Source organism: Cryptomeria japonica, chromosome 5, assembly GCF_030272615.1.
Source record: "Cryptomeria japonica chromosome 5, Sugi_1.0, whole genome shotgun sequence".
Taxonomy (NCBI): Eukaryota; Viridiplantae; Streptophyta; class Pinopsida; order Cupressales; family Cupressaceae; genus Cryptomeria; species Cryptomeria japonica.
In genome coordinates this window covers 525,275,894-525,420,072 of record NC_081409.1, presented here as the reverse complement: position 1 = coordinate 525,420,072, position 144,179 = coordinate 525,275,894, and the positions used below count along the sequence as shown (strand labels likewise).

The 144,179-nt window shown below is 37.5% G+C and overlaps 1 protein-coding gene and 1 pseudogene across 2 annotated transcripts; one reads left to right on the top strand and one right to left on the bottom strand.

The window, feature by feature from the left end:
- Positions 1 to 23,847: 23,847 nt before the first annotated feature.
- LOC131060945 (ruBisCO large subunit-binding protein subunit beta, chloroplastic-like) lies at positions 23,848 to 32,825 on the top strand (annotated as a pseudogene).
- A 953-nt stretch (positions 32,826 to 33,778) lies between these two features.
- Positions 33,779 to 142,495, bottom strand: LOC131060936 (peptidyl-prolyl cis-trans isomerase CYP18-2). 2 transcript variants are annotated; one of them, XM_057994386.2, is made up of 6 exons: positions 142,230 to 142,489; positions 142,055 to 142,150; positions 141,895 to 141,956; positions 85,669 to 85,802; positions 80,499 to 80,583; positions 33,779 to 34,073 (listed from the first exon to the last, which is right to left on the bottom strand). In XM_057994386.2, exons 1-6 carry the CDS (start codon positions 142,302 to 142,304, stop codon positions 34,028 to 34,030), a joined length of 498 nt encoding a protein of 165 aa, XP_057850369.1. In that variant the 5' UTR covers positions 142,305 to 142,489; the 3' UTR covers positions 33,779 to 34,027. The 2 variants fall into 2 exon arrangements, with proteins under 2 accessions (XP_057850369.1, XP_057850370.1); XM_057994387.2 differs by lacking the exon at positions 33,779 to 34,073 and having other exon boundaries at positions 85,638 to 85,802; positions 142,230 to 142,495.
- Between the last annotated feature and the right edge of the window lie 1,684 nt (positions 142,496 to 144,179).

Genomic DNA, 144,179 nt, shown 5'->3' with positions numbered 1-144,179 from the left:
ATGCGGGCAAAGGTGAAGTGAATAATATCAGAAGATTCATTATCCACCATCAAAAAGTCACCAAGGGCTTCACCCACTTCCTCCAAAAGAGGATCAACCCAAAGATGAAGGGGAAGATTAGGCAACCGAACCCAAATCGGTATCTTGTTAAAAGTTTCAGAATAGGGATTAAAATCCACATGCCAAGGTTTCATCATCAACATCATTGGATGAACCATGTCAGTATATGTGAATTGGATTATATAACTTGGTGTTGGAACCGAGAATGATTGTATAATGCTTAATCAAGTTTCTTTTATGCTTATGGTAAGGTTTGTTAATGATTATAATAACATTTTTTGGGGCTTAAAATGAATCTCCTATTTGTATCATTAAATCCATCTACATGTTGCATTCTCAATATAAAAGATAAGATTTATCTAAGTGCTTCAAGTTTCCAGGTTAGGGGTTGAGCCTCACAAGGTCACCTATGTGGCAACAACTTATAGTGCACCCTTGACTCCTAAAAGTCTCTTTGCCTTGCTTCAAAGTTCCTTTAGTATGGAAAATGTATCGGTAACCCCAACCCCCAACCATTGAAACCATCTTATCTAATGCCAATGTTGTCAAGTGTGTTGGGCATCAAGCATCAGATTTTCATGTGTCATTTTACTAAAGAGGACAGTGCATCCTTGATCCATGATCCTCAACAGAGTACTTTAGGACTTGCACCCCCAATGATTTTTGAACATTGGGCATCAGGCTTCCACTATTCAATTTTTGGACTTGGAAGGTCAAACCCCCTATCCCCAATGAGAACCTATAAGATGTGGAACGTTTGGCCACCACAATTCCTTATTTGGTCTTCAATTTTCTGAACCTCAACCTCCAAAACACCAATTGTCCTTTGAACATTAGACTTCAAGCTTCTTTGGGTTAAGTTTCCTTCTTGTGACAAAGGAGGTAAGCTGTATCCCCGATCTTCGAACCCCAACAAGGTTGAGAGGGAGTGAGGTCTCCTAGTTAGATAGCCTCTTGTGTAGGTTGGTTCTTTTTTGTTATGGATAAGTTTAATATTTCTTAATGGATTGGAGGTGTGAGTGTCCTCTTTCTACTCCTTGTATTTGAATTTAATTGTATCTTAATCTAATTGAGTTGTGTTGGCTCCTAGACAACCTTTTTTGGTGTTGGTATATGAGTATTTCCTTGGTGTTTTTAACTGTTCTTTGGTATGGATTAGAGCTTGATGATTCCATCATCCTATAATTGTGTGGTGTCATGAGAGAATGGGATTGTGATTTTGTACCTCATCATCCTTTAGATGGTGTTACTTCTCTTTGTTAGTTTTTTCATGGTAGATTAGTCCTGTGAATATTTGACCTTTCACTAGTACCACCTTGCATATGTAATGGTGAGGTTATTATAGTTTTCATCTCCATTGTTTCATTCCATATAAAATTTGTGTGCATATTGTAGTACAACTTCAGTCTGTAGTTGTTAAAAAAAAGGTGTTCCATTCTAGTTTTTGTCTCGGTCCTTTGGACAAGGCAATACACTCCCTCCCTTCTTACCACTCTATGTTTATGAACTCTCTCATTCCCTTCTATCTATTCCCTTGCCTATCTATACCCTCCTTCTTTGGGTCTCTCAATCCACCCATCCTATTCCATAAATCCTTTTCTCTAAACAATTTATATACTCTAAACCCTATACCATATAAAGTGGAATGAGAGGTAATGACCTAGAGAGGGGAAGAAGGGAGAAGAGGAGAGAAAAAAGAACAAAAAGATAGAGAGGATTAAGAAGGGATGGAAGGAGAGATAGACATGGAGGGAGAAAGAGACCTATGGAAGGATGAGATAGAGAAGTGACGAGAGAGAGAGAGAGAGAGAGAGAGAGAGAGAGAGAGAGAGAGAGAGAGAGAGAGAGAGAGAGAGAGAGAGAGAGAGAGAGAGAGAGAGAGAGAGAGAGAGAGAGAGAGAGAGAGAGAGAAGAGAAGGAGATAGTTCATAAAGGGAGACAGGTAAGGTGGGATGGGTGAGATACCTATAGGGTGAGAGTGAGGTGAGAAACCTAGATAGGGAGAGAGGGGTAAGATAGATATATGGGGATAGAGAGAGGTGGGTAATAATACATGGATTGATAGGTAGAGATGGAGGGAGCAAGAAGCCTAGAGAGTTGAGAGAGGGTGAGAGTGAGAGGTGATGACCTAGAGAATGGAGAGAGAGAGATTAAGAGAGTGGTCTAGGGAGATAGATATGGGGATAAGGAGGGAGGAGGAGATAGAGAGGGATAGGGGAGGAAAAGGAGAGAAACATCTATATAAGGTAGAGAGAGGTGAAAATGAGAAGAGAGAGATGATGATGGAGAAATAGAGGAAAGTATCAATATGAGCAATATCCACAACCCTATGTACCCTAATCTATACATACCATCAATGTTGTACCTTAAACCCTACACCATCAACCTTATACCTTAAACCTTATATCCTACACCCTATTACCTAAACCCTATACAAGGGAGGGAGAGGTGATGACCTAGAGAAGGGAGGAGAGAGAAGAACAACGAGAAAGAGAGAACTAGGAGGGAGGAAGGGAGTGACTGACAATACTATAGACGGGAGGTAGAGAGGTGAAGGAGAGAGAGAGAGAGAATAAAATGAGATATAAGCTCACAAAGAGAGAAATATGGGTAAGGAGGAAGAGCGAGAGGTGGAGAGGGTGGGAAAGAACTAGAAAGGGGAGACATATAGAGGTGAGAGACCTAGAGATTAGGGAGAAATGGGTGAGAAACCAAGGGGGAGAGATAGGGGGAGAGAGGTGGGTATTAAGGTAGGGAGGGAGAAAAAATGATTAAGGAAGGAAGACACCTAGAGATGGGGAGGGACACACTTTGGGAGGGAGAGGTAGTGATTGAGAGAATGAAGAGAGAGGAGAGATAAACAATGAGAGGGAGGGAGGGAGGGAGGGAGGAAGAGATTGATATGGGGGTAAGGAGGAAAGGTGAGGTACAAGGGGAGAGAGACTAGGAGAGACCTAGAGAGGAGAGAGCCTAGAGAGAGATAGGTCTAGATAAAATGATAAAGCATAGAAGTCACATGAGGATTTAAAATTAATCTCTAGAGAGAATGTTTCCTTTAACATAGACAATGTATGGTGTGGCCCTTAATGTCCAAAAAAAAACATGTATATAAAACACAAGGAAAGACATATGCTCTTAGTATCATGATCACATGATGGCAAGGCAACAAGTTCTTGTGGTAACATGAATTTAGGTAGGAGCAATGTGAAATGAGAGAGAAAAAAATGCCTCATTAATAAGGATGATGTAGGTGTGGAGTATCAAGTCAAGGAATACATGATGTCCCTAATATAGATGTATGTCAATGGAAATATAGAATGTTGCAAGGAAGATAGATGCACTGAAGGTGAAAAATATTTAATTGGAACCATAATGTGTAAGGGGGTAGGCATGATTTATCCAATATGGATATACATATGGATATGAAAAGAGAGTGAAAAATGTGAGGAAAGACATGATGCTTCCAACTAAGGACATGACAACTAAATCATGTGATGGTATGAAGGGGGGACGCATGATGCCCCTGACATGGTGACATGATATGACTGTATATATATATACAAGAACAAAATATATAAATGTAGGTTCAATTTTAAATCACCAAAATTATGGTATAGTGGTGCAAGGAATCAATATACAATAAAACACATAAACACATAATGAGATAAATGTTATTAAGAATAAAACATAATAGACAAGAAAATATACAACAAAAAATAGAATAATAAAGAAATGTAAGCGATCAAAGTGGTAAAGGAAAGAGTAATGAAATAAAATTAAAGAAAATGAAAAAAATAAACCCAAGTAGGAAATAAAAGGTGATAGAAAACATAAATAAAATATATGGATGAAAAGGTTGTGTACAAACAAAGAAAAATCTTGCTCATGAAGTGAAACCGAAATTTCCTCCAACTAAGGAAGAAGAATAATGGAGAAAAAAAGCACAAAAGGCCAAGTATGAAAAGCACAACAAACAAGGTATAATAAAAAATGGTAAAGTATAAATATGGAAAATCAAAGGGCAAAGTGAGATCTAAATTAAGTTATAGATTGATATATGATATAAGTGGTGCTCACAAATCATTGAACAAAATTCTTAGGCATATAGTCTTTGTCTCCAAAGGTTAATGGGTGCTCACAAATCATTGAACAAAATAAATCAAAGTTGTTTTCATATTTCTTTATTTTTTACTCTAATTTGCTTTCCTTTTCAACTACATGCATTTCTTCTTTATTTCATAAACACATGACCAAAGGGTTATAACATCAAGAACTTCATTATCCATTCTTTCTTCTTAACTAGTGATTGTGGTGGAGAGAGACATTTGGTACACCACAACTTCTCACTTTGGTTTCCACATAGTATTTTGCACATGGAACTTGGGTATTTGTGACCTTTTTCTTTCTTTCTTTTGATCTTGTTTGGTTTTTTATTTCTTTGTGTCATTCTTTATATGTTTAGGTGCATCAATGCCACCTACATGCTCTATGCAATTTATTTATTGTTTCTTCTTGTGTTGTTCTTGTTTTGCTTGAAAAATATCTTGAAACAACTTATAAGTGTCTTCTTCAACCTTATATGAAAATTTTATTTTAAAATAGAAACAATGTGCCAAAATTAAAGTGACTCAAGTTCTTAATTGGTTCAAATATTTATGTCTTTCTTCATCAAAATATTTTACACATCGATGTTCCATTGAAGGAACCATTTTAAAAAAAATTGGTCATAACATGAATTAAGATTTATACCTCTTTTGGTCCAAAATCAAGAGGTAAGATTCCACAAGTTGAGGTTTCATTTAACATTTTGTTTGTCAATTTTAAAGATACTTTTGAATAAAAATATAATTGCTACTTCATGTGTATACTGATTAAGACATCTATTGTGTGTATGTTTTATTGGTTAATAGGATTAATTAGAGTATCATGAACTTCACATTCCTATATCTTTGTTATTAATTTATAACAATCCATAATGGTTATATTCTTTATATGTTTAGGTGCATCAATGCCACCTATATGTTCTATGCAATTTATTTATTGTTTCTTCTTGTGTTGTTCTTGTTTTGCTTGAAAAATATCTTGAAACAACTTATAAGTGTCTTCTTCATCTTTATATGAAAATTTTATTTTAAAACAGAAACAATGTGCCAAAATTAAAGTGACTCAAGTTCTTAATTGGTTCAAATATTTATGTCTTTCTTCATCAAAATATTTTACACATCGATGTTCCATTGAAGGAACCATTTTAAAAAAAATTGGTCATAACATGAATTAAGATTTATACCTCTTTTGGTCCAAAATCAAGAGGTAAGATTCCACAAGTTGAGGTTTCATTTAACATTTTGTTTGTCATTTTTAAAGATACTTTTGAATAAAAATATAATTGCCACTTCATGTGTATACTGATTAAGACATCTATTGTGTGTATGTTTTATTGGTTAATAGGATTAATTAGAGTATCATGAACTTCACATTCCTATATCTTTGTTATTAATTTATAACAATCCATAATGGTTATTTTTTGGGATCTCCTCATCATAAAATGCAATTATTAAATTAGGAGGATGAGAAGAAGAAGATATATAATTAGTATAAATAGCTCTCAAAAAAGCATTATTATGTGATATTTCTTCATCTCAACTTTATCATCATTTGCATTGTTACCTATACCACATGTCTCAACATTTTTTAAATGATATAGAATTGGATTTGTATAGATTTACAATCTACAACTATTAGGTGCAACATATGGGTTTCTATTATCATTATGCCTTTCAACTTCAATCATGCTTTTATCAATGAGATATTGTACTTTGTCTTTTGGCCTAATAAAAGTTTGAGTATACAATATTTTACTAGATGAAAATTATAATATTCTTGGTCATTGTATGTTTTAGGAAGAGGCTTGTTGGGATCTAACGGAAATATAGGAGGAAGAGTTATTAGATTAACACTCAAAAATATTTGAAGAACATCATCAATAAACTCCTAAAGACTAGTGATGCTCTGCAAAAAGGATTAGAAAATCTGTTTGATGGCAACACACAGAAGACCGCAAGAAACAAACGTTAGTGTTAGCAACAAAAGATTATCCTAAACAGGCATATCAAGAGAGATATTAAGCATGAAATAGAAAGCATACAAACATAAAATAGGTAAACTACACTCCTCCAAATGCTAATCAAGATGCTCATAGTTGCTCCTCCCTTGTTCCTCTCTGCTCCAAGTTTCACATGAGTGTAGGTCTCAGCTTTAAACACTACCCATGGATGCCATATGGAGATTCAAGATGGTTGAATATGATAAGCAAATGCTATGCAAGTGTAGATAGTGATGCTATGAAAAATCTCTTATGCTAATACCAGTATAACAACAATACTCTAATGCTTCCTTTTTTGTTTGAGGAGAAGGGTTCTATTTATAGAAGAAATAGGGAAATGAAGGGTTAAGATTGAGAAATCTTAACAAGGGTTAGGATTGAAAGATATTCAATCCATGTTAGACTTTCAACCCAATCCCATGTTGACAAGTGTCACCATGAGGAGGCTTGAGAGGAGAGATAAGGAGCATTGAATGCTTGAGGGGACATGATGGTTACCCTAGGGGGTTGGGTTAGGGTTAGGTTAATGGATATTCCTTTTATCCAAGGGATAAATGAATGTGCAAGGGTTAAATGGTTACCTTAGTCAAAGAAATAAATGCTTTGAAGAGATCCATGAGTCAAAAGGATGGTTAAGTTAGAGGAAAGTCTCTAACCAAAGGTAAAAGGTGAGTTAACCATAAATGGTTATGTAAGAGCCTTTAATGGTTTGGAAGACTTTAGAGGTTAACCATTTGAAGACATAAAGCCTTTAATGGTTTTTGAAGACTTTGAGGGCTTTGAGAAGTGACTCCAAGTTGCTTAGGAATGTGACAATATTTAGGGGATGGGTTAGGCTAATTAGAAGGAGTTAGAAGAATCTAGAAGAGATTTAGGCATGCAAGTGGATTTTGTAGGTGAATGCAAGTGGGGGGAATTTTGGGATTTTCAATTAAAATAAAATCATTTATTTCAATTAAATGGTGTAATTTGCATTTCAAATAAATATTAATTTATTTAAATGAGAAAAAGGAAGATAAAGCATCAAATGCTTGAATACTTTAAGGGAAACCTTTAAAGGCTTAAGAAGACTCTAGAAGGAAGCCATTAAGTTTGAAGACTTTAAGGGAAACCATTAAAGGCTTGAGAAGACTCTAGAAGGAAGCCATTAAGTTTCAAGACTTTAAGGGAAACCATTAAAGGTTTCAAGTGGGTGAGGATAAATAGGATTTTAAATAAATAATTTATTTAAAATAGTTGTGCAACTTGCATTTGTAGGAAAATGCAAGTGGGTGGAGGATAAAGGTGATTTAAATAAATGTTAATTTATTTAAATGTGAGAGATGGGATTTTGGGGGTTTTAAATAAATATTAATTTATTTAAATGTGAGAGAAGATTTAATTACACAAATATGATTTATTTATTTAATTAATGGTCTGAATTTGGTTAAGTGAATTAAATCAAATAAATTGAATAATTTATTTAATTAATATGAGAAGAGGGTTAAGATGAATTAATTAAATATTAATTTAATTAATTATTGATTGATGGTTAAATAATCAAATAAATACTAAATATTCATTTAATTAAGTGGACAGATTTATGTGACTACATTTGCCCCTCTTTGAGACAGTGCAGTTTTATCGCGTCGTTTCAAAGAAAGAAAAATAGGTGTGAAGAAATATGCCCCATAAATGTTAATTTAGTGGGTGGTGTGCCCCCTTGAGAGATGGGCCGAATTTTTTTTGAAGAATCGGGTGATGTCTCGAAAAAGAACGAGAAGTGGAGGGGAGGTAGAATAAAAGAAATTAGGAATAACGGTGAAAGAATGGAAGAAAACATAATGAATATGGAGAAATGGCAAGCTAGTGAGTACCCGTAGGTTATGTAAGAGATACAGTGCAAGTGTGGTGTTGTGCTTTTGATTGATACTGTACAATTGATCAAAATGGTTGGACAATCTAGTGCAATCTATTTAATTGCCCCGGTCGAGTCAACGCATGACAGTTGATGTCAGTTGTTCGCTTGGACAGGATAAAGTCTAAGTAAGTGAATCAAAGTGACCTGATGGTGACTTAGACAATTGATGTAATTGCCTGATGAAGTCAAGGTATTTGAAGCAAAATACTCGTTGAGACTTAGACAATTGATGTAATTGTCTGTTATGATTGTGTTTGATTGGTTGATCAATTGATAGTGTGTGCGTGTGATGGATGGTTGTGGTGAATCATAGCAACCCCATTGAGACTATGTCATTATGATAAATGTCTGTTGTAGTCTAGGTTTGCCATAATCGATTACCTGTTGAGACCTGAAGATACTTGATCAGAGTATCTGTTGATAGTCTAGGTGTGTGTGAGTCGATGTGCCTGTGTAGATAGAGTAATTGGCTTGATTGGGTTGATGGGAGATGATGTAGGGTATGTGATGTTGATTATCAAAATGGGGAGGGTGAGGGGGGGTTCCTATGACGCATTCCTATGAAAGAAGAGGAAAATAGAGTATCTATTGTCATTACTACGTATGAATGATATGCAGCTATTATAAATGTATGGATGGATGGAATGCAACGGAATGCAATATATACAGATGAGATGGAATGACGATCCATAGTGCTTTATTTTTCATCATTGAGCTTTTGAATTGTTGTAAGAAAATACAAGCAACTTGACATAATGATTCAAGATGACCTGAGTATTCCTTTCATGGATTTTGATATAGCAAGTTAATACAAGAAACTTGATATAATGGATCAAGTTGACCTGAGTATTGTAGAATAGACAAGGATTATCTCCTTTCATGCATGACTTGGAACGTCCTCCTTGATCTTTTGTCGATCATATCCTGAGACAAGTTCATACCGTAGTAAGAGACAAATTATTATCGAGCATGGATGAGGCAGTAGGAACCAAAGATGGAGCATTGTACCTGTAAGCAAACAACATATATAAAGAATAAAGAATATGGACCCGCGATAATGGTTCATGCTCATATGGTCGAGGTATACGTTGTAGTCAGCAAGTCGTAGTGATCTATGACTGTATTTGGCATATGATCACGTAACTTAGTGAACTTCCCACGTAGACACCATTAGTACATGCCACAGAACTTCATTGGAATAATTTGCAGAAGACATACAAACAATGCTACAGGAACCATCTCGGCTACTCTTAATCACTTGCAGATATCCCAAAGTAGCATAGGAACCTGATATAAATGAATAAATAACTAACAAACCGACCAAGTACTTGATAGCTAAAACAGAATTTTCTTGTCAAAGAAAATGTTATCTTGTCTTTGTTTTGGTGAGGAAAGATTTATCCCTGTTAAGACAGTTTGTGTGTCGATGTTGATTGTTTGGTCGATGTGATAAGTGATCATCGTGTGAGTATTTTTTCAATGTTTGTTTGGCGTCTGCTTGAATGTGTATATACAAGGTGTTGCCATGTTTTGATTGATTTTTGATGTTTAATGATGTTTTGGGGATTTTCTAAGTGTTTTTGAATGTTTTTGGTATTTTGATGAATATTTTGAATGTTTTTGGTATTTTGTGAGACAATTTTGAATGAAGAACTCAGTGAATCACAAAACAATGTAGTATCCACTTCCATCAAACTAGATTAAGGGTTTTGCCCCCAGTTTAGACATGACTATGAAAAAGCGGGATGCCAGACGCATGAAGTACTATCCTTGATTGTAGATCAATAACAAGCCATGACTTTGGACAGATGGATGAATGGATGTAATGAATGTGATCACAACAAGTCTGAAAGACAATGGAGCCATAGCCTTTACGAGCGGCGCTTGTTTGCCAGGTTTTCACCATCGCACTTACCCAAGGTGCCACCGAAGTGGTTGTTCACCGTTTGGATGCATGATTTTTCTTTACTATTTTGATGTTTTTGTATTTTCTTCAGGACATTTTTCTGAATGTTTTTGGTGTTTTTCTATACAGCTTTTAGGTATAAAACCGTTTGAGGAGCATGCTGTTGATTGGATCTACTAGCGGTTCTCCTTTGGAAGTAGCCAGCTAATATGCCTCGGACCCAAATACAGCAGTGATAACATATGGACCCAGCCAGTTCGATTCAAACTTTCCCTAATGTTCTTCATTTGGTTGGTTACGAGGATTCTCTCGAAGAACAAGATCACCTACCTCAAATGTATGAGGTCGAACTCGATGATTATAGCTTCTTCTCATGTGTTGTTGATAGGCTTTGAGGTGATTGTATGCAGCTTATCGTTTCTCATCAAGTAGCTCTAAGTCTTAGAGACGGGATACTCTGTATGCTTCATCATCAATGAGATTGTGCAAGGAAACCCATAGTGATGGTATCTCAACCTCAATAGGTAAAATAGCTTCTGCACCATAAACCAATGAGTAGGGAGTTGCGCCTGTAGGGGTTCGAATGCTAGTTCGATAGACCCATAGTGCTGGATTCAATTGAACATGCCAATCATGGCCGACATCATTGACTGTCTTCTTTATGATTCTCAATATGTTCTTGTTTGATGCTTCAGCCTGACCATTGCCTTGTGGGTAATAGGGAGTGGAAAAGCAGTGTTGGATGTGAAATTTCTCACAGAGTTCACGAACATCCTGATTTTTGAAAGGAAGCCAGTTATTTGTGATGATAGACATGGGTACACCATACTGGCAGATGATGTAATTGAGGATGAATGAGGAGATCTGCTTGTCGGTGACTTAGGTAAGTGGAACAACTTTGATCCACTTTGTGAAGTATTCGGTGGCAGTAATAATGAATTTGTGGTCGTTGGATGAAGAGGGATGGATTTTACCCACAAGGTCAAGTCCCCATAGACAAAAGGGCCATGGTGTTGTGATTGGTTGCAATTCTTGTGCTAGTGCATGTATCAGGTCGCCATGAACTTGGCATTTCTTGCACTTTCTGACAAAGTAGTATGAGTCTTTTTCCATGGATGGCCAATAGTATCCAGCTCGTATGATCTTCTTAGCTAGTGACGAGCCACTTGCATGAGTTCCACAATAATTTATTTAAAATAGTTGTGCAACTTGCATTTGTAGGAAAATGCAAGTGGGTGGAGGATAAAGGTGATTTAAATAAATGTGAGAGATGGGATTTTGGGGGTTTTAAATAAATATTAATTTACTTAAATGTGGGAGAAGATTTAATTAAACAAATATGATTTATTTATATAATTAATGGTCGGAATTTGGTTAAGTGAATTAAATCAAATCAATTGAATAATTTATTTAATTAATAGGAGATGAGGGTTAAGATGAATTAATTAAATATTAATTTAATTAATTATTGATTGATGGTTAAATAATCAAATAAATACTAAATATTCATTTAATTAAGTGGACAGATTTATGTGACTACAACTAGTAAAATCCATAGATGTGATTAAAACAAAGGAAAAGTGGAAGTGTTAGCTAGTTCGCGAAAAATTTCCCCTATCATTACCCTTCAAAAAAACGTTTTGCTTTTGAAACTTCAAAGGGTGCGAAATATTTTTACCAAGTGACTCGTATTTAAACATATTTATTGCTAGTAATTTTGATTATCTATATTTTGCATGTGCATGCAAATTTATAAAGAAGCAAAGCTATTAGATATGGGTTATCTTATATTGGTTTAAGTAACTCCTTAATAGCTAAAGATGTTTTGTAATTCTAAATCATGTGAGTGAGTAATAATTTAGACATAGGAATTAAAATTGTATAAAATGATTACTAATGTATTTATTTTGTCCTTAGCTATACTTAAATAAATTAAAAATAATAACTCGAATGCTCATGTTAACTATGAATTGCTTTAAGAATGCTTGGGCCAATTCAGTAAATGTATGGGTGGATCCATAAGAAAGCAAAAAGTCATGCAATACTGTAATCTTCCAAAGTTTATGGATTCAACTTAATTAATATCTTGTCCTAGTATAGAAATTCTACACATGTAACCACAAAAGTCTCAAATGTGTGCTTGGATCACCTTACATCAAAAATAAAAATGCCATAAATCCCATGGGGAAAGTATTTGTAAAATTCTCCTATAATGGCATTATATGCCTAGCATCCTTGAATTACTCACTATCTTGTTCATTTGGTTTAGCATCCACTATTTTCTCGTATTGAAATATATCGTGGAATGGTGCATCTAAGATGGAACAAGGAAGGGTAACAAGTGAGTATTGAAGGCCATTATACTATGTGTAGCAACTAGTGTGAGAGATTAGAGGTATGGAAGTGGTCATAACTTGGGATAAGGGCATAGAAGATGATAGATATTTGATGGAATTTAGGTTATGGGATGCATTGGTAGATGTGGAAGCATTATGGCTAAGTGGGTAGTGGGAGGCCTAAGAGTGGTAGAGGAAACAAACATAGAGATGTAATGCATCATTTGAGTAACAACTATCTCGGGAGGGGTATATCCAAGGGCTAGGACATAAAAAGGAGGTAGGTGGAAGAAGGAAAAAATCTATTTGGAGGGACACTAGTGATAATAGCATTGTAATGGTAAGTGGTGCTAGTAAGAGAACTGGTGGAGGATAGTTCATTCTTAAAGGTAGAACTAGAAATAAATACATTAGTCACAAAATATTGAGCAAACTTAGTGCAATCCAATTGTAAAGTTCATAATCTAAATGGATTATTGATGGACACGTTATGAAACACACCAACTAGTTATGTAGGATTTTCTACAATGGCCAAATTAACAAGTAAATTTGTAAAGTTTTGTTCATTCACATGAGCATCATGGTCATAATCCTCATTGTTCTCAATGCAAATATTAGAACAGGTCTTAGTCTTAATAGATGGGACAATCATGGTAACATTTAGATGAGCCCTCCTTTATAATGAAAGATTGGGATCAACTCATGAAAAATAAAACATAAGGATATGAAGCTCAAATAGTTTATATTAAATCTAAAAGTGATAATTGAATAGTAGCAAAAGGTGGATAGCATGGATAAAATAGATGTCATAATAAAGATCAATAACAATAGAAGAAGGGATGTGTCACGAACCCTATTTTTCCATAATTATTTAATTAGGAAAATAATGTTTATTTTTCAAAATGAAATTGAAATGAAATGAAAATAAAACTTTTAATGAAATAAGATAGGAGGTCGAATGCATTGAAATGATTTATATACAATTGAATGATCAGTAATAATTTTTATTGTAAATTGGGATCGTCATTGCTAATGAGCGATTGAGTGCAAGTGAATGCAAGAACAGTTGAACAATGATGAAGGCGAGAACATGGTTCAGGTAGAGTTGTCTTAGCTCTTGTATTTCGTTAGAATAGATGGAATCTCTCACACACCACATTAGGATTTATAATTTGCATCTTGAAAATATGGATGATTTAGATAACCTTATTTGAATGTTTGTTCAAATTGAAATGATGAATTTAAAATGTGTAAATGATTCAAAAACGAATATTGACCCTAGGTTTTTATGTTCTTTTTAGATATGTATAAATGTATGAAAAATTATACTTATGAGTTTACTTTTGTAAATTGGACAATAGTATAAAATATATATGTATATGAGAAATGATTCAATCATATACATGTATATCTATATAGTTATAAATATCCAATTATCGTGAAATATGATTACTTCATGAATTTTGTTTATATCTACGTAATCATTTGAGATTAAAATAAATATATATACGTATTATATATATATGAATAATTCGATCATGTTATGGTAAATACTTATGTAATTATCAAATATGTAAATAGATTTGTGGAATTAAACTATTTTATGAAAATCTAATATATATATATATATATATATATATATATATATATATAAACAAGTTTAATGTTTACATATATAATTTGAAAGCGACTAAAATTGATAAGTCATTATTTATATATATAAATATATTTAAAATAATAATCGCAAATAAGATATAAGGTGGCGGGTTAGTTTAAAGAAAAGTTATTAAAACAATGACAAGGGTGGTCGATAGTAATATCAACCACCCCCCTCATTTAAAGGGAGGGGTCCGTATTACCACCGACCACCCCTCCTCCCATTTAAATAACCTACACCACATGGCGATAACACTTACCACTCCTTTAAAATTGCATAAAGATTATCCACGTTGCAAACACCGACTACATAGCAAGTGACACCGAGATGGTAGGATAAATGTGAGGCATGTGTAATATAGATGAAGTTGACTTGGTATACTCCCCCACGACCCACGGTAAAACAACAAACTTGGGTGGCCGACTAGGCACGTAGACCTCAACTAACGCAGACTTAGGGTTGCATGTCCATAGACGTGGAGATCATGGCATAGACTTGGCAGCTTGAGCGATACTCATGCTCATGACAAACACTTACGTGTTTGTAATCATGTTTAACTTGCCGACCCCTCCACCAAGCGAGTAATCTACTGATAATTTCCATGGTGATAACATAGAAGAAGACCTCAATCTTAGGCATATAACCGCAAAGAGAAATGCATTAACAGGCACGTGGTGCCATGGAATTAGGAATACCAACGATAAGAAGATGTTGCGTAGTCAACTCATGCACTTAAACTGCAGGAAATATAACTAAATTGCCATCTCTGTTAGACGTGTAGACTTGAGAGAGAGAGTTAAATGGAAGACTCAACGTATGCAAAAGAAGACTTCAAATCAACAACCATAACTGAGCCTCTAATTTGGGAGAGATCATAGGAGAATTTAGGATAACTAGAGACAAAGGATAGAAACATGAACACACACAAGAAGATGGGAAGTTAAGCAAGATAGAGGAGAGCAAGAACGTAGAAGAGTGACAAAGAGATCAGAGAGAATAGAATAATGGAGATTTTGATGTGCTTACGACCGAGTCGTAAAAGATCAATGATGAGCATCTCCGATTTAGTGTCGAACTTAGAAAGTTATGCTCGTGAATAAGTGTTAATTACTTTATTATTATCAGAGGAATTTCCAGAATATAGAAAGGATATGGACTAGGAATAGAGAGCTCGTGAGATCCGGAAAGCATTGAAATCCGGACATATTGCAGACAACTTGAAGTTATCAAGGATCGTAATAGCCATGGATTGCGCTTCTTGAGGTAGGCTCAAATCTAGTATGTTTTGTTGAAGGGATTTAAGAGATTAAGAACCATCTAGATTTAGATTTAGGAAATATTCTAATGGAAGAGTTAGAGTCACAATATGAATCAATTATAATTGTTTAAATTCTGATCATGCAAATAGAGATGCATTAATGATATATATTTTATGAAAGTTGGTTGATAAAACTTAGTGAAACTCTTAGAAATTAGATCACCCAATCCTCTAGAAACAGTCAGAGGATAGAAAGAGAAACTCTGGAATTGAATTACGAAGAAAATGAGATATCAAGATTATGATTTATTAAATAGTGGTGTTTGAGAAAAGAGGTAAATGAACCAGAACACATGGGAATATAGAGAGCTTAGGCGATATAAACTTAGAATTCTAAACCATAAGAAATAGAATGCACATTAATGATTAAGATTATTTAAATGTTTTGATAATTGAATAAAAGAATGTGTGCTCATTCTATTCAAATTTTATGTAAAGATACATACATGTGTTACACCTTCTTAATATTTAATTCTTGTCTTTAAACTGCTTGAAAGATAGAAGGGAAAGATTGTTTTCTTTCATATGTATATTTGTTTATCCATGAAAGATTGCTTCCTGTCATATAGGATTGGTAGTAATAAAAGATTGATTCTTTCAAATTCTATTTAATGAAAGATTGTCTTCTTTAGCATTGTATTTTATCTTACAAGAAATAGGAAGCTAGAATTGAAAGGCGAAATATTGTCTTCTTTGTATTTATTCGAATGTTGTTGATGAAATTATATTTGCTTTTCAAATTACGAAAGATTGTATTCATTTATGAGAAAGTAATAAATAGTGTTAAATTTACGAAAGTGATAGGAAAGATGATATATCAATTAGTTAAAAGATTGTATTCTTAAAATGTATTCTTGTTTGTGGGAACCAAGCTACAGATAGGCTTGTGTATAGAAAGTTACCTTCCGGGACGGGTGTTGAATATGGATTCTTAGAGAGAATAGTTGTTTTTTCCAACTATTTGTTTTTGTTGTGCATGGCATTATACTCGGCCGAGTAATTATTTGAATTATCCATAGAAATAGATGGAATTATTTATTTTATGCTCTCTACCATATCCTTGATTGATAGTGAATGCTTGTTTCTTGAAAGAATTAGAAAAATGAAAATGCTTGTATCATCTAGGCATGCACCAGATTCCCTCTTGCATTTCGAATTCTTTGGTTAAAACAATTCGTGCAAGGTCGGGTATTCTTGATTGACCAAGAATTCCGAGGAAGCGTAAGCTTCAAGGTTGGGCGGAAAAAGCGTCTGAATCTTGTTCTCGTCTTCATGCTAAAGATTGCATTGGCAATAGCTTGGGTTGCAGATCAACGGACGCATCTCACCCTTTACTCTGTATTATTTATTATTGAACTTACGACAACTTGAAATGTGTAAGTATTGTATGATTGAGATACTACTTTTATCAATTTATGGAATAAAGAATCTTTATCTTTTATAGAAAATTCGTGTTTATTACGATTTAAATGGAATGATCAAATGAAGCTATGGATGGAAATTTGGAATGAAATAGACTTATTAACTGATCTATGTGTTTATTTAAGAATAAAGAGTAATTCGGCTATTATTGAAGTTAGCTCGATTTACGTCTTTATAGGATGTAACAATCTAAGCATAACAAAGCATAAGAGTGAAAAGGAATAATAGATCATGAAAGAAGATATAAAGCCAAAAAAATATATATCTAGAAAGCCTAAGAATTATGAGAAACTATAGGAAGAAACTAGGTTGTAAGATTGGTTGAGTTCACCAAAAATATGAAATTAAACTTTCCCTAAACTTTTATCTAGGCTAACAAATGAAATGCTTACAACTTGATACAAAATAGCTTAGACTAATAATTAAAGGAGGATGTACTTCTATGAGCTAAAGTATTCTAAAATTAAATGTAGTATAGAAAGCAAATGTGATAGATAGTGGCACTTAGCTCCACAAGTAAAGAATTAATTATATTTGCCATGATATTGACTTTTGAACTATTTTTAACTTGGAAATACTATCTCTTGGCTAATGTACTTTAAATTTTGTGATCAATTTGAACTATGTGTAGGATCAATTATATATTTTTAGCATATTATAAACATTTGTTGCTCTATAATTTATGAGTGGATTTGGCCCTACTAGATGTGTATCTTTATCTTACAAATTGATTGATCAATATGTATCTATTTTTCTTTTTTTATAGTAACAAGTAGTATTTAAATTATATTTGAGGCATTGTCGTTATGTCACAAGGGAATATGTTCACCTAGATCAATCCCCATAAAAATATGTACAAGATTGAATACAACATGCAAGTGCTCTAGAAAGATATATGCAAATATGTTACTCCTTTTAATGTGTGAAGTTGAAGCATCTTAATGTTAATTATTCTTAGGATGCTTATAGGATGAGATAAGATGTGATAAATATGAGACGTGAATGGATGTAAATGTTAATTTTTTGATATATGCATAAAACATAAAATATTAGTTGTTTTTTGTAATTTTTTCTATTTTATAATTGCAAACCTTAATTGTTTTTATCTTTTTCTATTTTTTTAATCTTAATTTAACTAAAATCCATAAATCTTAATTTATCTCAAATTTATAATTTTAATTAATTTTATATTTATTTTTATTGTTGTGTACTTCATATTTATAAATTGTTTTAATATCCACCTTAGTTAGAAAGGGCCTTTTTCAGAAATTAGAGATAAATTATGTCTATGCAAGACAAAAATTCATGAGGAAGGCATTGATTGATAAAATTATCACCCTAAACAAATATCATGCCAAAATGCTAGTGTATTCAAAAGTGTCTCTTGAAGTTACTTTGTGAATACAAAGCTTATCAAAGACTTTTGAGCAACCAAAAAAAAATTAAAACTAAAGTAAATAGAAGAAATGATAGACATTCAAAAAAAAATTATTTTTTTTGGACTCCTCCATGTCCTAGATCTTTTAAGTAGTAGCAAAAGTAGTGGCAATGTTGAGCCTAAAATATATGGATCTAAATAGGTTTAAATTTATACATTATATTGCACACTAGTTCAATTTATCAATCATCATTTGAAAGCATGAATTGGAATAACGGAAAACATGATAAAATAAGAAGTGTAATCAAAGACTTTTGGTTTTATAGTACCATTCCATTTTATGTAGCTAGATGATTAATTATTATTTTTATTTTAAAATATATTGTTTGATTTTTGTCTCTTGAAATTTTTTCTTACGAGTTTACATAGTTTAAATTCTAAACTTAATAATATATATTGTATTTATTTTAGGTCTCCTTACTAACAAAAATATGATAAATGTTAGTAATGGGATTTAAAAGGAGATAAAGTGCTCCATTTTGACTCAAAAGGTGGTAGATATAAATGTCATATTTAATGAATAGTGTGAGATTCAAAAGAGGAAGGGTTGTATCATATTGAAAAATAAGAGAAATCATAAAGAACAAACCAGTGCCAATTATCTCTGTCAGTCCAAATGACAGGAACACGGAATAACAAAACAGAAATATTTAATGAGCCCCATTACTCGACTGTAAATCTAAAAGAACAAACCAAAAACAAACTCTACTCTCCCATATAACCATTCCGAAACTACCAAACAAAACACCCTTCGGGCCCTACTCCACTCTATCGATTTCATTTTCTCTGTATTAACCATTCTGAAACTCCTTTATAATTGTTCCAAAATTGATTCTTTCCCAAAATGATCAAAGACCCGATGCCCCTACATTAGACTCCCCAGGAGACTAAAGAAAACATGTGCTCCTACACATGAACTCAATATCCTTCCACCCCATTTTCTTTTTCCTCGTCTTCCAATTCTTCTGCCTTCGTATCCCTTGTATTTCCTCTTCCAATTTTGTTCTATGCTTGCATTTTCTCTTTCTGAGTTTCTCCATTTTACTTTCGTCTTTCTTTTTATATTGTCTCCTCCTGATGTCTCTGTCAACGACCAAGCTCCACAATTTTGTCTCCTCATCTTCCACCCACTCGTCTTGTTTTCCAACTACATCAAAATCCTTCATAAATTTGCATCTTCACCATTCATGGCAATATCGCCCGACTCTTCCATGCTACTCTTGATTGAATCTACACTTACTTTCTCCATTGCAACCTCCTTCACCAGGTCTGTACTCTCTCCTTCAAGTCTCTCTTTCAAACTGAACATCGCCTCTAATCGGACATTCTACTTTGCAAACACTGATTTTCCTTTATCTTCATTTTAGTTGTCATCTTTAGAAGTAAAAGAATGAACAGGATTTTCTCCATCATTGGAATTTGAGTCTCTTCAAGCACCACCTTTCATCAAATCTTCAAGGTGACCAAAGTTTGAGGTTTCTAAATGCTGAGAATTAAAATTTTCATCATTTTCTGTCACTTGGTAATCTTCTTCCTTAACATCTACAAATTGTTCGTAGTCTTCATTAGCATCGTCCTCGTTTTTTTCATTAATGCCTTCTATGAAACATGGCTCTGCTATAGACTTGTTGTCTTTGACTTCTCTCGTATTCCCTGCAATCACAACAGCATTAGGAAAATAATTCTTTTCCAATGCATCCATTCATTGTGCAATCAAGTTCAATATATCATGGCATTTATTTTTCTCCAATTCATCCTAGAACTAATCCCAAGACGAAATTCTTACAGGTCTTCTTACACTAATCTCCATCCTTCTCACAGTTGCAATCCTTTACTCTTACTCATCAATTTGCACTCACACTTCTTCTCTCCTCTACTCGCAGGTCCTGGCCTAGGTTGCTTCCCATTTGACGTTCGGCCTACATACTTAGAACAAACCAATGACTCGACTGTAAATCTAAAAGAACAAACCAAAAACAAATTCTACTCTCCCATAATGTTTCTGCAATCTTTCTTTGCTATACCTATTTCCTGTGAGGTGTCTTCCTTGTGCCACTTTTCCCTTTCCGCCCCACAACTACCAAACAAAACACCTGCTCTGTGTTTTCTGATCTGATCCCTCCTCCACCCTGTCGATTTCACATGGAAGGGGTCTCTTACCCTCTACTCTCCGTCGCACCACCTTCCTTTATTCACTTCTTTTCATTTTTTGTTTCTTCACCGTTTCATAACTGTTCCAAAAATGATTAGAGACCCAATGCCCCTACATCACATATGCTAGGATCAATGCAAAGGTTGATGTGGTTGATTGATTTTTCGATGAGCATAGCTTTTAAATTGTAGTGAAGGACATCGTAGAGATTAGTTCATGTTTTGATTATATTTTTGTTCATTTTGGTCACTATGCTATTATATTCTATTTATTTTTATTCAAACATTTTAGGTTGATATTTACCAATAATCATAGTTCACCAAGCCTTTAGTCTTGTGAGTTCCTAATAAGGATATGCCCAAAGTAGACTATATATACGAGGACATGCATAGCGCTAAGGAGACCATTATATCTATGTATGTTGAGATTGAAGATAATATCATCTCATATGAAACATCATCCATCAGTGATAGCACCTTTAATTCATAAGCCCTTACATACAACTACCTATTTTTTAAATCTAACATTTTAATTTTGCTTAAACCTCAAAGCTACAAAGGAGATGCAAACTCTTCCAATCCATAGATTGATACCTTAATTTTGACATTTGTTTTGATTACATCAATCCTATAACCCATAAATTTGATATACCTCTCTCTCTCTCTCTCACACACACACACACACATTTCTTTCAATTAAAATTTGTTTTTATTCTCATGTGATCGATGTATTTTTGTGTATATAATAAAAGTAGCTTCTATTTTATTAATTTATTGTCTTAGATGTTTATTTATTAAAAAATGCATAATACAAATTTTAAATCCTTAAAATTCTCTATATTTCATGATTTGCAATTTATTGAGGCTTTGTAGTGTAAGTGTTGAGTCCAAGTCCTAGTCAAAACTCAACTTATCAAGTTTGAATCTTCAAAATGTATCTTTAAAAAATTAGTAGCATGGAGTAAAATACATGAAATTGTCCTTTTCTTTGGTAAGGATTTCCTAAAAACTAACAAACTAAGAGGAAAAAAAAACTTAGTTAATGGAGTACTATGAAACTATAATTGGCAAATAAGGGTAAAATGGACCCCCTCAAATTACAATAGATGAAATTGAATTTTGACTTTATGGTCATAGTAGAGTTTGAGTAACTTGCATTCTCTTGGGATCTATTGTTGTGACTATTATAGAGAGGAAAAATGGTTGAAGTTGGGAATTTTTTGCAATGAAAGGAGACTAGGGACCTAGGTTGAGAATGCAGCAAAACGCCAAGTTCAAACATTGTCTTTTAAGCAATTATTGTATACGCTCTTCACTCTCGCATTCACACAACCAATCTAGTTATAAGTCAAAGATGAAATTTTTAACAGATATAATCCGAATTCCTTGGAAAAATTACTTACCCATTCATTTTTCTAGTTGATTTGGGTTTGCTTGGGGACAATAAATGAGTTTTGTGGACATAATTAGTAAAGTCAATCCCTATCATTAGAAATAATTGGATTCCTCTGTGGATTTTAATTACTCTCTTCTAATTGAGAACTTTGAAGTTTGTAATTAAAATTTATAGGATCACAAGTAGTTTCAGTTAGTCTATGACAATGGTTGGTCGTCTCAAAGTTACCAGCTTGGTACCATATAGTTATTCTAGCACTATAGCTCCTTGGAAATTTTTCTTTGATAGCTCTTGGTAAAGTTCTCTCTCTAGTTGTTTCTCGCAATAGTGCTCTCTCCTTTGTTTTCATGTTTTCTCCTATTATACACATGGGATTCATGGTAAAGCAAGTAATTAATAAGCTTTTTTTATGAATAGGCTTGTCAAGTTCTATTAAATATTAATTAAAATACACATATTCAAAAAAAGGTTGGATGGATACAAGATAATACGCCAAAGTCTTAGATGGTCCAAAAACATATAACATACAATAAAGCTACTTTGACTTGAAAATGACTTTCTAGCTTCATAATTTGGTCCAATCCATAAAACAAACCAATACTTTGATTGGGTTGAACAAAAATTGTTTGCAATCATGTAAACTAGCAATCACATATAATACATCAAACCATAGTAGAAAAGGTGGTCTTCTGTTGTGTTGTGTGTTGATAAAGAAAAAAAAAAGCAAGACCCCCCTAGGGGCCAAGTTGAAGAAGGAAATCAATAACAATAGTTGGTCTACTAAAGCTAGAAAATAGACACAATATTCAAAAAGATGTGGCATCTAATCTGGAAGCAAAGCTATTGGACTCAAAAAGATCAAGTAAATAATGGAACTCATCCACTCTTAAGGGAACATGTAGACACCATAGCATAAGACATCTTTAAGGAACTTATTATAGAGTAAAATGCAGCTATTCAAAAGTGGAATAATCATATGGAAGAGATAGATAAGCTACTTCTCCAGCAAATTGACAACCAAGAGAAAAATTTGTTTCTTCCTATTAATAATGTAAAGGTAGATGCAATAAATGTATGTGGAAAATCTCAAAACATAATGAGATCTTGGCACTGATTGCAAACAAATTGAACTCCATGATCCCTCAAGATTAAATTCTACTCTTAAAATAGTGATGATCATCTCTGACCATTGTCATGCTCGATGGTCATCATTTGCTTCCAATGTTCGTAGACCCCATTGGGATATAATTGTGGTTGTCTAGCATTATATATCTCAGCAATATTAGGTTATAAAAGCATCATTTGCATTGTAATTTTTGCATTTATTATTATAGTTCACATTTCAATTTGGGATATATATCAAATAGTGGTCTAAATATTGTATGAACTGACTTTAGGTGAATTCACCACAAAATTATGCTAGATAGTCGTACCTTGTGTTGTGAAAAAATGGAGAATTACATATTTTTTCTAATGCCGTACTTTTGAACCCCAAAATATAAATGTGCTCCCTACAAAGAGTATACATATGTGATTTCAATGTAAAAATTATTAATTTAGTATCTCACATTATTAGTTTTTGTTGGAAACAAAATTTCGATGAGGCTTCTAGGGGCAATCTTGGACCGTCTAGTGCCAATTTCATAATCAGAGATGAGAAAGGAAATTTTATCTGGGGAGGTTCGGTCAAACTCCCAGATGGCACCAATAATGATGTTAAGTATGCGGCTCTTCTTAGCGGCCTTAAACTATGCAGGGAGAAAAATCTTCACCAACTTGACATTGAAGGTGACTCCCTAATTGTGATCTGAGCAATTATCATTGCAAAAGTTCCACATTAGAAATCTACAATGTGGCTAAATGTGATCTGAAACATTTTGGGGGAAATGGATTATACAATAAAACATATTTTTCGTGAAGGGAACATAGAAGAGCAATTTTTTTTATCAAACTGTGCAATTGATAAAAATTGTGACTCCATCATATCGGATGTCACATCTTCTAGGAGTTTACTTACCCTCTTTGTGGATGTGTTGCCTCCGAACACATCCACTACAAAATGAAGGGCAGAAAAGGTACGTTGGAGCTACGACTTGGCAGGTTTGCAGAACACTTGGAGATTAGATCTGATACCTTCGGGATTTGGATAGATTTGCAATGATGGTTGAAGGGATAGTTTTTGTCTATAAAAAGCATGACTTTCAGAACAGGAAAGCACGAATGGTTGAGTCGAGCATGGAAGGTTCTTCTGTGTCAAGCAATGAGGAAGTGAAATTTATCCACATTCCCAAATGTAAATGTAAATGTGAATGTTCGCAAACGGTAGAGGAGCGAATAAAGACAATTTTTGACTTTGATGGTGATGTGGAGGAAGATACCACTCGTAGGATTATCACGAGCAGCGTTCTGGAAGGATCACATGTGTACAATGTCGAACTACTGGAGAGGTTCATGTATAACATCGCCACAACGACGGGAATGAGATGACAAAGAAGGTTGTCTGAGACTAGTAGCCCACAACCTTTGTGAGCTAGTTGTGGGAGCCTTGAAGAGACTAAAGAAGGAATCCTTCCAAGGAAAGGTGACAGATACATTCAACATTGAAGAGGTCATCAAGGATGGGAGTATGATAGACATTGTATTGGCGATGAGGGACTATTTGGGGAGAAATAACATGGAAACTTATGAATACATGATGAGTGTAAATGGGAATATGTTTCCCCCAAAACAGATAGAACATGCCAAGGAGGTCATTGAGGCCATAAGAGTCCTAGTCTACACTCTCTGTGATCTTGTGTAATCTTTTTTATGTTTTAAAGGAAAGGGAGCTACACCCTTAGGTAGCAATTTGCTAAAAATACACACATTTCTATTAGTTGAATATGTGAAGTCCAATGGTTATCTAATCATTCCTTTTCTCCTTGCCTCTTTATTTACTTATTGTCACTTCATATTTGGAGAGTTAAAATACTTGTATAAATGATGAGAAGAGACTTTATATTTGTTGCAATAGATAGAAGATTACCTTGCTTTTCTCGTGGATGTGACCTTTAATGGTGAACCATGTAATTCATTGTGTTGCATTTATTTTTTATGCAACAATTGTATATTTAAATTTGATTTTGTATTTATTTAGCTGCTTTTAATTCTCAACAATTGGCATTAGAGCCAAGAAGCTTTGTAGAAAATTGTGGAGAAATTGAGGAAAGATGAAGAAGCAAATAAATGGAGAATTGAAAATTTTTTGAGGCAGAACTTCAGAATATGAAGCTACAACTAGAAGCTTTATTGGTTAAAAAAGACCTTACAAAAATGTTAGAAGGAAAAGCAAAGAAGACAATTGCAATATCTGATAAAAAGTGGGAGAAATGGGACAAGGCGATGACAACCATAATTATTTCCCTCTCTAGCAATGTGTTGTTTGATGTTGCAATGGAGAAGAGAACGAAAGGTCTTTGGGATCATTTATTCAACATGTATGAAATGGCTTCCGTATCAAATAAAGTTTTTCTAATGAAGAAATTATACAATTTGAAGATAAAGGCAAAATTGTGTCAAACCATTTAAATGAATTCAACATATTGATCAGCCAACTAATTTTTGTGAGCATAAACTTGATGATGAAAGTAAGGGCATTTTTCTATTGTGTTCTCTATTCGATTGTTGGGAAGGAGTTGCTATCGATATCAGCAACTCAATGTCCAACAAGAGGGAAGTGTATTAAAATTTGATAATGTTGTCGAGACTCTTCTCAGTGACCATAGGAGGAAAAATCAAGGAGCTTGATTGGGAGACGCTTTGAAAACACTAGCAACAAAGAAAGATGACAAAAAAGAGGAAAGCATAACCAAAGAGGAAGATCAAAATCCAGCAAGAGATTGAATTCAAGATGCAAAGATAGTGGTTGTTCGTATGTGGCAAGCAAAGCCACATCAAAAGAAATTGTTGGTCATTCAAGAAGGTTGAAAACCAGCCAAAAGAAAATGAAGCAAATGCAACATATGAAGATGCAGATGCTCTTATTCTAGCTATAGGAGAAACTAAAGCAGATGTTTGGGAGCTTGATTCGAGAGCATCCACTTCATGCAGGGAGTAATTTGAAAGCCATCAAAATAGTAATTTTGGTAAGGTCTATCTTGGTGATAATAAATCTTGTGATATTGTTGGCAACGGGGATATTTTGTTGAAACGAAAAAATTGAAATAGTTGGCTGCTATGGATGTTAGATGTCCCTTAACTCATAAACACTTGATTTCAATAAGGTAATTGGATTCTAAAGGATGTAGAGTCACTTTTGAATCAAGTACATGAAAAGTGACAAAAGGAGCCTTGGCAATTGCTAGGGGTATCAAATCAAGCACTTTGTATGTGCCAGAGAATCACACTAAAGTGGGAGATGTGATGACAGTTGCAGATAGTATGGAGCTTTGGCACAAGAGGCTTAATCACATGAGGAAGTGAGGCCTTCAAATTTCGCACAAAAAGGATCAACTTTTGAAGTTTAAATCGATGGATATGGAGAAGTGTGTGCATTGTATATATGACAAACAAAAGAGGAGCCAATTTTGTATCACAAAACATGACAAGAAGACACAACTGTTGGAACTAGTGCAATTAGTTGTCTTTGGTCCCACTGAGTTAACTTCAATTGGTGGGTCTAATTAATTTGTTACTTTTCTAGATGATTGCACTAGGAAGGTTTGGGTTTACATGTTAAATAGGAAGTCTAAAGTATATGATAAATTTAAATTTTTCAAAGCACTTGTTCAAAACAAAATCAAAAATAAAATTGTCTAAAAATGGATAACGGTGGTGAAACCTATTCCATTGATTTTGATCAATTTTATGCAAAGAATGGTATTAAAAATTGTTCAATTTTCACCACAAGAAAATAGTGCAGTAGAGAATTTGAACAAAACAATTTTGGAAAGAATTCATAACATGCTCCCAAATGCAAGTTTGGAAAAATAATTTTGGGCAGAGACAGTAAATACACCGCACTATAGCGGTGTATTTAATTAATTAAGGTTCATCCCCTCGGTTAAATTTGGAAATTCCCAAGGAGGAAAGGTTGGGAAAGAGGATTTCATTCAATTATTTGAAGGTGTGGGTGTTTGGGTGTGAAGCTTTTGTTCACATTCTACAAAAGAATAAAAAAGAACGAAGCTTGAATTGAAGTCAAAATGATGCATCTTCATTGGATATGGAGATGAGAAATGTGGCTACAAGTTGTGTGATTCGATTACCAAACAAATTACTCGCAGCATAGATGCATTTTTTAATGAAAAAGTGTTCCCAAGTTTGTTAGAACAGGGCATGCCTGCAAAAGACTGCCTTTGGGAGACATAAACCAAGAGTGTACGGGACAAGAACTTATGATGAAATTGGTTGGTGACCATGTATCTGAAGGCTAGAGTTTGGTTAAAGATCTAATAATTGGGTTGACATCACTCCAAAAATTTACTTACTTCTCTAATCCAGGGTTGGCAGCTCTGTTTATTGCAAACGAATAGCTTATACCTCTCTTTGAATGTTTTGTTGATACAAATGCTTCAAGTAGAGAAGTTGTTCAATTCACCCTCAATGTTTTATCTAATTTGACAACATATTCTCCATGCATGGAGGCCATGGTTGCAAACCACAAAAGTCTACTTCTCTTGTTACAACTATTACACTGTGCTCCATCTTGTAGGCTTGTTGCTCTTCATGTTCTTTATACTTTGGCTAGTACCTCAAAACATGTGTGGGCTTCAGCTAAACATGGAGGGTGTGCTCTCTTGAGCCTTTGCTTCAAAGGTCGATGCTATTAGATAGACACTTGAAAATGAGGAACAGAAGATCGATGCAAGTATTGTTAAGCAATCTTTGAGCTACCCTGTGAAATCAATTACAAAGAATGCAGGAGTAAATGGAAGTGTTGAGGTTGAAAAGCTCATTTACAATGATAATCCCATATATGGATACACTACTGCTACAAGCACTTATGAAGATTTGATGGATGAAGGAGTTATTGATCTGATTAAAGTTGACGATAGAGTTTTAGCAGATGTCGCTGCAATAAGTACTAGGAATAATTATGAAGTAGGAAATATGATAACAGAGGTCAAGAGTAAAGTTGGTAGGAAGGGTGTAGTAACCCTTGAAGAAAGAAAAAGTGCAGAAAATAATATATATATGTTGTAGAGAAAATGCAATTCAACCGTGAATATGCTTCTCCATATTTTGTGACTAACAATGAGAAGATGACCGCAGAGTATGAGAATTGCAAGCTATTGTTGGTTGATATAAAGATAACAAATGCAAGAGACATGCTTGGCATATTTGAAGATGTCATTCATGGTGGTTATCCCATTGTAATACTTGTTGAAGACATTGAGCTAGAAGTCTTGGCTATGCTTGTTGTGAACATGCTTCAAGGTGCATTAAGATTGTTGCTTTAAAGAATCCTGAATTTGAAGAAAGGAAAAGGCAACATTTGGATGACACTGATGTGTTGACTGAAGGCATTGTCATTAGAGATGAAGTGGGGCTAGCTCACAAAGTTGGGAATGAGGTTCTAGGTACTGCTACCTAGATGTTGATGTGTTTTTCATGCACATGCGAACACAAAATAAAATACCAAGGTATCTTATCCTCTCTTGAACAAACTTTCCTCGAATGTTGAAGATTTCGCCTAAGGATCATTCGAGAAGACTCCAAGGTTCTTATATGTAGGGTCTCTACGTGTGGATAAGCTCTGTTGGTGTGATGTGATTATGCTGGAATCACAAGGGGACTTACATTCGACTGCCTGAGCGTTTAATCTGTTGGAACTTGAATCCTCTCTACTGGCTAGAAGATAAGGAAACATCAAAAGATACAAGGCTCAGAAAGTCTACTCTAAGACCCAGAATGCGGGAAGATAGGTGAGTGACTAGTTGGAGTCCTATTGGGCTAGGTCTCACCATCAAACTAAACAATTCAACACCAACTCAGTGCGATCTTCTAAGGTAGTTCTGAAGATGTTCAAATCATCATTGTCAAACATTGATCACCATTCAAGTTAATGCATGAACAATAGACGCGTAATGACTCGAGATTAAGCTCATTCAATGTCAATTGACCACGCAGACGCTCTTACAATCAGCAAGAGGCTAGTGGTTTGGACTAGGCAAATTCCACGCGAGTGCATTCAGTAACTTCATTCATTCAATCTAATTATTTACCATCTAAAATATAGATTCAACAAGAAACCATGCATATTGCAAGAAAGAACACATTTCACCTTAACTTCAATGAAAATGGAGTTCATTTACAATTTAGGCAACAATTTCTTGCCTTCTCTTAATCTACTCTAATTGCTATTCTATTTGCTATTAATCATTAGCTATTCTAACCTCTATGAACTAACTATTAACCTTTACAAATGAAGAGTCGGAACTTTATATAGAGAGCTCCTTACATTTCAATGGCTCTAATTGATTTACAATCAATGGCTAGGATTACAAGATAGAAACCCTAATTAGGGTTTGTTATAAGATAGGCTATGATTGATTTAATAGCCTTTGGCTTTGTAAAGGGTCAGTGCCCTTCTTAACGTTGTTGTTTTTCAAAAACAATTAGCAATAGTTAACGTTAATTGTAGAGGGGTCTCTATTTTAAGGGTCAGCGCCCTAATTAACGCAGCTTTTTTAATCAAAAACAAACTCTCTTAGCCAATGATAAAATTGCATTTCATGAGATTGGACCAATAGATGTCAAGGGTAGGTGCCTCGAAGTTTGTGTTATCACTGGTGAGTCAGGTACATTGAATCTGGACATGTTGAGGTGGAGCTATCTGACTGGAGGAACAGTGATTGGGACGCCACCTTGTCTGGTACTTGCTCATATCTCTTTTGATACTCAATTTAGTGATGTTGAGAAGCAAACTTTGATTAACTCTTTTGAAACTATCTGCTTCTTCAAGGTACCCTTGCACTAACTTTGGTTGATCTTCTTTTGTCCTTAATGTACTTGATGGATGACGTACCTCTCTTTGACCCTCATGTGTTTGATGAGGCCTCTTCACGGTCAAGTCACTCCTTCTATAATAGCCCATCTTGCCTTGAAATGTTTACAAGATCCATCTCTGTCATCCTGTGATCTCTTTGAGGATAGTTCTAACACATTGCTTGCAATTGTTGATATTTCGAAGTCCTTCAATTAGTAGCCCTTGAGTACCTTCTCATGCATCCAAAGCGTCCTTAATGATGATGAAACTTGAATAGGTTCTCCTTGTCGGTTCTTCCTTCTGGCTCAATCTTGTTGATTTACAAAACAAACAAAAGATGATTAAGAATACACGATATATATACATTCTAGCATGGCATTTCTTACCTTAAATCATCAATAAGAAGATATTTGAATCAATTTCCCTTAAAGCTAGGAGGAAAAGACACACTTTTAGAAGAAATTTGTTTATGTACCTTAGAGAGGGTCAAGAGCGAATTTGATATTTGCGTTCAAATTCATCAAGTTTACTCATTTCTACTAGCTCAAACCATGATTATAGGTCCTTAAGGCTTGGATGAGGTCATTCTTCCTTATGCAAAGTTCTTGAACCAAGGATTCTACCCAAACTGGAGGTAAGATGTAGATTTTGAAAGAATACGCTCTTGTACCTTTGGAAGGGTCGGGAGCGAATTTGATCCTCTAAGCTCAATTCATACTCCTTTTCACTGAGCCTTGTCTCAAACTTGACCTTTCAATCCCTCTCTCCTGAAGACATCATTGATTTGACCTCCAAAAAGGCCTAAAAGAAGGATTTCGCTTTGGACCTTAGCCAAGGACAGGTGCTATCCAAGAATTTCGCTCTGGACCCTTTGGAAGGGTCAGGAGCGAATTTTGTAATCTAGCTTCAATTCTATCATTTCATTGCCTCAAATCACTTTTCAAGGGCAAGTACATATCAATTCTTTCCCAACCATGCCTTAGAAATCAATAACTTGGTCTTAACAAGGAGCAAATAGAGGGTTTAGGAAATTTCGCTCTAGACCCTTTGGAAGGGTCAAGAGCGAAATTTGCATTTGTACTTAACCTTTTCATCATTTCCTTGAACTCTACTCTTAGGCTAGGCCTTTAGGTCCTCCCCCCATACTATCAAGCCCATCTACCTTCAAAGTGATGTCCATTTCAACGTTTTTGCAAGAAATTAGGCTATCCTAAGGATTTCGCTCTGGACCCTTTGGAAGGGTCGAGAGCGAAATTTGCATTTTAGGCCCAAATCCTCCACCTTTTCACCCCTCAATTGCTTCCAAGGCATGATAACATCCTAGCTAAGGCTTCAAGGCACAAAGTTAGTTCAAATTTGAAGCAAACGTAGGATTCTATAAAATTTCGCTCTGGACCCTTTGGAAGGGTCAAGAGCGAATTTTGTCTTTTACCCTCAAATCCATCATTGCCTTTACTTCCATTCACTTCTAAAGGTTAATATATATCCATCTTCTCTCAACCATGTCCTAGGAACAAAGACCTTGGTTTGAACAAGGAGGAAAATAGTGTTTTAAGAAATTTCACTCTAGACCCTTTGGAAGGATCAAGAGCGAAATTTGTCTTTAGGCTCAATTCACTCTCCTTTTCCTCTCAACTCACCTCAAACTTGACTTATCAAATCTCCTCTTACCATAATCAACTCAATTCACCATCTATTTAGCTTAAAACAAGGTCCTTTTAATGCATTAGGCAAAATAGAGAGTCTTGCTAGGAATTTCGCTCTGGACCCTTTGGAGGGTCAGGAGCTTAAAAGGAATTTCGCTCTAGACCCTTTGGAAGGGTCAAAAGCGAAATTGACATTTTGCTTGATCTTCCTTCACAAAACTCCATTTCTCATCCTTTAATTATCAAAAACAAGTCTTTTGCCTTTAAAATTGCTTGGGAATGAGTTAGTTCGTAGGTTTGAGCAAGATATAATGTTTTATGAAGAAATTCGCTCTAGACCCTTTGGAGGGGTCAGCAGAGAATTTGCTCAATTAGGCTCAATTCTCATCCTTTTTCACTCATCTTTGCTTTAGACTTGATCCTTGACCCTTTTCTCTACCATGCATGACCACCATTCAATGTCCCTAGTGAAGAAATAAGACATTTGGAGGATTTTGCTCTGGACCCTTTGGAAGGGTCAGGAGCTTAAAAAAATTTCACTCTGGACCCTTTGGAAGGGTCAGGAGCGAATTTTGCTATTATGCTCAAATCCTTCACTTTCCATCACTTCACTGTGTTTCACGCATCAATTCTCTCTTCATAACGTCATAAGGACAATGTTTATGAGGCAAAGTAAGACCAGGAATGGAGATATTAGGAAATTCGCTCTAGACCCTTTGGAAGGGTCAGAAGCAAAAATTGACATGTTAGTCTCTCTATCAGGATTAATATATGGAATATAACATTTAAGTATAAGTTTCTTATACTTTAAGTTATATTCCATATATATTGACAAGATGTTTGAGAGTGGTTTCGGACCTCCAGGAGTTATAATGCAAAATCTAGTTTTGGAGGATTCTTCAATTTTCCAGACTTAGTCAAATTTCTGGATCAGGATGACATTCCAGACTTAGCCAAATTTCAAGACATTTGATGATCAGGATGACATTCCAGACTCCTTAAGGCGAATTCGCTTTGTCCTTGATGTAAGGGATGGGACCTAGGAGGACATTATGCATTCAACCAAGGTTTGATTTAGCAACTTGAAGTGCGACCGGATAGTACACAAAAAACACCCTAGGAATTATCTAAATAACCCCTAATCACTCAATTGACCTGACCTCTTGAGGAGATCCACCTGACTCAATCCCTTCAATGCAAAGGCTAAGATACTAAAACGACTAACAACAAAACCAAAAGGGCTAACCTCAGAAAGCAAAAAGTGGGGGTCCCCATTTGCAATGGGGCGATGTGTGAATACGTCACAACACCAGATAGTACTGGAAAAAGATTCAACAACAATAGTTGGTGTTGGAAGGACTCGGGAGGCTATTGAGAGAAGACTTAATCAAATTAGGAGTTTGACTGTGGTTCCTTATACAAGAAACGGGGACAAACTTGTTGGGCAGATTGTCAAATGCCAGGCTGTTGTGAATCCCGAGAATACATTCTTTTCGGTAAGAGTTTTATTGAGTAAACGATGAATGAAGTAGACAAAGAGTTGAAGCAGGGGTCTTAAAGGTTGTTCATGTTTCAATGCTTGAGGTTGGAGATCGTGTGATTGAAGTACTCTTTGCGGCAACACTCACCTAAGGGAAGATTTTAACAAGAGAATTGTTGACTCTAGCATGGCTTGGAGAAGACTCATCCAAAGTGTCCTTTGAACAAAATTTGGAGAAGCTAAAGTTTTACAATGCTTCTCTTGGCCTGGTTAAAATGTGACAATAAGCTTGGAAAAGCAGGGGACATCATTGGTTGGACTTCAAGTAGGAGATTGTTGAATGTGTGAAAACCAACGGTCATCTAACTATTCCTCTTTTCCCTACATCTTCATTTAATTGTTCTCCTCATATTGTGAGAGTTAAAATACTTGCATAAATAATGAGAAGAGACTCTGTATTTGCTGCAACAGTTAATAGAAGATTACCTTGTTTTTCCTGTGAATGTAGCCTTTAATGGTGAACCACATAATTTGTTGTGTTGTGTTTATTTTCTGTGCAACAGTTGTTTGTTTAAATCTGATTTTGTATTTCTTAATCTGCTTTAATTCTCTACGCACATCTGTTCACATGCATGTGTGCAAAAAACATACGTTCCATTGAATGCAATAATATTAATTGATTGAAATTTTTGAACAAATGTTTTCAAAAGAAATCTAGTTTTTGACAAGGAGTTCTACAAGATTAATAGCTCAATTCACAAAAAAACATCAATGAGGTGGCTTAGAAAAGAGTCGTACTGAAAAATAACAAATACGAAATCCAAAACTCTCATAATTAAAAAATATTTTTATACGATGCAAATGAAAACAAGAAAAATGACCAGGGAAGATTATAAAGCCAGCATTATGCACTCTATGCAACAAGGTAGATAATCTGTCTACCGCTTTCTATACATGCTGTATAGGTGTTGTAATCATCTGCAAGAATGAAAGATATTAATCAAAGAAGGTACTGGAATCTGCACATTAATAAACTTCAGTCTAAATAAGGCTCTTCATATTTTTATATCAGCACAACCCTAAAAAGAAGGGCATGTTTTCTCAAAGTCCGAGAAGTATAAAGCACAGCATACTGCACCAAATAGTACACTTGGAATTGTGAGGTCATAATATTGTAGTTTCATGCTACATAGTCAAATGTAGTCCTTCCTACTCATAAAAATCGTCCACTTTCTTGCTATGGAATTAATCAGTGACTGTCGTCCGTAATATTTTGACATCATGAATTGGCCTACAAAACAAATACATAAACTCAGTTGTACAATCTGTATAACACCTGTTACAAGCATTGAAAAGTTAAGAAGTCTAATTACATTGAAAACAAAAAATTCAATATAGTAATATAACATCCTTAATATGATAAGACAGTAATCAGTTATGCACTGCATCAAATTCAGAGACAAACGCTGTTCATATTAACACAGATAAGCATAATAAAAATCCGTAACCTAATTTGCATTTTGATTTTCAAATAACTCGGTGGTTCTATATCATCCCTGGAAAACCAGCTAAGATTTCACAATCAGATCAGCCAGGCGAAGATTAGGAACATTTACACTATTACATCTTTGTTTACATCATATGATGTTACATATTTAGAATAACGTTGTCTTTAATGTCACACGTATTGGAAATATCATATTTGGGTTGGTAAAGTAAGTAGGTAATAAATAAATGTTAAATGTTAGTATAACATCACATTGTTAGAATATTAAGTGATGTTAGAATATTTAGTAAGTTAGATTAAATTAGTGGTCAATAAAGTGTGGTAAGTTATAAAACCAATGTTGGAAACGTGATAGAATCATTCTGAAATATCCCAATTAATAATAATACCATTTTCATTGTGCTGCAATCATGTAAATTAAGTATCAAAGCATGATGTGAGAGAGATGAAAGGAAAATAAAGATGGAACTACCATTCCTATAGTAAGAAGCAATCTAACCAAAGGAGTAAATCATGAATAAAAGGATACAGCTCAGTAGAAAGAGACTTGGGTAGTGCAACCTTCAAGTGGCACAACGGACTTGACTCCGCCATTATTGGCACCCAGTGAAACCAAATTTGTATATTATGATTGCTGGAGTATCACGAACCCATTTCTCTGTTCCAGAGCAGTGGATGTCCTATGCATTATATAGTTACAACGTCAATAACGCACAAGTCCAAAAGGAGACAAGGAAGGATCAGGAATTCTATTAAAAGTAATATTGTAATATTCAATTTATACAATTAAGTCTTTTAAAATAGGCTTTAGGAATATTATTTATTCTTTAAGTTTAAGTTCTTATCCTCTGCTTTCTTAGTTGTCGATCCTATCCTTAACGAATAGATTTCTTGTATCTCTTATTTAAACAGGCTTTTGCTCCTGTTAATATTGAATATCTTGGTATTCATTCTCTGTCCTGTATTTTTCTTAATATGGTATTATAGCCCAGGTGACACCTCGAGATCGAAGAGCACATGAATCCTATGGGCTCTGGCAGTGACAAAATGCACGCGCATGACAGAAAAGGTGCCAAAAGAGCTCGGTAATGCACATAATTGTATGAGGCTGTTTTGGGCAGATTTCTTCCAAAAAACACAGATCTTTATTTTGGGCAAAAAATCACAGCTTTTCCAATGAAAATCGTTGTTCCTATTAAAAATCTTGTGATTTTTTGTACAAATATCATGCCATTTTGTTATTTGGAAAATTCACTCCCCCTATTTTATGCAAGTTTTTTGCCTTTTTTAATAAAAAATTGAGGGTATTCTGTCAAAATCACAACGGATTTATTCATCTATAAGTCATGGATTTGTTTTTGTGGCTTGAAAAAAGATTGACAGCCAAAAATTGTGTGAAAACGTGTTAAAAAATTGAACTAAAACAAATTGCGGCCAAGGTGTTTTTCTCCACAAATTTTTTGATGAAGTTTTAATGATTTTTTGGACAAAATTGTAGGTCTTTTTTCCAAATCGTGTCATCTAGGTTTGGCGATGAGTTTATGCCATTTTTTTGGCACCTTTTTGACAAAAATGTGGATTTTTCTTGGCGGCTAAGGTTTTGTCGAATTTCCAATTTTCCAGAATTTTCATTGCAGGTTTTTGGCAATTTTCATCTAAAATCATGGGTTTTGCTTTGTTGGCTAGGGTTTCAAAAGATTTTTTAATATCACTACAATAGCAAAAGGATTTCATTATTTTCCATAGTTTCAAATCGCAAGAAGGATGACGTCATCACCCAACATCATGTTACAAAAGAGTTTACCATTGACATATGAGCATTTCGTAGAAACTCTCAATATCATATCTACCAATGTTGACCTAAAGTTTGAGGAGCTATGCAATAAGCTCTTGCAGTAGGACAGATGGAAAAAACAATTCGGTAGCAGCAGTGATAAACAAAGTGTAGAATAAGCTTTTACAATCAAGGACAACAGCAAAGGCAAGTGGCCTCAAAAGAAAGGTCAAAGGAATTATGATGATACTTCAAAGTATCTGAAAAATATCATGTCACTATTGTGGTAAACTTGGTCATATGAAGAAGCATTGCAGAAAGGTTGGTTGATCAAAAATCCAACCAAGGATGGCCTCCACAAAAGGTTCATGTCACAGAGCATTCTATGCAAAAGGAGTCAGCCTTCTATTCTTTCATGGCCAAATGACCAGCAAATCAATCAAAAAAATTTGTGTGGTACATAGATTCTAGAGCATCTCAACATTTTACTCAATAGGAAAGATTGCTTCACAGAGTACACGACTTGCTCAAATTCAGTGATCTTCAGTGGTGGTGAGGAGTACACAATTGTTGGCAAAGGAAACATGCAAATATATTCTGGAGGGAAAAATCTCATTTTCCTCAATCTGTATTATGCCAGGAATAAAGCTCAATTTGCTCTTAGTGAGTCAGATAATGCACCATTGTCCCAAATTGGATGTCCCATTTAGCAAACACAAATGCTATATTTTTGACAAGGAATCCAAGAAAACCATTGCAATTGATATTGAAGATCATGTTTTGCATCGGCTTGTTGATATTGGAGAGGTTCAAGAGCACACATTGGCAGCTAGAAGTGCGTCCAATATCAGCCTAACCTACCTCTCTCATTTAGCTCAAGAGAATTTGATAGACAACTTACCTAACATATAGCAGCAGATACAAGGTGTTTGCAGAGCTTGCCAAGCAAGGAAGTAGCATAGAACTCCATTTTTAGATGGACAGGGCTTGGAGAGCTGTCATGTCCTCACCAAAACAGATCACAAACTGCACCTATAAATAATAAACCCTAGGCGACAAGACAGATAGGGCCAACTTGGAATAAAGGCATAAGAAAAATAGTCATAATAACAGCAATTATTTAACAGAGGGCCGACCTAGCGTATATCAACAACCTTATCCGGGTGATGGAATTAATAAAAACTAATAAAGGGGCCGACCTGTTCTAAGAGTCAGCACTGAGATTAAAAAAAAATTGAAATAAATTAAATATTCTCAAAGCTGACCTTCACTACAATACGATGCTGGCTGACTCTCTACTTTTGGCACCAAGGAAATACATTTGGGATTACCTATATAAAAGGGGGTGCAATCATAATTAGCTTGGAGGAGAAGTTGAAGAGCAGCGAATATACTATTAAGAGCAGCAAGTTAATGAAATTACCCAAACTAACTAATAGGACTGAAGTGATCAACGTAAAGGAATAGCAACAATTGATTAGGAAGAGATGCATTGTTTCCAAGGGATGAAAACTTTGGAAAGAAGGTGAGTCTCTGTCCCCTCCTTGAAGATATATAAGGCAGGTTATTTGATCAAGGAAGGGGGACAGAACATTTTCAGCTATAAGTAACCTGCAGCCTAATACAGCTATTACTTATAGAGACACGTCTTTATAAAGAAGGGTAACCATTGCAAAGGATGTGACCCTATGCCTGCCTTGAAGGCTATATAGGGTAGAATTATCATTGGGAAGAAGGCCTTGAAGTGAATGCGAAGTTCTGCTAGATATATAAGCTGCAAGATCGAATCAGAACATCAATCCAGATCAGGAGAAGAAATGGAAAAGCATCACTAACCTTATATCAAGAGATCAATCAGAAAAGGATAAGCAGCTCAAACGGTACTAACTGGATATCTGATTTCAGAATTAATCAAGGGATAGATAACAGACTTTGATAGGTGCTGGGTATGATGCATAATGCATAGAAAACTTATCTTGCTGATTTGTTATCATATCTTCCACTTAAGGATATGTAGGAACGATAAGTAATTAACATATTGCTGCTAATATATATTTATATGTTTCTATTCTTGCTATTATGAAATTCATGCATAAAAAATTATATTAAAGATTCCCTAATACTTTATCCAACCAACCATCCCATTATGGAGGGGAGAATGAAATACATAATAAGGAAGCAAGTAGCACTAAGTTCCATCAAGTAGACCAACCCCGGGTGGGGCCAGGAGGCCGAATGGTGGGTGCCATTCTGTGCTCTTGGGCTTGATGGAAAGGGATAGGCTCAAGGCGCCTTATATGATTTCCGAGGGACTCCATAGTGCGGATTGGTTGATTGTGGGAAGATGACGAAGGAAACATGGATAGGGGGTGCAGATACAAGCGTTCCACTAGGTAGATCACTCCACGTTGGATGTCCAATGTGCCTACCATTTGGAGCCAAGAGGGTGAGTGTCCACTCTTGGGTTTAGTGTGAGATTGCTTCAGGCCAATCCTATCATGTTCCTTCACTCAAACCCTCTTGTGATTGAATACTAGATAATAAATATAGATATGACCTATCTAATGAATTAGGAGAGTTATATGTACTCATATGTGTGATTACTAGCCCTAATGAGAATGATTGAGATTTATATATAACCAATATCATTAATTGTGATTGCAGGACTTGAATCATGGTTTATCTTGTTAAAAGGGCATTTTTAATGATAAAGTTATACCTCTAACTATCTTACATTTCTTATTTGAATGGAATTTGTGATTCTAGGGCAAAATCTAGGGCAATCCCAAACGGGGACATTACAAGAGCATCCAAAGTCCTATAGCTAGTTCATGCAGATGTTTGTGGACCAATGCATACGGCATTAGTCACTCATGCCAGGCAATTTCTCTTGTTTTTTTTATGATTTCAATAGGAAAATGTGGGAATATTTTTTTTAAGTCAAAACCAAATATAAGGAATTTAAAAAGTTCAAATCATTACTAGAAAAAGAGTTCGGATGTGACATCATAACTCTTAGATCTGATAATGGCAGTGAATTTTGTTCAACAAATTCACAGACTTTTGTGCTAAACATGATATCAAACGTCAATTCACAAGACCATATACTCCACAGAAAAATGTAGTTGAGAGAAGGGACCATAGTCACCATATTATTATGGAGATGGCCCGATGTATCTTCTCAAGAAGTTTGAGCTAAGATAGTTTACACTACGGTTTATCTTCTCAACAAGTCTCCAACACATGTAGTGAAGGAGAAGACCCCAAAGGAAGCAAGGTCTAGGAGGAAACCAAAGGTGAGCCATATTAAGGTTTTTGATTCTACTACATGTGTCTAGATTCTAATGCAAAGAGAACTAAACTAGACTCGGAGAGTCAAAAGTTGATGCTTACAAGGTACAATGAAAATCATAAAGCCTACAAGCTGATTGATTTCGCAAAAACTGACTTTCAATCCCTAGGACTCGAACTATTCAAAACTGGACAAGGCTTGGTGAAACTGTAGCGGAAGGTCATAGGACACTAACAAAAACCCTAGAAAGCAAGAAAAGAGAGGGTCCCCATTTGCAATGGGGCGATATGTGAAAAAGGTCACAACATCTAGCGCCAACCCGAAAAAATGTTCCTGAACATTCCTAAGATAAAACCCATTTCAAACTTAGAATCAAAAATCAATTATAGCTAACTTACCCGCTGGCTCAGAAGGGCATTCAAAGAGGAAAGAGGAATCCTAAATTGTATCAAGATCTTTCATCCTCCAATTACAAGTGTGTGCGATAATGCATCATTCCCGTCTCTTAAGATCATTATGACTCTTTGGTTCCATCATGACAAGTTGCATAATTTTAAGTGCTTTGTCTTAACTCCAAAAGCATCCTTGGATAGAGCCTCGCTGCCAGCGAGCGTCCATAGCCCCGGCGAGGTTATCTTTATAATCTCACGGAGATTGCTCTACTTCCGGCGATTTATACTTTGATTTGAAGGATACACCTATGGAGATTTCCGCACACCCAACAGCCAAGTGTTTTGATTTTCTTTCTTTTCTTTCTTTTATTCTTTCTTTTGATATTCTTTTCTTTTCTTTTCACATATTTCCACACTTTGGCGTATAAGCAATGAAGCTTAGCATGGGCTTGAGTATTATAGTGGCACTAAAGTAAGACTTTTGACGGATTTCTTTATGTTTTCTTGCCATAACTTCACTGTGGGAAACCAAAATGACTCAGAGGATTCTTTAGGTGTATAAGATATAATAACTGAAAGACACAGTGTCGAGATACAATTGATGATTCCCTTTCTAGTCAAATGCTCGTCTTAACTTTGAGATACTTCAAAAACAATTAATCCAAAATTCAAAAGCTCTCCACAAATATTCATCAAAGGAATACCCCAAACATAGCTTAGCGGAATTAGGCCAAAGTGTGTGTGTTATGCAACATCACCCTTTCGCCAATGGGAATCCTCCTTTATTACTAAACTAAAGCACGCGGAAGCAAGCGAAAGCAAAACAACTAAGCTAACAAAAGCAAACTATTCTAAAAAAACAAGGACAACTAAACTAAACACACAAAACAAAAGAAACCTACTATAACTAAAAGCAAAAATTTTAAGCGAATCATACTCAAAAGACCTAAGTATATACAACTCCTAGCATGATTTCTCAAGACATGCAACAACGACAAAGCAACAGTCACAGTCTGAAGTTTTGCAAACTTATCTTTAAACTCGGAAAAATAATCTTTCAAAGTACAAATTTGAAACTCAAGCAAAACTTCGGGAAAGATTAGTAACTGGGGTAATTCATCCGGACCCTGATTAATCCATAAACAAGTTGTCTTTCCTGAATCTCCATAATCAAAATGATATTCTTTGTAGTCAATAGTAGGGAAAGATACAACCTGGTGGTCTTCATTCGCAGAAAGGAAATCTTGCTCATCATTCATTGATCCATCAAGAGGTCGAAGTTGATGGTGAACCATAGCACTTGCATCTAAAATATGCAAATCAACGTCACGTTCCAAACTGGGTGGAGTGCAGCAGGGATTGGATTCGAAAGGGAATTCGGAAATTTGGAATATTTCATGTGTTGGCCCCTTTTGAATCCCTAACACTAGATCAAGCCCCAACCCGAATTGTTCTTCATCTTCTGTCTCTGTCTCAATTACTTGCTCATCAGGTAGCATTCCATTTGCTTCGATTTCATCTAGCAATTCCTCCATGACTGTGAACATTGGATCAAGCCCCGACCCAAATTGCACTTCATATTCTGCTTCCATCTTGGTAGCCCATTGATCATCAAATATTCCATCTTGTCTCAAGCTGCTTATCATTCCTTCCATCTTGTTCATTGGTTTCACTTCAAGGAAATTAGTCTTGGCCTACACTCTTGTCATTAGTCTTTCCAGATATTACTTTATGTTTACTTGTCATCTAGAAGACAACTTTTTCTTTCGGGGGTCATCTAGAAGACAACTTTTTCTTTCGGGGGGGATAATGTAGTTGGCATAAACGCATATTGTTATGTTTGATAATTTTGGTTACCCGACAGTGTATTAATTAATTGTATTAAGTGGGTTGTCACTCTCGGGTAGTTATGTGTCGGTTGGTTAACGGTTGTGTACCTCTCCGCAACCATCAAATCCTTTAAACATGTCGTGTACCGCCAAGGAAGTAGTACAGTGTAGTCGGGTCTATTGTAATCTTTGGCCGACCATCTCTAGTCTCTTCTCTGTAATAATTGCATGTGTGAATAAAGATATATTTTACTGTTGTGTCTGGTATGTATTGTCATGTACATTATTATTTCCTGTATTTAATTTATTAGTTGTAGCGGTAAACAAGTTACATCTCTAGAAGGAGTTTGTAGGTGGCTATGTAATAAGAAGAATTGCTTTATAAAGCCATGTTGAAAATGTAATAGAATCAACCTGAGCTCCCCTGAATTGATAATAGTAGTATTTTTGGTTTTTGTTGTGCTACAACCATGTAGATTTCAATTACACATGCATCTTTAATTTTCACAAAAATTATACTATGGGCTTTTGTGGTTGCGTTCTTTTGGGGTATTCAAATATTCCTGGGATTGTGTTCTTACTAAGTACAAGAAAAATAGACAAAATATATAGACAAATGCAAAAGATTACGCACTGAATAATATGCGCTATTTTTCCCCATGTTCCATGTCATTTCGGAGATGGGGATGGGGATGGGGATCGGAGGACGGCATGGGACGCATTTTGAGGAAAGCAGTCCAAGGGCCATTTTTGGGGGACAGCAAAAAATATATATGAGTTAGAGAGTAAAAATTTTTGAGTCAATGAACAACAATATAAGATGATAATGTTAAAATGATGTCAGACGATGTCTGCAAAACCCTGCATGCCAACCACATTCCAAAAAGAAATTATGTGTTTTTAATTCTCACACAATACCACACTATCCTAGACAATGGCAAATACACCTTTAATACAATATCAAGAATTTTGAAGTTTGCAACTTTTTTGAACAATGAAATCAGAAATCCAAATTATTGCTGTTAGTGTTAGCTGTTATATAGCTTATATCATCAACTATGAATTTGAATCATAATATATTTATTATTGTTATACTACAGTCATTGTCACCGCTGTCATGATTAATTTAATTGTTGTTATAATGTTGTCATGATATATTTATTGCTGTTGTTATAAATGTTGTCATATTATGCTGCTGTTACAATGCTGTCATGATATATTGAGCAATCTTTTTTAATTATTATGAACTATTTTTTTTAAACATTATAAAAAATTGCTTTTTGTTAGGGGACGCCTAGGCATCCCCTACATGTTTCCCTCCATCCCCAATTTCAGGAACGCATTCCAAAATGTTTCTAGATTTTCTCAAATTGGGCGGGGATGGCTAGGGAGCATCCCCTAACATCTCCCCATCCCCGATACACCTCAAGGGGCAGGGACGGGGTTTTGTCATGTCCCATCAAACTGAGGATAAAAGGGCCTTGTAACTTGTTTGGTAAAAAGTCTTTGTTTAAATAAGAAATCAATCATAAATTTTGTATTTTTACTGAGACAGCATTTGGGACCCACTAGCTGGTATTTCTTTGCAGCAGACAATACTTCAGCTTGTCAGAAATTGTTCACCAATGAAAGAGTCTATGAGATCCTTAAAACTAATTTCATTTCTCTTTAAGATTATGTGATTATAAGTCCATGTCCTCAGCAGACAACCCACATAGGATGTCAGAAAAAGTGTCAGATTTGGTTCCCTTAAACTTGCATCAAACAATATGATGCTACATCAGATTTAGGAAGACTTGGGGGCTGCATTGACTAATATACCTTCATAGCATTAGTTAATGAGCAGACATTATATTAAGAACAGTGAATGCATAAAAGACCACGATTCCATATTAGTGAAGGCAAATTAAAGAAGGTAGCAATTATCCAATAATAGGTTGCAGTATATTTTCAAGAAGCGGCCATTAATCTAAAGTAGTGATTATGTTTAATATCAAAAAGTAGCCATTTCCTAGTTTAAGAGATAATTAAAATATAATTAAGTTTTAATGAGGAAAAGTTGAGACTCTTCCAAAGGGGTAAAAATATTGAAGAGACGTGACTTCTCTGTCATATTGGAGGATGTAAAAGGAGGGAGAATTCATTTGAAGTAATGATCATGAAATGGAAATTGAATAAGTGTTTTAAACTGGAGGTCTAATTCTGATTAAGGCAACAAATAATAGTAGGAGTACTTATACATAGAACCTGCATTTATTGAACCAATCAGACAATCATATCAAGGAATCATTTTCAAAGAGAAAGTCAGAATATCTGGTTTCAGGATTAGTAACGAACAAGTCAAAAGACTTTGATAGGTGCTTGAGCAGTATGATGCATAATACATAGAAATACTTATCTTGCTGCTTTATTATCATGTCTTCAATTTAATAATACTTAGGAATAAAAAGTAATTAATATATTGCCTATAATATATAATTTTCATTATTGCTATTATTTCTTAGTACATGATGCTTTTATCCAACCAACCATCCCATTATGGGGTGAAGGAAGAAATACACGATAAGGAGGCAGCAGAGCTGACACCCCCATCAAGTACGCCAACCCCCAGGGTGGGGCCAAGAGGCCGAATGACCGGATGTTCATTCCGTGCTTTTGGGCTTGATTGGAAAGGACAGGCTCCAGACACATTATATGATTCTCCGAGGGATTCCATGGTGTGGATTGGTTGGTAGGGAAAGCCTTTGAGTGAAACCCATCATGCTCTCAAGAGAATGAATAAGGAAACATGGATAGGGTGTGCAGATACAAGCATTCCACTAGGTAGACCACCCCATGCTGGATGTCCAAGGTGCCTATGATGTGGGGCCAAGAGGGTGAGTGTCCACTTTTGGGCTTAGTATGAAGATTGCTTCAGGCTGATCATATCATGCTCCTTCATTCAAACTCTATTGTAAATTGACCTATCTAATGAATTACGATAATTATATGTATTTGTACTTATATGTGTGAATACTAACCCTAATTGAAATGATTGAGATTTATGATATATATATCCAATATTGTTTAATATGGTTGAAGAACATAAATCAGGGTTTATCTTGTTAAAAGGCATTTTAAATGGTTAAGTTATACCTCTTACGAGCTTACATTTCTTATTTGAATAGAATTGTGATTTTAGGGCAAGATTTAGGGCAATCCCAAAAGGGGACATTACAGTTTTGAGGGGGGGGGGGAAGTTTTTTCCATTCACAAATTGCATGCATATATATAGAATTTTTTTCATATCCTATATTATAGGAGAGTTGTTATATCTCCTTTAACAACTCCCTTTACATAGACGAGTTGTTCTGACAACTCATAAACACATAAACAAAACTATAACGAATGCAATATTCCTAACACCCATAATAATTACGTGAGTTGTTACTTTAAGTCACTTTACCTCTAATACATGTGAGCACTAACATTAATTCACAACGCCCCTCAGTGAAAACATGGGGAAAAAGCATATCACATGAACTGAAAACAGAATCAGATGCCTATGCATACTTTTAGATTTGCATACTGCTATTTGGATCTTGCTACACATGATCACCTACATACAAGAACTTATCTCAATTTCAGTTCTAGTGAACTTATCACTAATTGACCATACTTCCAAGAAGTCAAGCATTTAGAGGATCTTTGTAGCCAGCTACTCTCCTATACGATTGTTTACAATATCAATGATGTCCATATTCTCCTTCTCATCATATCAATCCTAACAAATGATGCAATATTGCAAGGACTAAACACAACAGCCCTTCTGGAGAATTTGATGAAGTGCCTTCACCAATTCTCCTTGCTCACCCAAGAAATACCAAATTAAGCTCATCAATGGATCTCTTGATTGTCAAATTTGTGAAACTCCTATACAACATGAGAGAACATAAATGTTCCCATCCTCCATGCACAATGAGAGCACAACTCTCCTTCAAGTGTGTCAAAATACCTCCTTAGTGCTGCATATGAGAGAACAACTCTCCTTCAAGATATCTCCTATAACAACTCCCTTTACATAGACGAGTTGTTCTAACAACTCATTAACAAATAAACCAAACTAGAACATATGCAATATTCATAACACCCATAGCAATTACGTAAGTTGTCACTACAATTCACTTTACCTCTAATACATGTGAGCACTAACAATATTTCCTAATGCTAAGTTCTATCAATGGAGATTGTTTTGTGCTTAATTTCAAATTTTCAAAAGCCTCCGCTATTTGTGCTATAGATATTATCCAAATAACTCACATCACAAAAGACTACCTAAGATTGTAAAATCTCACACTTCTTTTTGATTCAATGTCTATTTGGTAAATTGTTACTTGACGTGAGTGGGACTTGATTATTGATTTGGAACTAGCATCAAACAAAATAGGAGAAACGACTCGATACTACAATTATCATATCAAAAGATGTTGGTTAAAAGGAATCAAATTGATAGATTTGAGTTATTGTTTAGTGGAGCCAATCACTAGAATCTTTGTGATACCTTGAGATCTAGGTTTTATATTGGACCTCCCTTTTTACCTCCCTCCCTCTCGCTCCTCTTCCACTCACCCTAGTCCTTAATCTCACCTTCCCCCTTTTCCTTGCCCTCAACTATTCACCCCTTTTTCCTCTCCATCTCCCTCTTCCTCCTCTCCACCCCTCCCTATCCCCCTTGGCTCCATCCCATCCCCTCCTTATCCACCTTACTAATGTTGGAGTTGATAGTGAACCACACAGCTCCCAGGAATCCCCTACAATCAAAATACCTATCACATATAGAGAGAAAAAAGCCATGATTGTGCTATGTAACCTTGAGAAGATTGATTGATTTAAAAAACCCAACATGATTGAGCTATTGCATTATAATTGATCTGAATGACTACAATGTACAATAATGAATGCTTACAAAAGCAAAAGGCAACCCTCGATCAAACCCTAGGTGAGAATTAGATTAGATCATGACAAGTTCAATCATCCTATGCTATGAGACAGAATGACCTAAAAATAGAAAAGCACTAATAAGTTTAGCTTAAGTGAAATTGATTAAATTATTAGGTGATTGCCTATTTTACTCCAACACTACCCCTTAAGTACAACTTACGGAGAAGCTAAAAACCTAATGAATGCAATGATGGACGCATGGATGAGTCCCAACTACAAGGCCTAATGAGGTACTGTTGACGTGTATTTCATACACAATCATACACAGAATAAAATACCGACAGGCATCTTATCCTCTCTTGAGAAAATAGTCTCTAACTGCTGAAGATCTGCAAAAAGGATCAGTTAGATAGACTCCAAGGTTCTTTTAGTGGGGTCTCCACGTGTGGACAAGCTTTTTAGTGGTATGATGTGATTTGCTGTTTCCTTCAAGGCGTCTTACGGATTCAATGGCTCGAAGATTTTACTAATCTAAAAGGAACTTTTAAAAAAAAATGGAAAAAGGACGGGGTTTAAGGAAGTCTAATCTAGTCTAATCCTATGAACGACTTAGCATGAATGAGATTTGGCAAGACTCAACCAATTTCAATTTTGCCATAAGATAACAACTCAACTGAAATTAGTGCGATCTTCTAAGGTGATAATGGTATTCAATGCATCAAAGACCAAGGACACTACTACGAAAGTACATATCCTAGATACGAAAATGCTTGAAGGTTAAGGACTCAAAATGTTTTCCAGTCGACCACGCAAGGCGTTCCTACAATCAGCAAGAAGCTAGTGGTTTGGATTGCGAATCCTACCAAATATCAAATCTCATACTTAGTCTCTCAAATTAACAAACTACCTTGATTGAGCGTGATTCAAGTACATCCAACAACCATGAAGATAACTCAAGAAACTTGCAACAAAACACCATAACTTCAATATTTTATTGATTTCCAAGTCATCATATACAACAATTGCTTGAACTTCTCTCTTCAAGACTCAATCTTGCTACAAAATAAAATTGCTTACAACTCTAATCTCTCTATTTCACTCTTATCTGACTATTCGACTATTAACTATTTTTCTATTATCAAATGAAATGAAAAATGGGGGTATAAATAGCATCCCCAGTTACAATGAAAGGTCCAGATTGAAAGCAAATCAATGGACAAGATCATGACACCTAAACCCTAATTAGGGTTTGTTACAAATGACCTCCTTTTTACTGAACAACATTAAATACATAGCCAAATATTAAATTTGGCACAAAAATCTAGGAGGTATCAACCAATGAGAAATAAGATGTCATGTCATCTGTAACAACCTTTCATCTAGAATCTTATTCCCTTTCCAATTCTCTTTCTTAGCATATGCAATGAATTTTGCCACGATTCCTTCGATTTCTGTGCTTCGAATCTCGGGAAGATTCTTGATACTCTCTTCTAAGTGGATGACCTGATCAAATGCATCTAGAAGAGCTGCGTCCCAAGTAGGTTCAAGTTCCTTTGTTCTATCAATCAGGAGCATGGTGGCATACATCTGATCATACTGCTCATCTGTAACATCTGCGTCCTTGCGAAAGATGATCGTGATTCTATCCTCAAACTCTTGTAAATCCACATCTGTCTCGACCTCGATCCTTCTGCCAAGAATGGTACGAAGTACCTCAAATACTCTGTCCTGGATCGGATTGATCACCTCCTCAACTTGACCACATCTAACACTGATGTCCTCGAAGAGAACACTCTTTATATGGAGTAAGGTTGACCACTGAAACAAACTGTGAGAATCACCTTCTAAGATCCTCTCCTGCGCTAAAATTCTTCTGGATGTGTGTCTTATAACTTTCAAGACAGGGATGACAACGTCCTTGGTATGGGCAAATGCAGCTACTGTTGCCATCAATCTGTGAATAATCTCAAGAACTTGGATAGCCTGATGGGTGATCTTCGACATCCTTGTAACAAACTCAATGGCCACCGCGTGAGATCTATCCATCCAACCACATGTACGCTGGACCAGGTTCCTGAATCTTTCTGCTTCATTGATTGATTGAAGGGGTAATGCCTGCAATGGTGATCTAACTGGATCCTGACGTCCCAAAGGTTCATTGATGTGACTGAAATATGTCCTCCATGCACCGACCTCTCTCTCAAGCTTTCTATTCTTTTCTACTTCTTCTCTAAGCTTGTCCTTCAATGCCTCAAATGTGTCGGTGGCATCATCTAAAGTCTGCTCTGCTGTGGAAGGTCCTAACTCAATAGTCTGTATATGATAGTCCTCTGCTAGGATCTCACCCTCACATTTGTCTGCTGCCGGTGTAGCTATCTGCAGTTTTCTAGATCCAGTCTCATCCCGAATCATCTTGGACATCTTTGTAGCCTTCTTCTTCTCTGTTGTCATATGTGAACGTCCTACGAGGCTCTCTAAATCAATTGAACTGTCCTCGTCCTCTATTACGATCACCTTAGTCAATCTTTCCTTCAACCAATCTGGGATATTTGATCTTGTCTCTTGAACTTGAATCTCTTTATGTATTATTTCTTCTTGTCTGGGAGGAGATGTTACTTCATTATCATTATCTAAATCATAGTCTTGGAGAGATCCATCGGATGAAACATGCTGTGCCTGTTCTTCCTCCTGTCTATCATTCTGTACCATCGATTCCATGGACTCTTCTACTCGAACTGTTCTATCCTCTGATCTGGAAGAAGTACCTGGTGTTTGATCTTTGTTGGCACCTAGCTTTTTCTTGGAAGACTCTTTCTTTTCTGATCTTTCTTTTCTCTTCGATCCTCTCGAATGGAGATTGCCCTCACTGGCACATCGAAGGTTACCTTCACCTGAATTCCTAGGATTAGGATTGCCTTCACTAACACTGGCTCCACCCTCGGCTGGCTTTTCTTCCAAAGTAAAAGACATAGCTATGCCCTGTTCTCTCAACTTCTGATGCTGAACGTCTACCCATCTGCGAGTACAAGACAAGACTGGTGCCATCAAATCATCGAAATCCACGGCCTCTGGCTCATTCCAATTCAAACTAATTGTTTTACTTTCTCTATCATATGAAGATTGGATATGCCTGCCGTTGTCCTGAGCTTGGTCAGCCACTCTGTAAATCTTACATTTCCTGATGAAATCCAAAGGCAATCTAGAATGTATCTTTCGTTTCACTTCGAGATCATCTAGGAGGTTCATCATAAAATCTTCAATCTGGTACTCATGTCTAAATCTTCTACCGACCGTCTCCTCTAAGTGTCCATGTGGATCAAAACTATTCCTCCAAGCAAAAGATGAAAAAGGATACAAGGCTAACTCCTTCTCTGCGTCATCCATGGCTGAGACATTGGGACATACCTCGACTGAATTACCCAAAATAATAGGTACCTGAACTCCATTCTGATGTCTGTGTCTGAATGCCTTCACATATGCTGCCAACTACCTTGTTACTTCAAGTAACACAATTCTATCTGTCGGGTACCTCGGCAACATGTATGGAGGTAAAGGACATCCATACACTCTAATGTAAGTGAACTTGGGAAACTGAATGAACCAAGCACCGTACCTCTTGATGAACTCCTGGGCATCCTGAGATAATCTGTTGTGAATCCCTCCTTGCAACGTCCTTGTGATGTTCATCGTGAAAGTATCATTGATTAACTTGTAGTTCTTCCCTGGTGGATGATGCAAGTAGGTATAGGATTCACAAACTCTGACCTCGCCGGGTCCTCTTCCAATCACTCCTCTGTGAGGTAGTCCTGCGTACTCAACGCTCCTGATTAAGGCATAGATGACGTATGAACTCATGTAGAAGGACTTAGTAGCCCTGAGTCTTCTCAACTGTACGTCTAAGCAATGGCTAATTATCCTAGCCCAATGTATTGTACCCTTTCCTTGAACAATCACCTGGATGAAATAAAACATCCACTTCTCAAAATAGAAGGCATGAGGTGCTCCTGTAACTCTGTTGAGCATGGTAATCAAATCTCTGTACTCCTCTTGGAAATCAATCCTGTGTGGTGTGTTCGGTACTTTGCTCAGACGGGGACGACTCTTAAGTAGCCAATTCTTGTTGATTATGCTTAGGCAAGCATCTGGATCATCATCGTACACTGATCTGGCTCCTTCAATGCTCTTGTATATCATGTCCCTGTGCTCTGGAAGATGGAAAGCTTCACTTATGGCTTCCTCTGAAAGGTACGCCAAAGTGTTTCCCTCATTGGACACAATTGTCCTGGACTGTGGATTGTAATGACGGGCACACTCGATCATCAACTCGTGGCACTGAATGGCTGGAGGAAAACCGGCCGCCTTGATGATGCCACTCTCTATTATTCTCCGGGCGACAGGTGATGGCTTGCCGATGTAAGGGACCTCTCGGAACTTCTTCGTGCTAAAGTTCCCCAAGTTTGTATCTCCAACGTTGCTCCACTTGGACACGATCTTGGTCTCCACTTCTTCGGTCTTCTGATCTTCTTTCATGAGAGCCGAGCGACTGGTGGATGCTCCCGCCTTTGGGGTCGCCATACCTACACAACATTTCATTATAAGAAATAGATTTTGCAATAAATAACGTAAATAAGAGAGATGAATTTTAGGAAACCTCATGATAAGTCTCTAGAGTTATCATTTCCTAAAATACAACGATTGAGCCAAGAGATTTTCAAGAATCAAAATTTCAAAATTTGAAATATGACGATGAATGAATAAAGCAATAATAATTAAATCGCCATACCTCGATAGAGAGCTAACTCTAGAATGCAAAAATAAAATTTGCCTAGGCAAAATTGAGGTATAAAGATAATCTTCAATATGATCTCCTCAAATTTGACTTCGCCACCTCTGGAGAGAATGTGATCTTCAATTATCGCCTTGGACGTGATCTTAGATGGATCTTCAAGTTCGCACAAATAAATCTCCAAGTCCTTAGCAAATTCGCCTTAGTGTATCCTCAAGCTCGCACTTGGTGTGGTCTTCAAATTCGCACCACCCTTTGATTGCTTACGCCACCTTGGATGGAATTCACACCTCTTCAAACACACTTCGCACGCCTCGCACCACCTTGGGAATGTCTACGCCACCTTTGGTTTGAAATCGCACCACCTTTGGATGAATGAAACTCGCACCACCCTTGAACACACTTCGCACTATATTCGCCTCCCTTAATTCGCATGTAGAGAAGGTAAAATAATGATGTAGAAATGATAATTTTTACCCCCCTTATATAGCGCTTGCATCCTTCACCCCTTAGGCCGACTTAATAAAAATAAAACCATTTCAAACGATTTTTAAATGATTTGCAATGACATAACAAGGCCGACCTCCTTAAATGAGCGCTCAAATCGATTTTTTTTATTAATTAAATAATTAACTATTAATGCCTTGCGTTTTTTAATTGCAAATTTCGATTTTTAAATAAGGCAAAAATAATTAATAAATGTTAACGCCATATTAAATGCCAATAAAAAATGGATTTTCAATTTTTTAAATTGATTTAGCATTTAAAGAAAATTTGAATTGTTTAATTTGGCGCCAAAAATATGAAAATAAAGGGACGTACCTCATCGCTCTGGTCCCTTGGAGAGGGACAGGAGCGATCCATGATTTTGGTCTAGATTCTTGCATTTTCAACGTTCAACTCCTCCATTTTCATGTCCCAAATCGATCATCTGGTGGTCCTTCGAACTTCCATATCTTTCTTGTGCGAGCAAATGCATCTCATGATCATTATCGCCCTGGTCCCTTGGAGAGGGACAGGAGCGATCCTAAGGTTTTTGCTTGAAATTCTCCATTTTAGTACGATCCTTTCCTTGTATCATCTTCCAAACGTCATTTAGAACCTTGTGCGTCCTTGTCTTAACGTGATTGTCAAAGAATATCATGCGTTTTGTCTAACATCGCCCCTTGTCCCTTGGAGAGGGACAGGAGCGATCTCCATGTCTTCATGTTTATCTTGTATCTTTGACCTTCGAAATTTCATTGCAAGGCGAATAACACCTACGCTCGTGTCCTTTGCGCTTATTCCATTTGCTTTTATTATGTGTTTGGATGTATAAAAGGGACCATCGCCCTTGTCCCTTGGAGAGGGACAGGAGCGATCTATGATTTCTCCTTGATCTTGGCGACTTTTAAACTTCGATCTCCTTTGCAATGTCCTTCAAACGTCGTCCTTCGCACTTCCTAACCTTGCTTCGCTTGGACCTTGAAGGAACGTGAGTGTTTTTGATAGGATCGCCCTGGTCCTTGTCCAAAGGACAGGAGCGATGTGGGGCCTTTACACCATTTGGCGATGTTTGGACGTTCAAAACTCTTGTTTATCATCTTGTTGTCATACCATGGACCCTCCAGAACATTGCAATATATTGTCCTTACGTGAATTTTGCATGAATTGATCAATACATCTAATATCGCTCTGGTCCCTTGGAGAGGGACAGGAGCGAAGTTCATCATTGCGAGCTTGTTCTTGTTTGTACTAACTTGCAACTATCTTCATTGCGTGAAATGACGTCCTTTAAGTCCTCTTGGTAACTTAATATTTGCTTGTCCTTTGAAATTTACGCCATTATGTAGATATCGCTCTGGTCCCTTCCCAAGGGACAGGAGCGATTCTAGGTCTTAGAGTGTAAATCTCTTCATTGTGATGACCTTTAAGTGCTTGTGCTCAATGAAGATGTCTTGAAATGTCTTCGCCACCCTTCGTCTTGACTTGGATCGGCCTTGAACCTTGGAGGGACGACCTTGAACTTGCGTAGAGAGTATTATCATCATCATCGCCCTGGTCCCTTGGAGAGGGACAGGAGCGATCCTTCCCTTGTGGCTTTCATCTCACTTTGCCATGCTCTAAGTTTATATTCAACGGACTCGTCCCTCTTCACTCTATTCGCCCATGCCTTGACATTGTTTGTAATTTTGCAAAAAAGGCAATTATATCAAAAATCGCTCTGGTCCCTTCCTGAGGGACAGGAGCGAACTAGGCATTTAACACTGGTATGGACGTCCCAAAAATCTTCAATTTATATTCAATGCGCTCATCTCATGTTCTCCTTTGTTTTTGAACGTAAACTTGCCTTGACCCTTGTCTGGATTTTGCAAAATGAAGGAAATCGCTCTGGTCCCTGGGAGAGGGACGAGAGCTACAAGGTATCTCGCCCTGGTCCCTTGGAGAGGGACAGGAGCGATTTGGTTAATATAGGTCATTCCCCTTCGTTTTTGCATCTCAAATTATATTCATTTGGCAAAGCATCTTCCCTTGGATGTCCTAAAATCATTAAGTCATCAAAATCTTGCAAGGACAAGGCGAAATTTGAATTGTAGCTCCGGTCCTTCACTGAGGGACAGGAGCGATTTTCCTCCTGGAGGCATTTCTGTGCTCATCAAAATCTTCAATTTATATTCAATGGAAAGATCTCGTCGTTCTCCATCACTTCAAACGTAAACTTTGTCCGGACTCTGCAAGGATGATGAGATATTTGAAAATGAGCTCCCGTCCTTTACTGAGGGACAGGAGCGATTTTGCTCCTATAGGCCAAAATAACAAGATTTTTCACATTTTAACACTTCACGAGGCGAAAACAAATCAATTCCAATGCCCAGGATCAAAATTCAAAAAAGTCAAAATTTGGTCAAAATATTCAATCAGACAAAAATTCACATTGACGGTCAACACTTAGACAAATTTAAGCCCTGCATGAACATTCCAATTGAAAATTAGACCATTTTGGCGAATTCATTGCACTCAAAATTTGCATTCTAGAAAAGAAGCTCAAAAGCTCTCAAAAAACGACTGGATTATGGCTTGAAAAGGCAAAATTTAAAACCCTAAGGCTTGGCCCTAAATCCAGACAACCAACTGACTAACAAAACCCCAAAAACGAAGGCGAAAACGAGCGAAAAACAAGCAAAAAGAAGGGGGTCCCCATTTGCGATGGGGCGATGTGTGAAATGGTCACAACAGGTACCCATGTACAAACAAATAAAATCTCTCATAACCAAAGAAAAGGAGAAAGCCTCATGGGAAAAGACTCTTCTCTGAAAGAAAGAAAAAGAAACAAATACACTAGTGAAAGAAGGATAGGACTCAATATTCCCAAGAACATTCAATCACATAAGTACAATATATGTCCCCCTGATAGGAAAGAGAAGATGAGGATATGAATCCCCACCATAGAGTAGCTCTTGTGCCAACGATGATCACTTTAAGACAAAACACGATCCACTGCCTACAAACAACATTTCTCCCCTTAGGAAGAAAGAAATCCACTAGGGATTGGAGAAGCCATCCCCATAAGCTAGATGAATAAGAAATCCAAATCCAAATGATGTGTACCTCTAAAATTGCTCAAATGTCTGCATGTCGGAATGAGAATATATCAATCCAAAATTTTGTGAAGCTCCAAAGATGAAGATGATGGGCTAACAGCAATGGCGTGGCCATCAATGAAGAGGAGATGAATGTCCTCAAAAAAATCCTCCAAATTTGCAATATGAGACTTCAGAAACAAGGATGATATGTCTAGGAGATATGAATCCCAAGTAGTTGTCTGGAAGAGGATGAATGTCATGTTGCACTGAATCAATAAGGGCCATGGATGTGGCAATACTAATCTAATCAAGAAAAACAAAAGACAGAGAGTAGATCTCAATATGAAGAGTGGGAATGAGGAGACAAGCCTCTAAACCATCAAAACATGCAAAACCTATGATTTACTCAAGCTCCTCTAAAGTATCATCATCAAAGGGTATGCAATCTGCTTCATCAAGGGGAATGAGACCTACAACAAGATCCTCTAGGAATAAAAAAATATGAAGGCCTCCATGGATCTCCTAAAGTGTAGTCCAAAGTGTGTGGGGACAATCAATGTCTAATACGACATGCATAGTGTCATGATCAAGACCATAGAAGCAAAAAACAGGAAAAAATCGCGATTATACCCAATTAATCAAGAGTTGGCAATACAGGCGATCAATTCCCCCAAAAAATCGGAAAAAATCGGTCAACGATTTTTTTCCGATTTTCAATGATTTATTCATGACTAAAACGCGAAAAAAATTGCGATTAATCGCCCGAAAGAAACCCCTCGAAAAAATTAACACCCTGAAAACCTAAAATGCCTACAAAATTCAATAAATAGGTGCCACGTTGCAGTCGAAGTTGAAGTTGAGGGTGAAGATCGATCGCATAGCACCAGAAGTTGAAGTCAAGGGTGAAGATCAATTGCATAGGTGGTATTTTTGGTCGCCCAACAGAGGCTTCACCAGCCATTACTGGCGACTTCTATTTCTGAGGTATTTACTCAAATCACAGATTGAACAACTTCCTTTCATTTTTGGCAATTGTCAACACATAAATTAGCTACATTCTTTACTACTAGACGCCACATACAGATTGAAAGATTGAAATTTCATGTTGAACCTATGTTGTTCAAAGATTACAATAATGTTGTCAGTGTATACGATAGTGCAGAAGGTTTTTATTTTTTAATTGGTCTTAGTTGTCTCTGCAACATAAGAAAGCAAAGCTTGAAATTTAATAGTCGATGGTTAGTTGGGATTTTTTATAGATAGTGAAAAATTAAAATATTGTAGAATATGTAGCTTAAAGTTGGGATTTATACTTTGAGCTCTGCCACTAGATATGCCATTAATATTTATAAATTTTAGTGTGAATTAAACTTTATATCTCTTTCCATTCAGGAAAGAACTTCTCAACTGAGCATAAACCATCTAGTTGTTAAAAAAACTACTTATCTAAGATTACCTAACCATTTAGTATAGTATTACATTGATGTGTATCAAATGTGAAATTAGTCTAATACTACTCTCTATTATGTGAGACAGATTAGCAATGTTACCTATTACAATCTTTTTGAACATGACGAGCTCATAAGTCTAGCTTCACATGATTTAAACTTGAATTTCTTATTCTTTTATCCAAGAATGGACTTCATAGTGGATGTAAAACATTATAGTTTGCATGCTTATCTCCACTTTGCCATAAGTTTGTTCCACAACTTGTGGGTATTTGTATGCATTATGTTAGTTTCTCTTTAGTTTAGCAATAATAATACAATGACATGAGTTGTCATTTAGAGTTATAAAATGAATTCAACTTTGATGATTAGTTCAGATTCAGACATAATCTTTATGGAACTTAATTTCCATGAACAATTTAAACTAAATTCAGACCATTTCAAATAGCTACATAGAGCTTAAAGGTTCATTAACTCAGTTAGCTTGAAATGATTATTATTATTCTTGTTATCACAAATGAGAAGTCTGAGTATTATCTTTTATTAGTCAATAGGCTCTAAGTGTGGGCTTTTGAGCCCAAAAATTTCATTTTGTCGTTGAAAACTTGATAGCTTGTTTGCTTGCCTACTTCTTCTTGACAAATGTCCGCTTCTTCTCGGCAAGTTTTCTGCCATTTGAAATCAGTTGTCATGTTTGGGGTTAGCATGACTATTTTATGACAAAGGAAATTAGATTAGGCACCTGATATGGTTCTCTTCAAAGATACAAAGAGTGTTTATCGCAGAGATTTATTGGAGATACAACACTTTACACCCCTTTCATCATTGCTTTCAATTTTTCTTTGATATGGGACTGCACTAGGCTATTAGTTGCTCTTTAGCTTTCACCGCTTTTGTGACTTCACTCCTTTATATAAAAGTCAGTATACCTTGAGGTCACTATACCTTACTGCCTTTATCTAAGACTACTGCTCTATGGGGTATTGTATCTCTGCTTTGGGATTGCATCACTGAAGATCTGATTAAACATAATTTCTGATTAGAACATCTCACGTCTGACATAATGCTGATTATAACATAATTTCTGATTTAGAGAACCTCCAATCTGATTTAGAGAACCTCACATGTGAAATATAATTTTTAATTTAATTAGGTTTTCTAAACATAGTAATCTTATGAACATACAACTGTAACATTTAAACGCTAAAAGACTGAACTAAAATGTTTTTGCAAAACTAATTCTTGATCAAAATGCCACGTCAAAAAGACTTTGCATGGACACATTGCACAACAATTCCTGGTAGCACGAAGGTCAAGTGCAATTGGTGTCTAGAAGAGATCAGTGGTGGAATTTATCGTTTCAAATGGCATTTGTCCAAAGAATGAGGAAATAACACCGTGATATGCAAAGCATGCCCTGCAGATGTCTCATATCAGGCAAAGCAAACTCTTGATGAGATTGCTGAGAGTAAGGCTAAAAAGCCAAGAATTGGGGTTAAACTAGGTTCTAGTTCTGTAGATCCCAAGACGAACCATTTGGGTGAGGAGGATGGCGAAGATGGGAGTTTCAGGGAAAGTGGGTCAACACCTAATTCTATAGCACATGGACCAAACACAGGTGGAGGAAACATTAATACTTTCTTCCAACCTAGTACTACACCAGGATCACAAACCACTTTGGAGAGTACAGGATGTAGGAGAACTGTCACTGAACAAGCAAAGAAGGCCATTGGTAATTTTGGGTACTCCTCTCACATGGCATTCCATGCTTCCAGAAATCCATATTGGCAACCCATGGTAGATGCTATTGCAACTATAGGACCTAGGTTTCAAGCCCCATCTTATGAGTCATTGAGGGTTGCTATGTTGAAAGATGCAGTAGAGGATGTTCAACATGTTGTTAAACAACATCGATTACAGTGGGCTAGAACTGGTTGCAGTATCATGTAAGATAGTTGGACAGATAGAAGAAACCGAACTCTCATTAACTTCCTTGTCTCTTGTGAGATTGGCACTAATTTCTGAAATCTATGGATGCATCTAATATGATGAAATCCACAAATGCATTGTTTGAGATGTATGGCGTGGTAGTTACGGATGTAGGCCCACAAAATGTGGTTCAATTTATCACAGACAACGTTGTTGCTTGTGTTGCTGCAGGGAGACTTCTGACAGATAAATACCCTTCCATGTTTCTTACACCATGTGCAGCACATTGCCTCGATCCAACCCTAGAGGACATTGCAAAAATTGAATGGGTTAAGGCAGCATTTTAGAAGGCTCACAAGGTTACCAAATTTGTTTATAATCACACGAGGGTTTTGGCTATAATGCGCTCTTTCACAGGAGGCAAGGAGCTAGTTCGACCAGGGGTGACAAGATTTGCAACATATTTCCTTGCATTACAAACATTATGTGAACAGAAAGGTAATTTGAGGCGAATGTTTGTTTCAGCTAAGTGGATGGAGTCTGGCTTCACAACTCAAGCAAATGGCATAGCAATGGCAGAGTATATGTATTATACCACCTTTTGGGAATCAATTGAGCAAATTGTAGAATTTTCAGAGCCTTTAGTAAAAGTCTTGAGACTAGTGGATGGGGAAAAACCTCCCATGGGATATGTGTATGAGGCCATGGATAGGGCCAAGGAGGTGATAAGGAGTAAGCTGGAAAATAACAGGGATAGGTATATGCCATTGTGAAACATAATTGATAGGAGATGGGATGGACAGATGCACACTCTCCATGCTGTAGGATACTGTTGACGTGTATTTTGTACACAATCATACACAGAATAAAATACCGACAGGCATCTTATCCTCTCTTGAGAAAATAGTCTCTAACTGCTGAAGATCTGCAAAAGGATCAGTTAGATGGACTCCAAGGTTCTTTTAGTGGGGTCTCCACGTGTGGACAAGCTTTTAGTGGTATGATGTGATTTGCTGTTTCCTTCAAGGCTTCTTACGGATTCAATAGTTCGAAGATTTCACTAATCTAAAAAGAACTTTCAAAAAATGGAAAAAGATAGGGCTTAAGAGGTCTAATCTAGCCTAACCCTATGAACGACTTAGCATGAATGAGATTTGGCAAGACTCAACCAATTTCAATTTCGCCATAAGACAACAACTCAACTGAAATTAGTGCGATCTTCTAAGGTAATAATGATGTTCAATGCATCAAAGACCAAGGACACTACTACGAAGGTACATATCCTAGATGCGAAAATGCTTGAAGGTTAAGGACTCAAGGTGTTTTCCAGTCGACCACACAAGGCGTTCCTACAATCAGCAAGAAGCTAGTGGTTTGGATTGCGAATCCTACCAAATATCAAATCTCACACTTAGTCTTTCTAATTAACAAACTACTTTGATTGAGCGTGATTCAAGTACATCCAACAACCATGAAGATAACTCAAGAAACTTGCAACAAAACACCATAACTTCAATATTTTATTGATTTCCAAGTCATCATATACAACAATTGCTTGAACTTCTCTCTTCAAGACTCAATCTTGCTACAAAATAAAAATTGCTTACAATTCTAATCTCTCTATTTCACTCTTAACTCTATTCTCTATTAACTGACTATTACAAATGAAATGAAAATGGGGGTATAAATAGCATCCCCAATTACAATGAAAGGTCCAGATTGAAAGTAAATCAACGGACAAGATCATGACACCTAAACCCTAATTAGGGTTTGTTACAAATGACCTCCTTTTTACTGAACAATATTAAATACATAGCCAAATATTAAATTTGGCACAAAAATCTAGGAGGTATCAACCAATGAGAAATAAGATGTCATGTCATCTGTAACAACCTTTCATCTAGAATCTTATTCCCTTTCCAATTTTCCTTCTTAGCATATGCAATGAATTTTGTCACAATTCCTTCGATTTCTGTGATTGGAATCTCGGGAAGATTCTTGATACTCTCTTCTAAGTGGATAACCTGATCAAATGCATCTAGAAGAGCTGTGTCCCAAGTAGGTTCAAGTTCCTTTGTTCTATCAATCAGGAGCATGGTGGCATACATTTGATCATACTGCTCATCTGTAACATCTGCGTCCTTGCGAAAGATGATAGTGATTCTATCCTCAAACTCTTGTAAATCCACATCTGTCTCGACCTCGATCCTTCTGCCAAGAATGGTACGAAGTACCTCAAATACTCTGTCCTGGATTGGATTGATCACCTCCTCAACTTGACCACATCTAACACTGATGTCCTCAAAGAGAACACTCTTTATATGGAGTAAGGTTGACCACTGAAACAAACTGTGAGAATCACCTTCTAAGATCCTCTCTTGTGCTAAAATTCTTCTAGATGTATGTCTTATAACTTTCAAGACAGGGATGACAACGTCCTTGGTATGGGCAAATGCAGCTACTGTTGCCATCAATCTGTGGATTATCTCAAGAACTTGGATAGCCTGATGGGTGATCTTCGACATCCTTGTAATAAACTCAATGGCCACCGTGTGAGATCTATCCATCCAATTACATGTACGCTGAACCATATTCCTGAATCTTTCTGCTTCATTGATTGATTGAAGGGGCAATGCCTGCAATGGTGATCTAACTGGATCCTGACGTCCCAAAGGTTCATTGATGTGACTGAAATATGTCCTCCATGCACCGACCTCTCTCTCAAGCTTTCTATTCTTTTCTACTTCTTCTCTAAACTTATCCTTCAATGCCTCAAATGTGTCGGTGGCATCATCTAAAGTCTGCTCTGCTGTGGATGGTCGTAACTCAATAGTCTGTATATGATAGTCTTCTGCTAGGATCTCACCCTCATATTTGTCTGCTACCGGTGTAGCTATCTGCAGTTTTCTAGATCCAGTCTCATCTCGAATCATCTTGGACATCTTTGTAGCCTTCTTCTTCTCTGTTGTCATATGTGAGCGTCCAACAAGGCTCTCTAAATCGATTGCACTGTCCTCGTCCTCAATTACGATCACCTTAGTCAATCTTTCCTTCAACCAATCCGGGATACTTGATCTTGTCTCTTGAACTTGAATTTCTTTGTGTACTACTTCTTCTTGTCTGGGAGGAGATGTTACTTCATTATCATTATCTAAATCATAGTCTTGGAGAGATCCATCGGATGAAACATGCTGTGCCTGTTCTTCCTCCTGTCTGTCATTCTGTACCATCGATTCCATGGATTCTTCCACTCGAACTGTTCTATCTTCTGGCCTGGAAGAAGTACCTGGTGTTTGGTCTTTGTTAGCACCTTGCTTTTTCTTGGAAGGCTCTTTCTTTTCTGATCTTTCCTTTCTCTTTGAACCTCTCGGATGGAGATTGCCCTCACTGGCACATCGAAGGTTACCTTCACCTGAATTCCTAGGATTAGGATTGCCTTCACCAACACTGGCTCCACCTTCGGCTGGCTTTTCTTCCAAAGTAAAAGACATGGCTATGCCTTGTTCTCTCAACTTCTGATGTTGAATGTCTACCCATCTGCGAGTACAAGACAAGACTGGTGCCATCAAATCATCTAAATCCACGGCTTCGGGCTCATTCCAATTCAAACTTATTGCTTTGCTCTCTCTATCATATGAAGATTGGATGTGCCTGCCGTTGTCCTGAGCTTGGTCGGCTACTCTGTAAATCTTACATTTCCTGATGAAATCCAAAGGCAATCTAGAATGTATCTTTCGTTTCACTTCGAGATCATCTAGGAGATTCATCATAAAATCTTCAATTTGGTACTCATGTCTAAATCTTCTACCGACTGTCTCCTCTAAATGTCCGTGAGGATCAAAACTATTCCTCCAAGCAAAAGATGAAAAAGGATACAAGGCTAACTCCCTCTCTGCGTCATCCATGGCTGAGACATTGGGACATACCTCAACTGAATTACCCAAAATAATAGGTACCTGAACTCCATTCTGATGTCTGTGTCTGAATGCCTTCACATATGCTGCCAACTGCCTTGTTACTTCAAGTAACACAATTCTATCTGTCGGGTACCTCGGCAACATGTATGGAGGTAAAGGACATCCATACACTCTAATGTAAGTGAACTTGGGAAACTGAATGAACCAAGCACCGTACCTCTTGATTAATTCCTGGGCATCCTGAGATAATCTGTTGTGAATCCCTCCTTGCAACGTCCTGGTGATGTTCATCGTGAAAGTATCATTGATTAACTTGTAGTTCTTCCCTGGTGGATGATGCAAGTAGGTATAGGATTCACAAACTCTGACCTCGCCGGGTCCTCTTCCAATCACTCCTCTGTGAGGTAGTCCTGCGTACTCAACGCTCCTGATTAAGGCATAGATGACGTATGAACTCATGTGGAAGGACTTAGTAGCCCTGAGTCTTCTCAACTGTACGTCTAGGCAATGGCTAATTATCCTAGCCCAATGTATTGTACCCTTTCCTTGAACAATCACCTGGATGAAATAAAACATCCATTTCTCAAAATAGAAGGCATGAGGTGCTCCTGTAACTCTGTTGAGCATGGTGATCAAATCTCTGTACTCCTCTTGGAAATCAATCCGGTGTGGTGTGTTCGGTACTTTGCTCAAACGGGGACGACTCTTAAGTAGCCAGTTCTTGTTGATTATGCTTAGGCAAGCATCTGGATCATCATCGTACACTGATCTGGCTCCTTCAATACTCTTGTATATCATGTCCCTGTGCTCTGGAAGATGGAAGGCTTCACTTATGGCCTCCTCCGAAAGGTACGCCAAAGTGTTTCCCTCATTGGACACAATTGTCCTGGACTGTGGATTGTAATGACGGGCACACTCGATCATCAACTCGTGGCACTGAATAGCTGGAGGAAAACCGGCCGCCTTAATGATGCCACTTTCTATTATTCTCCGGGCGACAGGTGATGGCTTGCCGATGTAAGGGATCTCTCGGAACTTCTTCGTGCTAAAGTTTCCCAAGTTTGTATCTCCAATGTTGCTCCACTTGGACACGATCTTGGTCTCCACCTCTTCAGTCTTCTGATCTTCTTTCATGAGAGCCGAGCGACTGGTGGATGCTCCCGCCTTTGGGGTCGCCATACCTACACAACATTTCATTATAAGAAATAGATTTTTGAAACAAATAACGTAGATAAGAGAGATAGATTTTAGGAAACCTCATGATAAGTCCCTAGAGTTATCATTTCCTAAAATACAACGATTGAGCTAAGAGATTTAAAATTCAAAATTTGAAATATGACGATGAATGAATAAAACAATAATAATTAAATCGCCATACCTCGATAGAGAGCTAACTCTAGAATGCAAAAACAAAATTTGCCTAGGCAAAATTGAGATATAAAGATAGTCTTCAATATGATCCCCTCAAATTTGATTTCGCCACCTCTGGAGAGAATGTGATCTTCAAATTCGCACAAATAAAACACCAAGTCCTTAGCAAATTCGCCCTAGGCGTGGTCGTGGATGGATCTTCAAATTCGCTCTACCTTTGATCTTCAATGCGATTCGCACCTCTTCAAACACACTTCGCACGCCTCACACCACCTTGGGAATGTCTACGCCACCATGGTTTGAAGTCGCACCACCTTTGGAATGTCTAAGCGCGCCACCCTTGGTCTTCAATTGAAATCGCACCACCTTTGGAATGTCTAAGCGCGCCACCCTTGGTCTTCAATTGAAATCGCACCACCTTTGGAATGTCTTCGCCACCTTGGATAAATGAAACTCGCACTATATTCGCCTCTTGTCAACTCGCATGAAGGAAGGTAAAATAATGATGTAGAAAATGATAATTCTACCCCCCTTATATAGCGCTTGCATCCTTTACCCCTTAGGCCGACTTAATAAAAATAAAACCATTTTTTAAATGATTTGCAATGACATAACAAGGCCGACCTCCATATATGAGCGCTTAAAATTGATTTTTTATTAATTAAATAATTAATTATTTAATGCCTTGCGTTTTTTAAATTGCAAATTTCGATTTTTAAATAAGGCAAAAATAATTAATAAATGTTTAACGCCACATTAAATGCCAATAAAAAATGGATTTTCAATTTTTTAAATTGATTTAGCATTTAAAGTAAATTCGAATTGTTTAATTTGGCGCCAAAAATATGTAAATAGAGGGACGTACCTCATCGCTCTGGTCCCTTGAAGAGGGACAGGAGCGATTCACCATCTTTGGCATGATTCTTGCGTTTTCGACGTTTAATTCCTTCATTTCCACGTCCCAAATCGATCATCTGGTGGTCTTTCGAACTTGAATTTCTTTTCTTGTGCGAGCAAGTGCATCACATGGCCATTATCGCCCTGGTCCCTTGGAGAGGGACAGGAGCGATCTATATGTTTTTGCTTGAAATTCTTCATTTTGGTACGATCCTTTCCTTGCATCATCTTTTGAACGTCATTTAAAACCCTGTGCGTCCTTGATTTTCAAAGAATATCGTGTGTTTTGTCTAACATCGCCCTTGTCCCTTGGAGAGGGACAGGAGCGATCTCCATGTTTTCACGTTCACCTTGTATCTTTGACCTTCGAAATATCATTGCTTGTGTCCTTTGCGCTTATTCCCATTCGCTTTTATCATGTGTTTGGATGCATTAAAGGGGCCATCGCCCTTGTCCCTTGGAGAGGGACAGGAGCGATCCATTATTTCTCCTTGATCTTGGTGACTTTTAAACTTCGATCCTCTTTGCAATGTCCTCCAAATGTCGTCCTTCGCACTTCCTAACCTCGCCTCGCCTTGATCTTTGAAGGAACGGGAGTGTTTTGATAGGATCGCCTTGGTCCTTGTCCAAAGGACAGGAGCGATGGGAGACTTTTACCTTGATTAGCAATGTTTGGACGTTTAAAACTCTTGCAAATTGTCTTCAAACGATGTCCTGGAGCATATGTAACCTTGTGTATCTTTGTCTTTACGTAAATCTTGCATGGATTAATCCAATATATCAATATCGCTTTAGTCCCTTCCTGAGGGACAGGAGCGAAGTTCATCATAACATGCTTGTTCTTGTTTGTACCAACTTGCAATTATCTTCATTGCGTGGAATGATGTCCTTTCGACCCTCTTGGTAACTTGAAACTTGTTTGCCTTTTGAAATTTACGCCATTATGTAGATATCGCTCTGGTCCCTTGGAGAGGGACAGGAGCGATCTAGGTCTTTAGAGTGCAAATCCTTCCATGTGATGACCTTTGCAACGTTTCGCTTGATGGAAATGCCTTGAAATGTCCTCGCCACCCTTCGTCCTGACTTGGTCCGGCCTTGAACCTTGGAGGGACGACCTTGAACTTTGGAGGGACGCATCATCACCATTGTATCGCCCTGGTCCCTTGGAGAGGGACAGGAGCGATCCTTCCCTTGCGGCTTTCATCTCACTTTGCCATGCGCTAAGTTTATATTCAACGGATTCGTCCTTCTTCCCTCTATCCGCCCATGCCTTGACATTGTTTGTAATTTTGCAAAAAAGGCAATTATATCAAAAATCGCTCTGGTCCCTTCCTGAGGGACAGGAGCGAACTAGGCATTTAGCACTGGTATGGACGTCCAAAAAATCTTCAAATTATATTCAATGTGCTCATCTCATGTTCTCCTTTGTTTTTGAACGTAAACTTGCCTCGACCCTTGTCTGGATTTTGCAAACTGAAGGAAATCGCTCTGGTCCCTGGGAGAGGGACGAGAGCTACAAGGTACCTCGCCCTGGTCCCTTGGAGAGGGACAGGAGCGATTTGGTCAATATAGGTCATTCTCCTTCGTTTTTTGCATCTCAAATTATATTCATTTGGCAAAGTATCTTCCTTCGGACGTCGTCAAATCATTAAGTTTTTAAAATCTTGCAAGGACAAGGCGAAATTTGAATCGTAGCTCCAGTCCTTCACTGAGGGACAGGAGCGATTTTCCTCCTGGAGGCCTTTCCGCGCTCATGAAAATCTTCAATTTATATTCAAATGAAAGATCTTGTCGTTCTCTATCACTTCAAACGTAAAATTTGTCCGGACTCTGCAAGGATGATGAGATATCTGAAAATGAGCTCCCGTCCTTCACTGAGGGACAGGAGCGATTTTGCTCCTACAGGCCAAAATAACAAGATTTTTCACATTTTAACACTTCACGAGGCGAAAACAAATCAATTCCAATGCTCAGGATCAAACTTCAAAAAAAGTCAAAATTTGGTCAAAATATTCAGTCAGACAAAAATTCACATTGACGGTCATCATTTAGACAAGTTTAAGCTCTGCATGAACATTCCAATTGAAAATTAGACCATTTTGGCGAAATCATTGCATTCAAAATTTGCATTCTAGAAAAGAAAGCTCAAAAGCTCTCAAAAATGACTGGATTTTGGCTTGAAAAGGCAAGATTTAAAACCCTAAGGCTTAGCCCTAAATCCAGACAACTAACGGACTAACAAAACCCTAAAAACGAAAGCGAAAACAAGCGAAAACAAGCAAAAAGAGGGGGTCCCCATTTGCGATGGGGCGATGTGTGAAATGGTCACAACAGATACTTGCTCAATCCTTTGTTTTTCTATAAGATTGACTTCATGAAAATTGATGCTAAGATCAAACACGGCTTCTTCAAGTGCATGGAAAAAATGTTTCCTGACTTGGAAAAATTTGATGCAACTACGATAGAGTTGGAAGTGTACAAGCATTCAAAGGGTTTTCCCTCTTCTAGGGCTGCTATACAAAGCAAAAAGACCATTCAACCAGGTAGACTCTATAAATTTTTGACAATCTCTTTATTTTGCCAACATGCTCATTAAGTTTGTTAAGATTATAAGATATTCTTAGTCTTACAATATCATCTTCATATAATGTGTTTTTCAGCTACATGGTGGGCTTCTTTTGGAGACGAAATACCAAATTTAAGGTGGATGGCAGTGCGCATTTTGAGCCAACCATGCAGCTCATCAGCTTGTGAGTGTAATTGGAGTGTTTTTGAACACATACATTCCAAGAAACGCAACAGCCTATCACAACAACGGATGAATGACTTGGTATTTGTTCATCACAACCTCCACTTGAAAGATAAGGAAAGCTCAAGGTGAGAATATTAAAATATAGTTATAGTTTTTGAAATTGTATTCACTCTTCATTGTGTTTTTCACTTGTAAGGGAAACACTAATTTCTACATGGGCTAAAATCGGGAACTATTGAGGATGGCTTGCCAATTGACCTCGATGAGATATATCCAGAGTGTGAGTTGATTGTTGTTGATGATGTTGATAATGATTATGATGTTGTTGATGATGATTATGTTGTTGCTGATCGTCCGCTTGAGACTGAAGATTTTGATATCAAGAGGCAAGCTAGCTTTGGTCCTCAATAGGTTGAACGAATTAGGACAGGCTATCACCCGGGATCTTCATCATCAGGGCCTCCTACCCTCTAGCATGTCATTGCCTACATTTGATATTTTGGAATTTTGTACTTAGTTTACAAGTTGACTTTGTTCAAAGTCACAAACTATATTGTAATTGACATTTTGACATCTATCACCATCTAGATATTATTTATGGTGTAGAATATTTTGTGCAATGTAATCAGTGATATGAATATAAACAACGGAAATCTATTTCCTACAATTCATGTGTTCCGGTGTCTATTTTATTTGCCTACAATATCTCTATGCTATGGAAATGCCCTAAAATATTTTTAAAAAGTAGTTTTTGATTGTTTTTCTGCAATTTTTTACCTTTTTTTGTAAATCCGATTTTTTCCCAATTTTTTGAAAAAATCTTATACTTTTGTTTTGCCGATTAATTCCCCAAACAATTATTGCTTCCTTGATCAAGACTATAACAAATCACTCCTACAACATGATCAATGACATTACCCCAAGCTAATCTACTCCCGGTGTGTCTGCTTTAAGTATGAGTCCATAAAGATAAGACAAAAGATTAGACCACTTGAGATGTGTTAGGATGTGATTTTACAAGACCCATAATTATCCTTTTCCAAGATAACCATACAAGAATGAATAGAAAATACCATGATACCTTCTCAAATGATTAAATCAAAGACCAATAACCTCAATGCATGTAAAGCATATCAAATAAAGTCATTTTATACAAACAAATCATTTCCCAGTGCCAAGATGTCCAAGTAACTAACCAGAATGTTAGATCATAAAAAACTGAATTAAATGTACTTTGGCCAAATTTTGGAAAAAGTGCATGGATATATCTAAAGTGCTCTGAAATACCTTTCCAATGCTGCAAGAATTGTAAAAATCAGAGACATTGGCAAAAGGTTGGGAGCTCAAAGGCAGAAAATGATGATCTAACTTCAACAGGGGATAAATTGTACCAACAGAAAGATTGATAATGAGACCTGCACCACAAGAAAGTATGCAGAACCAGCTTTTCAAAATTATCTCATTTTCCCAATTTCAACACCATATGCCCAAGTTATGGCCAAAAAAAATCCCTTTAGCCATGATTGAGGAGGTTAGAGGGCAAGTTAGATGGTACAATCGCTGATGCCACTCTGACAGAATGCTGACATCAACAAATCCTCTGTCACCAAAATATTTTAGTATCTACCAGAATATAACGTTGCTGGTCGAAAAAACCCTTATCGCTGGGAAGCGCATAGTATCAGAATATTTGCAAATTTGCTAAAAAAAAGGCAACGATAGCTGGTCTAGAAAAAATTTATCGATCACCAAAAAGTTGCTTATCTGTCGGAATATACTAACAAGATTCTTCGATGTCAGCTAATTCATGCAGCATTTTGGAACTTGCTGATGGTCACAAAAAGGTTCACCAAATTGTTTGGGGTTGCACAGTGGGTGCTATCGATACCATCAATGGCTAGGAATTTAGATGTTGATAGATCAATTATGCCACTGACAATATTAAACCTACCAATCGCTTTATTTAAAAAGGTTGTCAATTTGACTTTTCACCTTCCCATAGTTGCAAAGGGTACAACTTGTACCCTGCCACTACAAAAAAAAAAATTAATTCTAGAAAAGAAGCAAAAACTAGATAACATATTCTTTTAAACCCCTCATACCAAGCATAACGTAGGCAGTCAATGGGCTTGCACAGATCTGATGGTGACTATACAACCATACAAATCCATAGGACTGTACGGATTTTTTCCTCAAGATCTGTACAACCCTTAAAAAATTATTTTACTAATTGCTCCAATTTTGGCATCAGGACATGCGATCTTAGAGTTTCCAACCATTTTGGACTTAATGATGAAGCTTGTTCTACTCCAAGTTGAACCAATTTTTTCTTCAAGGTTGGATCTCTCAAAAAACAAATAGAAAGTCGCAAATCTAGTGCTCTAATAGCATGTTGGAATTGATAGTGAACCCCACAGCTCCCGAGATCGCCTAGAACCAAAATGCCTATCATATCTAAAGAGAAAAGTCATGATCATACCATGCAACCTTGAGAAAATTGATTGATCCAAAAAAGTAACATGATTGATTATGATTGATCTCAAAGATTACATTGTACAATAATGAATTCTTATAAAAGAAAAAAACAACTCTAGATCAAAACCTAGGTGAGGATTAGATTAGATGATGACAAATGTCATCATCTTATGGTATGAGACAACATAACCTAAAAATAGAAAAGCACTCCTAAGTTTAGCTAAGTGTAATAAAGTAAAAGGGGACCTAATTAGTGATTGATTGAATAATTACATGATTGCTTATTTTATTCCAACAATTAGAACAAGGGAATGGCTTAAGATATTAGAGGAGGTATGGTAGTTAACCACTCTATTACAATCCACGAATCCTCTAATAGATATATGCTAAATAATAATAATAATATGCAAAATAAAATAGAGATCACACTACACGAGAAATGTTTTGCAGGCCAAGAAGCATTGATATCCAACATATTCAAAAATAGAATAAAGCCTTAAGGTAGAGAAATGCCATACAATACTCTTAGGTAGAAGCCACTACTTGTCGTATCTCCAAATTGAGATCCTAAGCAAATAGAATACAGTTCACATGTCACAACACTATTCACCTCCATAGACCTCCAATATTAGTAGAATGAAGTAAACCACTACCACCAACATAGGATGACACATTACCAAATATTATTAATTACACCCTCATACAAACAACCACCTATAGGACGATAGGGTGATAACACTCTCCCTCTACCTACCACTACACTTCCACTCCCTTCCCCCTTCTCCCCCTCTTCCCACTCACCCACTTGCATGAGAACTCCCCAAGATTGGTCCAAGCTCTCATAGCTTTGTCAAAGCATTGAAGATACTTGAGGACTAGAGGAACTTCATGGTCTTGTTGAGCTTGTTATAGATTTAATCTAGGCTTGGAAAGATATCCAGTTCTCTTCTTACCATGTAAGACTTACGCCAAAGACTGCAGTTTGAATTTCACAATCCTTGTTGTGTACAACATAAGCATGATTCGGATTTTTGACAAAACCCTATTATTAGAAATTTGAGAGAGGATTTCGGCAAAACCATTTGCATATTTGAATTCCTTAAATAAAAAACATCATGGGTCCATTTTATGCACCTTTTTGACATGTTCCCACTATCCCCTCAAATAAAGCATCCATGTTACCTATGTTGCCATGCCCCACAATTTAAACATTACCTTTGAAACCCAAATCGTAGGCTAATTTAATAGAAATGCCCATGCAATTAAATAAAAGGCATCAAGGATTCTGACTAGGAAAAAACATATAATAATTATTATTTATGTAATAAGTGAAAGGTGGTTTCAGATCAGCAGCTCACCCAAGGAGGCCGACTCCATCACATAAATCATAATAATATTCCATTGTCAAGAGGCCAAGTTAAGATCCTAATCATGGTTTTTTATCAAGGGCCGACCCAAGTGTATGAGAGATAATAAGAAGGCCGACCTAGGAATAGACATAACAGGGCCAATGTCCTCAAGTTTGGCACCCTCTTTGATATCAGAAATAATTAAATCAAATTATATTTAATTTATTCTGTGGGCCAACCAATTATGGAGTGCCCAAGTTTGTCATTAAGCGGTGCATTAAAAGAGTTAAGAGAATGAACGGTCATCTTATTTTGAAGAGTTGGATCTTTTCAATCAGTCTCCTCTCTTCATAGAAAAATGGTATGATGTGAATAAAAGATGAGATGGAAAGAGGGAATATAAATTTGGAATAGAAATGAAAAAGAAGATATCAGAAAATAAAGAAATTAAGAGCAAAACTTAATCTAATATCACCAGCCTTAAATTAGAAAGCTTATGTAGCATGAAATGGGAGTTGAATAAGTATTTTGATCTGGATTAAGGTCTAATTCTGATTATTGCATGGAATAAGATCAGAAGTTCTTATACATAGAATCAACATCCAAGAAGGATCAAGGAACAGATCAGAAATCATTATTTAAACTGCACTCATCAAGCAATCAATCCAAGCAACATCAGTACTCATAAAACAGCAGAACAGTTTATAAGGCAACAGAAATCAAGCATATAAATCGATCAGATCAGAGGATTACTATATATTGCAGACAATAGCAATCTTAATCACTTTTGTGGTATGTAGCATGATAATGTTTTTATGCATTATTCCTCACATATTGATATAGGCAGTAATATGTATGCAGCATAATAATATATTTGATACATAACCTCTCATATATATTGGATATGGGCAATAATGTGATAGATCTAGATAATTGCTGCAATCAATCATGACAAGGTTAGTAAGGGAATTCAAAGAGGTAGAACTGATATGAGATCCGTAGAAGTTGATGATCAACCACGGGAGCCAAGAATCATCTGCAAGCAAAACACCCATCATACAAAAGAGATCAAGCAAAGATAATATGCTCTATAACAACCAAAGAATTTTGTATATTGCACAAAAGAATGATTGAAGATACAATATCGGAGGTATAATTACAATGAATGAATGAATCCTTATAAAGTATGAATGAAACCCGAGGTGCAAACCCTAATGCTAAAATTAGGAGAACTAAAGCAATGCAAAGTAGGAGCTAAATTAAGCTCAACTACATCTCGAACTAAAACTAGAAAAGCAAACTCTAGATAATAAAAAGCACCAAAGTTTAGCTTAAATGAAAAAGTAATTAAAGGACAAAATTAATTAATAATTAAATAATTCCTAAAATTACTCCAACACCCCCCCTTAAGACTAACTTAGGGATAAACTAAAGAGCTAATAACGAATGCAAAATGCATGCATGAATGAATTCCGGCAACAAGGCCTAATTAGGTACTCATATACAAACCAATCCAAAGCAATGCAACTCACACCAATGAGGTCTCTCTGAACAGAGAAAAGGAGAAAAACCACATGGGAAAAAAACCCTCTCCAAAAGCGAGAGATGCAATAAAATGAAAAAGGTACTACATGTGACTAAGATGGACTCCAAGTGGCCCTCCAAGTACAGAATCGGTCACAGAAGTACAATGAATATCCCCCCATAAGAGATAGAAGAGACGATGTATCCCCCCCATAAGAGAGAATTCCAATGCCGAAGATGAAGGCTCCAGGACATATACTGATGAAGATCCAAGAGTGGCAAACCACGTGTCTCCCCTTAGGAAGAAACAAATCAAGTGGCCAAGGCTGAAACAACGCCATGAAAGGACATGGAAGGAAAAGTCTCATGATGTGTGCCATGGAAGACTGCACAACTGTCCAACTGTCTAAAATCATGATATGCCAAATCAACTGAAGCAAATCCAAATTGTTGCTTAGATACCTGCTGAAAAACCTCTAAAGGCACTGAAGATGGGATGACACGAATGCTCAAGCTGCCATCAAGGAGGAATGGAATATCCTCAGTCATGTCCCCAATGTCTGGAGTGTGTGATGTATCAAATAACCCTGCAATATCTGGCAAGTACTCATCTCACTCTGCTGAAATTGGAAGGGAACAATCAAGTTGTTGAACTGAATTGATCTCTGAAGAAGCAGTAGGTGGAGGATCAAAACAAGTCTCAGGAACCACTGTAGATGACTGAAGCACACATAGGTTCAAGTGACCAAACCTCTCCTCAAATTTTGATTCACTCTTGATACATGAGAGATAGGACCAAATGCATGCTCAATGGGAGCAAAATGAGTGAACTTATACAACTACGCTAAATGATCAACATTGCCAACTACAACAAGCTCTCTACTATGCAAATCTCTTATGAGCACTGAATCAAGGGTGAACTCAACTATCTTCCTTGTCCCACTGTGAGTAATCTGGTAAATGGAAAGGAGATTGAAAGATAATGCAGGGACACAAAGAACATTATTGAATGTGCCACCATCAACCTCAATAAAACCACTCCCATAAACACTCGTGTAAGTGTTATTACCCATCAAAATCTGTGGAAATGAATGATGCTCAAAAGAAGAGAACATACCCTCTAATGATGCCATATGATGAGAAGCTCTTGAATCTAGAAGCCACCTAGAGGACTGAGAATGTGTCTATGCAAAGAGAGCATGGCCCTTCATCTTGTCTTCACCACGTGCCATAGATGAAGACCCAGAATGTCCAAGTCTTGAAGTAGTGGAAGAGGATGCACTAGATGGAGGTTGAATATTATTCTTCCAAAGAAGTTCTTTCATCTCATCAATCTACTTTGCATAACACCAATGCTCATCATGTCTCGACTTGGTGCAATAAGCACACTTAAGCTTGTCCTTCCTAGATGAAGAACTCTTGGAAGAGGTAGAAGAATCTGAATCATGTAAATGAGACTCTGGAGTTGGAGATGACTGAGTAGACTGTATACCTCTATTCTTTTGCTTCTTTTGTTTCCCTATAGATGTAGGAGTCTGAGCAACCAAGGCTTGAGATTTGAAACCAGAAACTGAATCAAGCTATGATAGCTCGGCCTGCTCCAGTGTCAAATGCTCACAAAACACCTCAAACGAAGGCATAATGAATGCAGTACCCAAAGCATCCATGGTAGAATAGATTGATGAAGCAAAGAACTAAAATTGACCTCAAAGATTGGACAGAATCAAGAAAATGCACTCCTTATTAGTCTTCTGCTTGCCACAACCCTGTAACTGTGATCTAACGGATTTGAACTTCTCCAGAATGTCCTCAATAGAAGGAAATGAATCAGGCGTCAATGATGTCAAATCTGTCTCAAGCTGAAGTGGACAAAACTCATTACCCCCAAAATTTTGCTCAAATTTCAGCCACATGGCCCTAAGATGGTGCAAGAATTAATATGGAACTAGAGATTGTCTGAAACATGTAGGGCAATCAAACCCATAGCCTGATCTGTCTTGTCCTACATTGAATAATCTCATACTCACTAGTCAAGTTAGGTTGGGTTTGATCTAAACAAGACCATAAACCCTAGACCGAAGCAATCTGATCATTGTAGTCTTCCAGCTATGATAGTTATGATGGTTGAGTTTCTCAATAGAAGGATCCGCCATTAGGCTAGGGTTAGAGTAATATAGAAATCTAAAAGATGATGATTCTACCCCTCCCCCCACAGCAAGAAAAATGAACCCTTTTGCACTTGTATAAGTTGATAAATCACAAAATTGAAAAATGATAAAAATTGAGATCACTGAGTACTTGGTGAATATTCTAGGAAAATTGACTGCAAATCCGAATAGAGGACTCTAAGAGATCTCTAAAGATGTGCTGAGTCAAAAAACGGAGTCTATTTGCTCAAGTTATGGCCCCAAAAGAGCAAAACTAAAGGCCGACTTTGGAGGCATCGTAAAGGAAAATTGGTGCAGAATTAGATCGATAATGGAATCAACTTTCCGACAATATCTTGTTTGCCCAATTTTTACTCCGTATGACAAAGTTATGAGAAAAAAATCAACTGCTTCTTTTTATGGTTTGGAAGGCTTGAAGGGTTCCCAAAAATGGGAAATTTCCAAAAATAGCAACTTTCCTCTGTTTTGTTCCAAAGTGCCCAAATTTTTCAGCTACCCCAAATTTTGCCACGATTTTCATGCCCTCGGCCAATTTGACCCAAAATTTCAACTACTCGGATTTTGATGAAACGAAGTCGATCTTAGGAAGTTTTTGACGCTACAGGCACGATAATAGCCTCCATTTGAGCCCAATGTACACAAAAAATCACCCCAAGTTGGATCCCTCAAGCATGCAGATAGGAACTTGACAGATCTGAAGCTTTGATACCATGTAGAAGTTGATGATCAACCACAAGTGCCAAGAATCATCTACAAGCAAAACACCTATCACACAAAAGAGATCAAGCAAAGATAATATGCTCTATAACAACCAGAGAATTTTGTATTATTGCACAAAAGACTGATTGAAGATACAATATTGGAGGTACAATTACAACAAATGAATAAATCCTTATAAAGGTTGAATGAAACCCTAGGTGCAAACCCTAATGCTAAAATTAGGAGAACTAAAGCAATGCAAAGTAGGAGCTAAATTAAGCTCAACTACATCTAGAACTAAAACTAGAAAAGCAAACTCTAGATAATAAAAAGCACCTAAAATTAGCTTAAGTGAAAAAGCAATTAAAGGACCCAATTAATAGATAATTAGATAATTGTCCTAAAATAACTCCAACAAGATCCTTTTCCATGTACGCCACCTCATGGTGGATAGCTGGTGGCCTACCACATGAGGCCAAAGGAGGCAAGGTGTATCCCGCCCTTGGGCTTAGATGGGAAGGATGCTCTGAGCACTCTATCATGGTTTCCCCTCCAACCTCTACCATGATTGATTGTTGGAATGAATTTAAAATAAGTCTCAATCATTGGAGGGTGAATAAGGTGGCACGAATAGGAAGGGCAAAGACAAGCTTCCCCACTAAGCCCACCACCTCATGATGGATGGATGGCATGGGGCTAAGAGGGATGGTATATTCGTCCTTGGCCTTAGTGTGAGATTTGCTTCGAGCACCCTATCATGTCTCCTCATCCAAGCCCTATTATGGATGGATGGTATGGGGCTAAGAGGGATGGTATATCCGCCCTTGGCCTTAGTGTGAGATTTGCTTCGGGCACCCTATCATGTCTCCTCATCCAAGCACTATTATGGTTGAACCCCAATAATGAATTATAGATATTGTATGATTTATTTAAATTAAGATGGTTATGAATATATGTTCTCTAACCCTAGTAGAAACGATTGATTTTATGCATTATATTTTCGATAATTGTCTAACATGATTGTAGGATCTCAACCAAGATCTATCTTGCTTAAACATTTTTTGTATAAAGTTATATCATCTAGCTATATTGCATTTCTTGTTTTTATTGAACTTGGGATTCTAGGGCAAAATTTAGGGTAATCCCAAAAAGGGACATTACATATGTAATCTTAAAGGGAGACCAGTTCAGCAAGTCACCAAGAGCAAACAAGCATCTATGCAAAGGAGTGACTAATAAACCTTTTGTGATGATATGTAGGTCTCTTCTTAGTGGAGAACTAATGGTATCATATTCTTAACTACCACATGACATATATCTAGTTGGGGCCTTTTACTAGCGTGGGTGAAATCACCCTATTGTCCTACATAGACAAATGACCACCCCAAGCAAGTGGGAAAGACCATACTAGCCTATCACACGAGTCTAGAAAATGGCCTAAGAGCTCACCAAAGTATAACACTCTCTAGGAACTGTTGTAAAAGGCTTGCAAAAGTTTGTTCATGATTGAAGTATACTTAGTAGTGTACAAGGATGGCCATGTCAAGGGTGTACTTGCGCACATACTTGTGCACACCAACCAAACTCTATTTAACATTCATCATTAGAGCATTAACAACACTCAACATAACCAAAACAATAGAGACAAGATCGTGTAGAATGTCTCAATTTACCATCATCTTCTTTTGACAATTACAATGCTTGTGCATGAGCACTTAAAGTTGAATACTTGATCGACATCATCTACATTAATAATGACTCATAATCATCTTCTTTTCACACTTTTCTCTCTCTTCTTTAACATATTCTATGTCTTCTCTCTATATCTCTTTGTTGAATAATAGGGTAGACTAACAATAGAAACATTAACAAATGTATTGTTTTATCCAATTGAGCATGTGACTAAACCATGAAACTTGAGCAATATATAAAACAATAAACCATATGAACACCAAATATACGTAGAAAAATCCTTACGAGAAAAAATTCCACCAACAAAGAGTCTCATGCTTGCATTACCCTAAAACAATAAAATACAACAAAATCTAATTATCCGTTTGACTAGCAATTATCTAGCTGTATAAAAATATCTACAAAAGAACATATGGATCCACTATCCCAAGCCTCCAATATATAGGAAATGGGAAACTAGAAACCAAGAATGATTTCCAAAACAAGAGTCAAAACCATGGAACCAAAACTCTTCATACAAAAATCCAATGCCCCAAAAGTCATGGTCAAATAGCATAGAATAGATGCAGCTTCCCTTACAGATCTTACACATCATAGATTCTGTCATAACCATCATATCAAGACCACTTTTCTAATCTAAGGCACTCCATAAGAGCAATCAATGCCTTGTCATCAAACCTATCTTGGGTAGATCCTCGATAACTCCAAATTTGACCTTTTCCAAGTATCTAGGAGAACAAATAATCTCCCCAACCTCACAAGGGCATCTCATTTAGCTCCCTCCATGATGTTTGAAGATTATACATTATTTATCAATTATCATCTATATGAATAATTACAATTAATCAAGACTTGGGATTTTAAAGACAAATGGCACACCCAATCCTAACATTCCCCCACTTAACATTTACTTGCAAAGACATAATAGGAAACTAAAATGAATCAATCAAGTGCTAGAAGATGCAAGGCCCATAGCCTTTTTGCATCAATAGGATTTATCTGTGCTCATTGGTTTAGTGAGAGAATCTACAACCTTTCGATCTTAACTCCATCATCTTCAACCATTTTGTGGACAAAATGATTCTAAATATCAATACGCTTAGTACAAGCATGGTGTATTGGATTCTTCACCAAACAGATAGCACTCTGACTGTCACATTTCATCTTGACTTGTCTGCACTCAAAGCCAGTAATTTGAACACAATCTCTATGACCACACTGACTCCTTACAGGCATGTGTAATAACCATGTGTAACAGCCATGTAATCTACTTCTATAATGGACACCACAACCATAAGTTACCTCCTACTCATCCAGCTAACTGCACATCCAAACTAAGTAAACACATAGCCATCAGTTGAAATCTTACTATCTAAATTACCAACACAATCTGAATCAACAATGCCTTGTATGCCAAGTATTTTACCTACATCCATGAGTACCATGACAACAAATGCACTGATTATAAGCCCCTCGCATATATCTGAAAAATAGTTGCACATAATTCCAATGCTCTCTACCATGGTTAGACATAAACCTGATAAGAACTACCACTACTTGGCAATATCCAATCTAGTACAATTGCATACATCAAGCTACTTAAAACATTAGCATAAAGAACATTATATATATCTGCAAAATCACCATCTGACTTGGGAAACCAATCCAAAGATAAATTAGTACTGACAGGTCAAGGAATACTCATCACTAGCTTACAGTCCTACATGGTAAACTGCTGCAAAATAGTCTCAACATAGTAACTCTAACTAGACCAAAGTTTTTTGTTAAACCAATCTCTAATAATTACTAGCATGAAGAACATTATATATATCTGCAAAATCATCATCTGACTTGGGAAACCAATCCAAAGATAAATTAGTACTGACAGGTCAAGGAATACTCATCGCTAGCTTACAGTCCTACATGGTAAACTGCTGCAAAATAGTCTCAACATAATAACTCTAACTAGACCAAAGTTTTTTGTTAAACCAATCTCTAATAATTACCATGCCCTAGATGTATGTTGCAGCCCCAAAATCTTTCATGTCAAAGGCACAAAAAAACTGAGGTTTGAGCTCCCTAATCATACCCTTGCTTCCAATGAAAATGTCATCAACATAGAAGACAATAATTACTAATTAATCATCAATCAATTTGAAATAAACATGATAATCAGAATCACTTCTTACAAACCCAAGTGCCCATGTCTGAGATTTATAGTTTGGGGGAAATTGTTTTCCCAGGCATGTGGCATACCTTACCCAATCATCATAATTATCAATGATAATCCCCTCGTGATGATCAATCCCTTGGTTAGCTAGAAGGTCTGCTACACCATGCACCTTTTTGTAGCAATGCTGAATTTAATAAATATCAACTCAATGAAAAATTGGTCATTCTTGTAATAGAAACTTATTGATTTTCAAGCTTGGAAATGCTCTTCTCTACAAGGCTTTTTATCAGTCATTGAATCTCCTTTTATAACAAAATTGTTGATATTTTTTGGAGATGTTGTTGAAGGCCTAAAATCACCACTTGAGCCTCAATTTCATTATTTGGTGCCATGTTGTAGTTTTTTATATGCAGCAACAATGAAAGCACCTGAGCTATCTCTAACGATACATTTGGACCCAGATTTCCTACAATTTCCACAAGAGGTCCCATCAAAATTGAGTTTGATATAATCATTCTACAGAAGGGTTTATCTTATTCCATTTCAAGATTGCTTATCAGGTTTATGAACAACATTAATGAGGGATGATGGTTATTGTATAATTAATTTATTATAACCACATAACTTTATTATATGTAATAATGTATGTTGTGTGGTTTTCTGAACTTTATTCCTGTTTTTTTAGTTAAAATACATATATATTTATGACACATATATTTTTTGTACAGGCTTACCCAATCCCCATAAAATTGCTTAGCACCAGACCCAAATCTGAAGTGGTAATTTAGGATATTTAGGCTTATGTTAGTCCAGTCCATGTTCAAGACATATAGCCACAGAATGGCTGTAGCCCTAAGATCTTTGCATCCAAAATACAACTTTTGTGTCTGTTGTTTTATTCAGTTTGTGGTGGGCTAAATAGATGTCTTTTAGGTAGTGTCAAAATAAAAAAAATCCTGCATGATAAGTCTCTTGTAGAACTGTATTTCTTTGTGCTACTCGAAATCTGTGCATAGCCGTAGTTCAGATCTTGTAATCCTTGTATTTTATTAATAATAAACTTATCATAATACATCAAGTATAAATTTTATTCTTTGATATATCAATGAAGATATCCAAAAGTATGTTGACAAATATCCCCACCATGCTACAAGTGAAAGTAAGGATTGCTAAAATAATTCAGAGCTGTAGTGAAAAAAAATATATGCAAAATCTAGAATACTTGTGGCCTCTTTCAAACAAGTATTGGAAAAACATACCGGTCATTCCTGTCAGTCTGAACATTTCCAAGTCGTTTGACTACTTCCATGCCTCTGCAAACCCTCCCAAAAATTGTATGTTTTCCTGCAAAGAATCATATGTATAAAAAATAAGATGTCAAAATCAATAGGAACAATCTCCAAGCTTATTAATGTATTTATGTAGTATTCAGTCCTCTCAAAACATGGCAAAAATGCAAAAAATGCTCCGTTAGCTAAAAAAATTCTCACATCCATTTCAAAAAAAGGGGGCAATACACAGCAAAATTCCACCATGCAACCTCTATATAGAACGATTCATCATAATGAACATGTTTACAGTAAAATGCAAATACAGCAAAATCCTTTCATTCACATTTTCAATGTAAAATGGAGGACCCTTGATATTAAGAATATATGAGTCAAGCTCAGCACATCATCTACACATATTTGCATAATGACTGGTTTAAGAGAAATAACATAAGTTGTGTTACCAATATCCGCCAATTTTTCTACTTGCAATCTCAGAGTTTACAATCTACTTCACATTCCCAGTTGTTAGCTTAGAACGATTTCATCATAGTTAGGCAAGAAATCCATACTTGCCTTCAGAAAGGTTAAATAGCAGTGTTCCACGGGGATGCGTCCCCCCCCCTTTTTGGGCGCGTCCCCCCGTCAGAGACGTCTCGAGGACGGGGGGACGAGGACGCGATGTCCCCCGCCGCCCCGCCACCGCCACCCAAACGCCGTCGGGACGTGGAGACGTCTCCACGTCTCCCCTCATCATAGTTAGGCAAGAAATCCATACTTGCCTTCAAAAAGGTTAAATAGCAGTGTTCCACGGGGATGCGTCCCCCCCCTTTTTGGGCGCGTCCCCCCGTCAGAGACGTCTCGGGGACGAGGGGACGAGGACACGATGTCCCCCGCCGTCCCGCCACTGCCACCCAAACGCCACCGGGATGTGGAGACGTCTCCGCGTCTCCCAGGGAGACGTGGAGACGTCTCCGCGGAGATGTCTGGGCATCTCCTTGGGAGACGCCCAAGCGTCTCCCGCATTCCCACGTCTAAACAAACCGAAAAAGCCATTTTTTAAAAAACATGTGCCTTTTGGGGGGGTTAAGGGGTAACCCTAATTGGACGTGGGCCCCACCCAACCCCCCAAAACAACACAAAAGCATGTTTCTTTTAGATTTAACTCTCATTTTGGAAAACTGATTTTTTTTTCCAGCAAGCTGAAGAGGAGGAAAAACTTGAAGAAGACTCATTGAAGGGGTGAGAAAAGCTGATTGCAAGCGTGATAGGAGCTAGAAGAAGCAAGAAGAAGAGGAAGAAGAAGATTCTTCTACATTTTGGAGAGATTTTTCAAGCACAAGGTAGGGTTTTTCAACTTTTTCTTGTTTTTTTTTTTCTGATTTTCATTGTTCTATGTCATTTTTGGATTTTTTTTCCCTATTCATCTCAAGACTCAAAAAGAGATTTGATGTTGAATCTTGAGGCATTTTGCCCTCAAGATTCAACATCAAATCTCATTTTGAGATGAATAGGAAAAAAATTTAAAAATATATTGTTAAACTAGGCTGATTTTATTTTTATTTTTATTTTGTGAAATGCAGTGTCAATTTCACAATGAGCTCCCAAGGCATGAGTGAAGATGACATGGAAATCCATTCTCATAGTGAGAATGATTCAGAATATGAACCTGAAAATGAGGGGGATGACCATGGGGCTGATCCTGGAGCCCAATCTAGTTCTATGGCAAGTGCACCAGCTAGTACAGGTTGCCCTTCAGAGTTGTTGGCACCATATGCTAGGGGTCATTTTGATCCTAAGTCTCCTCTAAAACAGTTTGCTTCACGAATATCAGTACAAGGCACATCACATTCAAATGGGGGAACAAGGAAGTGGAAGTGCAATATTTGTGACACAGAATGGTTCGGTAGCATTAGTAGGGTGAATGCACACTTTCTGTTTTGGAGAGGAAAAGGCGTGAAACATTGTAAGTTTTTGGAGGAAGCCAAAAATATACAGTACAGAATTGAGTTTAATAGGCTTTGGGGGGTTCCAGATGACACAAATATTTCAATGCCTACTACTTTGTCTGCTAGGGCAGCACTTTAGGGCAACCAGAATGTGCCACATACTTCTCATGCTTCGCAAACGGGAGGAATGATGTTTGGATCTCCATCCACTTCCACTTCTACTGCCACCAGGGCTGGGAAACGTAGGTTGCAGACACCACAGAGCAACCCCATGGCTGATATGTTTAATGTGCAGCTGAGAGATGAGATAGATGAATCCATTGGCAAGTTCTTCTTTGCCAATGGCATTCCATTTCATGTTACACGGTCTCCTTATTATAGGGAGATGATGGCTATGGTGGCCAAGGGAGGACCATCTTATGTGCCACCAGGGGAGACGAAAATGAGGACCTCAATCTTGGATAAATGCTATTCCAAGATCAATATTTTGATGGAGAAGATGAAGGCATGTTGGGTGGCATTGAGGTGCAACATAGTTATGGATGGGTGGACGGACATCAGTCATCGTCCACTCATCAACGTCATGGTCACATGTGCAGAGGGCCCATACTTCCTTAGAGCAGTTGATTGTACAGGGCATCGTAAAGATGCTGATTTCTAGTTTCAAGTCCTCAGGGAGGCTAATGAGGAGGTTGGGCCACAAAATGTGGTCCAAGTAGTGACAGATGCAGCCCATGTGTGTAGAGTAGCAGGGAGACTCATTGAGGCAGCCTATAGACACATTTGGTGGACCCCATGTTGTGTGCATGCCATGAACAATGCACTCAAGGACATGGGGAAGATAGACTGGATTAGAGGAGTGGTCACCGATGCGAGAGATGTGCAGATGTTTATCTGCAACCACCAAACTTCACATGCACTCTTCAGGACCTTCGCAAAGGAGGAGTTCTTGAAACCAGTCGAGACTAGATATGCATCTTATTTCATTCTCTTGGAGAGAATGATTGAGTTGCAAGAGGCATTGCAACTCATGGTTATGACTAATGAGTGGAATAGGTGGGTTGAGGCCAAGATAGAGCAGGGGAGAAGGGTGAAGGAGATAGTGAAGAGTGATGTGTTTTGGACTGATGCGAAATACATTGTCTCTATCATTTCTCCAGTATTCCAGGTGATCAGATATGGGGATGGGGCTGCACCCACCAGATGAGGGCTGCTGTGCGAGTGAAGGACCCCTCTTTAGCATTCTACAATGAGCAAATCCAGCCTATCATTCAGCGTAGATGGGACAAGTTGAACGCTCCTTTGCATATGGCTGCCTTTGCCTTGAATCCTAAGTGGTACAAGGCTAGACCGGGTAGACTGACACCGATTCAGGATGATGAGGTGAAGGCGGGTTTCTTTAGGTGCATAGAGAAGATGTTTGATTCCAGAGATGCCGGCACAATGCGCACTAAGTGGGGAAGATTTGCCACTCTTAGAGGTTATTCAGATGCGGCAAAGATGGATATAGACAGCATGGCATAGGAGGACCCACTTTTATGGTGGAATTGTCATGGCCCGAAATCTTTGACCACCACTCTAGCCATCCGTCTGCTATCCCAGGTTTCCAGTTCTTCAGCTGCTGAGAGGAACTGGTCTACATATAGCTTCATCCACTCTCTTAAGAGAAACAGACTTACCTCTAAGAGAGCAGAGAAGCTTGTGGCTGTACACAGTGCTTTGCGTCTCATGGACCGCAAGACACTTGTGTACAAGGAGAGTCCAACGGCACGATGGGATGTAGAGCCAGAGGAGCCTTCACAGATTGATGAGGATGATCCTACCACTTCAGATGCAGGGCTAGTTGGTGTGAGCTTGAGGGACCTTGATCTTCAGGAGTCCAGCAGTTCCAGTGAGGAGGAGTTTGCAAATAATTAGAGGCCTCCATTAGCTACATTTTGAGTTTTGTCATTTTGTATTTGACTCTAGTCTCTTTTGTAATGCTATTGCTACACGTATTTGTATTTGGCTACTCATTGTAATGATGAATCATGTAATCATCTTTATTATTATAGACTTTGCAATGGCATCAGATATTCGTATTTTCGTTTTCCTTTTTCAATATTCAATGTTCATATGATAGAAATGAGAAATCTCCAATTTGACAATTTCATTTGTCAAATTTTATTTACTTTTAGCAATTAGTATTACTAATCTAAGTAATCTTGGTATTTCCTACAGTTTCATTTGAAATCTAATTCTTATACTGTTATACTGTTATACATCTTTTCAAAACTAGTTTTTCAAGTAATATATGTATATGTATATGAGCACCACCACCCCGCCGCCGTCCCCAAATTTAGACCCTTGGTCCCCCAGTCCCAGAGACGCGTCCCCGCGTCCCCGCGTCCCCCCGTCCCCAACGCCCGTGGAACACTGTTAAATAGCATTGTCCATGTTCAGGACTCAACCATGTTGCCCATCTTCAGCTTACACCATCCAATCTTTCAAATGCATTTGTTCATGCATCCTACTCTGACGACTCAACTCCCTAGATTATACATGGTTCTTTGGTAACTCAATTTTAGCTCAAGTCCATCTTTATACCATCCAATTTTGAAAAATTTGTTTATTAACATCATGTTCTAATATTTACAAATACAACCATGCAGCTTTTTTGTTTCAATATTCATGGTCTCATGCCATTTTATATTGAAATGGCCCCTGCATATGATCTTCACACAACCATTTGGAAAGAGAACACTTTTCCTAAGTTTTTGAGACCGTCCACTAAAAACTCTCTTTTCCTTATCCAAATGGACAGGCTTGTAAGAATGAAAGCAGGAAGGACAAGAACTCCCCTCTAAAGGTACTCTGATCGAGCCAAAAATTCTCCTCATTTCAAACCCTTCCCACATACTGTGGTTGGCATATTGGTAGTAGACTTACTCACCATACTATTGTTATTTTTATACAATTAACTTTTTTCTTTTCTTTATGAACAGGCCATTAAACCACAAACATGACAACAATAAAATGAGGTAAGGAAATACATGCAATGGACAATGTGATAGAAAACTAGGCAAAAGAAGTTGCCAGAGTAAATTTAAACAATATATAAATGACCAAATCTTCAATAAAATGTAGCACTTCTAAATGTAACAACTCTTTATTTTATTGAATACAAAAAAATTCAACAAACCAAGTTATTTCGTGCCCACATAAATAAATACCATCGAGCCATGGTGTTGGTGCTAGTGTAATGAAGAACTGGCTGCCATTTGAATTGGGACCTGCATTTGCCATGGATAAGATACCAGCTCCAGTATGTTTTAGCTCACGAGTGATCTCATCTTCAAATTTGGGGCTGCCAACATCAAAAACAAATAATTAGTACAAAAGTGTACCATTTTGTAAATCAAGATAATATGAATGATCATTTCTCACAAACTTACCAGCCAATTAACAAACACAAACCAAGAATGTGCCAATAGTATCCTCAATGCCAAATTATGCTCCATAAGTAGTGAATTGAGTATAAGGCTAAGCTAAATTGCGAATGAAAAGCAATTATTAACATTGAATGTCATCCCACACACTATGTTACCCCGAGTTTCCGGGACGGGGACGGCAAGGGATGGCGGGGGGACGGCAAAGGGGACGGCTATATAAAATATAGAGAAAATTTTAAATGTTCATATGAAAAATAGATAAAGCATGTATATACACATTATATTCATATGAAAACATGGATAAAGCAAGTATATGTACATTATAGAACTTTAACATACCACATTTGTGTTCAGAATTCATTGTCAATACTCAATATGCATTCATAATTCAGAATTCATTGTCAATACTCAATATGCATTCATAATTGAAAATTCATTGTCAATATGCCAGCACTTGTTTGCATTCAGTTTATTATTTCTTTCTGGTTGGAGGATATTTTGATAGTCTTCCATTACTATTATGACCTACAACCGCTTCTTTATGCACTACAAAGTTTTGGGTGTTTGTGAAATTCATTACCAAGCTGTTATTCATATTTCTAAGTGCTTTTGGCTATGATTCAAACCTGTTTATCTTTCAAAGCAGTGAAAAGTCCAATATTGCAGACCTGCAACCACTTTTTTATGCACTTCCAAGTTCTAAGTGTTTGTGAAATTTATTACCAGGCTGCTGCTCATTATTTCTAAGTGCTTTTGGAAGTGATTCAGACATGTTTACCCGTCATGTTAGTGAAAATCCAGTTTTACAGACCTATAATAAAAATTAAAAAATGTTTTTTTTGAGCATTGGAGTCCTTTTTTTTTTTAAATGTGTTGGGAAATGGGACGGTTAGAGGATGTCACAGACGTCCCCCAGCCATATTGGGGACGGGGGCACGTCCCCTTTTAGAATCGTTGTCGTCCCTAGTTTCCAAGACGTTTCCCACAGATTTTGCAATTTTGGGGACGCCAGGGGGACGTCCCCTAGCCATTCCCAAGTCCCTGAAACATCCCCGGTACGGGGACGGGGGATTTTAGCCCAAGGACACGTCCCCAGGTATCGTAGCCCACACATGCATGCAAAGATGACCCAATATATTAGAATATTTATTTATATTTAGTCAGCTATTTTTAGTAGTTCTATTAATGGTCATTTAGTTCATTTAGTTTATTGTTTTTTTTTAATCTTCTTTTATTATATGGCTTAGTTGCACAAGCACGCAATTTATTTTTCATGGTGTCAAGAGCTAGAAATTTTTACTTGGCTTCTCCTGAGATTTTTCCAAAATTTTTATGGTTTGATTTTTGAAATTCAAAGGCAGATCGTGTTGTTTTTGTGGGTATTTTTTTGTAAGTTTGTAAGTCGCGATTTTTAATTGCGTGAGACCTAGTCAAGCCCGTGAATATTTTTTTCATGGGTCATGGTTTTTTCTCTATTGGCTATGATCTGTCTCTATCCACACGTTTTTCTCTACTCGCGCGGATTTTTTTGGGTGTTCTCCCTCCAAAAATGCTACACACTGCGACGTATTTGGATTATGCCTAAGGGTCTCCCAAGGCCACGTGACCTTCTGTTTTGGCATCCCGACCTCTTGCCCGCATCTCTGCAAAATCCGCACCGACTTCCGCTTGTTTCAAACACGAATTTGTGCTAGGTGTCTGATTTTCACAACAGCAACACAATTTTCGCATTTCCTTGGGATTTGTGCCAAAAATCTTCAAATCTACGCATTGGGTTATGTGCCAAGGTTTTCAACATGTTTGTTTCTTCAGCCTTGGGATCTGTGCCAGCAGATCAGCATCCTTTGTCTTGAGTTTTGTGCCTTCATAGGTTTGACTAGGTTTGACCTCAGTTTCAGTGATGGCGTCTTTGACCAACATAATGTTGAAGCACAGTCAAAGGTTCAAAAGCTGCAACTAAAACACCTGGAAACAGCACATGATGACCATTTTTTAGTACCATTGCCTTGATCAAGTTGTTCTGGGCAAGACTACTCGTCCTGAAGCGACGGGTAAAGACCTAGACAAATTTGATGAGCAAATCGGGAGGCTGTTATGCTCATCAAATTATCTGTCACAGATGATCAGCTCCCTTAGGTGCTGTTCGGAAAAACAGCTAAAGAGATCTCAAACTCTTGAAGGATCTTCATGAAATGTTCGACAAGAACCGAGCTTTCTTTCTGAAGAATATGTTGTTTTCTATCATGATGGATCTCTCCAAGCACATCTCACGAAGATCAAGGACATCCGTGACCAGCTGGAGGCTATTGGTCGCAAAATGGAGGAAGAGGATATGGTAGTTATCACGCTGAAAAGCCTGCCCCAATCCTACAAGCATTTCATTGAGACGCTCGATATCACCTCTACTAGTGTTGATCTGAAGTTTCCTGATCTCTACAACAAACTTCTACAACAAGATAGATGGAAGCAACAATTTGGCAGCAATGCTAGTACGTCCTCCACTGAACAAGCCTTCACAACCAAAGCCTTGGATAAAAATAGAGGTAAACCTCAATCCTCCCAACAGAAAAATACAAGGTCTATCTCAAGAGTCTTCCAAGAAGAAAAGTGTCCAGTGCAACTATTGTCACAAGTTTGGCCACACTAAGAAAGACTACAAGAAATGGTTGGCGTCCAAGCAATCTCGACAAGGAGCGTCTCAGCAAAAGGCCCAAGCTGCTACACATTCTGATCAAAAGGAGTTTGCCTTCTATACGTTTTTGGCCACACGCCCATCTAATCAAGAGAAATCATTTGCTTGGTAAATTGATTATGGCACCTCTCGACACTTCACACATCACCAAGATTAGCTCACTGAATTCACGCCTTTCAAAGATTCAGTGGTCTTTGGAGGAGGCGAAGAGTGTACTGTTGTCAACAAGGGTAAAGTTCAAATTTCATCTGGAGGGAGAGATTTGATATTTCTCAATGTATACTTTGCCCTAGGTATGGAGCTCAATCTGTTGTTAGTTAGTTAGATTATGCATCATTCTCCACAGTTGGATGTTGTCTTCAATTCGCACAACATTGTTGACAGGGAGACTCATGCTACAGTTATTGTTGGCCTTGAGGATCACAGTCTTTATCATAGTTACAAGACTCAGACTTGGCTCGGACTCGGTAAGCTGATTTTTTACTTGGACTCGGACTCGACACCCTGACTCAGCAAAAACTCGGCCAAGACTTGGCAAATTGAAAACCCAAGAAATTCAAAGATTTTTAAGCACTTAAAACTTGTTACATGCATCCTTTAATAAATAAACCTTAAAGATACAATAATCTCATCAAATAGAAGCTACTTTGAAGTGAAACTAAGGGTAGGTTCTCATATCGAATAAAATCATCCCAAAGCTTCTCAAAAGTGGTAAGCGTCTCACAACAGCAAACAGATTGAACAAATGGATCCCAAGATAAGAATTCATTTAGTGCTATGGACAGCAACTCATCATCATTGACCTTTGCCACTATAGCAACAAGTTGATCTGATGTTTAATGATCTTCATAAGGTAATAGCCATCGTGTTTGTATCATTCTTGTATGTGGCAATAAGATTGTTCTTTGGCAGCATCTTCCAGCAAGTATTCATGATAGTGTCTTCTTTGCGATGTGAGGAACCAAATGGTCTTTCACCAAAACTAGGATGATTTTCTTTGCCTTAGCCAACTTTTTGTTAAGCTCAGTCAATTGAACAAGTTTGTTAGGAGGTACAGTCTTAGCTTCCACAAAAAGTCAATCAACTTCGTACAATAGCATTTGCAATCTACACTTCCAAGGTGTAGAATTAGAAATGCCCTCTAGACTATCACTCTCTCTAAGACTGAAATTAGTGAATCTTTTGACAATTCCCTCTAATATGTAGTGCTGCACTCCCTACAAGGACCTAAAAGATTTCAGTCAATGTGCTCTAAAATCATGTTAATTTTCAGACCATGGTAAGTAGATTCTGAATTCAAAAAGGCAATCGTAACAGCAAACTTGAGTGCAATAATTCATAAATACACACCACTGAATATACTAACAAAAACAATCAAAAAAAATTGTCATTTACTAAACTGAAACTAAATTACACTCAAATGTCATACCTCTTCTGTATTCTATACTTTTTTGGCTGCTAGGTTATGTGCCCAAGATATATTTTTTAGACTAACAGAATCTTCTACTTTTTAAACACATCTAACTGAGTTCTTAATTTTTTTATATTCCCCTTTTGTTACAGTTAAAACAAACCAATTTTTATTATTTTTGTTTTTAATTTTTTGCTGGGTGCGGCAGAGTCTGAGGCTCAAGACTCAGCAAGTCTAACAGACTCGGCCATACTCGACCGAGTCCAAGTCCAGAAGCTTCTGGACTCTACAGAGTTGACCCGCCTCTGGACTCGTAGAGTTTGGGCCAGACTCGCTATTATCTGTGAAACTCAAATAGCGTCTTTAGCCCAAAAGTCTTTCTTCCTTTTGTTTTTCGGGCTTTGCGTTTCTTCTCCGTGAGTCTCATTATTCACTTTTTTTGGTCAAAATCCTAAGTTGTGGCTTTCATGTGTTTTTGAACCCAGTCGCTAGTTCTTTGCATTTTCTAACCATGTCACGGAGTTCCAAGTTTCCATAAGTTCTCAATCGCCCAACTTGTTCCCTTAAGTCACTTTCTCTTTGTCACTCGAGCAGAAGTTGTTGAAAAGTCTGAAGTTCCGATGGTTGGTTCTAGAATCCTAATTTCTCACGACCATGCGATCTGTGAGCTCTGCCTTGATTTTTGGGCACCACTACCTTGTAAAGTGATATGTACGGACTAACCTTGATTTGCCTTTTAGCAAGAACATGCAAATTTAAAGGATCAATTTTCGAGGGACAAAATTAAATGCATGTCATGTCAAGATAAGTACCTGGACGGAGTGGCGAAAAACTCTTGAATCTGCATTTTGTTTTCAGTTTTTGTTTTCATGCGGTGCTTCACTTCAACAGTTCGAGCTCATGCAGAGTGGAATTCAAAATGATTGGTCTGGCGTAAGGGATACCAAAATTGAACATCTCAATTTCAAGAAATTTTTGGAGCATCTTAAGCAAGGTAGCAAAACTCCGTTGCATAATAAAATTTTACAGAGCAGCTTGGCACATGCAGAAGGTCTGTTCGCTATACCAAATGCTGATTTAGTAATTGCATGTGCGAAGAGATATTATCCGGAAACTCAAGAAGTCAGAGCCAAGGACGGAATGGTGATCACAAGAATTATCCCTAAGAATATTTCCCACGCATTGTGCATTCCGGAGAAAGAAGCTTCTGAAGAGATGTTTGTGGTTGCCGGTGAAGAGTTTTTCAGGACCCATGAGGATTGGTGTAAAAATTTCATCGCCAAGAATTGGTGGAAGTCTGAAGAGGGAGGTAAGTCTCAATTGCCCACTAAACTCAAACGATGGCATTTCAAAGAAGAAATTTCCGATATTATCACTCTGTTACATCGTGTGGTGGGAAGTGCTCGCTCAAACTCTTTTGAATTCTGGATGTGTCGTTTCATTTTGGTTATCTGTAGTGAAAAGAATTCTATCAATTGGGCTGCAATAATTAGCTACCATTTAAATGAACAGTTGAAAAGTTTTCAGTAAACTGTAGCTTTCAATATGTGTTCGTATTTGATTTATGTTCTGGCTAGCCAAGAAGCCGTTTGGGCAGGATTAGAATCATGAGGTTCCCCTACCTCAAATGTGCCTATTTACAGAAAATTCCCTCAGCTCACCAAACAAGTTGGGATGAAATTTTACTCTCGTGTCAATGATGCATTTCTTATGGAAATTGTTAAAAGACTTGAAGGATAACCTAAACTTCGGGTTTCACATGATGTCGCTGCTTTGATAATGAAATTAGGGAGTTTTTATACTCAGTTTGATAGATTCACCTACCTCAAGATTAGGGGTTTTGAAAAAATGCTCCATTGAAGTTACCCCGATTTCCAAGTGATTTTCTTATCTTTCTTGAAGTCTGTCGGCAAATGGCCGTTGTAAATGTTAAATATTTAAATATGGGGAAGAAGGGGTATGCATTTCCATTATCTATGTCCTCCGATTCCTGCAAGAACAACAGTGTTCCCAAAGGGGTTGAGGAAACCCTAAGTGAATTTCATTTTCAACATTTATCGACAAGGGTCAACTTCGACAGCAAAGGATATGCAATGCAAAATTTGTATGGAGCTAAGAATTACACGCACCATCTGGATATTGAAGATTTTTGGGAAGATTGCTTAGAAGATGGCGAGTTGTATAAAAGAAGTTTCATGAGGCTAACCTTAAAGCAAATACAAGCTTTTGGCATTTCTTTCAATGTTTCTGATGATGCAAAAGAAGATGCGGTCATTATTGACCCTAAATACCAAACCCTTGTTGCTAAACCCTCATTCAAAATTGATTGGTTGGAAAATGAGATTTCAGATTTGATGGTTCATACTGCCCCTGTTTTCAGAAGAACTTCAAATTGGTTAAATGGAAAGTGGCAACAAAATGTCAGTCCTGCTCAAGAACAGAAATCTTCATCAAGGAGGGAGCAAGGAGCCACATCTACCACTACCATGAATGTGTCAACAAATAAATCAGTAACTAAATCGCCTAACCTTAGCTCACAGTCAGGAGGAGATGGTGATAAGCCTGAAGAGGCTGGAGCCAAGCTCAAATCAATTTGTGAGCAAGATGATGAGTATTTGCAGACTAAAAGGAAACAAGTGCTTGCTGATTCTGAAGCAATTTACCAACAAATAATTGATGATAATTCCTTTCCTCCACTCCTAGAAATTCCTACTTCGCCTACTCAGAATGCCCCTGTGAATGTCCAGACAACAAAAATGGTGAAGAGTGTAGATGCTGCCAATAAAGATACAAAACTTGAGACCACTTCTCTAGCATGGTTGAAGAAGTAGAAAAGAAGAGGAAAAGCACTTCTCCTATGACTGATACAATTGACACCATTGCTTTGTTACTACAAGGCTCCTGAAAACCAAAAAAAGGCTAAAAGGATGTCTCGGATTATCTCTAATTCTGCTTCCAAACACCAACTATTGGAAATTGCAGACCTAGTGAGAGATGTGAATGAAAATGAAATAACAGAAGCTTACCATAAAGTCAGCCATGTTGACAGGGACCATCAACACTGGAAGGAGATGTGTATCACGCTGATTTCTCAGTTAATGCATTGATCAAAAGAGCTAAGGATCAGAGAAAGGAAAATTTAGAATTGCAATCTCAGGTTCAATCCCTAAGAAATTTTTATTCATCGATTGTAATCCTGGCCATTGAAGAGGCCTCCAGCTCAAATGTCCAAGGGATTGACCCTGACACTATTCAAAAGGTTAAAAAGAATCTCAGGTATGCCAAGGCTGCCAATGAATGGATAGAAGAACTATATCAAGGTGGTATTCTCTATCTCACAAAATTTAGACGGTTGTACATTAATGTAACCAATAAGAGAAGAGAATTGGTGACTGAGCTTCAGCAAGTCAGAAAGGAACATGGTAGCACATATGTGCTTTCTAAAGAGATCATGGAACTCCTCTCATTGAGTCACGTTGTGTTGATTGCAGAAAAGCTAGTAGAAAACCCTAAGGAGATTGATCCCACCTAGCTCGAAGCCTTGGAATGGAAAGTGACAATATATGATGATTACATAAAGGACATCAATAAGATATTGGAACAATACTTTGAAATCCTAGTGAAAATAAAGGAAAATTTTAATGCCTTGGAAGTAGATCTTATGGATGGGTTCGAGGAGAATGTGCGAGATCTCAAGGAAATGACAGAGCAATACAATGAAATATATCATAAGGAAATCAGAGATCCTCAAACTGCCACCTCAGATGCGTTCAAGAAGTTGAGTAATCTGCAAACTTATGCGGTATCATTTGAAGCCAAGATTGATGGTATACATAGGGTTCTTGCCGAAGCAGATAGTATGCTTCCAAAATGGAAAACAAGGCTACAGATCACCACTAAACCAGGGAGCGAAAATATCACGACAATTGTCACCAGATACCAAGAGTACTGGCAAAGAATTAGGGCACAGGAGGCGGCACATGACCAACAGGAAGTGAAGGTGATCGAGACCAAGGAGGCTGGAGATGGAGTGGTTGTTTAACTTTGTGGTTTTAATTGCTTTCTTTAATATTGGCTGTTATGTCATATCAAAAGACTTAGTTTTAAAACGGTTGTCTTCAAGAAACCATTAGTTTTATGTTCTTTAAATAGTGGGATATGGACTCAGTTTAGGATCTTTTGGGCAAACTTTGATTTTCTCATTAGAGCAAAAAGACTTCTGTTATTTTTAAGTATTTTTCTATTCTTTAGTTAATTTCAATATAGAAAAGACACTAGGGGATTCCAAATATACATGATCTTTGAATTATGGTATATGGATTCATTTTGCTTATGCTGAATATTTTATCAGTGGATCATCTGGAATCAGAATGGTGGATGTTTAGTTAGTATTTATCACTATGAAAGATTTATCTGTGAATAATGCTTCTATGGTGATGAGTTATATTTCTTTCGAAAAATTGAGTAGTTTAAGTTTGATTCTTGTTGTATGTGTGCCTTTCAAAGCTTTCTGGTTAAAAGCATTTCCTTAGTTTGCTTTCTGGTTAAAATCAATATTGAGTAGAATATCATTCATTGAATATTTGATGAAGGTAGCTGCCACCTTTTAAAATAAGCAGACAATCAGTCAAAAATATATGATTGAGATTGGTTCAACTATGGTTACATTTGTCACCTCCGTGGGCATAAGAATATAGAGTTAGGTGATGAATCTATTAACCAACACTCACAGAGTCCTGTATGTATGTTCTTTATAGACTTGTTGATTTTGGTGATTCTTAGGAGCACATCATGGCAACCAAGAGTACTTCCATCAGCAATCTCTAGCATCAGCGATATGGGCACCTGAATATTCACTATCTCTCTCAATTAGTTCCGGGGGTCTAGTTGTTGGGTATCCTGAGATTCAAATTCAAAATCATGGAGTTTGAAAAGCTTGTCAAGCTGGAAAGCAACATCGGACCCCGTTTTCAAATAGTGATGCTTGGAGAGTAACCAAGGTCTCGCAGTTGGCTCATACAGATATCTATGGCCCGACGAACACTCCATTAGTCACTGGATGCGGGTATTTTATGTTGTTTGTTGATAATTTCAGTAGGAAAATGTGGGTGTATTTTCTTAAGCACAAATCAGAGGTGTTGAGCATGTTTCAGAATGTTCAGCATGTTTCAGAAGTTTAAGGCCTTAGTGGAAAAAGAGTCAAGCTATCAGATAGTCACTCTTCGATCCAACGATGGTGGGGAATTTTGTTCTACTGATTTCTCCAACTTTTGTTCATCACATGGCATTAAGCATCAACTTACCACACCTTACACCTCTCAATAGAATGGTGTTGTTGAGCGCAGGAACCATACAGTCACTGAGATGGCCCGGTCTATGTTGGAGCAAAGAAATGTTCCAAAGAAATTTTGGGTGAAAGCAATCTACACAGCAGTTTTTCTTCTGAACCGGTCTCCCACACAGGTCGTTAAGAAGATGAACCCAGAGGAAGCCTAATCTGGAAGAAAGCCCAAAATCAGCCATTTGAAGGTTTTTAGCTCTACTGCTTATGTTTGGGTTCCAGATGCCAAGCGCATGAAGCTAGATTCCAAGAGCCAAAAATTGATGTTCACATGCTACAATGACAATCACAAGGCTTATCGGCTAACTAATGTAGACAACAATCGTCTCATATTCAGTCGAGATGTGGTATTTGATGAAGAATGAGGACCTTTTCAGCCTTCTCCTATTTTGAGCCCTGAGGATTAGCCTCCGAAGGCTACAAATATGGGTGTTCGCCTTCCATTACCTCCACCTAATGGGAGGGATTCACATGACTTTGCAGTTGTGGAGTCTCCCAAGCATGCCATTGCACCACTAGATGTTCCTCAAGAACATCAGGATCTACATCCAAATGAGTTTGCTCCAGATATCCTAGGTGATGTTGTTCCACCTTCAACGGATGTTGGTACTTCTACTCTCCGACCTAAGTGGTGGGCCTGTTAATGTGATAGTGTTGGCCGGTATCCTTCAGGGGCCGACATAGACAACTAAATTGTCTAATTGGCCTATCGGCCTTAGACAATTTAGTTATATCGATTTACTACTAATTATTAATATGCCAATTATGTGTAATCCACCACCATTGAATAATGAGACATGTAATAATGATATAATCATTATCTAACAAAAGACGTGTTGATTCAATATAAAGCCGACTTTGTAAAAGAGACGTGTTGTTTGGTGTCCTCTATGCATGGGTATAAGATTGGTTTAATCTCCCCTCATAATCATTCATTCACACAAGCAGATCGTGTATTATCTAGCAGATCGTATTCCTCGATCAGCGAATCAACTATCATCTCCAGTAGTTCGAATTACACATACAACAAACAGATCGTGTCCTTTCTTGAGACGTGATATATCTATTCACACAGCAGTGGCTTCATAAACAGTGAGTGGATTGCACTTCACATCTACAGCAGATCCTACATATTCCTTACAGTTTGTAGATTGAACAGTGTAATAAATTGTTTAATGCTAGCTCAAGGAGTGGAGCAGATTCATTGTAAACACATCTTGTATATCAATAAATATAAAAAGGAACTTCTTTGCTGGGTTTTTCACCTTCAAGAGAAAGGTTTTCCTAGGGTAAATTCTGTGCATTTGTGTTTGAATTATCTCTATTTAATCTAATCACTAAAACTTAACATGGTATTAGAGCCACGGTAAAGAAAGATCGTGATCAGATTTCCCTAAAATTGCAAAGTTTTCTCTCCTCTCTCACCTTCAAGAAGAAACCTCAAAGCCTCGAAAATGGTGAACGGTCTTAAAGTCGAGGGTAGGCTTGAAGACGCATCAAACTTCACCTCATGGAAGTTTAGAGTGCTTATTGCACTTAAAGAAAATGATCTTCTTCAATTTGTGGAGGGAAAAGATTTAACCGTGCCAAAAGATCAAGAAGAGAAGCTTCAATTCAAGAAGAATGCCATAAAAGCAAAGAAGATATTAATCGACTTCGTGGGGGATCACTTAGTGCCTCTCATCTCCAAGATGACAATTGCGAGAGATATGTTCAAGACCTTGAAAGGTTTATATGAGATTAACAACACAAGTAGGGCTCTTGCGTTGAGGCAACAACTTCATCAAGTGAAAATGACAAAAGGAGAATCAGTTATGTCATTCTTCATGAAGATTTCAGAATTGAGAGATCAACTGAGCACTATTGGACACCAAGTGATTGATAAAGACCTTGTCATGCTGGCTTTGAATGGTCTTCATCATTCATTGGAGCCATTTATCCAAAGTATAAGTGGGAGATCCAAATTACCTAAATTTGATCCTCTTTGAGCGGATTGTATTCAAGAAGAATCAAGATTGGCGGCTAGAGGAATTGTCAAAAGTTCTCAAAATGAATACACTCATGTTGTTGCCACCCAATCTACCAAGAAAGGAAGGAATTGGAAGAAGGGTGATTTCAAAAGGAATAGAGATCAGAAATCAAATTCCACACCTAATTCAAAGAAGAGGAAGAAAGATCTCTCTCCCATCCAGTGCTTTAGGTTTAACAAGTTTGGCCACTATGCAAGGGATTGTGTGACAAGGCCTAAGCAACAAGGGGCGAACATCAATGAAGTCTCAACTCAAAAGGAAGCTGAAGATAATTCCAATGGATTCCTCTTCATATCCGCTTTGTCAAGCAATGTTCCTACGGATAGTGATACCTGGTTAATTGATAGTGGAGCCTCTGGAGACATCACCGCCTATCGAGAGCATTTTTTAGATTTGGTGGAGGAGTCTAATCTCCAAGTGATCATTGGAGATGATGCACGCTATTCAATTAGAGGGTTTGGTGCTACATCACTCAACCTAGAATCTGGTGTTTCTCTTCACCTAAGTGATGTTTTATTCGTGTCGGGAATCCAGAGAAACCTTGTGTCTATTTCAGCCTTGGAGGATAAGGGCTATCAAATTGTATTTTCTGAAGGGAGAGTTCTTGCATGGCCAAAGAACTCCAGCATCAAGACTGCACGTGTGATCGGGAATCGGCATGAGAGTTTGTACAAGCTTTCCATTCGTCCAGCTCAAGCTCTTCTACATGACTCTTCCAGTTCCAGCGAAGTATGGCATAGAAGACTTGGGCATCTTCAATTCAGGGCTCTTCCATCACTGGAGAAGATGGTGAAAGGTATTCCTAAACTTAATCATGTACATGATTGTACTTGTAAAAGGTTGTGCTATGAGTAAAAACATTAAACGTCCATTTCATTGTAGTGAAAGTAGGTCTAAAGAAATTCTAGATCTTGTACTTTCATATTTATGTGGTCCAATGTCAATTCCATCCCTAAGTGGATTTTTGTATTATGTAACTTTCATAGATGACTACTCTAGGAAGACTTGGATTTATTTCTTAAGGTTTAAAGAGTCTAATGAAGTCCTGGGTAGATTTAAAGAATTTAAGGCTCTTGTAGAAAATTTATCTGGAAAGAGAATTAAGGTTTTAAGGTCTGATAATTGAGGTGAGTACACCTCTAGTAGCTTTAGTGATTTTTGTATTGAGGCAGGGATCAAGAGGGAGTTTTGTGTCCCTTACAACCCTCAGCAAAATAGGGTTGCAGAAAGAAAGAATAGATCCATTGTTGAAGCTGCAAAAGCTATGATTCATGATCAAGACCTTCAGACTTTTCTATGGGCGGAAGCTTCTAGAACAACAGTGTATGTTCAGAACATATGTCCTCACCGGATATTGCAGAATATGACTCTGGAAGAAGTTTTTTCAGGAATTAAGCCTGATGTCAGTTACCTGAGAATCTTTGGTTGTCCAGTGTATGTTCATATTCCCAAGGACAAGAGGACCAAATTGGAACGTTCTGGCAAGAGAGGAATATTTGTGGGCTCCAGTGAAACCTCCAAAGCCTACCAAATTTACATTCTTGGTCAGAAGCAAATAGAAGCGAGCAGAGATGTCACATTTGAGGAAGATGTTGCTTTCAGAAAATCAAAGGGGTCTTGCATGGAGATAGATGATGAAAATCATGAGACTCCTCAAGACATGGACATTGATCATACTCTTGAGATTCAGAGGGAGTCCATTGAACCTGTAGCAGATGATGATCCAATTGAACCTTTGGATCCTACCGATGGGCCTAGAGATATTATTGTGAGCCGAAAGAGACCTCTTTGGGCAAGAAACACTATGCAAGAGGCAGAACAGTTTGCAGCTCCTAGAGGCACATTTAGAGAAAGTAAAAGACCATAGACATTCTCTAGCTCTGTTGCATTAATGTGTAATCTTATTGAGACAAAACCTTCCAGTGTTGAGGAAGCCTCAAAACAAAGTATGGAAAGATGCAATGGATGAAGAGTATCAATCCATTATCAAGAATGATGTGTGGGATATTGTTCCTAGATCTGAGGGGAAGTTCGTTGTATCTTCCAAGTGGTTGTACAAGATTAAGCATGCAGCTGATGGAAGCATTGAGAAGTACAAGGCTAGATTTGTTGCTCGTGGTTTCTCTCAAAAAGAGGGAATAGACTATGAAGAAACTTTTGCTCCTATTGCTCGCTATACTTCCATCAGGACCATCATTGCCATTGCAACAACTAAGGGACGGAAGTTACATCAGATGGATGTGAAGACAACCTTTCTCAATGGTGTGATTGAGGAAGAGGTCTACATTGAGCAACCTAAGGGTTTCATGATTCATGGGAAAGAGTCTCATGTATGCAAATTGAAGAAGGCTTTATAGGGTCTTAAGTAGGCTCCTCGTGCTTAGTATGAAAGGATTGACATATACTTAATGGGTTTGGGTTTCTGCAAGAATGATGCTGATCCAAATCTTTACTTCAAGGTATTCAATGGTGAAATGTTGATCTTGGTACTATATGTTGATGACCTATTTGTTACCGGGGAAGATCATCTCATCCTTAGATGCAAGGAGTTGACTTCAGAATTTGAGATGAAGGACCTAGGACTCATGCATTTCTTTCTAGGTTTGGAAGTATGGCAAAGGCCTAATGAAATTATCCTAACTCAAGGAAAGTATACCATTGACATCTTGAAGAGATTTCGAATGTTAGATTGCAAGTCTATGTCTACACCAATGGAAACTAACTTGAAGAAATTGAGGAAAGTTGTTCAGATCTTGTGGATCTTACTATGTACAGGCAGTTGATTGGATCCTTAATGTATCTAGTTAACACAAGACCGGATATTTGCTATGCAGTGAGTGCACTTAGTCAATTCATGTGTGAACCAATACAGATACATCTAGTTGCAGCCGAGCATATCTTGAGATACTTGCGTGGCACAGTTGGATATGGCTTGAAATGTTCTTCCAATGTGGACCTGAATTTAGAAGGCTATTCTGATTCTGATTGGGCAGGGAGTGTTACTAATCAAAAGAGCACATCTGGTTGTTGCTTCAATTTGGGATCTGCTATGATTTCCTGGTGTAGCAGGAAGCAGTCTTCAATGGCACTGAGCACCGCAAAGGCAGAATACATTTCAGCATGTGTGGCAACTCGTGATGCAGTGTGGCTTCGGAAGCTCCTTGCAGGATTGTTTGGACAATCATTGGAGCCTACTACTATTCATTGTGATAAACAAAAGTTGTGTGAAGCTTTCAGTCAATCCAGTGTTCCATGACAGAACAAAACATGTTGAGATCCAGTACCACTACATCAGAGATATGGTACAAAGGAATGTTGTTCAATTGAGATACATTTGTGTTGAGGAGCAAACAGCTGACATTCTCACCAAGCCTCTTACCAAAGTGAAGTTTGTGCATTTTCGAGATAAGCTTGGTGTTGTGAAGAATGAAGCCCTTGGAGAGGGAGTCTCAACATCAGTGATTTCTTAAAATGTATTATAATGCATTCTACTTTGTGAGAGAAGTTTGAGGTGCAAGCCCTTGTTAATGCATTCTTCTTTGTGGGAGAAGTTTGAGGTGCAAGCCCTTGTTAATGCATTCTTCTATGTGAGAGAGAAGTTTGAGGTGAAAGCCCTTGTTCCACCCTCTGCGAGTAGGTATGGTGGATCCACCCTCTGGGAATAACCATAGTGGATGTCATGTGAGAAACTCCATGACTCAGCATTTGTGTTTATTCACCCACTGGGAGTAGCCATGGTGAATGTCATCACGTTGAGTGACTCCGTGATGAAGCACTTGTGTTCTTTTGCTTTTACATGCATGGGAGTAGCGTTGGTCGGTATCCTTCAGGGGCCGACATAGACAACTAAATTGTCTAATTGGCCTATCGGCCTTAGACAATTTAGTTATATCGATTTACTACTAATTATTAATATGTCGATTATGTGTAATCCGCCACCCTTGAACAATGAAACATGTAATAATGATATAATCATTATCTAACAAAAGACGTGTTGATTCAATATAAAGCCGACTTTGTAAAAGAGACGTGTTGTTTGGTGTCCTCTATGCATGGGTATAAGATTGGTTTAATCTCCCCTCATAATCATTCATTCACACAAGCAGATCGTATTCCTTAATCAGCAAATCAACTATCATCTCCAGCAGTTCGAATTACACATACAGCAAACAGATCGTGTGCTTTCTTGAGATGTGATATATCTATCTTCAGCAGATCACATTTCAGAATATATTCAGTATTCACACACCAGCGGCTTCAAGACAGCGAGTGGATTGCACTTCACATATACAGCAAATCGTATATATTCCTTACAGTTTGTAGATTGAACAGTGCAATAAATTGTTTAAAGCTAGCTTCAAGGAGTGGAGCAGATTCATTGTAAAGACATCTTGTAAAATCAATAAATATAATAAGGAACTTCTTTGTTGGGTTTTTCACCTTCAAGAGGAAGGTTTTCCCGGCGTAAATTTTGTGCATTTGTGTTTGAATTATCTCTATTTTAATCTGATCACTAAAACTTAACAGGGCCACGACCATAAGTGATCTTCATGATGATGAACTTGTTGAGGGTAAATCAGGTAGAGACAATAGTAAGCAGAGCACTGTTAATTTTGCTCTTATGGCCAACATTCACAGTATTTATGAGCCGCAGACATATTCAAAGCCTAAAGGTGTACCTGAGTGGGAACAGGCTATGATAGCTGAACATAATGGTCTTCTCAAGAACAACACTTGGGTCATGTCTGATCTTCCACCAGGGAAGAAGCCCATGTTAGACATTTTGTCATTGATGTCAAGTGTTTATGTCATGCTTGTGCTATTCAAGCTAAAAGATTACTTAAAATAACATTGGACTGAGTATGATGTGTTTTTCGAGCTACTGTTTATTCATTAGATTTTCTCAATTTTGACTAAGCTGCTTGACATGCTTGAGCTGTTGGACATGCTTGAGGCGCTTGACCTGCTTCAGCTCCTTGCTTGTTTGCTCCAGCTGCATGATTGGTTGGTTGAAGTGTCTAGTTGGCTGCTTGAGGTGACTGTGTGTCTACATCAGCTGCTTGTGTGTTTGTTTGAGCAACTTGTGTGCCTACTTGGCATTCGTCAACGGCTTACTTGTCCCTCTGATGTGACAAGTCAATTTCCTATGACATGTCATATATGAAAAGTCAAAAGGTGTCGGTGTTTGGGCAGATAGAGTTCGTGGAATTACACTTGGAGCGATGAGTTTTTATATTTTTGGAAGATTCTTACATACATATCGTGGGTGAAAAAGGTTATTGTTTTTTTTTTTTGAAGGAGACATGTTGGAAGATATATGACCAACTTTATTACTCTGCGATAATCTTTTTGGGAATCCTTTTTATATGCGTAGTGGAGTGGTCTTCGTATTGTTTTCCTATCTTGTCAGCGAGTGGAGTTTTTCAAGGTCGTGTATTTCTTAATGAGTCGTTTTATGTGGAATCGTTTTTTTTTACCGCTGGAATTTTCGAGGTGAAGCGTGAAGGAATAATGGCCCTCTACAATTAAAGTCCCAAAAAAAAATATTTTTGGCCATAGTCTGTATGGCGGCTCTCTCAGATACGTGGGCCATCATTTTCTTTTATGCACTGATGTTATTAAAAGATTTTATTAAATCTGTGGCAGAATATAATCGTGGGAGATACTCAGAATTTTCAGAAGAGACATGTTTTAGTGCCGCGACTATTTCAAAATATTTTTGTGGAGTCAAATTTTTTCTAACTTTGGAATCGGTTCTGAAAATTGAAATATAGCTAGGCCGTATCCCTTGATTGGGCCGACCTAGCTTGGTAAATGTTTAATGGGCCTACTTATGCGATTATATTATGTAGCTTGTGAATGTTAAGGGCATGCCCTATTTGGGTGCTCAACTTGTGTAGCTTGTAATTGGGTCTAGCCCTAAAAAGGGAGATATTATTTGAAAATTAAGCTGAGCCCTAAATGGGCGATGTAAAATATGTAAGTAACTTGTAGATGTGATAGGGCTGACCCTATAAATGTAACTTGTAATTGTTACAGGTCAGACCCTATATTGGGCGCCAACTTTAGATGCCTTATGGATTAACATTCTATGGCCGACCTAAGGCTAAATCTAAGCGATCAATTTGCATACATATATCAAGTCATTCATGCTCCAAACAACAATAATCATATCAGTGAATTATCCATTCATCATCAATGAAATACTTCTGCATATTGATCAGTGATCTACTCCAGATATTCAAGTCTTGAGGTCAGCGATTTCACTTGGATAATCCTCCAAGGTCAGCGAACTCTTGTTTAGGATTGGCAGACATCATATAAGGTTGGCAAATTATCATAGAAGATTGGTGAACATCATATGAGGCTGGCGAACCTTGTTTAGTGCTGGAAAATTTGCCTATGTTGATTCAAGTAGCATCGATCAGATAAAACCGTATACCTATCTATTTACATCAAATAAAGAAAGATGGTAATGCAGATATATATTTCATATGAATGATTTATATATCGAACCTCTTCATTATCGAATTGCAATTAAATACATGTCCAAAACATTACCGATATATAATCGGGTTATATTAGAATTGACCCGAATTAGTTATCGGGCTTGTTTGCTTTGATACCGATTCATTATCGGGAGTGTTTATATCGATCTGTTATCATTTACAATGGCACCGATTAGTTATCATAGACACCGAATGGATCGGTTGACATTTGGAAGAGTCACGACCAAGTGACATCTTGGTCGGACATGTCTAAAAGATATGTCTGATCAAGGTGCCACTTGATCGTGACTACCTTACTATATATGCATCATTCAAAAAAAAGGGGATGACATTGAAATCGATACATGTTCATCCTCCATACCTGCAGCAAAAGAAAGATCTTCAATATTATTACTATTCTTGTTACAATATTGAAGACAACAATATTATTGTCATAGTCATAATACCAAAATCTTAAATACACCATCTTGCATATAACTTGTTCATTAAATTGGAAATTGTAATAACATTTACATGGTATCGGAGCCAGGCTATCGAACCTGAGGCTATTCAATTTTGTGGAAAATTTAAGAACTAGTTTATATCAAGCATCCTATTTCTCTAATGGCCAATGCTATGAGATTCGAAGATAGACTTGGTGTGGGTGATGATTTCTCCGCATGGAAGTTCAAAATCAAGATGATTCTAAGGGAGAGCAAAGTTGAAACTTTTATCAAGGCTGAATCTACGGAACCAGAGACCGAACCTGACAAAGCATCATGGATAGAAGGAAATGAAAAAGCAATCAAGATTATTGTTGATGGGGTGAGAAATAACATAATGCCCATTATAAAGAAACATGAAACGGCTTTTGAAATGTTCAAAGCACTTGTCAACACATTTGAGATATCAAATGCAAGTCGAACTCTGGCCTTGAAGCGAGAAATCAATCATATAACCATGAACAAAGGAGAGACAGTAAACGCCTACTTCATGAGGATCTCAACTCTAAGAGATGAACTAGCAACCCTAGGATATGAGATCCAGAGCAAAGAGTTAACACTCATTGCTCTAGATGGGTTACCTAGTGTATGGGAAACATTTGTCCAGGGCATCAGTGCAAGGGACAAATATCCTGAGTTTGAAAGACTAAGAGATGACTGTCTCCAAGAGGAATCTAGACTGAATAAGAAAGGAATGAAACATAAGAATATAGATGAAGACCTACAAGTCCTAAACACTAACTCCACCACGCAAAACAAGAAAAGGCAGTTTAGGAAGAGAAAAGGTCGTCAAGGCAAGAACACTTCAAAGAAGGACTTATCTCACATCCAATGTTACAGATGTGATCAGTTCGGACACTATGTTGCAAAGTGCCTGGAAAGAACCAAACAACATGCTACATTTGCCAAAGCAGAAAAGACTAAAGGGGAAGATGACTCCGGAAAATATGTACTCTACTCAGCACTCACAAGCCAAGCTTCTAACAAGATCAACTCATGGGTGATTGACAATGGTTCATCCAGGCACATCACAGGGTTTAGAGAAGTACTTGACTCCATGACAAAGGAGAGTGACGAGGAAGTAACCATCGGAGATGACTCCACACATCCAGTCAAAGGAATGGGAACCTGCACCATCAAATTGAAGACAAGCATATCCTTGCGGCTCGAAGGAGTACTATATGTCCCCGGCATCAAAAGGAATCTAGTCTCTATATCGACACTGAAAGACAAGGGATACAAAGTGACATTCATGGACAACAGAGTATTGGCTTGGCCAAAGAACTCTTCCATCAAGAAGGCAAAGACCATTGGACAGAGACAGGGCTTTTTGTATGAGTTGTGTACAGAACCCAACCTAGCCCTAATCCATGAAGCCACTAATGCAAATGAAGTTTGGCATAGAAGATTAGGCCATCTGAATTTTAGGGCTTTATCTTCAATGGAAAACCTTGTCACAGGTCTACCCAAGTTAAAACAAGATCATTCAAGAGCATGCAAAGGATGTGCCCTAGGTAAAAATACCAAGGGTACATTCCAAAATAGTACTAGGAAAACTAGTAAAGTTCTAGAGTTAGTTCATTCTAATGTATGCGGACCTATGTCAGTACCCTCTCTAGAGGGATTCTTGTATTATGTAATATTTGTTGATGACTACTCTAGGAAGACTTGGATCTACCTTCTGAAATGTAAAGAATCAGAAGAGATCCTCTCTAGGTTTAAAGAGTTTAAATCACTAAAAACTACTCAGAAAACAAAGTTAAAACCCTAAGAACTGAAAATGGGGGAGAATACACATCAGATTCGTTTAAAGAATTTCGTAGAGATGATAGGATTAAGAGGGAGCTTACTATACCTTATAACCCCCAACAAAATGGGGTAGCTGAAAGGAAAAATAGGACTATAGTCGAAGCTGCCAAGGCCATGATTCTAGATCAAAACCTTAACACAAATCTCTGGGCAGAAGCATCCAGCACCGCTGTATATATACAAAACAGATGCCCACACTCCCATCTTGAAGATAAAACTCCGGAGGAAGTATTCACTAAAATTAAGTCAGATATCAACCACCTTAGGATATTTGGGTGTCCTGTCTATATCCATGTACCTAAAGAAAAAAGACTAAAACTAGAGCCTTCTGGAAAAAGAGGAATGCTTGTAGGATATAGTGAAACCTCCAAAGCTTACAGAATCTATGTACCTGGTCAAAGAAATATTGAACTAAGTAGGGATGTAATCTTTGAGGAGGACTTAGCCTTCAAAAGAGCTCAAAGCTTCATAGAACCTGAAATCTATGTCCCTACTTCTAACTTAGATGAAGATCCTGCTCCTGAGTTTCAAAGGGAGAATCTAGATGAAACTGAAAATGAAAATGAACACTCACCTAGAAATCTCAAGAAAAGACCACTATGGGCCACCAAAACAGTAGAAGAAGCTCAGAGGTTTGCTGCTCCTTCAGGAACCTTCAGAGAAAGCAAAAAGCCTAATAAATTTACTAGCTATGTTGCTCTTATGAATGATCTATCTAAAAATGAACCTGACAATGTAACTGATGCCCTTAAACATCAAGTATGGAAGGATGCTATGTTTGAAGAGTATCAATCCATAATGAAAAATGATGTATGGGAGATTGTTCTTAGGCCAACTAAGAAATCTATTGTTTCTTCTAAATGGCTTTTTTAAGATCAAACATGCAGCAGATGGCAGTATTGAAAAACATAAGGCAAGATTTGTAGCCAGAGGGTTCTCTCAAAAGGAAGGAATAGACTATGAAGAAACATTTGCTCTCGTAGCCAGATATACCTCAGTAAGGACTGTGCTAGCCATTGCAGCAGCAAAGGGATGGAAGGTACATCAAATGGATGTAAAGACAGCTTTTCTTAATGGAGAGATCTCTGAAGAAGTATACCTAGAGCAACCTGAAGGGTTTGAGATTCATCATGCAGAGTATCATGTGTGTAGACTCAAGAAAGCTCTATATGGGCTTAAACAGGCTCCCAGGGCCTGGTATGAAAGATTTGACACATATCTATCAAAACTAGGCTTCTCTAAAAATGATGCAGATCCTAATCTCTACTACAAACAGAACAAAGGTGATATGCTAATATTGATTTTATATGTTGATGACTTATTAATCACGGGAGAAGATCACCTTATAGATCAATGCAAGAAAGATCTATCCAAAGAATTTGATATGAAGGACTTGGGATTCCTTCATTATTTCCTAGGGTTGGAAGTATGGCAGAATTCTGATAACATTGTTCTAAACCAAGGCAAGTATACCTTGGGCATCCTAAAGAGATTTGGAATGCTAAACTGCAAACCCATGACCGCTCCAATGGAAACCAATCTTCATAAACTTAAAGAAGCAGCAGCAAAATCACCTTCTACTGACCCCACTCTATACAAGCAGGTGATTGGGTCTCTTATGTACCTAGTAAATACAAGGCCAAATATCTGCTATGCAATGAATGCTTTGAGTTAGTTTATGTGTGAGCCAAAGGAGATACACCTGGTTGCAGTAAAACACATTATGAGATATTTACAAGGCACCTTAAATCTTGGTCTCAAGTATGAAAAAGTTGATCTTAATCTACACGGATTCACAGATTCAGATTGGGCTGGAAGTGTGACTGACAGGAAAAGCACCTCTGGGTGCTGCTTCAGTTTGGGATCAGCCATGATATCCTGGATCAGCAGAAAGCAGTCTTCTGTAGCGCAAAGTTCCACCGAGGCTGAATACATTGCGGCCTCCATGGCTGCCCAAGAAGCAGTGTGGCTTAAGTTACTTGTGGGATTGTTTGGTGATCCTATGAAACCTACTATTATCCATTGCGACAATCAAAGCTGCATAAAACTTTCAGTGAATCCAGTGTTCCATGATAGATCCAAGCATATTGAGATTCCATACCATTACGTGCGAGATATGGTAGACAAAAATGTGATCCAATTGGAGTATGTGAATACAGGAGACCAGACTGCAGATATTCTGACCAAACCCCTTTCCAGAGTGAAGGTTGATCACTTCAGAAAAGGTTTGGGTATGATAGAAAGGTAATCTGTTTTGTAACCTATACTTGCATATCAATAAGATGTTTAATGTGTAAACTTCTTTGTCGTGTTAGGACTTCTATGGGTGTAACCCCCTGTGTTCATATTCAAGAAGTGACGACTTCTCAAATATTGTACACTTGTATGGGAACATCATAACGTGACGATCTTGTGATGTTCAAACCATACTTGCAAAACTCGGCGAGCAATTCAAAAACTCGCGAGTAATCGTGATCCATAATGCCGCGCGAATTAATCACGGAAATACTCGGGGCGATTTTTTTATATACTCGCCGCGATTTTTTTGGCAAATAATCGCCGTTAATGGCCAAAACACGCCCGAAACGCGGCACAAAATGCGAGAAAAACGCGACTTAAGTCGCAGGCAAAAAAAAACCGAAGTCTTTATTTCATTTCGCGGCTCGCGCAACTCCGGAAGGCAAAAAACGCCACGCGATTTGCATAGGGTTTGCATTTGCACGCACGACCAGGTATCTTTTTGTATTGTTTTATTTCGAATACACAGTCATTTTGACTGTGTAATACACAGTCATTTGAAATGACTGTGTATTACACAGTCAAAATGACTGTATTGTTTGCATTTGCACGCACGACCAGGTATCTTTTTGTATTGTTTTATTTCGAATGACTAAGACTGTGTAATACACAGTCATTTGAAAATGACTGTGTATTACACAATCTTAGTCATTTCAAATGACTGTGTATTACACAGTCACAGTCATTTCAAATGACTGTGTAATACACAATCATTAGTAATTACAATTTACAGTCATTTCAAATGACTGTGTATTACACAGTCTCAGTCATTTGAAATGACTGTGTAATACATAGTCATTTGAAAATGACTGTGTATTACACAGTCACAGTCATTTCAAAATTCAAATGACTGTGTAATACACAGTCATTTCAAATTTTCAAATGACTGTGTATTACACAGTCATCATTACACAATCACAGTCATTTCAATTTTCAAATGACTGTGTAATACACAGTCATTTCAAATTTTCAAATGACTGTGTATTACACAGTCATCATTACACAGTCACAGTCATTTCAAATGACTGTGTATTACACAGTCACAGTCATTTCAATTTTCAAATGACTGTGTAATACACAGTCATTTCAAATTTTCAAATGACTGTGTATTACACAGTCATCATTACACAGTCACAGTCATTTCAAATGACTGTGTATTACACAGTCATTTTCAAATGACTGTGTATTACACAGTCATCAGTCATTTACACAGTCATTTCCAAATGACTGTGTATTACACAGTCATTTTCAAATGACTGTGTAATACACAGTCATTACAGTCATTTCAAATGACTGATGACTGTGTAATACACAGTCATTTTCAAATGACTGATGACTGTGTAATACACAGTCAATTGTGAAATACTCATAGTCATTTGAAATGACTGTCAACTGTGTAATGTCAATGTGTATTAAAGTATTTCATTTAAATTTAAATTTGAAGTTAAAAACTTAAAAAAATACACAACCAATTAAAAATTTTAATTTTAGAGAGTCATCTATTAATAGATGACTATAAATAAAATACAGTTATACAGTCATTGTAATTTTTGGATGTTTGTGATTTTTTTTGGTAACAATGTTATTTATCTCTAAATGTTGCCTCTCTTTTGCTAGGTTCTTTTCCACATCTTTTTGAAAGAAAATGGATTCAGCTTCTACAGTTAAAGTTGGTGGCAAAAAGAGAGACCCTTGTTGGAAACATGGGAGACCAGGTCCAAAACGAGGAGATGTTTTTTGCAACCATTGCAAAAAAATTGTAAAAGGTGGCATTAATAGGTTCAAATATCACCTTGCAAAAATTCAATGCCGAGATACCACAAGCTGTACGGAATGTACTGAAGAGGCTACGAGAGATGCAATAGCAACGCTTGAAGCATATGATCAAAGGAAGGCAACAAAAAAGAGAACAGCAAAGGCAATGGCAGCCCCAAGGGCAGATTTGAGTTCCATGGGGTCACATACAGATGTGGGGACATCTGGTTCTTCCCTTGGGCCACGGATACGAGCAAAGGGAACTTTGGACAGCAACATGGAAAACTTCTTTATTCCACGTAACACTCCTGGTGCACAACCTGGATTGCTTGGCACTGCATGGAATAAAGAGGCTCACCAACAAGCCAAGGTGGCGTGTGCTAGATTTTTTATCTACAACGATGTTCCGTTCAATGCTATTTCTAGTCCATCTTGGGACCAATTGGTCACCGCGTTGACTGTGGCAGGTAAGGGGTTCAAATCCCCAAGCCGTTACGAGGTAAGTGGACCGTTATTGCAGGATGAGGTCCAAAACACTCATGTATTAGTGGAAGAGCAAAGGACTATTTGGGAAAAGAATGGCTGCACCATTCTTTCTGATGGATGGACAGATGGTAGGAACAGGACACTCATCAACTTTCTAGTTGCTTCAGGAGGACAGTTAGTATTTATAAAATCAATTGATGCCTCCAATGAAGTGAAGAATGCGGAGACCTTGTGCAACATGTTGGATGAAGTGGTGATAGATGTGGGAGTGCAGAATGTCATCCAAGTTGTGACTGATAATGCAGCTGCATATGTGGCAGCCGGCAAACTTCTAATGGCTAGACATCCGACATTATTTTGGAGCCCTTGTGCTGCCCATTGTCTTGACTTGCTCCTTGAGGACATAGGGAAACTAAGTTGGGTAAAGAAAGTGGTTGAAGATGGAAGGAATATCACCAAATACATCTACAATCACACATGGGTCCTGAATCTTATGAGAGAGCACACTGAAGGTAAGGATCTTGTGCAGTCGGGGGTTACACGCTTTGCTACCAATTTCCTCACCTTGCAGAGCATACTTGCTACATTGCCCAACCTGAAGCGGATGTTCGTGAGTGAAAGATGGTTGGGGAGTCCTTATGCTACAAAGCCTGAAGCAGAGAAGGTTGTGATTGCCATTTTTGATACTAATTTTGCCAAGATAGTGGAGGAGATCATCAATGTAAGTTTTGAAACTTTAATTGATGATTTATTATTTAATTTTCTAATATTTCAATCTGCTGATTTTGTTAGATTTTTTATATCTAGGTGTCGGAACCGTTGGTGAGGGTGCTACGAATGGTGGATGGGGATCATAACTCCATGGGGTATCTATATGAGGCCATGGATAAGGCCAAAGAGGCGATTCAACACTTGTATGGGTCAAACAAGACCAAGTATGAACCCATATGGCGCATAATTGATCGGAGGTGGAACCATCAACTCCACCAACATATTCATGCTGCTGCCTACTTCTTGAATCCCAAGTTTTTTTACTCTCCGAGTTTCAGAGCAGATGCAGAGGTTAGAATTGGCCTTGACACATGCATTCGGAGATTAGTTGATGATGAGATCCTTCGAGACCTGATACTTGATGAGTTGCAGAGTTATAAGAAGGCCTTAGGGGAATTGTTTTCTTCACCTGATTACAAACGTAGGAGAGCCACCTTACGACCAGGTAAAAAAAAACATATGTTTAATTTTTACCATTTATTTCTCTCTTTAAGATTACTGAAATCTTTACAAGTTATAAATCACATTTTGTATCCTTGCAGATTTGTGGTGGGAAGATTATGGTGCCACAACGCCTAATCTTCAAAAGCTTGCCATCCGCATATTATCACAGCCTTGTAGTGCTTCTGGTTGTGAGCGCAACTGGAGTGTTTTTGAGAACATCCACACAAAAAAGCGCAATAGGTTGACTCAACAACGCTTGAATGATCTTGTTTATGTGCGGTACAACATTTGATTACATGAGAAGAAGGTGCTAGGGCAAGATTCACATGAAGCACTTGACTTGGATGACATTGATCCATATGCAGCAGAATGGGTTGCTTCTCCTGATGATGTTGATAATGATTTGGATCCATTCCTTACTAATGAGCAGCTGAGTGAGTTGGAGAGGGCAGGAGAGGAATGGGATGCGGAAGTGGCAGCACGTGAGGAGGAGCAGGAGGTTGATCATGCAGCAGAGGCACCTGTTAGTGTTGAGGATGTTGCCACTACTTCAGCACCACCCACCCAGCGGCCACAATCTGTTTTGAGCTTTAGTCGTAGACGCAATTTATGATTTCTTATTTTCATTGATACCAAACTTTGAACTTGATATGTAATCAAAATTTCAGAGGTTCTTGTTTTGTGGTCTATGACTCTATAACTCTATGAGACTGTCACTATGATACGTTGATATGTATTGAACTCTTATACATATGTTGCACTTGGTTTTTGGTTTATGCTATGATACTTGCATTTGTTGCTATGTATTACCAAAAAAATTTGATTTATATATCATGGAAATCATATATGTTATACAAATTTGGTGTAAATGTGTGTTTTTGAATTATATATTAAAAAAAAATGTATTTTCAAATGTTCGATAAAGTTGCCGAGTTTTGCCGAGTTTTTTGCCGAGTTTTGGCGAGTCCCGAGTTTTTAAAATTTTTTGGCCTTGCCGAGTTATTGCAAAATCCGAGTTTTTCATCTATGGTTCAAACCAGTTATCGTGATAGGATCTCTGGTATGTCATGGATGTACCATGATTGAGTAGTGATATTACATTTGAAATAGAATGCTAGTGCACTTATCACAACTTAGATATGTTGAAAATTTAATTATTTTCATATGATTATCCTTAAGTATTGCGTGTGTAGGCAATACTGATATCACGTGCTTGGGTGATATCATGTCATTACAATATGACTAACCCCTTGTATCACGTGTTTAGGTGATACTTCATATTTGAATGGTATAATCCTATGTAGAGTAAGATTATGAAACCTCATAAGGAATCCTGACCATCATAAGAAATGAAATGATAGATATGGTAACTTTATCTTCCCTAGCTAAGAGGGAGTGTTGATTCAAGAAGCATCGATCAGATAAAACCGTATACCTATCTATTTACATCAAATAAAGAAAGACGGTAATGCAGATATATATTTCATATGAATGATTTATATATCGAACCTCTTCATTATCGAATTGCAATTAAATACATGTCCAAAACATTACCGATATATAATCGGGTTATATTAGAATTGACCCGAATAAGTTATCGGGCTTGTTTGCTTTGATACTGATTCATTATCGGGTGTGTTTATATCGATCTGTTATCATTTACAATGGCACCAATTAGTTATCATAGACACCGAATGGATCGGTTGACATTTGGAAGAGTCACGACCAAGTGACATCTTGGTCGGACATGTCTAAAAGACATGTCCGATCAAGGTGCCACTTGATCGTGACTACCTTACTATATATGCATCATTCAAAAGAAAGGGGATGACATTGAAATCGATACATGTTCATCCTCCATACCTGCAGCAAAAGAAAGATCTTCAATATTATTACTATTCTTGTTAGAATATTGAAGACAACACTATTATTGTCATAGTCATAATACCAAAATCTTAAATACACCATCTTGCATATAACTTGTTCATTAAATTGGAAATTGCAATAACATTTACAGCCTACTGTGACAGCGAATTCACCTAGGGCTCTTCAAGGTCGGCGAATTCATCTACAGTTGGTGAATTCACTTACCAAGATAGCAAGCAAAATCAGTCTCAAGGGCAGCGAACCAATAGATCACCTTCAGATCTTGCATATAGTCTATAGTATACTCTTCAAATAAGTCTGTTGTAAGTTCGGTTTAGTTTGCTGCTTCATGTGTGAAGCTAATTGTAAATCTAATACTGATTTCTGAGTGAATACAATTAAGGAATTGTTTTTGGGTTTTTTCACCTCCAAGAGGGAGGTTTTCCCAGGGTACTGTTGTGTAATGTGTGTTTCATTTATTGTTTTTTGCTTACTGTATCAGTCTGATCATAAAATCAACATGGTATCAGATCTTGGTTTGTAATAGTTGTGATCAGATTCATCTATTATAGTCATTTTTCAGTCTAACCTACTGCTCAAATTCAGGTCAACGTGGTTTCTTATCTTAGGTCTGAAGATAGGTTGGAAAGTTCCGCCAATTAAACTTCATGGAAGGTTAGAATAATGATGGCCTTAAATGACCTTACTGAATACATCAGCAAGGATGTTGTTGAACCTCAAGACGAAAAGGAGAAGGAAGAGTGGAAGAAGAAGGACTACCAAGCACAAAGGATGATTATTGATTCCATCAAAGATCACATTGTGTCATCCATCTCCAAGAAGAAGACTGCGAAAAAGATGTTCAACACATTGGAGAAGATGTACGAAGTCAACAACACTAGCTACATACTTGCCTTAAGGAATCAGCTCTCTCACATCAGATTGGAGAAAGGAGAACCTGTAGCTGCTTACTTCATGAGGATCTCTAAGCTAAGGGATCAGCTTTCTACCGTTGGGAAGAATGTTGAAGACAGTGACTTAACTATGACGTCTCTAAATGGTCTTCCTTCTACATGGGAGCCCTTTATTCAAGGAATCAGTGCAAGAGTGGAGCTCCCTCAATTTGATCGATTGAGAGGAGATTGCATTCAAGAGGAATCTCGCTTGGCTACAAAGGAAAATTTAGAAGTCCTCATGACAATGATCATCATGTCCTCACAGTTATGAAGGAAGGTGGCCATTGGAAGAAGAATAACTTCAAAAGAAATAGAGATTTCAAACCCTTTGCTTTAGAAGTTTGAAGGTTGATTCTGTTGGAACTCAAAAATGAGTGCTTTAGAAGAATTAGCAACGAATAGAGCTCCTCTATTTGATGGATCAAACTATGCCTTTTGGTGTGTCAAAATGCGAGCTTACTTGATGTCACTTGGTTTTGATGTCTAGAATTCTATTTCAACTTGCTATACACCTCCTCAAAATCCTCCGTCTACTGCTAATGACAAGAGAACATTGAAAGCAATGCCAAGGCTATGAATGCCATATTATGTGGATTGTCCAAATCTAAGTTTGTTAAGGTCATGCATTGTGATACTGCTCAAGCCATGTGGGACAAACTACAAAATGCCTATGAGAGAGATGAAAAGGTCAAGAAAGCCAAGCTTCAGACTCATAGGATGCAATTCAAGAGTCTGAAAATGAAAGAAGATGAAAATGTTGCAGCATACTTTCTGAGAGTAGATGAATTTGTGAATTCTTTAAAAGGCCTTGGTGAGAAGGTAGATGATAGTTTGGTTATTCAGAAAATCTTAAGATCTTTACCTTTAAGATTTGATGCTAAGATCTCAGCCATAGAGGAGATGACTGATCTTGATAAACTGACCATTGACAAGCTTCATGGTATATTGACAACTTATGAGATGAGGACTAACACTGAAGCTTCATCAAAGAGGGAGACTGGCTTCAAAGTATCAAAGAAAGGCAAGCAAAAAGAGCAAAGTTCATGTGATAGTTCAAATGATGATTCTAATTCAGAAGAACCATCTGTCATGACAAAGTTAAGGAAGAACAAGAAGATGCCTCTCAAGTGTTTTAACTAAGGAAAAGCTAGACATTTTGCAGCCAAATGTCCATATAAAAATAATGAAGATAGCAGTTATGAAAAGAAGTCTATTTTGTAGCCAAATGTCCATATAAGAATAATGAAGATAGCAATTATGAGAAGAAGTCTAAGTTTAACAAAAGGAAGTACAGAAGAAAAGATGAGAAGACATGGAAATCCAAAAAGAGTCTATTTTCAAAAGGGGATAGTGATTCATTTGAACAGAGTGATGATGAACCTCTGAGTGATGAGATCCTATTCATGGCTATGGAAGAAACCCACACAAAAAATCAGGAAGATGAAAGTGATCTTGAAGAAGAAGATGGTGAAGTGGATTTGGAGCAAAAATTGATAAGCGCTCTAAATGAGATCAAATGTCTTAAGAAGAAAAATCTGAGTTTGAAGGTGCAGCTCAAAGAATAAAATGAAGGAAGATCTGTGAAATCACAAGCTCTTGAGGATGCAAAAAAACAAATTAATGATCTGAGAATTCAAATTGAGGAAGCCAAGAGACTGAAAGAGGAATTGAGAAATCAGATTAAGGTAAAGGGTGAAAGTTGTGAGAAGCTTGAAGCAGAGATTGCTTATCTTAGGAGGATAGAGAAATCATCTATGCTGCTGAACCAAGAAGGGATAAATTAGAAAGGTTCGCTTTCGCGAGACAACTTGTTAGCTTCCCAAAAACAATCCTCAGACAAGGGTGGAGTTGGCCTTGAAGTAGGTCAAAGCTCAAAGGTAGAGCAACAGACTCTCAATGTTGAGAGTTCAAAGAATTCATCATCAAAAGTCTTTCAAGAGGCCTCCTATCTCAAGGCAAGGACATATGAACAGGTTTAATAATTCTTCTTTCAATGGTTATTGTTTTTCTTGCAACAATTTTGGACACAAAGCCATCAATTGTAGAAGGTTTACAAGAAATGATTTCAGTTTTAGGAGTTGGAATTCTTTTATATCTCCAAGAAATTACAATATGGTATGCTATAAATGTAATGATCCTGGTCACATTGCGAAGATTTGTAAAAAAGAAATGGCAGATTTTTCTAAACAACACAAGAAGGATGAGAATGTGGAAAAGGCAAAGGAGGTTGTTAAGGTTTGGAAGACGAAAGAGAAGGAAGTGCCGGTGGAATCTTTGATTGTGCAAACAGCCCCCCATGCACAAAATGAAAAAGACAAATGGTATATTGACAGTAGTTGTTCTAGGCATATGATTGGAAGCAAGAGCAAGTTTCTTACTCTCAAAAGAGCAAATGGAGGTAAGGTAAGATTTGGTGGTGATTTTTCAACAAAAGTCAAAAGTACAGGTACACTTGTTTTGAATGATGGTGTGACAAAAATTGAGAATGCTCTATAAGTAGATGGTTTGAAGCAAGATTTATTAAGTGTGAGCCAGTTGTGTGATCAAGGACATAGTTTGAGTTTTAATTCAAAAAATTGTGAAGTCATAAATAATGGTAAACTTATTGCAAATGCAAGTAGGGCTGCTAATAATTTATACATTCTTAATGATATCAAAAAGGAGAAGTTTGGAGTGTTTTCACTCCATCATTGAGCTACCTGCTTGGACTCGGGGAGTTATTTTATTGTCGCATTCTTTCATCCCCATTTCAATTATACAGTTTGGTTTCAGTTATGCAGATTGGCTTTTGTAATTGATGTCAAGGGGAGAAGTAAGTTTGGGGGAGCAATATCTCAGGGGGAGCAATAAGAGCAATATTGTTTTGTTGGTTTCAAGAGGTGGTAGTTGCAGATGGAATTGTCATCAATGACAAAGGGGGAGATTGTTAGACATTTTGTCATTGATGTCAAGTGTTTTTGTAAAGCTTGTGCTATTCAAGCTAAAGGATTACTTAAAATAACATTGGACTGAGTTTGATGTGCTTCTCGAGCTAGTGTTTATTCATTAGATTTTCTCAATTTTGGCTGAGCTGCTTGACCTGCTTGACCTGCTTGACGTGCTTGACCTGCTTCAGCTCCTTGCTTGTTTGCTCCAGCTACTTGCTTGGTTGGTTGAGGTGTCTAGTTGGCTACTTGAGGTGTTTGGCTGCTAGCTTGAGGTGCCTGTGTGTCTACACCAGCTGCTTGTGTGTTTGTTTGAACAACTTGTGTGCCTACTTGGCATTCGTCAGCTGCTTACTTGTCCCTCTGATGTGACAAGTCAATTTCCTATGCCATGTCATATTTGAAAAGTCAAAAGGTGTCGGTGTTTGGGCAGATAGAGTTCGTGGAATTACACTTGGAGTGATGATTTTTTATATTTCTAGAAGAATCTTACATACATATCATGGGTGAAAAAGGTTATTATTTTTTTTTAAGGAGACGTGTTGGAAGATATATGACCAACTTTATTACTCTGCAATAATTTCTTTTTGGGAATCTTTTTTAAATGCGTAGTGGAGTGGTCTTCGTATTGTTTTCCTTTCTTGGCAGCGAGTGGAGTCTTTCCGAGTCGTGTATTTCTTAATGAGCCGTTTTTGGTGGAATAGTTTTGTTTTTTTTTCCGCTGGAATTTTCGGGGTGAAGCGTGAAAGAATAATGGCCCTCTAAAATTAAGTTCGGGTCCCAAAAAAATATTTTTGGCTACAGTCTGCATGGCGGCTCTCTCACATACGTGGGCCATCATTTTCTTTTGTGCACTGATGTTATTAAAAGATTTTATTAAATCTATGGCAGAATATAATCGTGGGAGGTACTCAGAATTTTCAGAAGAGACATGTCTTAGTGCCGCGACTGTTGAGGAATATTTTTGTGGAGTCATTTTTTCTAACTTTGGAATCGGTTCTGAATAGTCTATTTTTTTCTAACTTTGGAATCGGTTCTGAATAGTCTATTGTGTGTGTGTCGAGCTGAATGAATACACAAAAAGCGTTTTGATTGAGGAAATGAAATATGTAGAACTTCAGGCGTGGGAGTTGTGCGATTCTTTTAGTGGTCAAGCATAAGACATGATATAACTTCTTAAGATTTTCAGGTGTTTGTGAAATTGTTTAGTGTTTTTTAAGGAGTGGTTCATGTTTGATCAGCGTACAGAAATTATTGACTGCGATAAATAGGAGTCGGTGTATTAATTTTTAAAATTTGCAGATATCGTGATTTTGGAAGTGACTGGAGAAGGGGATTATGCAGAAGTATTTTTTCCTCTATGGATTTGCAGACATTTTTTTTGGTGAATGATTTATCTTAATATGGGGGTCTTCGAAAGGCAGAGTGAACTCTAAAAAGGGGGATTTCTAAGCAGCCATCTTTTCTTTTCAGTTTGTCTGAGTCTGAGTATACTGTTGATGTTTTGCTTCTTAGTGAATATATATATATACTTGAAGTGACTCAAACATTAAGTTCTTTTCAATCTGAGTTAAAGTTTTTACTGAGGTTGGTGCGTTGATGATTGAGTTGGTGCTCATTGTTTGGAGCCGGGTTGGTGCCCGCTGAGAGTCGGTGCTCTCATTTAGTTATCATCTTGTAAACTAGGTTGGTGCTCATTTGAAGCTAATGAATGTTTTTGATGTCGTGGTTTTTTACCCAAAAGGGTTTTCCACAAGAAAAATCTGAGTTCTCGTATTGTGTTTTGTTTGCATATTGTTCACTATATGTTCATTGGTTTCTTGAGTTTGCTGAAGTTTAAAACACTAATTCACCCCCCCCCCCCCCCCCCTCTCAATGTTTCCTATGTTTTTCTCAGCCCATTGGCTACAAATGGGTGTATAAAGTCGAGTATAAGGCTGATGGAACCCTTTAAGTACAAGGCTCGGTTAGTAGCAAAAGGGCTTACACAGAAGGAGGGCATCGACTAAGAGGAGACATTTGCGCCCACAGCCAAGATGAGCACCATTCGGCTTGTCCTTGCAATTTCAGCCCATTTTGGATGGAAAGTCCATCAAATGGATGTCAAGAGTGCATTCCTCAATGGTGATTTGTAGGAAGAAGTCTATATGACGCAGCCTCCAAGCTTCAAGGTAAGGAACACTAGGCATGCAGACTGGTGGAAACACTCTATGGCCTCAAACAGGTTCCTCATGCATGGTACATAAAAATGATTTGTACTTGATTTATCAAGTCTTTCTGAGGAGTCCTTCCAATCCCAATTTGTGTGTCAAGCATATTGGCAGTGATATCCTTCTTCTTGTCATCTATGTTTATAATCTGATCATTACTGGTAGTGCAGCACATTCGATCGACCAAGTCAAACAGAATTTGTCAGACTTTTGATATGACAGATTTGGGACTTCTCCATTATTATCATGGTGTAGAGGCTTGGCAGACAGATAGTCATATATTCATTTCTCAATCAAAGTATGCCAAGAATCTGCTGAATAAATTTTGGATAAACGATTGCAAACCTGAATCTACACCTAAGGAGAAAGGGTTGAAACTATCAACCAAATTCACCTGTGGTGGATGAAACTTCATTCAAGTAACTAGTGGGCAGCCTCGTATATCTCACCACCACTAGACCTGACATCAATTATGTTGTGAGCTACATTTCTCGCTTCATGTCAACCCCAAAAGCTGAACATTGGGTTGTAGCGAAGCGTGTGCTAAGATATGTGAAGAGCACTTATGATTTTGGCATTTTGTACAACAGAAGCTAAGATCCTAGACTCGTTGGTTTTATAGACTCAAATTGGGCAGGTTGTGTTGATGACAAAAAGTCTACTTCTAGGCATGTTTTCAATTTGGGTACAGGTATTGTCCCATAGACCAGCAAGAAACAACAGGCAGTAGCTCTTTCCTCGACCGAAGCAAAGTATCGAGGAACTGTTAAGGCAGCTTGTGAGGCAGTTTGGCTTTGAAGGATGCTTGTTGACATGCAATTGTTTCAAGCAAGACCTACTCCCTTGTTCTGTGATAATCAAGGGGTTTTGAAACTAACCAAAATCCCAGTCTTCCATGAGCGGACCAAGCATGTGGAGCTTCATTGTCATTTCATCTGCAAGTATGTCGAAGATGGATCAGTGATCTTGCAGTACATTCCAACTGAGGACCAAACTGCAAATATCCTCACCAAGTCTCTCAGTCCGGAAAAGTTTGTAAAATTTAGGAGGCAACTTGGTGTAGTTGATAGAATGACCATTAAGGGAGGGTAGTAGAATATTTAATTATATTTAGTCAACTATTTTTTGTTGTTCTATTAATGGTCATTTAGTTCGTTTAGTTTATTTAGTTTATTGGTTTTTTAGGCTTCTTTTATTAGAAGGCTTAGTTGCTTTTTTGCTTCAGTTTGAAGCTTCTTTTAAGCTTCAGTTTGTGATTGTTTCTTGCAAATATCACCGTTGTAAATTGCCTATATATATGGTGTTTTATAATGAATACAAGCACGCAATTTATTTTTCACAATAGACACAAATGGGAATAACAAGACTGGAAGAAATGGAACAGACAAAGAGAGAATTTGTGAGAAGAATGCAAAGCATCTAACATGTGTCTGGATCAAGAACCAACAAAAAGACTTCGATTAGAAAGCTTCTAGCAGAAAACTATGGGAGAAATTTTGTATCATGGACCATAGAAATATCATGTCTTTGAAAGAAGATAATTAAATTCCATGCATAATTAGTACAGAACAAAGGTAACTGTCAATAAGGGGGTAACAAATTTCCAATCTGAAATTATACTCTATCATGAAGCAACAACTTGGTATTAGCTTAAAATTATCAAATGGAAGTCGTGAAATAAAACATGTCCAAAAATGATTCTGCAAGTAAAATGTGCATCCACTAAGCTTCACTTGTACATACAAGCCCTTAGATAATTTATAGTTTGATTAAATAACAGAGTCTGGGTTATGTAACAAAAGCTTGTAAACAATTTGTACAAGACCATCTAATAAACAAATAGTAATTTAGTATTCCTATTTACATAATTACATGTTAAAATACGAGGGAGCTTTTATAAAAATGGTGACGACCTGAAGAAACAAGTGGGTTGTCTTCAACCAAAAAGGAATATCATTGCCTGCAGACTGTGATTACAGAAATCTTCAAATGATCTAGCCAAGCTATCAACCTAGCTATGTTATAAATAGGGTGTTGTACACCTTGCACAAGAAAGAATTATTTAATTATGTAAAATAAATATTTATTTGTGGTGCATGTTAGAAGATGTGTTTAACCACATTCAATATTTACCAATTGTCAAGTTGTATGTGACATTGGTTAGATATTTTATGTGTGGGTTGCACAAGGGAAAGATGTTTATAATCATATTGGGAAACTTAGTATCAAAAGTAAATGTGGTGTCAATGATTTTGTGTACTCGTAGTTTTAAGGCACATGATTTTACCTTACCACTTGGTTGTTTTTAGTGAGCTTGGTGGTTGAGGTTGACTTTTTGGCTAGTTGGTTGTTTGGCTTGGCTCTCATTGTATCGAGCTCTCTTTTGAAGAGTGCATATGTGAAACATGACATGGGATGTGTGAATACATGCTTGGACACATGAGAATGCATTGGAGAAGCTTGATATTTTAGAAGTATTCATATAAACTCTGTAAGTTTATTGTAGTGTTTCCATTGCAAAATAGTATATTGAGTATGAATACCGATCAAAAAAAAGTATATTGAGTGTGGATGCTTTTGGAGGCTGGCTTTATCTCTCCTTGGGTTTTCCAAGGGTAAAGCTTGTGTTACCTTAAGATATGTCTTTGATCTTATCATTAAGGTTATTGATGCAGGAGCATCCCTGGTTCATGGCAATCTTGCATCAACCAAAAACATTTTATTTTCAGTTTGTTTCCTGTTTTGCAGTTTCAGCATTTCTTTTTATGTTTCTTTGCATTTGCTCTCTGAATCTTGTGGATCTGGATTATGTTCGAGGACATTTTCATCTACCTTATCCTAAGTCCGCGGGACGTTTGGATCTTTTTCCGGCAAGTTATTGCTTCCAAAATCTGATTCAATTTTCTGGCTTGGAACATTGGAACCACTTGGACCTATTTGTTATTGGCGAATCTTGTGGATCACTTTCGTAGCTTGCAGAGCTTCAGTTTGTTGTTTCCAATGTTCCTTGACGTGTGGCCGACCTTCGGGTCCACACTTCATTCTATGGATTTTCCGGAAGAATCTCTTTGGCAAAGGCCAACCTTGTTGTTTTACACGTTACATCTTGTTCATCGGCATTTGTTCCATCTTGGGCCGATGCAAATCACTCTTGATCATATAAATCAATGTAATTAACCATTTAGAAAGGAGGGAGGAGAACATAGAAGATAAATCTGTAGTTAGGAGGTCCGGAGTTGGCTCGCATTCTTGCTTGAGCCCGGATATTGTATTTGAGCATGTATGTAATTACGTCTGTGTGCCAAATCTTGTGAGCCCGCATGTTGCCTGGAAATTGTAATTGATTTTCATGATACAATTTAGTCTATTATGCATTGCCTCCATCACATTGTGTTGCTTCTGTTGTGTTAACTCTTGTTGCACAGTCCGGACTATTCTCTTTGAGGACCCTCCTGTCGTGACTGCACCAACTAGTATCAGAGCAAGTTTACGTTCCGAAGATTGCAGAGTCCTAGAAGATTTTGTTGTGGGGTGACGGAATTGAGGATCCTACCCACAGCTGCAGAGGACATGCGTGAAAATGGCCCAGAGCAATGCTAGAGGTGTTGGAGCACGTGGAAATGCAGACCTTGTTGTGATGGAAATGTTGAGAGGAATTGCAGCCCGATTGGACGCTGTTGAAACAGCCCAGAGAAGAGGTCAACATGTTGAAGATGTGAGAGATGATGAGGAAGAAAACGTAGCTGGAGAACAAGGAGCAAATCCACTGGCGAATGATCCGAATAAAGAAAGGTTCATAAGAGCCTTAACAAGAGTGAATACCAAACCACATTTTACCCCACCGAATTATGATGGCAAGCTAGATTTGGATGAATTGATGGATTGGATCACGGAGATGGAAAAGTATTTTCATTTTGAAGGTACCACGGAAGATAGGAAGGTGAAATATGCTTGTACCAAGTTTAAAGGACATGCATCTCTTTGGTGGGAACATTTGCAGGTAGATAGACAGAGAAGAGGTAAAGAGAAGATCAAATCTTGGGAGCGGATGGTTAGTAAGTTGAAATCAAAGTTCATGCCTGCCAATTATCAAGTGAATCTATTCCGGAAGTTGCAGAATCTGAAGCAAAAGGAATCTAGTGTACCGAAGCATTCTACAAGTTGAATATCATATCTGGACATACTAATGATGAGATTGAACAAGTTGCTAGGTACCTGAATGGGTTGCAGATGTCTATACAAGATGAACTCAGTCTAATTAAGTTGCAGAGTGTTTAGGAAGCCTATCAATATGCCCTGAAAGCAGAGGAAAAGTTAAACAAAAGACATGAGCAAAAGCAAAGAGGTAGAGGTGGAAGGTTTTCTGGAGGAAGATTTCAAGGAGGAAGAAGCTATTTCGGAGGACGAGGACCCTGTGCAGATCAGAACAAAGACAAGGAAATTAGCAAAGATGGCAGTTCATACTGGAAAGATGATAGAAATTTTTACCAGAGAAGAGAACCTAATGGACACCGGAATGAAGGTTATGGAAAAGAGGACAGAAGACAAGATAAAAGAGTGTTTAGAGGCACCTGCTTTAAGTCAAGAGGAGAAGGACATCATGCTTTTGAATGCAGGAAGGCAGAGAACATTGGAAGAGCAGCATTGGTAGAGTAACCATACCGGATCAGCTAATAAACCGGAACATGGAGAATTGTTGGTGATGAGGAGAGCTTTGTGTCACACCGGAGAGGATGAACAGCCCTTGCAAAGGAGAAATTTGTTCAAAACCAGATGTAAGGTATCCGGTAAGTGTTGTAAAGTCATTATTGATAGTGGTAGTTTAGATAATCTTGTTTCAGAGGAGATGGTGAATAAGCTGAATTTAAAGAGATTGAAGCACCCTAAGCCTTATCAGATAGCATGGATTCGGGATGATCATAAGATACTAGTAAGTGAACAATGTTGGGTAAAACTGAAAATTGGATCTTATCATGATGAAGTTTTGTGTGATATTATGCCTAAGGATATATGTCATATCTTGTTGGGTAGGCCTTGGCAGTTTGATAGACAAGCAATACATGATGGGAGAAAGAACATATACACTATTGTTGCAAATGGGAGGAAGCGGACCTTGTTACCCTTGGAGGAGCCTCTGAAAAACTGAAGTTTGTACAAGTGCTAGGATTTGTTTGGTAGATGGAAGGAAATTCCTAGATGGGATGCGACATGAGGATGTGTGTTTTGCCTTAGTTCCTAAGAAGACTGACAGTCTAGAGCATGAAGGAGAACAACCAGAAGAAATAAAGGAGTTGCTGACAGAGTATGGAGATATCATTTCAGATAATGTACTTGATGGATTACCCCCTGTGAGAAGTATCAGTCATTGCATGGACCTGGTTCCCGGAGCTAGTTTGCCTAATAAAGCAGCACACCGGATGACACCGACAAAGAATGAGGAGCTGAATAGACAAGTGCAGGATTTGTTGAGGAAAGGTTTGATCAAGGAAAGTTTGAGCCCTTGTGCAGTGCCAGCAGTGTTAGAACCTAAGAAGGATGGGCAATGGAGGATGTGTACTGACTCTAGAGCGATAAACAAGATCACAATGAAGTATAGATTTCTTTTGCCTAAGATAGATGACATAATGGATTGTTTGAGTGGAGCCAAATACTACACAAAGATAAATTTGAAGAGTGGATATTGTTAAACTAATATTAATATCTTCTATAATGGTCATCTTCTATTTTTAGCAGTCATCTTAGTTGTCGACTTATTTAGCTATTTAGCTTTTTAGTCAACTTATTTAGCTTGTTAAGTTAGATTTTTATTATTTAGCCTTTTAAGCAATATTTAGCTTTTTAAGCTTTTTAGCTTATTTGATTTCCCTTTAACGACTAGTTCTATTTATAGAAAATCGTCTTGTAACCTCTATATATACGTGTGTATATCGTTCAATGTAATTATTCGATTATTGAATCATTCATTCAATTTATTTTTCATGGTATCAGAGCGGGTCGATGGGATTCTTTAAAGTTTGGCGAATTTTTTAATAAAAATTCATGGCCTTCTTTCTAGAATATTTTCCAGTTTTTTTTATTGTTTTTTAATAAAAAAACGATTTTGCTTTTTTGAAGGCTTTTTAAGGGTTTTGAGGGTTTCTGGTTCGTGGGCGAATTTCTTTGTGCTGGGCAGCAGTTCATGTTTTTTTAGGGTTCTGGAGATTTTCGGGCCTACAACCTGGAGGTTTTTTTTTGCAAATTGAAAATTTTCCTAGGGCTTCTGCAATTTTCGACTAGGGTTTTGATCCTTCAGTTCAAATCGAATTTTTATTCTCGTTGCAGATTCTTGGTGGATTTTTCGAGACCTCAACTCGGTCGTCGTCAAATTTTTCTGGGTGCATCGTTTTTCATGCCTCAATTTTTGAGCCATCGGATCTACATTCTGATTTCATATTCTTCGTGGGTTTTTCGAGAGCTTTTCTAGGTTGGTCTCAGATTTTTCTGGGAGCCTCGTTTTTCGTGCCTCTAATTTTGTGCCAACGAATTTGCCTTGGAATTTAAAAACAGTCCGCGATTTCTACTAATCCTGTGGACGTCGGGAATTGTGGTGTCTTTTGGGCGCCATTTATGTTGTACATCTGACCTAGGGTTTATGCCCCTTTTTTTTTTTGTGTTTTTTTTTTTTAAATAAAATCGTCTATTTTTTTTTTTTTTTTCCAAAAAAAATCAAAGGTATTTGTTTATTTTCTGCAAATTATTTTTTTTTTCTGATTATTTTCAAGAAAAATTTCAGGTTTTAAGTTTGCAGAAAATTTTAATTTCTGGGTTTCTTCCAAACCTCAAAATTCGCGCATTGGGATTCCTGTCTCGAATCTCACTCCAGAATTTCAGATTTTTTGTGCAGCTGCTTCTATTCTGAATTTTGAGTTAGATTCTTCTATCTCTTGCATTCACTCAATTGACCTCGATCAACTTCGATTTTCATGATGGCATCTTTGACCAGCATCATGTTGGAACACAGGTCTCAGGAACAGGGGTAGGCTCATGTTGCAGAGAATTCTGGAGAAGAGTCAACCTTCTATGCTTTGTGATAAGCAAATTTCCCGTTTGGTTGGTTTTCACATTTTTTCCTCAACAATTGTTTGCAGGGTTTAAAATTTTTTCCTTAAAAATTATTATCTGTCATCCACAAAGCTTGCGTGGGATTTCTAGGTTTTCACAATTTTTTCTTCAAAAATTGTTTGCTGCTTTTTAGGATTTTTTCCTCAAAAATCATCTATAATACGCGAAGTTCGCGTGGGATTTGTGATTTTCAAAGTTCTCTAGTTTTGGTTGATTTTTCTCCTCCAAAATCGAGCTTTGTTGCAATCAGTTTGGGTCGCACCTGCCAGGGCGAACATCTGCAACCGTGGTATCTTGCAGTCAATTTTGGAGTTGGTACTCTTCTGCAAAAAGGTTTGCTGATTTTTTCCTCAAAATCATGGTTTCAGGCTTCAGTAATTCGTGTGTGCCAGATCTCTAATTCGCATGTGAAGGCTACATTAGATTGGATGGCTTTTGGTACTCTTGGTCATTTACATTCTGCAGATCCTGGGAGGGTCTCTGTAGCAGCAGATGATCTTTGCATTTGTGATCATAACACCTGCAGTGTCTGTTGTAGGGTATTGAGTACGATGACCATTAGGGAGGGTGTTAAAATAATATTGATATCTTTTATAATGGTCATCTTCTATTTTTAGCAATCACCTTAGTTGTCGACTTATTTAGCTATTTAGCTTTTTAGTCGACTTATTTAGCTTGTTAAGTTAGCTTTTTATTATTTACCCTTTTAAGCTATATTTAGCTTTTAAAGTTGTTTAGCTTATTTGATTTCACTTTAACGACTAGTTCTATTTATAGAACATCGTCTTGTAACCTTTATATATACGTATCAGTCATTGCATGGACCTGGTTCCCGGAGCTAGTTTGCCTAATAAAGCAGCACACCGAATGACACCGACAAAGAATGAGGAGCTGAATAGACAAGTGCAGGATCTGTTGAGGAAAGGTTTGATCAGGGAAAGTTTGAGCCCTTGTGTAGTGCCAAACAGTGTTAGCACCTAAAAAGGATGGGCAATGGAGGATGTGTACCGACTCTAGAGCGATAAACAAGATCACAATGAAGTATAGATTTATTTTGCCTAAGATGGATGACATAATGGATTGTTTGAGTGGAGCCAAATACTACACAAAGATAGATTTGAAGAGTGGATATCATCAGATCAGAATCAAAGGAGATAAGTGGAAGACAGCATTCAAGACAAATGAAGGACTGTATGAAAGGTTGGTGATGCCTTTTGGACTGACTAATGCACCAAGTACTTTCATGAGATTGATAAACAAGGTATTGAAGAAATTCTTGGGTAAGTTTGGTATTGTGTATTTGGATGACATTTTGATATTTAGTAAGACCAAGGAAGAACATATGTTGCATTTGAGACAAGTTTTGCAGAGGTTGAGAGAAGAAAAGTTGCTGATAAACATTAAGAAGTGCAGTTTCATGAAGGAAGAATTAGTCTATTTGGGATTTGTGATATCTACGGAAGGATTGAAGATGGATCAGATCTACTATAGCAGCGATCGCACAGTTAGTGAAAACAGTTTGATAATGCATAAGAAATGTTATTAAAGACAAGTTGATTAGCAAAGGTTAAGGAACAATTCATCAAGATTAAGACAGCCCCACAAGGTAAGTGATTAGCAGGGTTACCAAGAAACGAGGGTAATTGGAGACTCTGGAGACTGGTACTGAACTGGCACGGCTAATTTTCAAAAATAGGAGACGAAGTACTTGGAGACGCTAATTTTTTTTAATATAATTTAATAATTTCCAAAAAATATCATGACAGAGAGCTTTGAAAACAAGAACAGTGGTAAAGTTTAACATTAACTTTAAAATTGAACAAGAATTGAAATTAAAATTGCTTATACTGTCAGTACCATAGCTAGTCTAAATGGTTTAGAGAAAGTAAGGTAATATGGGCGTTGGGCACACTCAATATTGTCAACTAAATAGTAAAGGCAATTTTTCTTTAGACCATTACAATGACAAGAAATCAGTCATACAACTGTTTATGTCCCTCTCAAAAAGTGTACACTATCAATAGATCCAATCACTCTAACTTTGCATGGATTTTTGTCTTTATGTGATACGGTTTCCTTATTAGTTATTACTTATTTCTCTAAAACTTTGCTTTGTTGCGGGCTTATTTTATTTATTTGCTTTCCTTTTTTTGCCTTTTACTGCATTTTGCAGTAAGTTTTCTAGCAAGAGATGTCAAATTCTGGTCAGGAGACTTCGAAGACAGCAGGAGACGGTAGCCAAAAGCATCCTATGCGTCAAGAAGTTTCTGGAGACGCATCTCCGTCTCCAAGACGTGTCTCCAGAGGTAGGAGACAGGTCTCCTGGTAACTATGGTGATTAGTTATAGAGAGCAGCGGTTAAACAAGGAAGAGATGCCACTCTTCAAGAAAGGGATGGCTGCCCAAAACGGACACAACCTTTCAGCAATAAGAGAAGGATATAAGAATAGAGGACTTGTATTGTAGAAGGGCATCAAACAAGAGCAGAATCCCTCATATTCACAGCAGGCCAATCAGCATAATAATATTGAATTATTGTGATATGCAGAAAACATTTATATTACCTATCCATATGTATTTGTATTACTCATATGTAGATATTAATATATATATACACAATGTATGCAGATCTGAATGTCTGAATTTAACATAAATATTTATGTATTTAATAATGTCGATTTCTGATTGCAATAATCGATCATGTTGTGGAAAAGGAAGGGAATGCAAAGAGGGGGAACAGAAAGGGATACCTCACTAGGCATGCCACCTCATGAGAAAGGTTAAGGACTGCATGAGGCCAAGGGGGACAGAGTTTCCACCCTTAGACCTAGGTCGAGGGAGGGGCACCCTATTGCATGTCTCCCCCTATAAACCTCATATTGATCAATTATTGACATGAGCTAGAAGGGATCCTCAATCATAAGAAAGAAGGATGGAATGGTAGAGGGAAACGGCATACAAATTCCACTAGGTACACCACCTCATGGGAATGGTTAAGGATCACATGAGGCCAAGGGGAACTGAGTTTCCACCCTTGGCTAAGGGTAGGGGATATTCAGGGCACCTTATCATGTCTCCCAACTCTACCCTTGTTATGGTTGAACCCCCATGTAATCATTTAGATTTGTTAGTGTTACAAGTATGTATATTCCTTAGCCCTAGAAATTGAAGTATCCTATGAATTATATCTACATCATTATCAAACTTGGTTGCAAATTTCCAAGGCAGACTTATCTCAGCTTATTCATGAGTAAGGATTATATCTCTAACTATATTATGTTCCTTGTTTCATTTGGATTTGTGAATTTAGGGCAAAATACAAGGTAATCTAGAAAAGAGACATTACAAGTGGTATCAAAGCCTTGATCCTGCCAACCTGTATGTTAAGCTAAAACAATGCATTCTAATCAATGAAAAGCAATCTAACAATATGTGCATTTGCATGTATGTTCCTTGTTGGCATATATCCATATGTATGCTTTGTGTCTTTATTTGTATGCTCTGTGTTTGGCTCGTACCTGATGTGTTTCCAGCATGTGTTCTGTTTTTGGTTGATCTAGATCATGAGTGATCCAAAAAGATATGAATTTGTTTAGAAAAGAGCATTGCATTTAAGGTCATAGATGTGTGTCAATCTTCTAATCCTCATCTTAATATATGTAAAGTCCTTATGTTAACGCAAAGAGTTATCCAAGATATTGTGCATACATTGGGTCAAATCAAATCAATCCTTTAAGTGATGAGAAGTGAAAGATTAGAGAAAAATTGTCTTAAAATTACAACTTGATATAATATTAGAGTAGCGCAATGAAAGGTGGATTGCGAATTAGACTCCATGATCATCCTACTATTGCTTGAGGACAAGCAATTTTGGGAAGGGCGGACTGTCATGCCCCCGCCAGAACTAGGTCACAAGCTACATCTATATATAACCCTAGGTCTGTCCCTGATAAACCCTAGCCAACCAAAGAAAAAATAATAACAAATCTGATCTAGTAGACTAATAAATGCAAGGCCGACTGAATTCATTATCTCTGCCGGCCGACCTGATTGAGTTAAATTAAATATATGCTTGCCTAGGACCAACTCCTTTGGAAAAAAATAGATAATGGGCATGTATTTAAGAGTGGGATTACTGTAAGGAGCAACATAGAATAAATAATCCACTACGACTAAGATTAAGGTGCAGATCTACTATAGCAGCGATCACACAGTTATTGAAAACAATTTGATAATGCATAAGAAATATTATTAAAGACGGGTTGATTAGCAAAGGTTAAGGAACGGTTCATCAAGATTAAGGTTTCTAACTTTGGCAATAACTGCGAGTAAGAGAGTAGAGGACTGATCCAAGGGATACAGCTAGCCCTATAAAATGCTTCTCGAGACATGTAATCAAAAGGGACTCAAGCCATTTTAATAAACACCATAATCAAGTCGTCCTCTCCAGATTGATAAGTATATGGATATCAGGAGAAACTTGTATCCTTTCCTCAACATCTCAATATGATTCATTTTCAAGATTGTTTCCACGAGACCAATAAGGTGGCAGAATTTGTAGAAAATGAAGGCATTTAGGGTGCCGTGACAAATCATTTGAGATGTTGTGACTCCTCGTGTTCTAAACATGCTATAGATACTTGGGTATGTCTAGAAGAACTATGGATCCATGATAAGTGAAGATCGTTGAAAAGGCCCTCTGCTTTAATAAAAATCTGAAACTTAATTAATAGGAAAAAAAATGGAATTTTACACTTAGATTCACATTTGAATTTAATTCCAAACCCCATTGTTAATTAGCAAGGTGAGGTGTGAATTGGATGAATGCTTAAGTATTGGCATGGAGAGTGTAATTTTAAGGAAACTGACTCCCCAATCTGTGTTTTTCATCAAGGATAATATGATGGCTTTTGGCAGTGGGGATTACTTATTCCCAGCATCTTCCTTATAGACCCAACATTCATCTTTGTTTTCTGCCAAAAAACTCAGCATCTTGCTTCGCGCTCTGCCTGATTCATTTGTCTCAAACAAGGTGTAGAAAAAAATCTCGGGGTAAAAAAGAGGCAGGTGCAATCGTAGTAGGCAAACTCCAAGGTGGGAATACAAAGATCACATCTCATAATCAATTGCATGAATTTTAGAAACCTCTTCTCCTTTTTGTTGCAGATAATTTGAAGTACTAAGGGTTGAGAATCTCAGTCCTGGTAGTTTGGCTGTTTGTACGGAAGGAACCACAAGGAAGAAAGTTTACTGAGATGCTAGCTTAACCTGCGCCGCATGAATTACCCAATGATTTAATCCATGAATCTCTAAATAAAAGGAAAAAGGTTGTGTAAAAGCTAAGGTGTTTTCCATTGAGGGTGCACTCAGGGGCCATATGACTGAGTGGAATGACACTAAACATTCCCTAACAAACATGTGTGAGGCACCATCTCTGCTGTCTACCACCTCTCATAATGTTACGCAGAGCTAACCTAAAATAGTAGTGGGTAAAGGTAATGGTGTGATGCTTGAAAGGCCTCCCAACACAGAGGCAACAAAGATGAACTCCTGCAGCCAGGTGAAGTATACCAACAACTAAGACAAATATAAGTGAGATGGTGGAAATAAGATCTAAAAAGGGAGCTCATTAAGATGGCTCGGCTCAGGCACGGTTGGAAATATATTGAGCAGACCTTGGTAGATAAAGAATGGAACCCATTGCAAAATAATAGAGATGAAGAATTCAGGAATAGGCTGCTGATGATGTCCAAGAGATATGGTAAACCCCTGCCAGTCCCTGCACAAATCCTCTATATGCGTGTAGCTCATGCAGGACCAGTTGCAGAGGAGCGGACCACTTAGAAAGCACAAATTCTGAATGAAGATGGCGCATTTGAACGTTGCAAGAAACCTCACACCTGCTATCAGCTATGGCAAGGAAATGTTTCTTTTGTTCCTATGTCTCAATCTTATCAATGCCTGGGCTTTGTAGCTCTAATATTTAGAATAGGCAGTATTGTTTAAGAAATTAAGGGTTCAGGCCCATTAATGGGCCTCCTTGAGTTGATCCGAAGTGTCAAGATAGGGTCAATGTGGAATGGAGGAAACCGGATGGGGGATGGATCAAAATTAATTTTGATGAGGCATCAAAAGGAAATTCAGGCCCATCAGGGGCTGGATACGTGGCCCGTAATTGGAAGGGTCGCCCTTGGCACGAGATGGCTTTTGGCAGGGGCGAATAATGAGCCAAAATCCAAACTGCACTATGGGGAGTGAGAATGGCCAAACAACTAGCAGTTTCTAACTTGCATCTTGAAGTGGATTTGTGTGAAGGGTTCAATTCTTCAACCTGCTGTAATTTGTAATTCTTTTTGTATTTTTTATTATTAAAGATGGTCTTTCAAAAATAGACATAAGTTGTAGAAGGGGTTTCTTAATTTTCAACACATATTGAAAATAAAACATGAAATAATCAGCTGAAACAATAAATTGGAGATTTTAGAAGCATACCCGTAGGTCCTTAGCCAATTTATTGAAATGAAAAGATTAAATCAGCAACTTACAAAGTTCTGATTTTTATTCAGAAAACAGTTCAGATCTGCTCTTATTTTAATAATAAGACACCCAAACAGTAGAAGATGGCGCCAATTTAATGAGCAAGCTGTGTGTTTGGGAAAGGAGGCCTCCAAACCACAGAAAATTAACAGCAATAACAGTAAATAAGAAAACCTACAACAGATCTACCCTGTAAGAAGCCAAATCTGCTTGCAATCATCACCAATTTGACTTCTAAATGAAGCCAACCACAACTGCAACAATTCAACTGAACTTTCACAATCTCAACATTACCATACACTGAAGAATAGACGTTCTCCAATGAAGAATCCAGTCTAAAACCCTCAAGCTCCAAAACCCAGAGAGGAAGAGATATCAAATGATCAACAAATTCATGAGTTTGATTTCTTAAGGGGGCGGCTTTATGCAAAAACCCACGATTTTTAATTAGGGTTGCTTTTAGGGTTTGAAAAATATCATTAAGTGTTAAAACACTTTTAATATGGGTGCCCAATTATGGAGAAAAATAATAAGTCACTTAAATAAATTTAAGTGAAATATTTTATTAAAAAGTCAATGTGACTTTATAATAAACGTCATTAATTAAATATTGCCTGAAATTCATTGAAAAATTAATATCTTTCTCAATATGACTCCAAAAGATGAACCGTTAGAAGCTGGAGATAAAGCTCCCAAAACCTATGTGACCAGGGGCCTATCTAAAAATAACCAACTTCTCATCTATAAATAGCAAATCCCTCAAATGGAGTCAGAAACTGCTCAAATGAAGCTTGAACTGAACCCAACCCTGAACTGAAGAACATCATCCTCCATCCACTATCCCCATGACCCTCTGTCCATACCCCATTAGCCTACGAGGGTCCAAAAAATAAGCTAACTCATCAACTCTAAAACCCTGACTAGGATGGGGGCATCACTGTCCCCCCTCCCTGAATTTGCTTGTCCTCAAGCAAACTCAATGCTGGATGTTGTAAAATGCTATCACACTCCCAAGTAGCATCCTCTATCGGCAGATCCTTCCATTTAATCAAAAATTTCTTGATGACACTTCTTCGCAAAGTACACTCTCTGAACTCCAGAATAGCCTCAGGTACTAGCAGTAACTTCCCCTCATGTACTAGCACTATACGTTGCCCCAATGCCTTCTTAAGGCGTGACACATGGAACACATTATGAACCTTACTATCTGTCGGTAAATCTAACTCATAAGCCACCTCACCAACATGCCTGACAATCATGAATGGTCCATAGTAGCGTGGCTTGAGTTTCTCTGCACCCTTCTACCTCAAAGTGGACTGCCTATAGGGCTGAAGCATCAGATATACCATATCTCCAATGTTGAATGCTTGCTCAACCCTCTTTTGATCAACATACTGTTTCTACTAATTCTGAGCTTTCTGGATGTTCTCGCGAAGAGCTCTCATAATGTCTTGGTTCTCCTGTAACAAAACCCCAGCACTAGGCACTCTGCAATCGCTCAACAATAAATCCAGGAAACTTGATGCATCATAACCATACAAAGATCTGAAAGGTGTCATCTGAATAGTCATGTGGTGAGTGGTATTATAACAATACTCGCACAAGTGTAACCACTTCACCCAAGTCTTTTGTTGCCCTGAAATGTAGTTCCGCAGGTATCCTTCCACCCATTTGTTGACAATCTTTGTCTGTCCATCAATCTGGGGGTGGTAACTGGTACTCGGAGTGAGCTCTGTCCCGCAAAGTCTAAATAACTCCTGCCAGAAGTGACCCATGAACCTGTTGTCCCTATCACTGACAATACTCCGAGGTAAACCATGCAATTTGAATACCTCACGAAAGAAAACATCGGCCACCTGAGCAGCTGAATAAGTAGTTGTGATCGAGAAGAAATGTGCATACTTAGTCAATCGATCAACCACCACATAAATGCTGTCACTACCCTGGGCTTTAGGCAAGCTCGTGATGAAGTCCATAGACAAGCATTCCCACTTCCTGTCAGGAAAAGGAAGTGGCTGAAGTAACACTGCAGGAAAGTTGTGCTCCTGCTTGTTCTGTTGTCAAACAAAACACTCTCTGACGTACCGAAGAACATCAGACTTGAGACCCTTCCAAGAGAATCTTTCCTGTACCTGGCTATAGGTCTTAAAGTAACCAAGATGTCCAACCATAGGTGAATCATGGAAAGTCCTCAATACTATGCTCTTCACCTCATAACCTAGGACTAGAAATATCCTCTCTTTGTAAATGATGAGATCATTTGCAAGAGAGTACCTGATGTCCTGTACTGTCCCATCAATAATACCAGAGGCCCATGGATTCTTGCCATACTCTGCTATAATCAAGTGTTTCCAATCCTCGGAAACAACTACAAAGGAGCTCAAATGGGGACAGCGAGATAAGGCATCTGCAACAATGTTTTGAGTCCCTTTGACATATGAGATGTCAAAATCATAAGACTGTAACTTGCTGACCCACTTCTGTTGACGCTCATTTAGATCCCGCTGTCCAAGGAAATGCTTCAAGCTATTATGATCAGTTTTGACACAAAACTTGCTGCCAACTAAATATTGCCTGAACTTGGCCATTGCATGCATGATGGCCAACATTTCCTTATCATAAATACTATAGCTCCTCTCTGGACCCCTAAGCTTCCTGCTTTCATAAGCTATAGGATGACGATCCCGCATAATCACTACACCAATACCCTCTCCACATGCATCACAATGAAGCTCAAAAGGTTTGGTGAGAACGGGTAAAGCAAGAACTGGACATGTAGTCATCAATTGCTTGATCTTCAAAAAACACTCTTGTGCTAGAGGTGTCCAAACAAATGCACCCTTCTTTGTCAAATCAGTAAGTGGTGCGGCATGTCGTGAAAAACCACTAACAAACCGACGGTAGAAGGCACATAAACCAACAAATCCCCTAAGCTAAGTCGAGGTCTCAGGCGTAGGCCACTCAACAATGGCACGAAGCTTATCAGGATCCATGCGAACTCCCTATCTGCTGATTATGTGACCCAAATACAAAAGTTCTGCCATTCCCAATGCACACTTGGACTCCTTGGTGTAAAAGGACTCCCTATCAAGTATGCCTAAAATAGTATCCAAGTGAACCAGGTGCTCCTCCCAAGTTCTACTATAAACCAAAATGTCATCAAAGAAAACTAGAACAAATCTCCTTAACTGAGACTAGAAGACCCCATTCATAGTGGATTGAAAGGTGGCTGGTGCGTTGGTTAACCCAAAAGGCATAACCAAAAACTCATAGTGTCCACAATGACATCTAAATGCAGTCTTCTCAATGTCCTGCTCCCTAACACTGGTCTGATGATAACCTGTCCTCAAGTCAATCTTAGAGAAATAGCAAGCTCCGTGAAGCTCATCTAACAACTCATCGATGCGAGAAATGGGATACCTATTCTTTATAGTCCTTCTATTCAGCATACGATAATCAATGCACATTCTAAGTGTGCCATCTTCCTTCTTCACCAAAACAACTGATGAAGCGAAAGGAGACTTACTCGACCTTATGTATCCCATTGCTAGAAGTTCTTTGATGGTTTTCTCAATTTCATCTTTCAACCGCTTGGGGTACCGGTAAAGTGTAATAATGATGGGCTTGGTGCCCTCTTCCAGCTCAATAATGTGGTCTATGCCTCTATCAAGGGGCCTACCAAGAGGTATGTCACTAAACACCTTTGTATGCTTAATTCTAAGCTTCTAAATATTTGAATGGTAAGGTGTTTTATGCTGCTCTTCATAAGTAGGCATTAGTTTACACTCTGCTGCCCAATCCACCATGTCATGTCTGATAAGCCTCTCCATTCTTTTAAGAGTGATTAGTTTTAAGTTGCTAGCCTTAATAGCTTTAAAAACATGATTAGTCCCATCATCCTTGAATTTCATCTCCATATCTCTAAGGTTGAGTGTAAATTCACCTATTGCATGAAGCCACGTCATGCCAAGGACCACATCCATGTTCCCCATGTTAACCACATAAAAGTCAGCTTTGAATTCATAATTATTGAGTTTCATGGGTAAGTCTAAAATCATTCTATCAAAAGTCAGCACATTACCATCAGCAACTTTCACCCTTATGCCTTCAAATTCTTGAGTTTAAATCCCACGTTTCTCCACCAACTGTGCATCTATGAAATTATGAGTTACACCTGTATCAAGTAGAGAGATGACTATTTAACCAGCTAAGAGTCCACGCAACCTAAAAGAACCTTCTTCTTGCATGCTAGACATATGAGCCTCTCGTAGATCAAAATCTCCTTCATTTTCAACTCCCTTCTCTGAATTTTCAGTCTCTGAATCATCTTGATCAGCTTGTTGGCCTGTGCTATCAGTCATGTTTTCTCCCTCATAAAACCACTCCGTATTCCTATTTTGACCCTTAGGCTTGAGGGGACAATCATGGTTTTGATCATAAGGGCCCTTACAATGAAAACACAGCTTCCTTCTACGCAACTCATTAAGTGTTTCCCTATCCAAAGGTGCTGCAAACTTCTTCCCTTGATCCACATTCTCTAATTTCTTTGGATCAGACTTGTTGTCATTAAATGATAAGGACGGTTTGGAGTTGTTTGGAGTGAACTTACTACGAGGAGCAGTAAGTTCCATGCTACGTGCCTCACTCATGGCTTCTTGCAAGGTAGGGGGATCAAAAGCCTTAATCCAACCCTTCATAGGCTCATAAAGACCTTCAACGAAAAGAATGATCAGCCTTCTCTCTGAGATATTAGTTACCATAACCAAAAGCTTCTAAAATTCACTAATGTAAGATTCCAAGCTGCCCATTTGTTTTAGCTGGGCTAGATCCCTAAAATACAACTCTGAATCTCTTTTGTCAAAACGCTCAACCAATCTGTCAGTGAATTCTTGGTATGTAGTAATAAGGTCGTGATGCAAAGTCACCATCCCATGGTGCCACCAATCATGGGCTACCCCATCCAAATGCAAAGCTGCAAACTTAATAGCATCTTCTTCTGACATAGGACATAGGTTCAAGAAAGTATCCAACTTGCTAATCCAAGCTCTGGCTGTAACTCTACCGTTGCCATCAAAAGTTGAAAGTGTGAGCTTGTTGATTGCATATTTGAGATCATTAGTTTTGTTCCAAGGTTTCTGATTATTCCAATTCATGTTATGATCTCTCTTCTGACTAATATACCTGTCAAAGCTAAGGTGATCCTGAACTCTCTATGGTAATCTATCCCACTCATCATTCATTGCCATGATATTGTCACCAAAACCCCTGTCATCTCCAGCTTCGGAGTCAACCTCATCTTCAGGTTCAGCTCTGACAAAAGTGGGGCGTGTAGGTCTGTCATATGTGCGTGTGTTAGTCACACGAGCTCTGGAATGACTAGCAATACTGCCATTCTCTTCTTGATTCAGATCATTACCTTTAGGTATTGAAAGTTGTTGTATGGCGGTGGTCAACTGTTGCAACACTGTTGCTACCTGTTGTTGTCCAGATGCTATACCTCTCATGACCTCCCTTGCCTCGTTGTCATCATTATGTGTAGTGTTTCTGGTGGCTTCTTCATTCCTATCACCCATAATTTCAATTTGGTTCTGACCAAAATGAAATTGGTTTCTCTGAGAACCGAATCTCTTGCGGGTATAAAACCTGTGATGCCCAAACTGTTGGTGATGCATATAAAATCCCCTAACCCTCCAGGATGGCAGGATCAAAGCTCTGATACCACTGTGATGAACCCTTGCTGGTTCAATTCTTCAACCTGCTGTAATTTGTAATTCTTTTTGTATTTTTTATTATTAAAGATGGTCTTTCAAAAATAGCCAAAAGTTGTAGAAGGGGTTTCTTAATTTTCAAGACATATTGAAAATGAAACATGAAATAATCAGCTGAAACAATAAATTGGAGATTTTAGAAGCATACTCGTAGGTCCTTAGCCAATTTATTGAAATGAAAAGATTAAATCAGCAACTTACAAAGCTCTGATTTTTATTCAGGAAACAATTCAGATCTGCTCTTATTTTAATAATACGACACCCAAACAGTAGAAGATGGCGCCAATTTAATGAGCACGTTGTGTGTTTGGGAAAGGAGGCCTCCAAACCACAGAAAATAAACAGCAATAACAGTATATAAGAAAACCTACAACAGATCTGCCCTGTAAGAAGCCAAATCTGCCTACAATCATCACCAATTTGACTTTTGAATGAATCCAACCACAACTGCAACAATTCAACTGATCTTTCATAGTCTCACCATTACCATGCACTGAAGAATAGTCGTTCTCCAATGAAGAATCCAGTCTAAAACCCTCAAGCTCCAAAACCCAAAAAATTCAACATGACTTTATAATAAACGTCATTAATTAAATATTGCCTGTAATTCACTGAAAAATTGATATCTTTCTCAGTATGACTCCAAAAAATGAACCGTCAGAAGCTGGAGATAAAGCTCTCAAAACCCATGTGACCAAGGGCCTGTCTAAAAATAACCAACTTCCCATCTATAAATAGCAAATCCCTCAAATGGAGTCAGAAACTGCTCAAACGAAGCCTGAACTGAACCCAACCCTGAACTAAAGAACATCATTCTCCATCCACTGTCCCCGTGACCCTCTGTCCATACCCTGTTAGCCTACGAGGGTCCAGAAAATAAGCTAACTCATCAACTCTACAACCCTGACTAGGGTGGGGACATCACAATTCGCCAGTAATTGTTAATGCCTTAATTAAGGGGGAGGCACTATCGTGGAGATAAGATAAATTCATAAAATTAATATTAAATGAAATTAAAGATTTTCAAAATTTTCAAATTTCACATACTCTATAGGAGGGCAATACCGTTGCAGACACTCTATCCAAGGCAGGGATATCATTAAATGTCATGCAAGGAGAGGAGATATGGGAAGATTTTCGAGGGACTAAGTTGGCGTACAAAGATGAACATAAGTCAGCATTTGTGAAAGAATGATGAAAAAGTATTGGCCACAGTAGGTGGTGGATGATTTAAGGACACCCTACGTTGGTTCTCATTTCAAAGCAAGGTGGAAGGATTGCAAGCGGAGTATGAAGGAGTCGAAGAGCTGGTGCTGAGTGGAGAGGATGGAGGCCAATTTTTCACTGCCGTCGTCTAAACAACAATTGGCCTTTTTGGATAAAATTACTGAGACGCGACTGTGTGGCGATTTCAAACATGACCCCATTTTTCTTCAATTTCTGGACATTATGCTTTGGGGGGACTTTATGAAATCAAAATTCAAGTTTCGCACTAATGTTGATATAGTTTCTATGGTGGCTGCTTGGGGTCTGGAATTGGGTACTAAGGAGGAGGTGGTCGGTGCTCCGTGCCTGCGTACTAGAGGTATATCTCTTCAATCTGAAATCAATGCTCACGACAGTCATCCCGAGGAGAGGCTTGTGAAGGTGTTTGTACTAGTGAAGAGAGTGCAGAATTTGGGCCTTTCATGTTGTGGAGTGACAGTGAGAACAGAGAAGAGCGGCAAGAGGATACCCTAATTGGCTGGGAGAGTTTGAAAGAGTTCATATAGGAGAAGGAGATCAAATAGCAGATGGCCCAGGAGGAAAAAAAAGAAATAGGGCCATCAAGGCCCAAAATTCAACCCTAAAGATTACAAGGATAATGGCCCAAGTAAGTCGAAGCTACAAGGTTCCTGGTGAATGGCGCCAAGTTGGGGATAGAGCTGGTATTTTTTGTTTGTCCTTGTTTTTATAAGCCCTCAATTTTGTAACGCAGGCAGGGTTTCTGAAAATACATGATATGTATATGGTAGGCAGGGTTCGGGGGATAGTTCATCAGAAATTTCGTGGTTTTACAAAGACCATTTTGCATCAGGGTCAGATGTTAATGGCGGAATTGGTGAATAGCTCTATTTTTTGTACTATGTATATGATAGAAATGTATGCGAGCCAGGGGTGATTCGGGGGGTGGCAGATCTGTAGGGTGTTTTATTGATAGTTGTGGTGGTTTTTGAACTGGATATGACATGCAATATAATATGTAATCTTTTATTTCTATTAATAATAAAAATCATATATTGCCCAAAACAAAACAAACAAAAAGAGAAATTAAGGGTTCAGTACGCAGTCATTTATGGACGCCCAAGACTGTGTCTTGAATAGCTGAATGTGATATTAAACTTTGTTTTGAATCTTTGATTGATTTTTGGCGAATCGAAGGACCCTGTAAAACACGTATTTGATTATCACGAAGAATATCAAAATGCTATAGCAAAATTCGATAGCCCTACCAATGAGTCCAATTTTAAACTAGTTAATCTTCAAGGACTAATCAACAATATTCGATTCACCATAGAATAAACTGAGACAACAGACTATTTTTGCGAAGTGGAAAGGCAAGGAGATAAATCCTTACCCATATATCGATTCACCGCCCCTTCCCGTGCCAGTTGGGTCTCCGCCTTGCACCATGAAATCCTTTCACAAAAGGAACAACCAGCAAGATTAAGCAATTGGGGGGCAAAGAAACACAAGTGTTGTATAGCAAAATTCAATTTATGAAAAGAAAATGGCACCTTGATTATGCGGTGAAACTTGACATTGTTGTAGTATCCTCTCCTTGAAAGCTCCACGAAATTCCTGCAGGTCTTGGGAGCGTGCTTGTTGTAGAGCTGTATGAGTTTGAAATGATTAGATGAGTTTTCGAGGATTTAAAACTGGCAACAGGTGAGGTAAGTAAAATAACCATACCTCAACCGTGACAGGGCCAATGGACGTCTCCAGAGTGACCTCGGGAGGACCTTCTACTACTGCTGTACCCACCATTCTTATTTTGCTGCGCTTGCTGCGCAAATGATATTACGTTTTTTTCTGCCTGTTTTGCCCAAAAAGAATCAAGCTGCTCGTAATTTTAGCGCCCGACGTAAACGCTCAGCATGCCTGCAAGTTAAGGTCGGGGCCGTTCAATATTTCTTCTTGGTATTTTAGATGGATAGTCTCCGAAAGTTGAAAAAAATTCTTAAAAACCTCACAATATGTATGAATGAATGAATGTTTTTAATTACGTCAAAATAATTTAGGGGACTTACAGATAGCTAGCAAAAGGAAACATGCAAAGTTTGAACAAATTCAAATGAAGTATTGTAACTATTAAATCTCCTTCTTCTTATGCATCTTGGATCTTTTATGTATCTTGATTAGGAAATCTACAACTCTTGTTATCTTTTCTTCGTCAAATATGTTACTCAAGGTGTTTACAGTGTCTCGACATTGTTGATCTGGATGTCATTGTAGGTTGAACACTCCATGATGTAATGTCATTCAATCTCCACCACCCCTTGAGTGCAATATCTACATCTTCTATCTTCCCATTCTTCTTTGCGTATCATCCATCTCCCTGTTTCACATTTGAGTTGATGTGAGTTGGTCCTTATCTAAGCAATTAACATTTTTGTCTTCCATTTTATGTCCATTCTTATGTAGTTCTTTTGTGTATGGTCATGTGTGGGATTGAAATGTTTAATATAGTATTCTTTTTTCCTCCCTATTTGACTTGCCCACATGTTTTCTTTGATTTTTTCTTGCACGTACTTTTTAATTTCTCCATTGTTATTTGGGCAATCTTTTAGGTTAATATTTCATTTATTCATCCATTTAATTTGTTTCATCCATGTGCTCTTCCTTCTTACTAGCTTCTCTCTCGCTGCTATTTTTGGCCAGCAATGTATCTCCATGTTTTCTATCCTCCTTAGTAATAGTTGATGTCTCAATAGGAAAGGCCCATGCCTCTGCTATGACAATCTCATATGGGATAGATAATTTAATCTTGAGGCTAGTCGTAATTAAATATTTTGTAATCTCTCTATTTGTCTCAATTTCCTTGTTGAAGTGTTACTGCCCCACACTTCACATCCATATAATACCATCGGAACCACAAAAAGCCCAAAAAGAGTTTTCTTAATTTTCCTTGTTGAAGTGTTGATGCCCCACACTTCACATCTGTATAATACCACTAGAACCGCAAGAAGCCCAAAAAGGGTTTTCTTAGAATGGGTATGTCGAATAGGTGTAGAAGGTTGATTTGGATAATTCTGGTCTATTTTGGTGTGGAAATAATGTTGTTTGTGTGACAAAAGTCTCAATGAAGACTATAGCTTCCAATCAACTATGTATCCACTTATAGGGATCCAACCGTTGATTGAAACAAATTCTTTGAATCAAGAAGATAATTAGATTCCATTGTGAATAGGTTTGTGTTTTATTTGCAATAGGAGGAGAAATAGGGGGTAAAGAGATGGGGATGGAGAGATAATGAGATAGGAGAGAGGGATAGGTAGAGATCGAAGAGATAAATATATAGAAAGGGAGATAATGAGAGAGGATAGAAAGAATGATAAAATAGAGATAAAAAATGTTATATAGACATACAATAGTTAGATTGATAAAATAAAGATGAGAAGTGATATATAGACAGGCAGAGATAAGGAGAGTTATAGAAGGTAGAGATAGAAGGAGAGATGGAAGAAGAAATATGTCGAGATCGAGATAGAAAGCTAAAGAGATATATATAGAAAAAAATAAAATAAACTTTAAACTTAAATCTAAATTAAAAATTGAAATAGAAGAAATTAAATAAAAAAGTTAAAATATATCAAAATAATAACAAAAATAATAATTTTTAAAAATAATATATATCAAATT

Coding starts and splice junctions, on each gene's coding strand:
- LOC131060936 (XM_057994386.2), bottom strand. CDS start 142,304: ATGGTGGGTACAGCAGTAGTAGAAGGTCCTCCCGAGGTCACTCTGGAG. Junction 142,151..142,229: donor TTGGCCCTGTCACGGTTGAG/GTATGGTTATTT, acceptor AAACTCATACAG/CTCTACAACAAGCACGCTCC. Junction 34,074..80,498: donor CAGACTGACAGGAATGACCG/GTATGTTTTTCC, acceptor TTTGTTTTGTAG/GCCAATTCATGATGTCAAAA.